Source organism: Gobius niger (genome assembly GCF_951799975.1).
Source record: "Gobius niger genome assembly, chromosome: 1".
In the NCBI taxonomy this organism is placed as follows: domain Eukaryota; kingdom Metazoa; phylum Chordata; class Actinopteri; order Gobiiformes; family Gobiidae; genus Gobius; species Gobius niger.
Genome location: NC_136852.1, coordinates 34,747,751 through 34,891,929, shown reverse-complemented (window position 1 = coordinate 34,891,929; position 144,179 = coordinate 34,747,751). Strand labels below are relative to the sequence as shown.

The 144,179-nt window shown below is 45.6% G+C and overlaps 4 protein-coding genes across 9 annotated transcripts in view; 3 read left to right on the top strand and 1 right to left on the bottom strand.

The window, feature by feature from the left end:
* Window positions 1-23,760, top strand: part of map4k1 (mitogen-activated protein kinase kinase kinase kinase 1) — a 49,443-nt gene extending 25,683 nt beyond the window's left edge. Inside the window, exons 15-33 of one of the 6 annotated variants that reach the window (XR_013793012.1) lie at window positions 555-598; window positions 661-705; window positions 2,249-2,381; window positions 2,448-2,571; window positions 2,651-2,736; window positions 3,735-3,776; window positions 4,512-4,590; window positions 5,511-5,587; window positions 6,081-6,141; window positions 14,540-14,633; window positions 14,888-14,946; window positions 15,106-15,206; window positions 15,372-15,549; window positions 17,284-17,352; window positions 17,977-18,069; window positions 18,145-18,383; window positions 18,504-18,590; window positions 18,709-18,820; window positions 18,968-19,018. Coding sequence is in view for 4 of the 6 variants with exons in the window: in XM_079559437.1 (XP_079415563.1) it covers window positions 555-598; window positions 661-705; window positions 2,249-2,381; window positions 2,448-2,571; window positions 2,651-2,736; window positions 3,735-3,776; window positions 4,512-4,590; window positions 5,511-5,587; window positions 6,081-6,141; window positions 14,540-14,633; window positions 14,888-14,946; window positions 15,106-15,206; window positions 15,372-15,549; window positions 17,284-17,352; window positions 17,977-18,069; window positions 18,145-18,408; window positions 19,261-19,292 (1,581 nt within the window). In the remaining 2 variants the exon portion in view is untranslated. The other 5 variants (XR_013793011.1, XM_079559440.1, XM_079559437.1 and 2 more) reach the window with 5 other exon arrangements.
* Window positions 23,761-41,418: 17,658 nt separating this feature from the next.
* LOC306965285 (WD repeat-containing protein 20) lies at window positions 41,419-85,967 on the top strand. The gene is made up of 5 exons (XM_079559582.1): window positions 41,419-42,095; window positions 43,196-43,378; window positions 81,851-83,218; window positions 84,000-84,151; window positions 85,296-85,967. The coding sequence occupies exons 1-4, from the start codon at window positions 41,709-41,711 to the stop codon at window positions 84,045-84,047; spliced, it is 1,986 nt and encodes a 661-aa protein (XP_079415708.1). The 5' UTR covers window positions 41,419-41,708; the 3' UTR covers window positions 84,048-84,151; window positions 85,296-85,967.
* Window positions 85,968-88,662: 2,695 nt separating this feature from the next.
* hif1al (hypoxia inducible factor 1 subunit alpha, like) lies at window positions 88,663-100,348 on the top strand. The gene is made up of 15 exons (XM_079563672.1): window positions 88,663-88,811; window positions 90,120-90,310; window positions 90,652-90,794; window positions 91,073-91,157; window positions 91,498-91,613; window positions 92,654-92,817; window positions 94,308-94,414; window positions 94,493-94,637; window positions 96,915-97,078; window positions 98,460-98,608; window positions 99,066-99,155; window positions 99,629-99,765; window positions 99,833-99,926; window positions 99,999-100,116; window positions 100,186-100,348. Exons 1-15 carry the CDS (start codon window positions 88,777-88,779, stop codon window positions 100,251-100,253), a joined length of 1,806 nt encoding a protein of 601 aa, XP_079419798.1. The 5' UTR covers window positions 88,663-88,776; the 3' UTR covers window positions 100,254-100,348.
* A 1,333-nt stretch (window positions 100,349-101,681) lies between these two features.
* Window positions 101,682-120,633, bottom strand: pak4 (p21 protein (Cdc42/Rac)-activated kinase 4). Its single transcript, XM_079569388.1, has 11 exons — window positions 120,409-120,633; window positions 118,393-118,624; window positions 116,324-116,562; window positions 115,746-115,902; window positions 114,589-114,822; window positions 111,780-112,220; window positions 107,198-107,331; window positions 106,790-106,916; window positions 105,908-106,033; window positions 105,703-105,837; window positions 101,682-102,378 (listed from the first exon to the last, which is right to left on the bottom strand). The coding sequence occupies exons 2-11, from the start codon at window positions 118,591-118,593 to the stop codon at window positions 102,223-102,225; spliced, it is 1,950 nt and encodes a 649-aa protein (XP_079425514.1). The 5' UTR covers window positions 118,594-118,624; window positions 120,409-120,633; the 3' UTR covers window positions 101,682-102,222.
* Window positions 120,634-144,179: the final 23,546 nt, after the last annotated feature.

Genomic DNA, 144,179 nt, shown 5'->3' with positions numbered 1-144,179 from the left:
TGAATGAGGTCCGTGTGTGAGTGACCAGTGTGACTGAATGAGGTCCGTGTGTGAGTGACCAGTGTGACTGAATGAGGTCCGTGTGTGAGTGACCAGTGTGTCTGAATGAGGTCCATGTGTGAGTGACCAGTGTGTCTGAATGAGGTCCATGTGTGAGTGACCAGTGTGTCTGAATGAGGTTCATGTGTGAGTGACCAGTGTGACTGAATGAGGTTCATGTGTGGGTGACCAGTGTGTCTGAATGAGGTTCATGTGTGGGTGACCAGTGTAACTGAATGAGGTTCATGTGTGAGTGACCAGTGTGACTGAATGAGGTTCATGTGTGGGTGACCAGTGTGTCTGAATGAGGTTCATGTGTGGGTGACCAGTGTAACTGAATGAGGTTCATGTGTGAGTGACCAGTGTGACTGAATGAGGTTCATGTGTGGGTGACCAGTGTGTCTGAATGAGGTTCATGTGTGGGTGACCAGTGTAACTGAATGAGGTTCATGTGCGGTTGATCACTGTGTGTTAATGTGTGGAGCAACGTGGGTGACCAGTGTGTGTGTCCACAGGTTAGGCCACAGGACTCTGCTCGCAGTAAGAACAGTCCTCTCAGGTAAAGCACCTGGATATTCTTTCACTCACTCGGTCGGATCTCTAATCGCTCTGTCTCTATAGGAGCCAGGAGTCCGACTCGGAGGATGACTACGATGACGTTGACGTGTATGGGCACAAAACACTCTTCTCTAAAAGATCATTTGCACAGGACTAATGTTGAGTCATAGTGTAACAGTCCCAGGCAGCAAATATGATTCTCTTTGTTGGGGAGTCTAATCAAAATCCGATCAATTGTATTTGTAGAGCCCAATATTGCAACAGCAGTTGTCTCACAAGGCTGCAGAAATAATGCTGATTTGATCATCCATCCTTACACCCTCCTTAAGAGGTAAGAAAAAACGTGGAGGGAGACAAGAGAAACCTGGAGGAGAACCACATTGTGAGAGATCGGACTCCTGTGGACGGACGGGCTGTAGCCCAGGACTGATAGGAATCCCTCCACAGACAGGACTGAACACACAGGTCTTGCTGGAGCCTCAGGAGAGCGGGGTGTCCACAGGTGATGGGATCGGTCACTCATCACTGGGCCGAAGGGCAGCCATCATCCAGGCTGAAAATGAAGGCCTTCCCTAAAAGGGAGTGTGAATGGCTGAATTTTGAATCCAGGGCTCAATTTGAATGCATTTTCAGCCCAACACAATGACAGTGAGTTGCCAGTTGACCCCCTACAGATGTGCAGCTGTCATCTGTTTCGAATGCCAGGATATTTCTCCCTGGGGAAGTCAGAAAGTGATTATCAGAGGTGGCCTGTAACAGAGTATATTTACTTAAGTAAGTCCGAGGTTTTGAGGATCTTCACTTTCCTGTTTTTGTTAAGAACTTAGCATATCCCATTTAAAAGCTTTATGGAGAACACTCCTAAATAGTAGATTTCAATGCCACTGACTTGCGACGAGGAAGAAAGTTTGTTCCTGTTTTGTTGCAGTATGCCGCTCAACCGTGGAGGCTCTGCTCAGTGCTGGGAGTAGAAATTACATTCATAATCTCCATAGAATCAAATATGAATTTACATGCAAGCACAGCAAAATGCTTTTATAACCTTCAAGTTTTTAAAGTTTAGTATAAATTTGAAAATCATGCCTCTTATGTCTGTAAGTCACAACAGGCTGATTAGCTGCTGTCGTTCTTTTAAACCTTTATTTTATTTTATTTTTTCAAAAGTCTGTGGAAATTCTGAATGGGATTTTAAATTCCAGCACCAGGGCAGAGCCTCCACTGTCTAGCTTCATTTAGTGACCGTCTTTATGTGTTTGACGACAAAAAGTTATGATCCACAACACTTACTAAAAAATATTCACTTTATATAATTTTCTACAGCAGATATTTCAGTACTTACACTTCAATTGACTGAGCAACTTGTACTAGTATTGGACTAATACATGGTCTGTAGTATACTATGTATTTTACTCAAGTAAGGAAATCAAGTACTTTGACCACCACCACTATCACCTACCTCTGTAGCTTTGGCTGGCTTTACTGCACAGCTCTGTGTCATCGCAGGTGTATCAATCAGATGCATTGATGAAGATCTTTAAATTCTCTTAAAACCTTTTTTGTTTGTTATGTTTTGTAACATTTCTGTCTTGGTTTCAGACTGTAGTGTACAGTATATTCATGAATAATGACACTTTTCCTCTGACCCTCTTAGGCCCACATTACAGCCCCACAGGCCCCCCCAGAACAGCCAGCACCATGTTTGTTCCTATTCCAACAGCAGATCCCTGACCAGTGATAGCGAAGACCTCAGTCCTCCAGCACACAGACCCCCCCTTCCTCCTAAGGTCTGATTTGTAAAGGTGAGTTGATGTCTGGGAGCACGCCCTCACCTCACTGTCCTGTGTGAGCAGAGCAAAGCGGGCAGCAGCTCTGAAGAAAGCCTGACCGACGACCGCAGCAGACCAGCCACAGCCCCCTTCCCCAGCAGAGCCCATGAAGGACAGCCTGTGCCCCTGCCACACTCCCACCAGACAGGTCTGACCATCTGCACTTGTCCACATACAATATTGCCATAAATATCATGATTACAAATACACTTCATTCTCTCATACAGATCTGAGCACGCAGCCTGGCTCTCCAGAAGACTCCAGGCCTCCAGAACTGCCTCCCAAAGGGCGTCGACCTCAACTCAGAACCAAAGTAAACCCCCAGACTTGGTTAAATGTTGCACCATTAGCACAGTGTCAACTTTATACTTATCCAGATAGCCCGCTGATAAATACACTGACTGACTAAAACAATAGTCGCCACAAAAAAGGTCAGCCTCTAATATTTGGATGGACGCCTTAAGCACATTCGCTGTGGCGTTGTTTCAAGGCCCATGTGCAAATATAATGTGCCAACAGCTGGAACCGATCCAAAATGTATGTAAGTCTCGCCATCCAAGGTGAGCTGAAGCATCTATGGTCTATGGGCCGGTCTAAGTTAAATAATTCCTGGGCCAAAATTGAATTAAGTTTGGAACATTGGCTGTGAGCAAGCTGTCACTGGTCGTAGGAGTGCTCATAACCACCGAGATGCAATTGGAACCATTGGTCAGAGCGGTCCAGTTATGGTAGGTGCAGGGCCCCACAAGACTGTAGACATCATTGGTCGGAGCACTCTGGCCAGAGCGTTGTTCTAAGCCATTTTTTGTTTGCTCTGACTGTAATCCTCTCTCATTAAAGGAATAGGCCACCGTTTTTACATACTGAGATATGTTCTTACCTAACCTTAGACGAGTTAATATATCCCCGTCTGGTCTTTGTCCGTGCGCTCACACATACGCAGCCTCTCCCACATGTCATATAGCTCCAAAAAAGCTCACGATAGAAGCTACCAAGCTCTTCCACGTGTTCCCTATTTAAATAAAGTTACGTGAAGTGTTTTCATGCGAAGTATATTTACATAGAAATGTAACATGTTGATTTTATAAGCAGATAAAAAGGGGTACTATATTGTGAGGCGTAATGATACGAGGAGCACAACGTCTGCGCAGTAACTCCTAAAGACTTCCCCCGCTCACTTCCGTCAATAGAAGCTGCGTGAGTATGTAAAAACGGTGGCCTATTCCTTTTAAGGCCAAACAGGACCAGTATCATCGTCTAGTACAATGGTGTTTTTATGTGCATAAAATGACATGAAATGTTTGTTTCCAGGACGCTGTGGACTGTGTGAGCCCTGTCATGAAGAAGTCTCCGGTTTGTCACACTCACACATCAGTCTGTGGTCTACAGTTTGTGTAGTACAGTAGTTTGACAGTAGCGGGGTGTAGTACAATAGTATGACAGTAGCGGGGTGTAGTACAGTAGCATGACAGTAGCGGGGTGTAGTACAGTAGTATGACAGTAGCGGAGTGTAGTACAGTAGTATGACAGTAGTGGAGTGTAGTACAGTAGTATGACAGTAGTGGAGTGTAGTACAGTAGCATGACAGTAGCGGGGTGTAGTACAGTAGTATGACAGTAGCGGAGTGTAGTACAGTAGTATGACAGTAGTGGAGTGTAGTACAGTAGCATGACAGTAGCGGGGTGTAGTACAGTAGCATGACAGTAGCAGGGTGTAGTACAGTAGTATGACAGTAGCGGAGTGTAGTACAGTAGTATGACAGTAGCGGGGTATAGTACAATAGTATGACAGTAGCGGAGTGTAGTACAGTAGTATGACAGTAGCAGGGTGTAGTACAGTAGTATGACAGTAGCGGAGTGTAGTACAGTAGTATGACAGTAGCGGAGTGTAGTACAGTAGCATGACAGTAGCGGGGTGTAGTACAGTAGCATGACAGTAGCAGGGTGTAGTACAGTAGTATGACAGTAGCGGAGTGTAGTACAGTAGTATGACAGTAGCAGGGTGTAGTACAGTAGCATGACAGTAGCGGGGTGTAGTACAGTAGTATGATGGGTGTAGGATTTGGTCATGTGTCTTTGCTGTGCACAGATTCACTTCAAGAAGGTCTTCCATGGGTGTCCCCTGAAGATCAACTATTCAAGCACATGGGAGCACCCAGTCACTAACGGTACAACTACCCTCTCTGTGTCCTCTGTTTGTTCTTCCAGTACAATTGAAACATAAATAAAAAGTAAAATTGTGTTCATCATATTCACTGGTCAATAAACCCTACATATACAGCATTTCTACCATATCTTTTGTACAAGTTTACCAGAAGCTCCATTGGCAGAATTTCACAAAATGAACAAATTACGTACAGCTGTATTGGGAAGAACAGTTCTGCACTCTCTAGGGCCAAAAATTGTGTCCTTTTTCTCATTTTTTTCTTAAATGATGATTCTCCTTAACCTCATAGTGTAGGTTAATTTTTCCATTATAAAAATGCTTTGAACTAAATTTTTCCATTGCTGTTGATCTGGGATGTTCGATTTGAGCCAAAGTTTAGTAATAGCCTTCCGGGCTGCAGTCAATAAAATCTCTTCCTTCTGCACACTTTCTGTGATGTTTCCGAGAAACATAAGTTTACATTATTATTGTATCCCAACACCTGGCTGAATTTTAGGACATGTCCAGAAGATGTGTTTGAGTCCATATTACCACAGTTCCTCCAACAGTCTTGAGGTATCCCCTTTCAAATAAGTAGTGATGACAAACCTCATAAAACACTTTGATACCATTCATTAAATTCACACTCCCATTGCTTTTACATAGTGTTTTTCAAGTTTTCCATAAGACTCCAATAAAGTTTAGACACAATCTTATTAGTCTTTTGTTAGTAAGCGCCACACATTTCAATAAGAGGGTTTACCATGCCATAAGAAATCTACTTAATTTCTTTGAAGTAGTCATCTCTCAGCTATAAGTATCTGAAAAGGTCATGATCATTTAGATCAAATCTATCCTTGACCTCCTGAAAACTTGGTCAGCCGTGAACGTGGAAGTCCCCAGATACAGATATATTTTGTCTCACTCCGGACTCTTCTTCAGACCAGCACCTGATCCTTGGGGCTGAGGAAGGCATCTACACTCTGAACCTGAACAGCGCTGAGGCCACCATGGAGCTGGTAAGTTTCACAGTCACTCTACTGCAACCATCCACCCACATAAACCAATAAATACATAGATAAATAAAACTGCTCAAGTAGCCTGGTGCCAGTGCTGATGGGTTCAAACTCTCCAAAAGCATCTAAAAGTTACACTTGGAGGCATGATTGTTATTATAGGGCCCTGGTGCTCCTTCTCAGATAGCTGTAGGTTTGAGGATTTAATATTAAAAATGTGGAGTTTCATTCAAATTCAGGCTAAAAAACAATTCTGTCTAGCAGTGCAGTGATGAATGGGGACAGTTTAGTTTTAATCCAAATGAAACAACCAACTATCTCATCAGCGTCTCTATGTAATAACGTTATCCTCTAAACCAGTGGCCTATCACTTTGGGTGAAGTTCAGCTGAATAATTAATCAAATATATTTCATAAATTGCAATTAGCAAAGTACAAAGGCTACAATTTTTTGAGATGTTGTCATGGCATGGACTAACTGCTGCTCTATCTTTTAGTTGTATCCAGGCAAATGCACCTGGGTGTACCACATCCACGGCGTCCTCATGTCGCTGTCAGGTAAGATCGCTGGATGACCTGTTGAACATGTTGACCAAACCATACTATTTAAAAAAGGAAATGCTTGAAAGACAAGGTTAGGACCTACAATCACACAGGCTCTTGTTAGGTCGACCTAAAGGGGCCCTCGGCTCGAGAGCGGCACAGAGGTCAGTATGAATCCAACCGCAGCACTTTAAGCCGCTCTAAACAGCCGCCCGAGTGTAACTGAAACAGGTGGTCTCGCAGCGGCCTGAGTCGCTCTGTGGTTCGGACTGGGTGTGGTGTGAATGCGGCCAACCTCAGGCCGAACTACTCTCACTTTGATGTCTCTTTTTGAGCAAAGAAATAATAAGGGTTAAGGACTAAGGTATACTTTATTAATCCCCGTAGGGAAATTGTTTCTCTGCATTTGACCCATCCTCAATGCCGCTGGGGCGACCTGTGGGAGCAGTGAGCTGCCAGCGTGGGCGGGCGCTCGGGGACCCATCTCCATGATGTGGAGCCAGGCTGGTGGTCAGAAACACATTTGTGCGTGTTGGTGCATTGTCAGGTTGATGCCGTTGTCATGGGAAAAAGTTTGTTCAACAGCTGATCGTTACGTGGCTGATGGTGCGACGTTTAGTGTGAGCGCGTGTGAACACGGACTCAACTAACTTTGGAGTAAATGCAGTTGGAACTAGGGCGGACTCGGGCCGGCCTACAAGGCTCCAACATGTGTGAAAACACCCTTAAATGGGGCGCTTCCGGGACACGATGACGCGAGGAAGCACTTCGCAGAGCTCTTGCACATTTGATCGAAAATTCCACTAAAAGGGACATGACGCTACCAACTTGTCTTTATTAAGCCTGCTAAACGCTGTTGGGACAGGAAAGAACTGGGTAATTTCACATTTATGGCATACAAATTATGAAAATACGAGTACAGGGGTGCAACCAACACAAGGCCTAGTTCAGCCATGGCAAAATGTTCAGACAAGGCCGCGCAGAAGTCAACTCTGAAGACGGGTACAACAGCTAGCATGGATCCCACCATGATTAAAACGGACATTCTTAAGACTTTGAGAAAGGATGTCGCCACCATTATTAAAGAGGAGATAAAGAATGTGTTGGCGGATGATTTTGCAATATTGACGAAAGAAATACAAGACGCAAAGACGGAGATAAACAGTAACTCCTGCACCATTGGAACTGAAGTCACAGCTATGGAAGAAGGTCTGTCTGAGTGGTCTGATCATGTTGTTGATATGCAGGGCAAAGTTACAGTGCTTGAAACACAAGTGACGACCCTTAAAGAATGAGAAGGAGCAACATCCGAATTGTGGGGATCCAGCACGCCGGAGTCCATATCTCGCAGCCTGACCCAGCGGAAACCTGGAGATAAACCAGATAAATCGTTGCCAAACTCAACAGCGAGGGAGATACTGCGAATATTTATTATATTATTAAGAGCACGCAACAGTGGAAGACTGTCTTCTATGCTTTAAAAAGAAGAGCCGTGCTTTCCCGAACAAAATCCTCTTCATGCATGACAACGCACCATGTCCTGCTGTAAAGAATACCTCTGCATCACTGGCTGCTATGGGCATAAAAGGAGAGAAACTCATGATGTGGACCCCCTCCTCCCCTGACCTCAGCACTATTGAGAACCTTTGGAGCCTCAACAAAAAAAACATCAATGAGGGTGGGAGGCAGTTTTCATCCAAACAGCAGCTCTGGGAGGCTATTCTAACATCCTGCAAAGAAATCCAAGCTGAAACTGTCCAAAAACTCACAAGTCTAATGGATTTAAGATTTTTTTCCACCACATTTAAATGATCCTCGACCAGTTAAAGACTTGAAAATTATGCTGACTCTCATCTGAGTTGACAATTTAGAAAATCTTAGAAAAATGTCATTTGCATAATAATTTGGAACATGGTGTAGTAACAGAACTAGGTTTAGTGGACATTTGGAGACGCAGGTTTCCTAGAAGAAGAGACTTTACCTTTTCCCCACATAGGCACTCCTACTCTAGAATAGACATTTTCTTTACCCCCAAAATTAATTGAGGAACATAGAATAGAAGACACTAACATTTCACCAACTTTATCGGATCATGCCCCATTAGTATTTTTTATTTTTCTTATTTTTATTTTTTTAATTGGGACAGTGCACATTAATCAACATGTGTTTTTTCAACATGTAAATGTGCCGGAGTTAGCCACATAGGCTAATTTTCATCCGTAGTCCCATGGCAGGTTGATGTCATGACAGATAGGACAAACAACAGGCACAAACATACAGAAAAACACCATCACAGAGACATAAAAAGACAGTGAATAAATGACAACATTAAATATGTAAATAATAGGTAAATTACCACAGATAAAAGATCAGAAAGGGACAATACACAAAACATCACAATCTTCCACACAGCAAGACATGTATCAGTGGTGACTTTAGACCATGGTGTGTTCACATGTCTGATTGTCCAAAAAACACTTCTTCACAGAGTTTCTAAAAGTGTGGAGTGAGGTCAGGTTCCTCAGTTCTGTTGGGATCAGGTTCCAGGAGTGAGCTGCACGTACTGAGAAGGCAGATTGTCCAAAAGAAGTTTATGGGATTTGACAGTCTCCTCTGTTTGATGAGTGTGTGTTTGTATTTACATTCACCTGTATAAACTCCTGTAATGGGGGCGGGGCAAGTCCATTTAGGGTTTTATAGACCATAATTACATCAGAATACATTAACAAATGTTCCCACTTTAAAAAAATATGTTTGGTAAAGACTTTACAATAGTGATAAGAATTTTTGTCTCGTGTTTTTACTGTCTGCTTATAAAGTCTTTCTACAGGCAACTTTCTGTTGGCCTGAGACCAGCTCAGTGTTTAAGATGAGCCAGGCGGGCCTGGCTCATCTTAAACACACCTATTATTGCGTTTCTTTTCTTCTTTTTGTCTGAGGGGGCGTGGTGTTGCGTAGTGAACAGCTGTAAACCCGACACTTCTCTCTCGCTCTCTGCAGCGCGTTTGACAAAGCAGAGCAGCTTTCCGTGTACCTATCGAAACAGTTGAGATTTTAACGTTTCTCTGAGTTTTTAAACGGTCAAAATCAGTCAAAGGACGGCTGATAAACATCCTGTTAAAGTCTTCAATCTCAGAACCAGGCTGTTTAAATGCACACGTGATAAAAGTGATTGGTAATGTGACATGATGAGTGGTAGTGGTATAGTAAATTAAAATGCCAGACAACGCCATCCAGTAAAACTGGAAAATGTGCTTTAAGGCACACAGGTTCGACCCATAAGGACAGAGGCAGCATGTTCCTTTAACACAGTTTAGTTTATTTCTATGTTGTACTTTTATCTTTCCGTTTCTTGTTGTAAAAAGTATGAAACTTTTTGTTCACATTAGACATTTCACCGTTTTCGTTACATTCAGTTGAAGAGTCTGTACACTTTAGGTCTCAGTTGGTTCACAGTATTTTCATTAGGTCACGTTAGCGAAGCAACAGGAAGCAAGGGAAGTAAGACAGCAGCGTTGGATCACCTAAATGTAAATAAAAAGGTTAGCTACTGAGCAGTTCTTAACAGGGCTAGCCACGAGGCAAGCCAATCTTACCGTCGCACGCCCATCTCTAGCCCTACTCGGCTGGCGCGGTACTTCGATAGCCTCTCGGTTACGCGATGACCCCAGCAGACCCCGGACCAAACGCACCGAGGGAGCCATGGACGCCGTGAGGTGGTGCGCGTGAAGCTGGCAGCCACCCGCGACGCTAAAATTAAAGTTATGTTAGCGGCCAAACCAATATTGAAAAGAGGACGAATGAACCATAGCTACCTGGACCCGTGGAACAACACACACAGCTTGGGCACAGCCCAAACAGCCGGGGGACGCCAGTGAGGAGGTAGAGGATGTGCGTGTGAACCAGGGTGAGCTTTTATTCTTTTTACACTGTCCTTTTTACACTGGCCATACTTACGTGACCCAAAGGTGGCGGATGAGGTTCTCCTGGAGAAAGTCATTGATGCATATACTCTAGAAGTGGAAAAGAAAAACATGTTTGCCTCCATGTCAAAATCACGAGGGGCGAGAGTAGCAGCGGTGGGGGAGCATTATACTTACAGCAGAGAGAGCAACACACTGATGTCCACCACCGATGTCTCAGCCTCGTCCAATAAGATTGAAACTAAGGTACATCTTGTTAAGACTGACGCCCACTTCAGTCAGACAACACCTCTCACTAGTAAGCAAAGACAGACAGCTAAACTAGTGGGGCGAAGATGCCTGTTTCGAGCCTTCCTCAATGATGTGGATACAACTGTATTATGGGACAGTGGCTCACTGGTGTTGATTGTTGGAGTGGACTGGAAAAATAAATACTTACCAGATGTCCTGGTGAGGCCTGTAGCAGAGCTCCTAGAGGATGGAGAATTTAGCCTGTCTGCAGCTAATGGAACAGAGATTCCCTACAAAGGATGGATGGAGGTGGAGTTCACTCTCTCTCACGAAGCTGTCCCAGGGATGAGTGAGCAGTCCATGCTTGTACCTGTTCTAGTGGCCAGCAGTGACTTGGAGCGTCCAATTATAGGCTTCAAGAGGAACTCATCCAGTGCAATCCAGAGACTTTCCTCAGCACCAGAGGTAGGCCGCAGAACGGCTCATGCTGTCCTGTCTGTGTTGAAGCAGCAGAAGCCTGAGGACAGCCCTCACATCGCTCGCCTCAGCCGACGCCCGGTGACAATCCCCAAAAACAGTATCACAAACGTGTATTGTGGACTGGCCCACGGAGGTGGATCCTATACTGTGCTGGGACCCAACCGGGAGTCTCCATGGCCAAGTGGATTAAAAGTGAGAGAGCAGCTCATAGTTATCCCCAAGACAATGCACGTGTCACTGTGGCTGTGGAGAATAACACTGACAGAGACATTACATTGTGTGGCCGCACCACCTGGGTTAGCTGCATAGTGTTAATAGTGTGTGTCCCCTGGAGCCTAAGCAATCACTATCTCCACCAGAGGGCAGCACCACACTTGAAGAAGAGCAGTCGACTCAAGTGCTGCTGAATGAGCTGTGGGATCCTCCTGTGGACCTGAGCCATCTCTCTCCAGAACAACAACAGAAGGTACGCCAAATGCTGAGGGAAGAGAGTCAAGTATGATGAGTGGGATACGGGATATATTAAAGGACTGGAAATGAGTATTCGGCTCAAAGATGATACCCCAGTGCAAAGGACTTACAATTCAATCCCACGTCATCTTTATCAGGAAGTAAAAACACACATCCAAGATCTGCTGAGTAGAGGATGGATCCAGAAATCCTACTCGTCATATTCCTCACCTATTGTCTGTGTCAGGAAGAAAGATGGAGGCCTTCGTCTTTGTGTGGATTACCGGCTGTTGAACCAAAAGATTTTGCCCGATTGCCACCCCATCCCTTGTATTCAGGAGATTCTGGAGAATCTGGGAGGTAACTCGTGGTTTTACTGTCCTGAATCAAGGAAAGGCATACCATCAGGGCTTTGTGAGTGAGAGGAGTCGCCCATCTACAGCCTTTATTGCACCTTGGGGCCTGTATGAATGTGTACGGATCCCATTTGGACTTGCAAATGCTCCTGCTACATTCCAGCGCTACATGGAGAGCTGTCTTGGGGATTTAAGAGATGAAGTATGTGTCCCATACCATGACGATGTCCTGGTCTTCAGCAAATGTTTTGATTAGCATGTACAAAATGTGAGGCAAGTGCTGCAAAGACAAAAATAAGCTGGTATTAAACTGAGACCAACAAAGAAACAGCAGTCTTCAAACATTGTACAAAAACTTATGACAGATGAAACCTCAATAACAAAACCAGATGCAAGTGTAGAGTGTTTTGCCAATTATTATAAATCTCTTTTTGATAATTCAGGTACATGTAAAGATGATAAATTATTGCAGAACAATTTGATGAGCCAATCAGAGTTCAGGAAATACAACAAGTAGTTTCACAACTGAAAAATAATACAAGTCCTGGTCCTGATGGCTTTATTAAGAATTTTATTTAAAAGACAAAGTTGCACCCTTACTGTTAAATGCCGATCATTAAGCATTAAAATCTGGATCCATAGCGCTTTCCTCGAACGATGCTACAATTGTTGTGATTCATAAAGAGACTCCACAAACTGCCAATCAATATCACTGCTCAATACTGACCTACGCATCCTTACAGCTATTTTAGATAAAAGGGTCAGTAAAACTGTTACAGAAATAATAAACCCTGATCCAACTGGGTTCATGACAGGGAGGTGCTATGGAGACAACGTAGATTGTTAAATATAATGTCTTATTCAAAAGCCAATTAGGAAAAAGCTATGATATTGTCTCTTGATGCCCAAAAGGCATTTGATAGAGCATCCTGGCATCCCTGTTTCATACTCTGGAAACATTTAAATTTGGTCAAAATTTCTTAAAATGGGAGGTTTTCAATAGGACGAGCCTGCAGGCAGGGATGTTCTTTATCACCTCTGCTCTTTAATATTAGTCTGGAGCCTATGGCTGGAAAATATGGATATCTTTCTGTATGGCTGAAAGATATCCATAAAATATGGATATCTTTCTGGATACAAGGTCAATATCGACAAAATGCTGGCTATGGACATTGGAGTGAGTGGATGAGTGAATGGATTTAAGTGGCAAAAAGATGGCATTAAATATTTTGGTATTCAAATACCTCCATCACTTGCAGATTTATACAATGCAAACTATAAGCCTACCATAGAGAATCTCTAACAGTGGACAGTCCTGGCCCTATCTATTTTGGGTCTCATAGAGAGTTTATGTATAAATGTGTTACCAAGACCCTCATACCTTTTTCAGAGGCTGCCTATCAATATCCCCAACTAAACGTTTGACAAATTAGACAAGCTGTTTTCAAATTTCATAATATGCAAAGGAAAGCGGGCACGTTTCAACCTACAAATAATACAGCTATCCAAAACACAAGGTGGACTTGTGAGAAGAACCTTCTCATGTGCTCTTTAATGAATACGAGCTTTTACCATCGGGGAGACGATATTCATTTTCATTTTTCATTTATTTATTCATTTGAGCAGAAAAAGTATGTCAACATTTTACAGAAAGAAAAAAAAAATTGGGCCAAAATAGCCACAAACAACCAATTCAAAAAGTATTTTATTCCTGCATCGGTTGCTCTTCTTAACAAGTGCAGATAGCACTTTGTTTAGGTCTTTTACGTTCTCTCATTGCCGGATGAAACACGGGGCAACATTGTGGCCTTAGTGTGTAATGCATTCTGTTGTACTGATTGTTATGGCACAGACATATTCCACTGTTTATTATGCTGAACGAGCTGACTGTTGTCTTTTTGAATTTGAATGTATTGTAATGCATTGTTATTGTTATTGTGTGAACCACAGCATGGCAAGTCCAAGACAAATTTCCCAATGGGACAATAAAGTTTATCGTATCTTATCTTACTTAGTGTTCCAAATCTAAGCGGCTCAATTAAGAACCTTCATTGTATGGATTCAGGACATGTCCTGCATGCAATGGCTTAATATTGAAAAAAGCCTGTGTGATAGGCCCTTAGGGCTTTGCCATTTTCTGATGATTAAAATGAGTGAGTGGACCAGGATAACACTATGATTTGGCATAAGATGATGAAATATTTTGGCCTACCAAAGGAAATTTCTGCTCTAGTATCAAGCATTTCAGTCCTTCGAGCTTCAAACAATCCTTTGAACAACTTAGAAGGGAGTTCCACCTTCCCACTTCCACCTAAAAAGCTTCCTAGCAACACAACACAAATAATACTATTCATATAAAAAGAAAGTGGGAGAGTGAAATGAACACCAGAATATCAAATGAGGTGTGGGGAGGAAATGGAAAGTTATCTCCAGACTCCTGAAATAACTGCCAAATATGGGCATGGAAATCTTGACATTTGCTGGCGAAATTGTGGTACTGTCATAGGCACCCATACCCGTATATTCTGCCCAAATATCACGCTGTTCTGGGATGACATTTTCATTGCCTTCCGCCCCGGTCTTAAAGCAGTCTCTTATTAAGGAACCCCTTCGTGCAGTCTTGGGTGTAATCCCAGATAACTTTGAAGGAAATAGCAGGAAATACCTGTTGCGAATACTATTGACTGCTGCTCTCAAATGTATCACTTTAAAATTGCTGAAATTTGAACCACCGACCTATTCCATGTGGGTTGAGAAAGTTAGGGAAATATATATGATGGAGAAAATTACATTTTTGTTGTGACTACAAAGATAGTTGTTTATTAAGAGATGTAAATTCAGTGTTATTTCATGAATAAATGTTAACAATTGTTAGTATATGGTGCTGTCGTAATGTTTATATGACAAACATAGATGGTTTGAGCATTTACAATATAAAACTCAAGTCTCAGTCTCAAATGGCATATGTTTCAGGCAAGTCTTCACAGCTGCACTCCCACTCCCTGAAAGAGCTGTACGATCAGGCACGGCGAGACCAGCGTCTGCCCACACACCGGCTACTGCCCAGGTACAGCCACTGTCCCCGACACCAGGCACATGTTCAGCCTTCGACTATTCAAAAAGTCATGCATGAACATTTGTCCCTCTGTGCACTGAGAGGCATTTATTTAAATCAGGAAAAACATGTTTGTTTGTGTATCAACAGCATAGTGCAACACAGTAAAAGATATACTGCCACCCAGTGGATATGTCGTAGTACACAATGTCCATGTCCAGTGTCCTGTCCTCACCACATCCTGTCTGTGCTCTTTATGTCCTCAGGAAGTTGGCAGTCACCACTAAAATTCCTGATACCAAAGGCTGTCGGACATGCTCTGCTGGTAAGACTGTCGAGGGTGTGCTTCTCTCACAGGACCCTGCATGAGCAAGCAAAATCAGATCCCATAGCCTTACTATAAAACAATTATGCACATGGTGGTTGTTGTTATGTTGGCCAGATCCATCTCCACATTCACACATGTACAAGTGTATGTCCACAGGCAGCCTGCAGAGTGGCGCTGTTGTCCTGTGCTGCGCTCTCGACACCAGTGTGGTGCTGCTACAGTGGTATGAGCCCATGCACAAGTTCATGCTCATCAAGGTAAGCGGCCTGCTTCTGTCACACACACAGATTGATACACAGATGTTTGATGAAAAAAACCCATACACACACATGTTGCTGTACTGACATCCTTTTCAGTGAGTCATACCCAGCTTCAGAAGCTACAAGTTATCCTCTGTGTGTGTGTGTGTGTGTGTGTGTCAGACGTTCGACTTCCCCCTGCCCAGTCCGCTGCGGCTCTTTCAGATGGTAGTTGGCCCTCATCAGGAGTACCCACTGGTGTGCATAGGGGTGTCCCGGGGGTCCAGCCCCCTCCTGCCAGTCTCAGTCCAGTATATCAACCTCAACTCCAACACATCCTGGTTCACCAACACTGGACTGGGTACTCTCTCACACTGATCCCTCACTGTGCTCTTAGTCTGTTGTCACACTGCTCTCTCACTCTGCTCTTACTCTGTTCTCACGCTCTGCAGTGCTCACACGCCTCTCACTCTGCTGTTACACACTGCTCACACTCTGCTCTCACACTGTGCTCTGCTGTCACTCTACTCTCTCACTCTGCTGTTACACACTGCTCACACTCTGCTCTCACACTGTGCTCTGCTGTCACTCTGCTCTCTCACTCTGCTGCTGTCACACTGCTCACACTCTGCTCTCTCACTGTGCTCTGCTGTCACTCTGCTCTCTCACTCTGCTGCTGTCACACTGCTCACACTCTGCTCTCACTCTGCTGCTGTCACACTGCTCACACTCTGCTCTCACACTGTGCTCTGCTGTCACTCTGCTCTCTCACTCTGCTGTCACACACTGCTCACACTCTGCTCTCACACTGTGCTCTGCTGTTACTCTACTCTCTCACTCTGCTGTCACACACTGCTCACACTCTGCTCTCACTCTGCTGCTGTCACACTGCTCACACTCTGCTCTCACACTGTGCTCTGCTGTCACTCTACTCTCTCACTCTGCTGTCACACACTGCTCACACTCTGCTCTCACTCTGCTGCTGTCACACTGCTCACACTCTGCTCTCTCACTGTGCTCTGCTATCACTCTGCTCTCTCACTCTGCTGCTGTCACACTGCTCACACTCTGCTCTGCTGTCACTCTGCTGTCACACTGCTCACACTCTGCTCTCACACTGTGCTCTGCTGTCACTCTGCTCTCTCACTCTGCTGTCACACACTGCTCACACTCTGCTCTCTCACTGTGCTCTGCTGTCACTCTGCTCTCTTACTCTGTTGTCACACTTCTCACACTCTGCTCTCACACTCTGTTGTCACACTGCTTACACTCTGCTCTCTCACTGTGCTCTGCTGTCACTCTGCTCTCTCACTCTGTTGTCACACTGCTCACACTCTGCTCTCTCACTGCTCTGCTGTTACTATGCTCTCTTACTCTGTTGTCACACACTGCTCACACTCTGCGCTCATACTATGCTCTGCTCACACTCTGCTCTCACACTGTGCTGTCACTCTGCTCTCTCACTCTGTTGTCACACTGCTCACACTCTGCTCTCTCACTGTGCTCTGCTGTCACTCTGCTCTCTTACTCTGTTGTCACACTGCTCACACTCTGCTCTCTCACTCTGTTGTCACACTGCTCACACTCTGCTCTCTCACTGTGCTCTGCTGTTACTATGCTCTCTTACTCTGTTGTCACACTGCTCACACTCTGCTCTCTCACTGTGCTCTGCTGTCACTCTGCTCTCTTACTCTGTTGTCACACTGCTCACACTCTGCTCTCTCACTCTGTTGTCACACTGCTCACACTCTGCTCTCTCACTGTGCTCTGCTGTTACTATGCTCTCTTACTCTGTTGTCACACTGCTCACACTCTGCTCTCACACTCTGCTCTCACACTGTGCTGTCACTCTGCTCTCTCACTCTGTTGTCACACTGCTCACACTCTGCTCTCTCACTGTGCTCTGCTGTCACTCTGCTCTCTCACTCTGTTGTCACACTGCTCACACTCTGCTCTCTCACTGTGCTCTGCTGTTACTATGCTCTCTTACTCTGTTGTCACACACTGCTCACACTCTGCTCTCTCACTGTGCTGTCACTCTGCTTTCTCACACTTCTCTCACTGCTTGTATGACTAACAGGAGATTGTTTCACAGAGAAGCCATGTCCGGATGTGGTTCAGGTGAAACAGCTGGACTCCAGCAGGCTACTCGTGCTCCTGGACAGTGAGTTCCTCTCTGCCTACACTCTCCGTGGTCCTTTGAGCCTCTTTGAGGTCCTTTTTAGTGCTCCATTTTTGCACATTACTACTGTACTGTAGATCAGTGCGTTAAAAGGGTGGTTATTGTCACTATGTTTGTACTTCTAGCTGTTTATAATGTCCAGCCTGTTAATAAGACAAACATGGCATCAGTTTGGCATTTCTTACTCCACATTTACAAAAGAAGTTTCGAAAATGAAGTGAAAGTAGTGATTGAGTTAATCACTTTTAAAGTTATTTCTTATCCACCTGCTCAGCCGTGTGCTGTAATGGTTAGCGGTTAGCATTCTTTAGAGGAGCTAAATAGCTAAATAGTGTAAACTGAAAAATAAAACATGCTCTTTTGTGGGCATGCGGCACCTGATTTAACATTTGAAATGATGTATCACAGAAATGGGGCCACGAATCTAATATGTAAATAAGAACATGCTTTGTGAGTAAAAAATACACAAATGAGTTTGCTGCTGCTCCACTTTTGCATGTGCTACTCATTTTGCACATAGTAAATGACCCCCACTGACTATAAACACTGCGACTGACGGAGCAGAAGGGCAGAATCCACTCTGACTCTGCTGTGAACTCTCCACAGAGTCACTTTATGTAGTCGGCCTGGAGGGGGAGCTTCAGAGCCACAGGGGATTGCCCCAGCAAAGCAGTTTCTCTCAGGATGTGGAGTCAGTTGGTGAGCACATTCGTATACACAGATTTGGTGGGGCGCTTGTCCGCTGGGTGCTGACCACAACATGGTTGTTTGTAGTTTACTTTGAAGATTCGCTGTTGGTCGTGTGGCGTCACGGATGGCACAGGAGAGGACCCGACTTCAGCGAAGTGCTCGAGGAAACAACAGACTGTCAGAAGACTTTCTGTCAGCTACCCTCTGACAGGTACTCCCCATACCCAGACAAGTCTGGACACACTGTCCACACCCAGAGAGGTCAGGACACACTGCCCACACCCAGAGAGGTCAGGACACACTGCCCACACCCAGAGAGGTCAGTACAAAATGCCCATACCCAGAGAGGTCAGTAACACAATGCCCATACCCAGAGAGGTCAGTAACACAATGCCCATACCCAGAGAGGTCAGTAACACAATGCCCATACCCAGAGAGGTCAGTAACACACTGCCCATACCCAGAGAAGTCAGCACAGACTTCACACACCCAGAGAGGTCAGGACACACTGCCCACACCCAGAGAGGTCAGTACAATCTGCCCACACCCAAAGAAGTCAGCACAGACTGCACACACCCAGAGAGGTCAGTTACACACTGCCCATACCCAAAGAAGTCAGCACAGACTGCACACACCCAGAGAGGTCAGTTACACACTGCCCATACCCAGAGAAGTCAGCACAGACTTCACCCACCCAGAGAAGTCAGCACAATCTGCCCACACCCAGAGAGGTCAGGACACACTGCCCATACCCAGAGAGGTCAGTTACACACTGCCCATACCCAGAGAAGTCAGCACAAACTGCACACACCCAGAGAGGTCAGGACACACTGCCCATACCCAGAGAGGTCAGTTACACACTGCCCATACCCAGAGAAGTCAGCACAAACTGCGCACACCCAGAGAGGTCAGGACACACTGCCCACACCCAGAGAAGTCAGCACAGACTTCACACACCCAGAGAGGTCAGTACACACTGCCCACCCCCAGAGAGGTGAGGACACCTTGCCCACACCCAGAGACGTCGGGACACACTGCCCACACCCAGAGAAGTCAGGAGACACTAGACGCTGTCCACACCCAGAGAGGTCAGGGCACACTGTCCACACACAGAGAGGTCTGGTCACACTACCTGCACCGAGAGGGTAGGACACACTGCCCACATCAAGAGTGGCCAGATGACACTGCCTACACTGGGAGGTCAGGGCACACTACCTGCACCAAGGGGATAGGTAACAGTGTCCACACTGGAAGAGGTCTGCAATATTTAGTTGTTTTTTATTTTATTTTATGCATGTATACAGGGACATGTCATATGTATGTCGTATGTCTCTATTTAGTAGAGGTCAGGAAGACACCCAATTTTGGCACAATGCACAATGAGAATTAGAGCAGGCCTAGCTCTCTCATTTTATGGCCACTTATTGTCTACTTGTGAAAAGCTTATCATAAAATCACCACCTGTGATTGAAAATTTTAAGATTTAAAACTTAAATTAAAGTCTGGACTTATCAACTTTGATTTACTTTGACCAAGTAAAAACATTTCAATTAATGACAAGTGACCGCTAATATGCAATTGTGACGTGCTGATGTATCTTTCAGGGGACTCTCAAATAGCTTCATGTAAAATCAGTTCAGAGATTGTTGAACTGTTGTCCTTGTACTAGAATAATGATTTGTATCTGTAACAACTTTACAGATTTAATTTGATGGCACAGAGCAATGTGGAGGGTAAACAAACCTTAATCCAACAAACCACACCCAGTAAGAAGGTGTGTTACACTGTGTTACTCTGTTACACTGTAAGAAAAATTAGTGTAAATTTACGGTAAAGAGCTGGCAACAAAATTTGCTTGCTCTTTACCATAAATTTACGATATTGCTAAAGTCCTTAAAATAACAGCTTGGAACCGTATAAATATTACAGTATTCAACCATAAATATTTCTACTTTAAGAATGAGGCTGCTGGTTAAACATGGCCTCTGCATGGCTCTGAAGGGATTGATAACGAGGCTTCTGGTGAAGCAAGGCCTCTTTAAGGCTGCAGAGGGCTTTAGATTGAGACTGATGTTGAAACAAGGCCTGTGGAGGGCTGTTAAGGGCTGGAGAACAAGGCTGCTGGTGAAACAAGGCCTCTGCATGGCTCTGAAGGGCTTTAGAACGAGGCTGCTGGTGTAGGAAGGCCTCTGGAGGACTGGAGGGCTTAAGAATGAGGCTGCTGGTGAAACAAAGGCTCTAGATGGCATTGGAGGGCTTCAGAACAAGACTGCTGGTGAGACAAGACCTCTGGAGGACTGGAGGGTTTTAGAATGAGACTGCTGGTGAAACAAGGCCTCTGCATGGCTGATGAGGGCTTTAGAATGAGGCTGCTGTTGAAACAAGGCCTCAGGAAGGCAATGGAGAACTTTAGAACAAGACAGTTGTTGAAAAAAGCCTCTGGAGGACTGTAAAGGGCAAGGTAACAAGGCTGCAGGTGTAACAAGGCCTCTGGAGGGCTTTAGAACGAGTTTGCAGGTGAAGGCTTTAGAATGAGACTTTTGTTGAAACAAGGCCTCTGGAGGGCTGTGAAGTTTGGAAAACAAGGCTGCTGTTGTAACAAGGCCTTTGGGGGACTGGAAGGCTTAAGAATGAGGCTGCTGGTGAAACAAGGCCTCTGCATGGCTCTGGAGGGTTTGCGAACGAGGCTGCTGGTGAAACAAGGCCTCTGGGTGACATTTTGAGGGCGTTATAACGAGACTGATGGTGAAGCTAGGCCACTGGAGGGCCGCAGAGGGCTTTAGAATGAGACTTTTGTTGAAACAAGGCCTCTGGAGGGCTGTGAAGGCCTGCAGAACAAGGCTGCTGGTGGAACAAGGCCTCTGGAGTACTGGAGGGCTTAAGAAGGCAGGAGAACAAGACTGCTTGTGTAAGAAGGCCTTTGGAGGACTTAAGAATGAGGCTGCTGGTTAAACAAGGCCTCTGCATGGCTCTGGAGGGTTTATGAACAAAGCTGCTGGTGAAACATGGGCTCTAGATGGCGTTGGAGGGCTTCAGAACGAGACTACTGGTAAAGCAAAGCCTCTGGAGGGCTGCAGAGTGCTTCAGATTGAGACTGATGTTGAAAAAAGGCCTATGGAGGGCTCTGGAGGGCTCTGGAGGGCTGTGAAGGCCTGCAGAACAAGGCTGCTGGTGGACCAAGGCCTCTGGAGGACTGGAGGGCTTAAAGGAATAGGCCACCGTTTTTACATACTGAGATATGTTCTTACCTAACCTTAGTCGAGTTAATATATCCCCGTCTGGTCTTTGTCCGTGTGCTCTGTCACGCAAACGGAGCACATACGCAGCCTCTCCCACATGTCATATAGCTCCAAAAAAGCTCACGATAGAAGCTACCAAGCTCTTCCACGTGTTCCCGTTTAAATAAAGTTACGTGAAGTGTTTTCATGCGAAGTATATTTACACAGAAATGTAACATGTGGATTTTATAAGCAGATAAAAAGGGGAACTATATTGTGAGGCGTAATGATACGAAGAGCACAGCGTCCGCACAGTAACTCCTAAAGACTTCCCCCGCTCACTTCCGTCAATAGAAGCTGCGTGACTTGTACAGAGCCTTTTACAACAAGCAGAAAATATATTTTGGGAAAGTGCTCTCGCATTCCTACCTCATGGTCGAGGTCCTGAGTCCTGTGTCGTCGTCCGGGGTGAGTTGGAAATCTGTGAAACATTACTACACTATATACTTTCTGCTTGTTATCACAGCCCGGCACGATGCACGTAAAAGGCATCGTTCACAAGTTATCCACGCTTCTTCAACTGTTCTCTGCAGCTCTACAAGTCACGCAGCTTCTATTGACGGAAGTGAGCGGGGAAGTCTTTAGGAGTTACTGCGCGGACGTTTTGCTCCTCGTATCATTACGCCTCACAATATAGTCCCCCTTTTTATCTGCTTATAAAATCCACATGTTACATTTCTGTGTAAATATACTTCGCATGAAAACACTTCACGTAACTTTATTTAAATAGGGAACACGTGGAAGAGCTTGGTAGCTTCTATCGTGAGCTTTTTTGAAGCTATATGACATGTGGGAGAGGCTGCGTATGTGCTCCGTTTGCGTGACAGAGCGCACGGACAAAGACCAGACGGGGATATATTAACTCGACTAAGGTTAGGTAAGAACATGTCTCAGTATGTAAAAACGGTGGCCTGTTCCTTTAACGGAGGGTTACCGTATGATGTTCCGGCATAATTTGACGGTGAACTACTCTAATCATATTTAACGGTAAACTACAATATTAACTATCTACAGTATCATACTGATAGAAGTAACTGGGCTTTTTCAAAATAAGACTTCAAATGCAATTCCAGGATCAGTGCTTTATTGAACATTTTCAGATGAACACAGATCTCTGAAAATCAAATGTAGTTCATCAAAACATATTATCCAACACATTTTAACTACAAATCTGCAACTTTAAACATTTTGAAAAACAATATGTTCCAACATTACCAAATGTGTCTGTTAATTAAAAGAAAGTGAGTAAAACATGTATAGAGAAAGTGGAAAGGTTTTACCTTTTCCACCCGTTAGATAAATCCCCTTCTATGGTCACAAAGGTTTTTAGTCAGGGTTGCCACATTGGGATTGAGTTTCCCAGTTTTCTTCAACATGACATTCCCTGGACCTGCCTTGGAGTCCTTTTCAGTGTTGGTACCGATGAAACATCTGGAGACAAGTAAACACAAAATGATGAGCAACATGTTTAAATTTTGTTTAATTGCGTTTTATCACAGTACTACTATGCATTTAGATTTTGATATTTTTTGCATACCTCTGAGTTTCAAGGTCAGAGACTTCCTCTTGGTATTCAAGGTTGAAAAGATGATATGCAGAAAGACCACACTTGAAGCTAATTTCTTACAGTGTACATGAGAACCTCGTCACTGCATTTTTGAATGTGTAGATAAGAGGACATTTACCTGTTCTTACAGGCTTGTGCTGCTGGAGACTCGACGGACAGAGGAGCACCTAACCAACCTGTACCTCCTGGAGAACACTGACTGCTATGTCCTGCTGCCCTGATCACCAGAGAACACCAAAGACGGTCCGTTAAGCTTCCAGGCCTCTGCTCATGTGGGAGTGGTACTTTAAAGGATGGCACAGATAAAAGGTCTGAAGTGGGTTTTGTGCCATGTATGTGATGTGACTCCTGCCTCTCAGCGAGAATAAGCTGTATTCACACTGCAGCAATATGACCCCGTCTCATCGCCTCCAAGATGGAACTCATGACACCTCAGACCTGCAGACCTGAGTGACGTGACGGCTGAGATCATACGTCACCGTCAATTCTGGTTGGTTTCAGCCCACTGCAGCGACAGAGGCCACAGTTGTTGGTGTCGTCCAACATTTTGGACATCGCATCCAACTTATTTTGCAGATGGTCTAGGCAGAGACAACCACCGACTGAAGAGCCACATGCATCTGGTGCTGCTCTTTAAGATTTGATTGACACAAGTAATTCATTTGACTGATGTGCTGCAAAAAAAATTACATCTAAAACGAACCGGAATACAGAAGGAGCAAGTTTCTCCCCAAGAAGTTACCCCGGCACACTTTCTTTCAATTAAAGCAATCCAATTTCAAAGATGTGTACCGACAATGAATTTATTATTGTACCATTGAATGAAATGAGAATTGGAGGAACCGACACTGTAAGAACACTGTTGAGCCAATAATGATTTATGACAATTTACCGGCCAATAATGTAATAAATAACTTACGCCTGACAGTGGAAAATCGTTCACATATGGAATAAATTCAGCTAATTATTTAATAATCCATCAGTCTGACTTTATGTCATAAACATTGGTTTTATGCATTTTTCTTATATTTTGTGAGTTTTTCCCTCAACGTTTGTATTTTGATATTTTTGTTTTGTTTTTTTAATATCTCATGGTCTTTTTTTTCACTTGAGGTAACTTGTCGCAGCTCATATGTGTCAGAGAATTAACACTGGTGTTGGAGAGGATGGATGAAGAATAGGCAGCAGTCTGGATGTCTTATGCAGGAGAAGTTTATTTACCATCGGTGCGGGACTCGGAGACATGAACTCGAGACATTGCGTTAGTCCTACCATTCAAGTCTGTCTATGCTTCCACAGAAAAGGGATAAATACCCTCTCAGAGCGTCAGACTGATATACACTGCGTTCCAAATTATTATGCAAATTGGATTTTTGTGTCAAAAAGGTTAAAAAAAAAGCAATAATAATGAAACTCATGGATGGTGTCGTGTCTTGGGGCTCTATGAATCACTGACATAAATCTCAGAGACCTGGGATTATTAGTTGTCAGGTTAAGCCCAGTTAAGGGAAAAACTACTGAAAAAGGGTGTTCCACTTTATTATGCAGATCATCATTTTCAAGCAATAGGGGAAAGAAAAAGGGACTTTCTGCAGATGAAAAGTGTGAAATAGTTGAATGCCTTGGTCTAGGTATGAAAACCTTCGATATTTCATGAAAGATTAAGTGTAATCATCATGCTGATAAGAGATTTGTGGATGATTCAGAGCACACTCCGTTTTGTGCCGATAAAGGCACAATATGGACGGTTTCTGCCAGACAAACACATCAGATTAAGTGAACAGATGCTACAAAGCAGCATACAGGTATTTGAAGCTGCTGGTGCCTCTGGAGTCCCCCAAACATCAAGGTGTAGGACCCTCCAGAGGCTGCAGTTGTGCATAAACCTTCTATCCGGGCCTCCCCTAAATGGTTCATTGAAGCTGATGAACAGAAACGGCTGCAGTGGCTCAGAAATACATGAGACTCATTTTCAAACAGTCTTGTTCACTGATGAGGCCGTGTAGCCCTGGATGGTCAAATCAATGGAGTAGTGGATGGTTGGTGAATGACCACAATGTCCCAACAAGGCTGTGACGTCAGTAAGGAGGTGGCGGAGTCATGTTTTGGGCCAGAATCATGGTGGGAGAGCTGGTCGGCCCCTTTAGGCCCTTTTAGGCTCCCTGAAGGTGTGAAAATGACCTTTGAAAAATATGTGGAGTTTCTGACTGACCACTGTCTTCTATGCTACAAAAAGAAGAGCCGTGCTTTCCCGAACAAAATCCTCTTCATCATGACAACGCACCATGTCCTGCTGTAAAGAATACCTCTGCATCACTGGCTGCTATGGGCATAAAAGCAGAGAAACTCATGATGTGGACCCCCTCCTCCCCTGACTTCAACTCTATTGAGAACCTTTGGAGCCTCAACAAAAAAAAACTTCTATGAGGGTGGGAGGCAGCTTTCATCCAAACGGCAGCTCTGGGAGGCTATTCTAACATCCTGCAAAGAAATCCAAGCAGAAACTGTCCAAAAACTTACAATTTTAATGGATTTAAGAATTTTGAAGCTGCGATCACAGAAGGGCTCCTGTGGTAAAATATAACTTGACCTGTTAATATTTTTTTGATTGAAATAGCTTTTGATTTCAGTAAATATGACCTCCTAATGCTACAAATACAACAAATGACCATTTTCAGTTAATTACAAGCTTTAAAATGTATTGAAACGATGAGTTGCATAATAACTTGGAACAGTGGATTTTGAGGTTTTTACTATATTTATTTTTGAAAAAAATACTGTTATCACTAGGAATTTTTTTCCACCACATTTAAATGATCCTCTACCAGTTAAAATTATGCTGACTCTCATTTGAGTTGACAATTTAGAAAATCTTAGAAAAATGTCATTTGCATAATAATTTGGAACGCAGTGTACAAGCAAACATTCAGGGGGGTCTGAGCACTACAGTCACTACTATGACAGAGATAGTACGACTGTACAGCCTGACCCAGTATGATAAATAGTGATTTAATGTTATCCTCTAACAATATGCATTTTCAGTACAGAGGGTAAAGCGGTTTGTCTTATGACTGAAAGGTTGCATGCCATCACTGTGTCCTTGAGCAAGGCATTCACCCCCCTGCCTATGAATGTGAATGTGTGAGTGAGAGGTGGTGGTCCAAGTGACTCATAGTAAATTCCGTGCTCCTGCATCCTGTAAGTACATCATCCACCTTTGATGAAAACAAAGTTTGGTACAGTAATAATAGGATAATGATTAAAATCAACAATATGATAGTGTCGCTTTCAATCCTTCCTTTCTGCTATAGACTACTATTGTAGCCGCAACTAGGGCAGACTGACACAAACAAGGCTGCCAACAATGCCCCTCTGACCACCACTCACTGACTCACGCACCACTTTCAAACTTGAAGTGAAGTGGCTTGCCCAAAGACACAGCGACAGTGTGCACCTGTGGGAGCAGGGATTGAAACCGGCAACCTTTGGGTCATAAGAAAACCAGCTTTACTATTTGGGCTAACATCGTATGATAAGTTACCAATAGAAAAAAACTAATTAATTGAAATGACAAAAAAAAAGAAATCAGTAAAGTTGATTAAAAAGCACACAACACTACAATTTAGAGAAAACTGCAGAAAAACAATGTTAAAGTGTTTTTCTTACACTTTGTGTCAGAGGGCGTCAATTATATGCAGTACGACCACAAAGCATTTTACTTTTCTGCTTGCACATTCATTGCAATTCTGCACCACTGTTGATAAATGAACCCCCAGACTGTTTTATTACATTATTGGCTGAATTTATTACATTTGTGAACAATTTTCATCTTGTCAGGCCAAAATGCTAATGCTGATAATGTCATCATTACATTATCGTCTGGTGAATCATTATTATGTTCAGCATATTCCATTTTGAAACTGGCCACATTTGTTGCATTACTGGCCGTAAACAGGTTATCGGTTATAAGGATGTAGACCGGGGTAGACAAGTCTGCTCAATGGAGGGCTCATTTACTGCTTAGTGTTTGCTTAGATTTGAAAAGAATTGACAGTACTTTCCTCATTTGTAAAACACTTTAACAGACATTTGATCACTGATTTTTGCAATAATATTCCTCAAAATCATCTTGAGAGCCAGAGGTTGGATGATGGAGGGCTGGTTTTGGCCCTCTGACCTGACATGGCCTCCTACTGATGTAGACTACATTGCTTTGTTGTGGATAAAGCGACTTATTTAGGTTTGAAACAACCAAAGTGGTTTATGATGTTGAAGGTTGCTCACCCTTTTTTAGGATATGGATAATAACTATAAAATGAAATGTAAAAAAGCATGTTTTCCTTTTTTCTAATTGGGATGCTTGTCATTTATAATGAAGAAATAAGAAATTAGGAGGGATTCACACATCTTTTTGCTCACCGGCTGTTTAAAAAAATATTAGCTCCCCAAAGTTTCAGGCCTGGCTGAAGAAGGACTTTGTGCCTGAAACGTGACTGTGGCGGGGTTTTTTTTAAAGCTGGAAGAAAACAGTGTTGCGGATCCTTCCTAATTCAGTATACTTGCTTTTTGATCCAGCACATGTGAATGTGCCTGTACCTTCAACATTCTGGTCATTTATGCCGATCGATGCCAAGCCAATGTGGGTGCAAAAGAACGTTTTATTCAAACTGTGTTATCCAGTTGTCTGCATCAACAGGCACAGATTATCTGTTGCATTGTAGCATAATGCCTTTTGTCACCACACAGATGGACTTCCCTTCCCCATTGCTGGATGATCAGACATTTGCAAGATGACTGCCACAATTGCCATGGCAACAGTTATTGCCTATTAATAGTTGGAAATGTCAGCCCCGGGGTAAAAACAGGCCCTCCATGATAGAACCCGACCATGATAGACCCGACCATGATAGAACCGACCATGATAGAACCTGACCATGATAGAACCCGACCATGATAGAACCTGACCATGATAGAACCTGACCATGATAGAACCCGACCATGATAGAACCCGACCATGATAGAACCTGACCATGATAGAACCCGACCATGATAGAACCCGACCATGATAGAACCTGACCATGATAGAACCCGACCATGATAGAACCTGACCATGATAGAACCTGACCACGATAGAACCTGACCATGATAGAACCCGACCATGATAGAACCTGACCATGATAGAACCTGACCATGATAGAACCTGACCATGATAGAACCCGACCATGATAGAACCCGACCATGATAGAACCCGACCATGATAGAACCCGACCATGATAGAACCCGACCATGATAGAACCCGACCATGATAGAACCCGACCATGATAGAACCTGACCATGATAGAACCCGACCATGATAGAACCTGACCATGATAGAACCCGACCATGATAGAACCTGACCATGATAGAACCTGACCATGATAGAACCCGACCATGATAGAACCTGACCATGATAGAAATGTGAAAAATACTGTCCATTCCTTTCAAATATCTTAGCCCATTTAGGTCATACATGTGGGACATACATGTGGGTCATAAATGCGGGTCATAAATGTGGGACAACATGTGGGTCATACATGTGGGACAACATGTGGGTCATACATGTGGGACATACATGTGGGTCATAAATGTGGGACAACATGTGGGTCATAAATGTGGGACAACATGTGGGTCATATATGTGGGTCATACATACGGGTCATACATGTGGGTCATACATGTGGGTCATACATGCGGGTCATACATGTGGGTCATACATGTGGGTCATACATGTGGGTCATACATGCGGGTCATACATGTGGGTCATACATGTGGGTCATACATGCGGGTCATACATGCGAGTCATACATGTGGGTCATACATGCGGGTCATACATGTGGGTCATACATGTGGGTCATACATGCGGGTCATACATGCGGGTCATACATGCGGGTCATACATGCGGGTCATACATGCGGGTCATACATGCGGGTCATACATGCGGGTCATACATGTGGGTCATACATGTGGGTCATACATGCGGGTCATACATGTGGGTCATACATGTGGGTCATACATGCGGGTCATACATGCGGGTCACACATGCGGGTCATACATACGGGTCATACATGCGGGTCATACATGTGGGTCATACATGTGGGGGTCATGCATGTGGGTCATACATGCGGGACATACATGTGGGTCATACATGTGGGGGTCATGCATGTGGGTCATACATGTGGGTCATACATGCGGGTCATACATGCGGGTCATACATGCGGGTCATACATGCGGGTCATACATGTGGGTCATACATGTGGGGGTCATGCATGTGGGTCATACATGCGGGACATACATGTGGGTCATACATGTGGGGGTCATGCATGTGGGTCATACATGTGGGTCATACATGTGGGACAACATGTGGGTCATACATGTGGGACAACATGTGGGTCATACATGTGGGACATACATGTGGGACAAAAGTCAATGTCACCAGAGAACTATCTAGAATCAAGCAATGGTTTGACCAAAATAAACTATCCTTTAATCTAAGTAAAACCATCCATCCATCCATCCATTTTCTTCCGCTTTATCCGGGGCCGGGTCGCGGGGGCAGCAGTCTCAGCAGAGATGCCCAAACTTCCCGATCCACACACACTTCCTCCAGCTGTTCTGGGGGGACCCCGAGGCGACACCAGGCCAGCTCGGAGACATAGTCCCACCACCGTGTCCTGGGTCTTCCACGAGGCCTTGTCCCACTAGGACATGCCTGGAATACCTCCCGTGGGAGGCGACCAGGAGGCATCCGGAACAGATGCCCGAGCCACCTCAGCTGGCTCCTTTCGACGTGAAGGAGCAGCGACTCTACTCCGAGCTCCTCCCGGGTAACTGAGCTCCTCACCCGATCTCGAAGGGTGCGCCCAGCCACCCTGCGAAGGAAACTCATTTCGGCCGCTTGTATTCGCGATCTTGTCCTTTCGGTCATTACCCAAATCTCATGACCATAGGTGAGGGTGGATCGATCGGTAAATCGAGAGCTTTGCCCCGACTCAGCTCCCTCTTCACCACGACAGACCGATACAGCGACCGCATCACTGCTAACGCCGCACCGATCCGTCTGTCGATCTCACGCTCCATCCGTCCCTCACTTGTGAACAAGATCCCGAGATACTTGAACTCCTCCACTTGAGGTAACGAAGTAAGTAAAACCAAATATATTATATTTAGTAATCGACAAATTAAAACCAGTATGAGCCTAAAGATTGATGATGATTCAATCAAAACTGTCCAAAACAACAACTATATCACATAAAGCCAAATATTTTCTAAATATATATAATATATAATAAAATAAAAAACTCTTCCTCACCCTCCGCGGGCGGTCTCTTTTTTCCTCCAAGCTCGGGTCCTCTACCAGAGGCCTGGGAGCTTGAGGGTTCTGCGCAGTATCTTTGCTGTTCCTAGAACTGCACTTTTCTGGACCGAGATGATGTATTTCCTTGGATCTGCTGGAGCCACTCCTCCAGTTTGGGGGTTACTGCCCCGAGTGCCCCAACGACCACGGGCGCCTCTGATGCCTTCACCCTCCAGGTTTTCTCCAGCTCTTCTCTGAGCCCCTGGTATTTCTCTAGTTTCACGTGTTCCTTTTTCCTGATGTTGAAGTCTTGGTATTGCTATGTCGACCACAACGGCTTTCCTCTGCTCTTTGTCACCACCACAATGTCCGGTTGGTTCGCCATTACCATTTTGTCTGTCTGTATCTGGAAGTCCCACAGGATCTTGGCTCGGTCATTCTCTACCACCTTTGGAGGTGTTTCCCACTTTGACCTTGGGGTTTCCAGCCCATACTCTGCACAGATGTCCCTGTACACTATACCAGCCACTTGGTTATGGCGCTCCATGTAAGCTTTCCCTGCAGCATCTTACACCCTGCAGTTATGTGCTGGATTGTCTCATTGGCCTCTTTGCACAGTCTACACCTGGGGTCTTGTCTGGTGTGGTAGATCTGGGCCTCTATTGCTCTGGTGCTCAAGGCCTGCTCCTGTGCAGCCATGATGAGCCTCTGTGCTGTCCTTTAGTCCGGCTCTGTCTAGCCATTGGTAGGATTTCTGTATATCAGCCACTTCAGTTATGTTTCGGTGGTACATGCCGTGTAGGGGCTTGTCCTCCCATGACGAGACCTCCAGCATCTCATCTTCTGTTCCCCATTGTCTGAGACATTCACTGAGCACGTCATCTGTTGGAGCCTTGTCCTTGATGTACTTATGGATCTTGGATGTTTCATCCTGGATAGTGGCTCTCACACTCACTAGTCCTCGGCCTCCTTCCTTACGGCTAGCGTACAGTCTCAGAGTGCTGGATTTGGGGTGGAACCCTCCGTGCATGGTTAGGAGCTTTCGCGTCTTAACATCTGTGGTCTGTATCTCATCCTTTGGCAGCTTATTATTCCTGCTGGGTATCTGATTACTGGCAGGGCGTAGCTGTTTATTGCCCGGGACTTGTTCTTGCCATTGAGCTGCTTCTTAGGACCTGCCTTACTCGTTGGAGATATTTGGCCGTAGCCGCTTTCCTTGTCACCTCTTCGAGGTTGCCATTTGCTTGTGGGATTCCGAGGTACTTGTAACTGTCCTCAATGTCTGCTATTGTTCCTTCTGGGAGTGAGACCCCTTTTGTGTGGACTACCTTCCCTCTCACCATCCGACCACACTTCTCTAGTCCGAATGACATCCCAATGTCTGCACTGTATATCCGGGTGGTCTGGATCAGTAAGTCCATATCTCGCTATTTCTTAGCGTACAGCTTGATGTCATCCATGTAGAGGAGGTGACTGATGGTGGCCCCGTTCCTAAGTCGGTATCCATAGCCAGTCTTGTTGATTATTTGGCTGAGGGGGTTCAGACCTATGCAGAACAGCAGTGGGGACAGGGCGTCTCCTTGGAATATGCCACATTTGATGGAGACTTGTACAAGTGGCTTGCCATTGGCTTCAAGGGTGGTTTTCCACAACCTCATCGAGTTTGCAATGAAGGCTGTTAGAGTCCTGTTGATGTTGTATAGCTCCAGGCATTCAATGATCCAAGTATGTGGCATTGAGTCGTAGGCTTTCTTGTAATCAATCCAGGCAGTTCTGCAGTCTCGAACGACTGTTCTGTCTACCAGGAGCTGGTGTTTGGCACCTCTGGTGTCTTTACCGATTCCCTTCTGAGCTGTGCTCATGTATTGATCCATGTGCCTGCTTATCTTTGCCGCTATGGTGCCGGACATGAGCTTCCACGTTGTGGAGAGGCAGGTTATTGGCCGATAGTTGGATGGGACTGTACCCTTTGAGGGATCCTTCAGGATCAGGATTGTGCGCCCTTCGGTTAACCATTCAGGGTGATTCCCATCCCTCAGCAGCTGGTTCATTTGTGCTGCAAAGCGCTCATGGAGTGCCGTGAGTTTCTTAAGCCAGTAGGCGTGTATCATGTCAGGGCCTGGTGCTATCCAGTTTTTCATACCTGAAGCTCTTTCTTGGACGTCTGCCACTGTGATGGTAACTGGATTCTGTTCAGGGAGGTTGCTGTGGTCCTCCCTCAGAGCCACCAGCCACTGTGCATCACTGTTGTGTGCTGCCTCCTTCTCCCATATGCCTTTCCAGTACTGTTCAGTTTCCAGCCTTGATGGGTCTGCTCTGTTATTGTTACCACTTGAGCTAGCCAGCCGCTAGCTATATATATATAGTGGTAAGTCACCCGACTTGCACACTTGCACACTTGCACACAGTAAACCCCGGTTCGAATACCCGTTGGGGAAATGAGCTGCCAGTGTGGGTCCTTAGGCAAGACCCTTCACGCTACTGCCTACCTCATACAATGATGAGAGACAATGAAATGAATGACATGCCAGCTCAGACGTCGCCCGGCCAAACAAGGTCTGCGTCAGGTGCTGGGGAACCAGAGCACCTCGATGTAAAATGGGCTACTGGAACAAGGCGGAAATGGGCGAGATGCGAGAACAGGGCTCTGATGGAATGCTACTACTCCAGTAACCCTAGCCAGAGGGGCTACATGCAGAGGATGTGGGAGAAATGGTTACTTCGAAACCCACAGTCCAAACTCACGGCGAAACAACTAGCTCAGTGTTCCAACATCCACAAACGGCAACTGCTATCACAACTTGATATTGACGAGGTACACCACCAATGCTCCGGCAATGGGGAGCCAGGACACCAGGTCAGAAGGGAGTTAACACCAGCCCCCCCAATGGAGATTGGGTACGAAGCCCCAATAAGTGCCATCACGCTGAATGACGCAGCAACTGACCTGAAAAATAAGATCATGGCAAAAATGTCCAGCAGGCATCCCCGAAGCCAATTACAGAGGCTAGGACAAAATGGTAATGGCAAACCAACCGGACATTGTGGTGGTGGACAAAGAGCAGAGGAAAGCCGTTGTGGTCGACATAGCAATACCAAGCGACTTCAATATCAGGAAAAAGGAACACGAAAAACTAGAGAAATACCAGGGGCTCAGAGAAGAGCTGGAGAAAACCTGGAGGGTGAAGGCATCAGTGGTGCCCGTGGTCGTTGGGGCACTCGGGGCAGTGACCCCCAAACTGGAGGAGTGGCTCCAGCAGATCCAAGGAAATACATCAGACATCTCGGTCTGAGTTTTTAATTATATTTTATATATATATATATATATATATATATATATATATATATATATATATATATATATATATATATATATATATATATATATGATGCACAGTGGCTGGTGGCTCTGAGAGAGGACCACAGCAACCTCCCTGAACAGAATCCAGTTACCATCACAGTGGCAGACGTCCAAGAAAGAGCCTCAGGTATGAAAAATTGGACAGCACCAGGCCCTGACATGATACACGCCTACTGGCTTAAGAAACTCACGGCTCTCCATGAGCGCTTGGCAGCGCAAATGAACCAGCTGCTGAGGGATGGGAATCACCCTGAATGGTTAACCGAAGGGCGCACAATCCTGATCCTGAAGGATCCCTCAAAGGGTACAGTCCCATCCAACTATCGGCCAATAACCTGCCTCTCCACAACGTGGAAGCTCATGTCCGGCACCATAGCGGCTAAGATAAGTAAGCACATGGATCAATACATGAGCACAGCTCAGAAGGGAATCGGTAAAGATACCAGAGGTGCCAAACACCAGCTCCTGGTAGACAGAACAGTCGCTCGAGACTGCAGAACCCGACACACTAACCTGAGCACTGCCTGGATTGATTACAAGAAAGCCTACGACTCAATGCCACATACTTGGATCATTGAATGCCTGGAGCTATACAACATCAACAGGACTCTAAGAGCCTTCATTGCAAACTCGATGAGGTTGTGGAAAACCACCCTTGAAGTCAATGGCAAGCCACTTGCACAAGTCTCCATCAAATGTGGCATATTCCAAGGAGACGCCCTGTCCCCACTGCTGTTCTGCATAGGTCTGAACCCCCTCAGCCAAATAATCAACAAGACTGGCTATGGATACCGACTCAGGAACGGGGCCACCATCAGTCACCTCCTCTACATGGATGACATCAAGCTGTATGCTAAGAATGAGCGAGACATCGGGATATACAGTGCAGACATTGGGATGCCATTCGGACTAGAGAAGTGTGGGCGGATGGTGACTAAGAGAGGGAAGGTAGTCCACACAGAAGGGGTCTCACTCCCAGAAGGAACAATAGCAGACATTGAGGACAGTTACAAGTACCTCGGAATCCCACAAGCAAATGGCAACCTCGAAGAGGTGACAAGGAAAGCGGCTACGGCCAAATACCTCCAACGAGTAAGGCAGGTCCTAAGAAGCCAGCTCAATGGCAAGAACAAGTCCCGGGCAATAAACAGCTACGCCCTACCAGTAATCAGATACCCTGCAGGAATAATAAGCTGGCCAAAGGATGAGATACAGACCACAGATGTTAAGACGCGAAAGCTCCTAACCATGCACGGAGGGTTCCACCCCAAATCCAGCACCCTGAGACTGTACGCTAGCCGTAAGGAAGGAGGCCGAGGACTAGTGAGTGTGAGAGCCACTATCCAGGATGAAACATCCAAGATCCATAAGTACATCAAGGACAAGGCTCCGACAGATGACGTGCTCAGTGAATGTCTCAGACAATGGGGAACAGAAGATGAGGTGCTGGAGGTCCCGTCATGGGAGGACAAGCCCCTACACGGCATGTACCACCGAAACATAACTGAAGTGGCGGATATACAGAAATCCTACCAATGGCTAGACAGAGCCGGACTAAAGGACAGCACAGAGGCACTCATCATGGCTGCACAGGAGCAGGCCTTGAGCACCAGAGCAATAGAGGCCCAGATCTACCACACCAGACAAGACCCCAGGTGTAGACTGTGCAAAGAGGCCAATGAGACAATCCAGCACATAACTGCAGGATGTAAGATGCTGGCAGGGAAAGCTTACATGGAGCGCCATAACCAAGTGGCTGGTATAGTGTACAGGAACATCTGTGCAGAGTATGGGCTGGAAACCCCAAGGTCAAAGTGGGAAACACCTCCAAAGGTGGTCGAGAATGACCGAGCCAAGATCCTGTGGGACTTCCAGATACAGACGGACAAAATGGTAATGGCGAACCAACCGGATATTGTGGTGGTGGACAAAGAGCAGAGGAAAGCCGTTGTGATCGACATAGCAATACCAAGCGACTTCAACATCAGGAAAAAGGAACATGAGAAACTAGAGAAATACCAGGGGCTCAGAGAAGAGCTGGAGAAAACCTGGAGGGTGAAGGCATCAGTGGTGCCCGTGGTCGTTGGGGCACTCGGGGCAGTGACCCCCAAACTGGAGGAGTGGCTCCAGCAGATCCCAGGAAATACATCAGACATCTCGGTCCAGAAAAGTGCAGTTCTAGGAACAGCAAAGATACTGCGCAGAACCCTCAAGCTCCCAGGCCTCTGGTAGAGGACCCGAGCAGGAGGAAAAAGAGAGACCGCCCGCGGAGGGTGAGGAAGAGTTTTTTATATATATATATATATATATATATATATATATATATATATATATATATATATACACTGCTCACAAAAACTTAGGGCACACTCAAAAAACACAATGTAACACCAAGTCAGTTAAATTTCTGGGATATCAGACTGTCCAGTTAGGAAGCCACGCTTATTGTGAATCAATTTCACTTGGTGTTGTGGAAATTAAACAGACAACAGGTGGAAATGAGAGGCAATTAGCAAGATCACTCCAAAAGAGGAATGGTTTTGCAGGTGGTGACCACAGACCATTTCCCTGTCTTCATCCTTTGTACCGTATTTTTGGAACACTTTTGCATTTGTCCAGTGTTCTCACCACTAGAGGCATCATGAGGAGCATCTACAACCCACAGAAGCTGCTCAGGGAGTGATGCTCATCCAAAATGGCACGTCCATTCATGCTGTGGCAAGAAGGTTTGCTGTGTCTCCCAGCGCAGTGTCCAGAGCATGGAGGAGATACCAGGAGACAGGCCAGTACACCAGGAGACCTGGGGGGGCCCGACCGAGGCCAACAACCCAGCAGCAGGACCGCTATCTGCTTATCTGTGCACGGAGAAACAGGACAAGCACTGCCCGAGCCCTACAAAATGACCTCCAGAGGGCCACAAATGTGCATGTTGGTACTCAAATGGTCAGAAACCGACTCCATGAGGGTGGTATGAGGGCGTTGGGCCGGTGCTTACTGCCCAACACCGTGCGGCCCGATTGGCATTTGCCCGAGAACACAGCGATTGGCAGATTGGCCAATGGGGCCCTGTGCTCTTCACGGATGAGAGCAGGTTCACCGTGAGCACATGTGACAGACGTGACAGAGTCTGGAGACGCCCTGGAGAACGTTCTGCTGCTGCAACATCATCCAGCATGACCGGTTTGGTGGTGGGTCGGTGATGGTCTGGGGAGGCATTTCATTGGAGGGCCGCACAGCCCTCCATGTGCGAGCCAGAGGTTCCCCCCTGGCATTGGGGACCGGGTTGAGATCCTCAGACCTATTGTAAGACCATATGCTGGTGCTGTGGGCCCTGGGTTCCTTCTGATGCCTGATAATGCCAGGCCACATGTGGCAAGAGTGTGTCAGCAGGTCCTGCATGATGAAGGTATTGATGTTATGGACTGGCCTGCCCGTTCCCCAGACTTAAATCCAATAGAGCACATCTGGGACATCATGTCTCGGTCCATCCATCAACGCCACGTCGCACCACAGACTGTCCAGGAGCTGACTGATGCTCTAATCCAGGTCTGGGAGGAGATCCCTCAGGAGGACATCCGTGGTCTCATCAGGAGCATGCCCAGGCGTTGTAGGGAGTGCATTCAGGCACGTGGAGGCCACACACACGACTGAGGATGATACAGACTCGTTTGGAAGAATTTCTACAGAATTTGGATCAACCAGTGACCTGATTTGTCACTTTGATTTTGACTATAATTTTGGATCCAGACCTCCAGGGGCTGAGAATTTGATTTCCATTTATCATTCTTATTTTATTTTGTTCTCAACACATTGCCCTACACTATGAATAAAGATTTTCATCCGAAAAATCGCATTGATTGACATCTAGGATGTGTTTTTTGAGTGTGCCCTAAGTTTTTGTGAGCAGTGTATATATATATATATATATATATATATATACACCGTACACATTTGTTTTTTTGCTACATCTTTGATGGGTAGATGTTGTTTTGTAAATAGGGTAGGCATAATAAGCCACAGCTTCAGCCTACACCTTTTCGGTTACCGTCCTTGTCTGTAATGAACTTGCAGTACATACATTTTGTTTTGTTTTGTATCCGAATAAACATTAATTCATTCATGAACATTCATTCATTCACATTGTAAAATGTGAAGTTTTGAACTGCTCTGGAAGAGGAAAGATGAACGTGTTTAATGGAAGTCAATGGGGCTGCTCCACCTGCTGCCATTTTCAAATAAACAATCGTCCACTACAGAAAAGCTATAAATGCAATCAAATCCATATCAATTCTTAACTGTGACACATACAAGGTTCTGAATATAGACAAAGCCTCAGTTCTCCACATATTATTGTTCCAAAATACAATCCCACTGTTGTTTTTTTGTGTAACCATTTTCTCAGTTTGAAACTGGCATTGCAAGGGTTAAAATTCAGAAAATGATTACATGTTTGGTAGTTTTGGAAAAGTATTTTATGTGATTTATGCAAAAAGAAGTCGAGAAAAATATTGAAAAATGTAGATTTAATGGCTGTTTTTAGTGGAAAGTTAAATCTCTCACACCAGTAAAACTACAAATGTAGTCAAACCAAATTTTTGCTCATCTTTGACACATGCAAGGCTCTAAATTCCACAAATTTTAATTCCATTCAAGTCCCAGCGCTATACTATTCATTATTATAAAGATAATGAGGTTTTTCTGTTGTTCTGTAACACAAACTTAGTCTTTGTTTTGAAACTGGCAAACAAAGGGTTAAAACCCCAAATAAACAACATACATTTTTGTTCATTTTTGTTCATTTTTGTTCATTTTTGTTCATTTTTGTTCATTTTTGCACACTAGGGTTGTGAAAGGGTGCTACAGACACAATGGAGAAGTTCACTTGTTAGCATCCTTGTGCACTCAGAGGACACACCAGACTGGTATGAACAGATGCTTAAAGATGCCCATGGTACAAGTGCCATGGGCATCTTTAAGCATGGCTTTGGACCTGCTCCCCAAAGCCAGCAGTGGCTAATGGACTGTTCGTGTGTAGGTCACCTGTTGTTCGTTTAAGTGTCCAGCCGCTGATGCCACGTCTGCCTCATGACCCATTGGCTGTTCGCCAGTTTGCTGAACGTACAGTATAAGTTGTATACCATAGCGAGGATGATGTCACAGGCTGGATGGCCAAAATGACACCCTCTCCCCCCCAGCAAAGAGAATCTGCAATTTGTAAAACACGCAGCATTTATTTATTTAGCATACAATAATGCCACAATGTCTTATTTTGGTAACGCTTTAGAATAACAAGTAACAAGGCTGAACAAAGTGTAACAAGGGGGAACAATGTGTAATAAGGCAGTACAAAGTGTAACAAGGGGGAACAATGTGTAACAAGGCAGAACAAAGTGTAACAAGGGGGAACAATGTGTAACAAGGCAGAACAAAGTGTAACAAGGGGAGAAATGTGTAACAAGGCAGAACAAAGTGTAACAAGGGGAGAAATGTGTAACAAGGCAGAACAAAGTGCAACAAGGGGGAAATGTGTAACAAGGCAGAACAAAGTGTAACAAGGGGGAACAATGTGTAACAAGGCAGAACAAAGTGTAACAAGGGGGAAATGTGTAACAAGGCAGAACAAAGTGTAACAAGGGGAGAAATGTGTAACAAGGCAGAACAAAGTGTAACAAGGGGAGAAATGTGTAACAAGGCAGAACAAAGTGTAACAAGGGGGAAATGTGTAACAAGGCAGAACAAAGTGTAACAAGGGGGAACAAAGTGTAACAAGGGGGAAATGTGTAAGAAGGCAGAACAAAGTGTAACAAGGGGGAACAATGTGTAACAAGGCAGAACAAAGTGTAACAAGGGGGAACAATGTGTAACAAGGCAGAACAAAGTGTAACAAGGGGGAACAATGTGTAACAAGGCAGAACAAAGTGTAACAAGGGGGAACAATGTGTAACAAGGCAGAACAAAGTGTAACAAGGGGGGACAATGTGTAACAAGGCAGAACAAAGTGTAACAAGGGGGAACAATGTGTAACAAGGCAGAACAAAGTGTAACAAGGGGGAACAATGTGTAACAAGGGGGGACAATGTGTAACAAGGCAGAACAAAGTGCAACAAGGGGGAACAATGTGTAACAAGGGGGAACAATGTGTAACAAGGCAGAACAAAGTGTAACAAGGGGGAACAATGTGTAACAAGGCAGAACAAAGTGCAACAAGGGGGAACAATGTGTAACAAGGCAGAACAAAGTGCAACAAGGGGGAACAATGTGTAACAAGGGGGAACAATGTGTAACAAGGCAGAACAAAGTGCAACAAGGGGGAACAATGTGTAACAAGGCAGAACAAAGTGTAACAAGGCAGAACAAAGTGTAACAAGGGGGAACAATGTGTAACAACGCAGAAAAAAGTGTAACAAGGGGGAACAATGTGCAACAAGGGGGAACAATGTGTAACAAGGCAGAACAAAATGTAACAAGGCAGTACTAAGTGTAACTACGTGTCAAGGTGTAGTAAAGATATTCAAAAAGCAATTAATGGTGCCGAGCTAACACATAGTTGCGGCAAAAGGGAATGTGGTTTTAGAAATTGTGCATTAATTTTAATGTTGCGGGACAAGAATGTTACTGTTGTGAAAGTGAAGACATGACTCCATTTTTACTGATTGTTGTTTATTTTTTTAGTGAGACACTATTGCCTGTAGCAAGCAGAAACAAGAGTGAATGAAAAATGAAGAGAGAACTAATAAGTCTCCAAAAATGATCACACTATCAAAGTGCATGTGTACCATAAGTACATGTGATATGATGATGCAGTGGTTAGTGCTTTTGCTTCACAGCTAGAAAGTCCCGGGTTCAATTCCTAAGTCAGACGGAGCCTTTCTGTGCAGATGTGTATGTTTTTTTCCTGAGCCAACAGAGGTTTCCTCCTGTTTCCCCGACAACTACAAACAATAGGCTGCTCATCAGCACAGAAAGGCTCCGTCTGACTTAGAAATGATGATTAAGCATGATCATTTTTGTACACTTGTTCTTTTTTTTCTCTGTTCACTCATGCCTCTGCTTGTTACATGTAATTACATGTTTAATTACTTTCAATATAAAAAATAAATAAAGAACAATCAATAAAAATGCCTGGGGTCATGTTTTCACTTTCACCACAGTAATACTGTCTTGCAACATTAAAACGTATGCACATAATACCACATTCCCTTTTGCCACCTCTCTCTGATAGCTCAGCACTAATTGTTCCGTTTCATTCATACCGTATTGGCTTGGCGGCTTTGTTATGATTGTATGATGTTACATTTGAATGAAAAAAAAAAAAAAAAGAATATTAATACCTTGACACGATGTTACACATTGCTACATGTTGTACTGCCTTGTTACACATTGTTCCCCCTTGTTAAACATGTAAGAGTACCTGTACTTACATGGGTAATTACTTTCTTGTTACCCCGTACTTACACCTGGAACGCGGGCTGTATTCTAAAGCGTTACCCTTATTTTTAACTGGTTACCCTGAAAATACTATTTTCTGAAGCTTTATTAGTCTGGTCATTTGCTCGGACGGTCGCACCACCTGACATTTTAGGGGTTTGAGTTGTGAAAACATAAAACAATATTTATTATTGAAATGTGATGAAAATTATTTTTATTATTATTAAATTATATTTAAACGAAATATAACACTCGGACACAATAATATGCACGTCATGTCAATGACCCAAAATAATAGGCTGTATGTGATCCGAGGGCTTCGTGGTGAAGAGTTTGATCAGGGCAGTTCACAAGAGTGACAGTAAACAGTGGCACGCAGCATCACGCAGCACCACGCAGCATCACGCAGCATCACGCATCACGCACAGAAGCACGCGCTCCACTGGCTGCGTGAGGCTGAGGGGCCGAGAGGAAGAGGATGCTGCTGACTCCGGCTCACAGACGCTCCATGCCCGAGTCTGGTGTTGGGAGACGGCAGCAGAAAGATGCGCTGTGGTGGAGCAGCTGTAAAAGTCAGCCCAGCTGAGCACGCTGCTTTTATCTGCGTCTTTCTTTGCTTTAGCTGCTATTATTTCCAGGTCAAATCTCAGTTTCCTGTGCGGCTTGTTTGTAGCTGCTAAAAATGGCCGGAGATGGCGGCGCACTGAAAGATATCAATGAGATCAAATCCCAGTTCCGCACCAGAGAGGGTTTCTACAAGCTGCTCACCCTCTCGGACTCTCAGCAGCGAGGAGGCCTGCCGCGGGGGCCCACCGCAGGAACAACGCTTGGGCCAGTGGCGGGGGCCGGGGCCATCCCCGGTGGAGGGGTCGGACTGCTGCAGGGGCCAGGGACAGCCGCGTCCTCCTCCTCCAACGCCGGAGCCAGCTCCTCTCCTGCGGGCTTCCTGCCTCCTGTTCGTGTCTCCATGGTCAAGCTCCAGCCCGAGGATCCTGGTGAGGAGTCCGAGCGGGTGTGCTTCAACATCGGCCGGGAGCTCTACTTCTACACGTACACCAACATCAAGAAGGTGAGCTCCCCGGTCCCACCGCGCAGACCTCCGCGGAGCCCGTTAGCCTAGCGAGCTAGCCCTGACCGGTGCTACCGCCGGTAACCGTTAGGTCTCATTCATACTTCATAAGACGCAAGAACTTTGTTCTTACACAGAGCTGCAAGAACAGAATGAAGTATTTTTGTCTTGTAACCATAGAAACGTGGTGTAAGAGGGGTGTGCAGTGGGGACAGGGGGCGTAATGTAAGGACGGGGGTGTGCGATGGGGATAGGGTTGTGTAGGGGTGTAATGTGAGGATGGGTGTATGATGGGGATAGGGTTGTGTAGGGGTGTAATGTGAGGATGGGGTATGAGGTTTGTAGGTGTGTACTGTGAGGATGGGGGTGTATGATGGGGATAGGGGGTGTGTAGGGGTGTAATGTGAGGATGGGGTATATGATGGGTATGGGGGTGTGTAGAGGGTGTAATGTGAGGACAGGGGGTGTACGCTGGGGATGGGGTGTGTAGGGGTGTAATGTGAGGATGGGGTATGAGGTTTGTAGGGGTGTAATGTGAGTATGGGGGGGTGTATGATGGGGATAGGGGTGTGTAGGGGTGTAATGTGAGGATGGGGGGGTGTATGATGGGGATAGGGGTATATAGGGGTGTAATGTGAGGATGGGGGTGTACGATGGGGATAGGGGGTGTATAGGGGGTGTAATGTGAGGATGGGGGTGTACAATGGGTATGGGGATGTGTAGAGGGTGTAATGTGAGGACAGGGGGTGTACGCTGGGGATGGGGTGTGTAGGGGTGTAATGTGAGGATGGGGTGTATGATGGGTATAGGGGTGTGAAGGGGGTGTAATGTGAGGATGGGGTATGAGGTTTGTAGGGGTGTAATGTGAGTATGGAGGGGTGTATGATGGGGATAGGAGGTGTGTAAGGGGTGTAATGTGAGGATGGGGTATACAATGGGTATAGGGGGTGTGTAGAGGGTGTAATGTGAGGACGGGGGGTGTACGATGGGGATAGGAGGTGTGGGGTAAAATGTGAGGACGGGGGTGTATGATGGGGATGGGGGGGTGTATGGGTTACGGATGTAGGGCGTTCTCACGGCACAGTAACTTGTCTCTGCAGGCTGTGGACCTGAGCAAGCCCATCGACAAACGTATCTACAAAGGCACGCAGCCCACCTGCCACGACTTTAACCAGTACTCAGCCAGCGCTGAGAGTGTGGCCCTCATCGTGGGCTTCTCTGCAGGACAGGTCCAATACCTGGATCCCATCAAGAAGGAGACCAGCAAACTCTTCAACGAGGAGGTAATGTTCCCTGTACTGTACTGTAAGCACACCTGTGTACAACGAGGCGCCAGGGCATCTACGATTAATCAGGGTCGACAACAGGCAGGAGTTAGCTCAGGTCCATTAATGAACATTCACACCTTGAACGATCACATCACTTTGTTGGAAGTTATCTGTAACGAGCACATACTATACACACGCCATCTTTGGAATCATCCATACATGGCCATGTTTGAAGAAGCCAGAGACTCGGAGAGGAGCAAAGTGCGAAAACAGCCCATAAATACTTCACAAAAGGATGCTAACCAGGAAGATTCATGCTTCATATGCTAACTTCATAGAAATAAAAAGAAGTGGCGTTCGACCCTTACGTATGAAGACAGTTAGCAAGCTTTTCAGTGTCCGTTAGCCTGCTTAGTGTAGTGTTCCTATAGCCGTTGGCATCAGCCCCCAACATCGCAAATTATGAACCATCCATGGTCAACCATCGCACCACATTTAGAAGAAAATAGAAATTATTAATGAATGTACAGACCTTTGGAGATTTTACTTTAGATACGTATGAATAAAAGTGTCCTCTGAGCTAAATGCTAAATCACATTCATGTTTAGGTTGGACACACGCATCATCTTATGATATGCTCATGAGTCATCAGTGTTGGAAATAACAGCGCTTATAAATAATGGCGTTAGTAACTTGGTTAGATAGAGAGATGTGAGGTGCAGGAGCTGCTGCGTGTTTGTGGAGTTTATACAAGTCCTCTGTGATGTGGGTAAGTCAGCGCATTGAGCGCAGGTGTTTATTTAACTTTGTGCTTCATCTATCGTAGTTCATAAATGGGCACAGGCGCTGACATTATATGTCCTGATTTATTGCACGTTTAGTTTTGTTTGGTCATTATTGCAGTGCCACTGCATTCGCTGGGCTGTAGCCATTGCATTCTGAGTTTGCTGTGTCGGTGTCAGTGGTTTGAGCTCTGTGTCATAGGCTGTGTCTGAAACCATCAAATTATAGCCACTAAGCACTAACACTAGCAACTAACTCCTTAACCTTTCATGGGTCGACTGTTAGATCTCTATGCAGTTAGTGAACTAGAGCTTCAGCAGCATTTGAACAATCCGTCCGTCCTTAAACAGGGGAAGGGGAAGTGACATCACCAACAGCTGCTTTTCTTCTTCTTTAAAGTTATTGGTGGAGTGCAGGCCAAACAAAAGTGCATGTCGCCCCCTACTGTGTCCAACAACAACATAGTGTCCAAACAAAGACATTTAAGGAGAAAAAAAAAGTGTTATTTTATTTCAACAGCTGTTTCATAAAGCTACAGTAGCAAATGATCCATGTGGCTTAAGTTTCTACTAAATGAAAACAAAAGCATTTAATCCGTTTCCTGAGTTTACTCTTTAACACTGACATGTGACTGAGCTGTGGGGACGACAACATGGATTTATCACTTTTATAAAGTTTGGCTTGAGCAGAATCTTATTTTTTTATTATTGATTGACTGCGGAATTAATGGTTTTCATGTTCTTTATTATTATTCATCTTCCATCTTTTTCCCGATTTTCTAGAGCTTTCAGCACTTTCATGCTTTGTGCAATTTATGCAAGTTATGCATCAAAACGTTCCGCATGTTGAGGAGAAGGTGCTATTACTTTTAGGACTTCTGCAACTTACGGTTTTTCCTTAATCGGCCAAAATGTCGGAGATTTTTCCCATTGACTTATAATGGGGCTGCCGCAAATCCATGCTTTTCTGCACTTTTTTCTGCATTTTATGCAATTTCTGCACTTTGTGCAGGTTCAGCTTCTGCAACTTGTGGGTTTTGAGAAAAAATTGGCCTTCTGCAGTTTTCCAGTTTTTTTATACGGGAGTTTGAAATTTTTGCATTGGTGTGTATGTGCGAATCCAGCCAATGGGGAGACTCCAGGCCTTTCAGCCATTTGTGCAGCTTCTGCCAATCAAGCACTTTCAACAGTTTGACCAGTTTATGGAATATAAAAGTTTATGCAATATTAACAATTTATGCAAATTAACCCATTCATGCATTTTACCACTTTATGCAGTTTATACAGTTTATGCAACATGACATTATATGCATTTTACCAGTTTATGCAAATTTGATTATGCAATTTGAAGAGTTTATGCAATTTCTGCATTCGCTTCCCGCATTTCCGCAGTCAATCGCAATGGCGCAGCCATTGCATTTCTAGTTATTATTAGGCCCGAGCGGCCTGGCAGGGCTCGGGCCTATTGTAATTGTACGGCAGTGCGCGGAGCGCACTGAAGAAAGACGTGCGCGTAGCGCACGTCCCGAAAAGAGCGCGCAGCGCTCAAGAAACAGAGCGCGGAGCGCTCCCCATGCATTAGACAGTAATGGGGGGACTCCCGGCACCACGCCCTGTCCGGTGAAATAGGCGTGTGCCGCGAAAGCGGCACATTTGTAACTGCTCGTGTGAAAAAAGGTGAAAAATCCAGTGAAGGCGCAACATTGACAAGAAAGTAGTCGATGACGAGCGCAACGCGCTCGTCATCGACCATGGCCACTTCCCAATGCCCAAAACACCACTAGAGTGACTCAGGGCATTGAGGCCTATCCAATGATATAGGTGTTTGCCGCGAAAGCGGCATATTTGTTGTTGCTCTTAAAAAAATATGAAAAAAAAACGCATTAAGAAACATTGACAGAGAAGAGATAAAATACGAGCGCAACGCGCTCGTAATTGACAATGAACCTCACGGGTGGATTACTGGACGTGAGACCTTTCCGACGATGCGCATATGTGCCGCCGCAGGCGGCGCTATATTGTTATTGTAAGGGTTTTTCTTATTATTCTTATTATTTTTCCTCTCCCCCAGAAATCCACTTTCCCACTGACGAAAAGTCCTGAATTTTTGCCCAAAATTCAATTCGGTGAAAAGAAAAAACTTCACATCTCCGAAATTCAAAAATTCAAAAAAATGGCGCGTCAGCGCCCCCTAGAAAATCAAGTTTACATTGCGCCCTATGGCAAGACCCGAAAACCCCTAAAAGTTTAGTTCGTCGTAGACGAAAAAAATTCGGCACAGTGATTGGTCACATGAAGCCAAAAAAAAAACCATATTACGCGGTTGCTAGGCAACCATCTGTATGGTGGCCATATTGGCTAGAAGAGCAACGTGGCGCCAAAGGCGCCATTTCGTGCCCTCGCATTTGAACGAACTCGTCCTAGGGCGTTGAACGCAGCGACTCCCCGGTCGCTCCAGATCATCTACACATGTGGGGCATTAAAAGTTATTAAAAACTTTCTAATAGGATTTCAGGTTTTGTCATGGCAACGCCATGAATTTTGCGTTCGTTTTCGGCGTTCGCCGTCGCCTTCGAAGAGTCAAAACTCGCACATACTGTGGCCGATTTTACTGTAACTTGAATCGTTGGTCGAGTCGTCGGCCCCGGATGTTTTGATATGGGAATTTTGAAAATGGGCGCGATAGCGCCCCCTGCAGAGCACCAAATAAAAATGAATTGAAAAAAAAAGTGAATTTTGTCGTAGACAAGTAAAATTTGGTACAGACATCCGTCACGTGACCCCGATTAAAAAAGTCAATGATGGCCACGCCCATTCTCCCACCGTGTTGCCATGGCAACGACCCGATATCAAGTTTGGCGTAGCCAAACCAAAATTGGTACACACGTGCGTCATGACTGTCCGAACAAAAAAGTACATTACGTGGTTGCTAGGCAACCAACAGGAAGTCGATCATTTTGGGAAACATCGAGTGATCTGGCGCCAAAGGCGCCATGGCGTGCCCTCGCATTTGAACGAACTCGTCCTAGGGCGTTGAACGCAGCGACTCCCCAGTCGCTCCAGATCATCTACACAAGTGGAACATCAAAAGTTATTAAAAACTTTCTAATAGGATTTCCGGTTTTGTCATGGCAACGCCATGAATTTGGCGTTTGTTTTCGGCGCTCGCCATTACCTTTGAAGAGTCATAACTCGCACATACTGTGGCCAATTTCTGCATAACTTCAACCATTGGTCGAGTCGTCGGCCCCGGATGTTTTGATATAGGAATTTTGAAAATGGGCGCGATAGCACCCCCTGCAGAGCACCGAATAAAAATGAATGAAGAATAAAAGTGAACTTTGTCGTAGACAAATAAAATTTGGCACAGACATCTGTCACGTGACCCCGATCAAAAAAGTCAATAATGGCCACGCCCCTTTTCCCACCGCGTTGCCATGGCAACAACCCAAAGTCAACTGAGGTGCAGCCAAACCAAAATTGTTACACATGTGCGTCATGACTGTACAAACAAAAAAGTACACCACATGGTTGCTAGGCAACCAACAGGAAGTCGGCGATTTTCGGTAAATTGAGTGATCTCACTTTCATGCCCTCAAATTTAAACTAACTTGTCCTAGGGCGTTGAATGCAGCGACACCCCGGTCACTCCAGATCATCTACACAAGTGGGACATTGAAAGTTGTTGCAGCGCCCCCTGCAGAGCACCAAATAAAAATGAATGAAGAAAAAAAGTGAACTTTGTCGTAGATTTAAAAAAAATTGGCACAGACATCCGTCACATGACCCTGATCAAAAAATTCAAAGACGGCCACACCCCATATCCCACTGTGTTGCCATGGCAACGACTCTGTGTAAACTTTGGTGTGTCAAACCACAATTGGTACACACATGTGTCATGACTGTCGGAATAAAAAAGTACATTACAGGGTTGCTAGGCAACCAACAGAAAGTTGGCCATTTTGAATAAATCGAGTGACCTGGTGCCGAAGGCGCCATTTCTTTGCTCTTTTATAAACTCCACCGAGAGTGGCAGCGACATTATAACCACTCCACATCATCTATGCAAAGTTTAATTGGAAAATGGGCGGGTAGGGAGTGGCAACGCCCTCGGTTATTGTGGTGGCAACTGGCCAACGGGCAAGAGCCATTCAATGCCATTTTGTGCAGATGCAAAAGGTTGTCAGTATGTTTTCCTGAACATAACTTTGTTGCACCCAAACCAAATGATGTGCATACGAGCATCATAACAAACTCAACCTAAAGTACATTTAGGAGGCCAATACACATGCGCACAAATAATTTCAGAATTATCCTGCCATTTATTCGGCAACAAAAGTTAGAGCTGTCCAGTTCAGCACCACAAAGCAATGTGTTCTATTGTTTACCAGACTGTTCAAATACAACTCGTCATAATTTGAAATCATTACATTATAGTAATAAAAACACGTTACACGAAAATTTGCTGATATCAATTGACTCAAATAATTGAAGATGTTGGTTTTTAATAGTGTTGCACTGTAAATCTAATCAAACGCTAGCCATATGGATGCAATGACAATCATGTCATTATAATTCTGTCCTCACCCTAGGTTCCATCGTCTTTCTTTTTTATGCACTCTGTACCTGTATAGCACCTGAGGGCAGTGATGACTGTTTTGTAAATGTGCTTCAAAAATAAATTTGACCTTCACCTTGACCCTTGAAAATTCACAAAACCAGTGAACTATTTGTTGTTGTATGAGGATCAGGATATCAAAGCAGAATGTTACCTTCTTCTCCTGGGTTCAGTTCACGTGGGTTGATGTCCATCAATACTTGATTTTCCCGTCTAGCCCTCAGTAATGCAATGGATTTCATTAAGTAGATATCTGTGTCTACACAATGTAATTCCTAGACTTGTCCAAATGTATAGTTCAGTTTACATTGTCTTTAATACATACATTGACTTGTCATAATTGCTCACTAAACACACGCCACCCCGCCAGACCCGAAATGATTGAAATTTCCCACTTGTTTAAAATAAGAGCAGGAAGCTGGTCTGAACCTGGACAAAACAAGTACTACACAAAGATTAAACATGGACTAAACTTGGACTAAACCTGGTCCAAACCAAAACTACAACTGGACTAAACCAGGAGTGGATTAAACCTGGACGAAACAGGGCTCATGTTGAGAAGAAATGTGCATTGGCACATTGTGTACATAGACAATATGCTTCTGATATAGGGGCCAAAATATATATTTCGAACAAAAAACAAATCAGGATTCAATGAATCAACCTTTGCTAAAAAAAAAAAAAAAAATGTATTTGGACCTCAGTCAAATTTAATTCAGGACCCCTGGCTTAATGTATATATCCATTAATGTTCATTTAGCTTTACACATTCAACAAAACAATGAAAAAAGAGGGAAAAATGCACACACACATATCTTTTAGCAGGTTTATTTACTTTTCATTTAGGTAGTGAATTTAAATGCAACACATGAAAAAAAGGGACACACATTCATATAGTTTTCACAGCAAAATTTTATTCAATAAAAAGGTAATAAGAAAATGGGGAAACTGAAGATACATTATTTGAAAATAACTTTTAATTTTGGCTTTTACAAAATTAATCATCCAAACATGAACTATATACATCTAAATTGCAAATCTATGTTAAGTAAGAAAAACAAAACAAGTAAAATACTAAAGAGAACTAGACATTAATAGAAATCAATTAAACAATTTTACAAAACCATGTTTAAATATATTTATTTAAAATGTATGAGAAAGTATCTTTGAACAGTAGATTACAATTAATGAGATAAATAAGAATGATTGCAATAAGAATTATGTTAGAACTACTATTTACAACTACTATTATAATAATATTCATTATTCAAAATACTATTATTACAATTATTATAACTATTATGACTATTATTATTATTTACATGTTAATGTTAATATTTAATATTATGGATTAACCTAAATGTTTGATTGAACTAATTTATCCCTCTCTAAGCTAACCTTGAGCAACAGTGGCGAGGAAAAACTCCCTTTAACGGCCAGAAACCTCGGACAGACCCCGGCTCAAGGTGGGTCGTCTGTCTCGACCAAGGAGAGACCAAAGGGTCTAAAGCTGGACCAAAGGAGGACCACATAAAAGAAAGGAAACGGAGAAAGGACTGAAGAAGACTAAAGAGTCTAAATAGGACCAGAAAATGAAGAAAGGAGGAACAAACAAACATCAGACCAAAGGGTCAAAGCCAGACCCATCCAGACCAAAGAGTCTAAATAGGACCACACTAAAGAGGGGAAATAAATAAGACCAACACAAGCACCGCACCAGACCAACACAAGCACCACACCAGACCAACACAAGCACCACACCAGACCAACACAAGCACCTCACCAGCCCAACACAAGCACCTCACCAGCCCAACACAAGCACCACACCAGCCCAACACAAGCACCACACCAGACCAACACAAGCACCTCACCAGCCCAACACAAGCACCTCACCAGCCCAACACAAGCACCACACCAGCCCAACACAAGCACCACACCAGACCAACACAAGCACCACACCAGACCAACACAAGCACCACACCAGCCCAACACAAGTACCACACCAGACCAACACAAGCACCACACCAGCCCAACACCAGCCCAACACAAGCACCACACCAGCCCAACACAAGTACCACACCAGACCAACACAAGCACCACACCAGCCCAACACCAGCCCAACACAAGCACCACACCAGCCCAACACAAGCACCACACCAGCCCAACACCAGCCCAACACAAGCACCACACCAGCCCAACACAAGCACCACAGCAGACCAACACAAGCACCACAGCAGACCAACACAAGCACCACACCAGACCAACACAAGCACCGCACCAGCCCAACACAAGCACCACACCAACACAAGCACCACAGCAGACCAACACAAGCACCACACCAACACAAGCACCTCACCACACCAACACAAGCACCACAGCAGACCAACACAAGCACCACAGCAGACCAACACAAGCACCACAGCAGACCAACACAAGCACCACACCAACACAAGCACCTCACCAGCCCAACACAAGCACCACAGCAGACCAACACAAGCACCACACCAACACAAGCACCACAGCAGACCAACACAAGCACCACACCAACATAAGCACCTCACCAGCCCAACACAAGCACCACACCAGCCCAACACAAGCACCACAGCAGACCAACACAAGCACCACACCAACACAAGCACCACAGCAGACCAACACAAGCACCACACCAACACAAGCACCACAGCAGACCAACACAAGCACCACACCAACACAAGCACCTCACCAGCCCAACACAAGCACCACAACAGCCCATCACAAGCACCACAGCAGACCAACACAAGCACCACACCAACACAAGCACCACACCAACACAAGCACCTCACCAGACCAACACAAGCACCACAGCAGACCAAAAGAACTACACCAGACCAAAAAAAGCACTAAACTAGACTAACAGAAGCACTACACCAGGACAAAACAAGCATCTGATCAAACCAAAACAAAAACCAGACCAAAAGGAAGCACTACACCAGACTAAAAGAAGCACTACACCAGAATAAAAGAAGCACTACACCAGAATAAAAGCACTACACCAGACCAAAAAAACACTACCAGACTAAAAAAAGCACCACACCAGACCAAAACAAGCAACAGGCCAGACTATACCAGAATAAAAGAACTACACCAGACCAAAAAAAACACTAAACCAGACTAAAAAAAGTACCACACCAGACCAAAACAAGCACCAGACCAGACAAAAAGCACTACACCAGACCAGAAGCAGAACACAACAGCAGACCAAAACACGCATTACACAAAACAAGCATTACACCAAAACTAGTCTAACCCTGATCAAATCAAACCAACCATAATCCTCATCGTAATAAAAATTGTCCATAATCGACAAAATCTAGATAACATCACCTTCAAAGCACCAAACTCCAAAGGCATTCACATGATAAGGTATAAACATGATGGTATATAAACATGATAATTATAAACGTGATAATGTAATCACTATCTACTACTCAAACATGATCATGCATGATAATGTATAAACAAGATAATCCATTAAGGCTCATTCATACTTAACAAGACGCAAGAACATATTGTTCTTGCACCCTGAGCTGCAGAACAAAATGCCATGGAACTGTCCTCAGTTAGAAAACGCTTCCATGGTTTCAAGGCAAAAGTGACTTCATTTTGTTCTGCAGCTCAGAGTGCAAGAACAAGAAGTTATTGCGCCTTGTGAAGTATGAATGAGCCTCTACACATGATAATGTATCAGTATCTACTACTCAAACATGATCACGCATGATAATGTATAAACATAATAATAAATAAACATGATAATGAATAAACATGATAATGTAATCAGTACCTACTAATCAAACATGATCATGCATGATAATATATAAACAAGATAATGTATTAAGGCTCATTCATACTTAAGATGCAAGAACTTCTTGTTCTTGCACCCTGAGTTGCAGAACAAAATGAAGTCATTAGTGCCTTGTTGCCATGGAACTGTCCTCAGTTAGAAAACATTTCCATGGTTGCAAGGCAAAAGTGACTTCATTTTGTTCTGCAGCTCAGAGTGCAAGAACAAGAAGTTCATGTGTCTTGTGAAGTATGAATGAGCCCTTAGACATGATAATGTATCAGTATCTACTAATCAAACATGATCATGCATGACAATGTATAAACATGATTATGAATAAACATGATAATGTAATCAGTATCTACTAATCAAACATGATCATACATGACAATGTATAAACATGATAATGTACTAAGGCTCATTCATACTTCACAAGATGCAAGAACTTCTTGTTCTTGCACCCTGAGCTGCAGAACAAAATGAAGTCATTATTGCCTTAACCATGGAACTGTCCTCAGTAAAAAAACGCTTCCATGGTTAAAAGGCAAAAGTGACTTCACTTAGTTCTGCAGCTCAGAGTGCAAGAAAAAGTTATTGCGTCTTATGAAGTATGAATGAGCTTTTAGACATGATAATGTAATCAGTACATACTACTACTCAAACATGATCACGCATGATAATGTATAAACATGATAATGAATAAATATGATAATGTATTAACATGATTATGTAATCAATATCTACAACTTAAACATGATCTTGCATGACCAACAGCAACACATAATCTAGTCCGTCAAATACTTAAAAGAACATGCAATCCCTTCGTGATCAGAGAAATATGTTGGCACCACTACAGAGTGAACTTCAAACTGTGTTGTTTTGACATATATATGGTCAATTAAGGTCCCTCTCTCGGTTGTAGGAGAGTCAACATACTGAATATAGCCTCTATCAAGCATCAATTTGGACAATTTGGAAGATTTCAGTATGTCCTCATTAAAGTCTCCCACAATAACAATGGTTTCACTCTTAGACTGTAGCCAATTAAATAGCCTCTTCAGGTTTTTGATGAACAAAGACATGGCATAAGATGGGGGACGATAAATCACAACAACTAAAATATTGAAAGCCTGATTATTATATGCTATACATTCCAAATCAAAATGAGGTACTGTGACATCATATGCCCCATTTACATCACAGTACACGCCAACTCCCCCATGTTGTTGGCCACATAACTCTACAAGTGCTGGATTGGTGCTACTATTGTAACTATCACTACGGGACCGACTATGAAATAGGAAATTATCAATTTGCACCGTGTCTAAACACGAGTCAGCACTTAGCCATGTCTCTGTTACAGCAATGCAGTTAGGCCGCCAAAGCTGTGTGCACTGTGTCAAATCGGACACATGCCTACTTAAACCTTGAACATTCATCAAAAACAACACAAAAAAGGGTTCATTGTAGATGGGCCGAGACACACTTTCTGTCAAGAAGGGAGGCATAAAATGTAGAGCAAATTTAACCTGATCATTGCAATAAATAGCTTTTTCTTTGAAGTCTTGGATGATGAGACCAGACAGGGTTCTTACTCTACTCAAAGCTACATATGCTTGACCAGCAGAATCTATTTGATCAAGGGACACAACTGCGTTATCAACAGAAATGCCTTGGACCTTATGAACAGTACAGGCCCACGCAAGTCTAAGTGGAAACTGACGCCGAATGCCACCTTGATTGTTTGCACGTTCCTCCTCCGGTTCAATACGTGTACATCCAGCTAGATCAGGGGACGGGTGTCTATAACGTTGCCTTTTTTGAGAACCAGCAACGCTATCATCAAACAAAATGTAAACTGCTACTGGGAATGTTCTACCTGACCAAATAATGTCTGTAATTGTACCGCATATGCCATTAACAAGGCCATCATTAACGTCTATATTTTTACATAGCATAATGCGTGCTCCGTTACCCAAAAATACCTCCTCTGGCAAGCATGTATGCTCGGTATTTAACAGAGGGGTCATCCTATCCTCCAATTTCCCTGTTTTCTTATTGCGACTATAATCCTTTGCAACTATCTTTACAAAATCTGGGCAGGTTTCACAAAGTTTCTGGTGATTAAAGTCGTCAACTTGCCTATTTCTGGAATAAATATGCAAAGCCTCAGACTCTTCCCCGGTTTCACAAAGTTTTAACAATTCAATATCTGAATTTAGCAGGGATGTAGTCCTAGATCGTGTTCTCAAACGGTTCAGCAATTGGGCAAAATCCTCATCTTTCTGACGCATGATTGTCGTCAATTCCACAAATGAGAATTTTGCCCACAAGTCTGAACTGTCTCCATCTCTATAGAGGGCTGTATCTTTAATTGGCCTTAACTGATAAAAATCCCCTACAGCTATTACACAAATATTACCAAACCGGGAAGAGTCACCTGATTGTTTAATTTGTGTCAGTCTACTGTCAATGTATAGCATTAAATTATGGCCGACCATGGAAATCTCATCAATAATCAAAATCTGTAAATCCCTAAATCTTACACGGACAGTATTTGCCTTGTCTTCTAATAATGTTTTGACTGGCTTTGTTGGGGGGACTGGAATGTGAAGAGTATTATGGATAGTAGCTGCTTTTAAATTGTATGCTGCTACCCCTGTTGGTGCGGTAAGTAGGATGCTGATGCCATCAGGATCCCGGCACAAAGGTGCCAGCAACCTGGTCGCTTCATACTGTATTGCTCTAATCAGGTGACTCTTCCCGGTTCCCGCCCCACCCGTAATGAATACATGAAATGGCTCTGGTTTGTTACCCGCTACTTTGTTCAAACACCATGCCCGGATTTTGTAAAAAATGGCCAACTGCTGTTCATTTAATGAACGGACTAAAGCTAAACCCTCTTGCCTACTAAGGATATTATTTTGTCTTTCTATATGGGCTATTTCCTCGTGGCGTACGGCCAACTCAGGAATGGGAAGAGGCTCCTCTTCTTCAGGGCATTGGGCTCGTTGCTGTTCTATTTCCTCGATGCAGTCTAAACGTTCAGATTCCTGCTCGGGACACAACGAAGCCCATCCGCTCTCCAGGACTTCGTCACAGACGATTTCCTCCTGGAGCTTTTCGATGTCTTCTTTTATGACATCAAATTTGCTTCTATTCAATTTAACTATTGAACGTACACTATGTATTGAACCGTCGGAGAACTCAATCCTGCCATTTTTATAAAACAGCAAAAACGTCTCGCAAGTATCCGGTTTCAATTCTGTACGATAGGGCACATACAGTTCAATCAGGACCCTATAGTACAGTTCTGGATTTTTGGTTTTTGAAGGACGCATATGATCGATTACGGCAGCTTCAGATCTCGTTCGTTTAACAATATATCCGCAATCATTTTGAAGTTGAATGGACTTCTTAGATCTTTGGCTGTTTGAAAGGACGCGATACTCTGACGCAAACGTCGCAATACACATATCATTAAACGCGCCATCGTCGGGACGGTTCTTATACCGGTCCACAATGTTTAGCATCCATATGTCCTCCTCTCGATCAGTTTCCTCAATGGTGCTTAACGGTTTGCTCATTCTAACTATGTTTTCTCCCGTTGGAATAAAAACAAGCTTCCTAGAAGACTCCATCAAATGCATCCCCGTTAATAAATAAATGGCCTCCTGAGCAGATACTTCTCTATTATGGAGGAAAACTGTACCCACTTTTTTCAATGCCTCCTTGGCGTCTAGATTCCCTTTCTGAGCTTCCTTTTGAGAGTTAGCCAATAATAATCCTATCTCCCGTTCCGATTTGCCCATATATGATATTACGTACACAATGCAAGCATAGGGATTGCAAACATATTGAATATCAAAATTTGCATTCCACAATTTGGCGATCCCCCTACTAAAATTATTAATCCAAATTGCGTTGACTTTCCTCATCAAAACAATATGTGTACGACCACCCAAAGAACAATACGCTATTTCAAATACTTCCTGATTAAACCCCAGAGAATCAAACAGATCTTCGGGGAGGACATATGCGCAATCTTTGGCAGAACTAACTTTTTTGACGGCAGCCACAAGCGCTGCAGCTCGTTCAGCATTTATGGTCCTATGGCATATACATGGCACTTCTCGGGCGTCATCCTGGGGGTTATCTTTATTATCTTTGTGACACTTGGGGCATCTAGGTTTACTAGATCGTTTTATAAAAGTGCGCGCAGACGGGGGACGGGGGAAATTAAAACGACAAACAGTTTTGTTTTTCCTGCATGATTTGGAGTGGTTCTCTGAATGTTTCTGCACAGAGGTGACGATTTCGTGTAACGCATCATCCTCTGGTGGCAGCTCACAGGTGACGTATTTATCTATAAACGCGATCACCTCTTCATCTGTGTTAACATCTAATTTAGGTGCTCCTCGAACCCACAGAAGTACATGGACATGTGGGGAGCCTCGCTGTTGGAACTCAACGCGGTAAAAATAGTCATCTATTTCTCCTACAGGATGTGCTGGGGACATTAAAACTTCCTTGAGAAATATACGCCAGCGATAATCAAACATCCTAGCCGCGGTAGCCGGATTACGCTGCAAGAGTTCACAACGCTCTGCCCACTCTAAGTCCTCTAAAGTTTGATCACGGCCTTCCTGTCTAAGAACGGTGTTAATTAAGTTTTTCCAGCGCATATCTGCGCTGGAAAAAGAACAGAACCAGGTCGGGTTTTCGCGCTTGTGCAGCAATGCCATCATGTGTCTCTTACCACCGCCCCAATATGGTGGAGAGCCTCTAATCGGCCTAAGAAAACGATAGCCACAATCACGCTCTACCATCTTCTTAAGTGATTCTTTTAGATCCGAATCATTGCTGCCGCGATCGTGAGGTCGGTTAGGATTAGTATCACCCTTCCGAAGTGCGATGGATACACTAGAGACCACTTGCTGAAGAACCGATAAATAATATGCATAAAAAATGAACGATAAACACCGCGCAAATCGGCCATCGGCATGCATTATACGATTGTTTAAATAACGATATAAAGTTATACGAATCAGCCTTTTGTCAAGAAATGTACCGCGGCCTTGTGGAAACAAACAAGGAAAGCATTTGGCTTCATTTCCCTTATCTGAAAGTAATTTGATAGGGTTGTTACCCTCAGTAGGAGCTAGATTTAAAACACCATCCAAGTACTGATCTAAAATGTGTTGCCCTAAATTCACGGGCAAAGAACAAGTATCCTGAAAGATGCAGTATCGCTGTTGGTCATGCAGGACTTCGTCATCAAGGTTCACCTCAGGATGTTTTCCATCTTCTTGATGTGAATTTGATGACTTGTCCTTACCTTCATCTAAAGAAACATCAATTTCTTCAATGTCAGATTGATCCTGATCTTCTCTAGAAAATTCATTAATCCAAGTTTCATCAAAATTAATATCAGAAAAATACTTATTAATGCTTTTTAAACGCTGAATTGCTAACTTAATGCGCATTGTGTTGACAAACCTATATTTATAATGGCCTTTATATGTTAGCTTACGCTTCAGTTTAATTGGCAACACAACTCCACCCAAATCTGAACGGGGCAATAACTTGGCTGTTTCTGCTATATTTGATGGGACACAGGTGACTGGCCCGTGAATTCCCTTTTGGCCTCCCTTAGGTAAAGCTACCATCTTCATCAAAGCTACATTGGGCGAGACCAAAAGTTCCTCCACATCGTTTAAAAATGCCAATTCTTCTGGGATGGGATCAAGTTCCAGGTTGTTAAAAGAACTTTCCGGTGGAATGCAACCCCTAAGTATCTTACGATGACAGGTGAAACAAATCCACAACTTACCTCTGGCTGTTTTCTTCACTGAACATGGGCGGGCACAGGCTTTGCTACATTTATGTAAATATGTGTCTTTAATGCACTTATTAGCTACATCTAAAACTCTGTCATTCTTTCTATAGTTATTTAAGCTACAAGGTTTTACAGATTTTTCAAAGAATAACCTATGGCAGACAGAGCAGATGTATTCTGGCCCTTTTTCAACTTTCGCCAAGAAACACTGTGCTACATAATCAAAGTCCTTTAATTTGAGTTTATGCTGTTTTTTTGAAGTCTGTTTAAAATGCTTTTTATTTTCACTAGTATGGTATCTAGTTTTACTACTTATCATTTTATCTTCTCTAAAAATGGGATTTTCATATTTACGTTTACTTGCTGCTTTTAAATTCTCACGATGTGACAGAGTAGTTCTGTACTTTTCTGTGCTGTATGCTTTAACGCTTTCTTGATGCAGCTTATCTGTACTATATTTTTCTTTGCTTAGGGCCTTCTTTTTATCTCTATGTAACTCATCTGTACAATATTTTATTTTGCTGTATGCTTTAACGCTTTCCTGGTGGAACATATCATCTCTATATTTTTTAATGCTCAAGGCCTTAAGTTTATCTCTGTGTAACATATTTTGTCTATACAACTCTATACTTCTTTGCTTTAACTTGTTTCTTGACGAAAGTTGCTGTCGGTACCGGTTTCTGTTAATTTCCTTTTTATAGTGTTTATACACAGATTGCTGTGTATATTTTATCCTACGGAGTTCATTAAATTTCTCTTTAAACCCTCCCTCTGCATACCGTTTTCTGAATTTCTCTCTTTCTACATATTTATTGGTACTACTTACCTGTGCAGCTTTTGATGGAGAGTCCTTACGAAATCGGAGTCTGTACCCTGTTTTATTACCATTGATTTGGCAAACGCCGCAACAACCCTCCCCCCCAGAATCTTTAACACAAATGACTACCTCATAATGATTTCTATTGCAGTTTTCTAAGTATATAGATTGGCTTGACAGTGCTTTATTCTTACACGCATACTCAAGCCAATTCCCATCAAAGAAAGTAAATATACCTACCCCTAAAAGGTCAGCTGTTACCTGTATCTCTACCTCTGTGGCCCAACTACCTACATATTTCATTCTTTTAGTTTGGATATACTCAAAAACAGAGGGGGAATAGGGACACCATAAACTCTTATATTTTAAAGGATTCTTTTCTAGTTCTTTTACAACCGAAATCCTAATTCTTCTATGATTCTTTTGAGTTCCACTTACTGCAAGGGAGATTGCACGGAAAAAACAATTCCCATCAGCAACAATGGACTCATTTTTGCATGGGGCGCCTAATGACTTACTGGTGGTAATTTGGGACATATTACTATGTTCAAACTGTATTTCTAACTTTCTACACAAAGATTGGCTAATATCCTTATCTATGGGGGTGAAATATCTAGTTCTCTGAGTGTGGCTAATAAACTCTAAACCAGCATCAACCTTTTTAGAGAGGATAGATTTAGATTTCTTTGATGTGTGAATGCCCTTGGTGTTTGGAGGCTTTGCATTAACCTTAGGCACACTACAACCAACTGACTGCATCTGCTCGCTAATGTTAGCATCCTCGCTGATGCCAACATCCTCGCTGATGCCAACATCCTCGCTGATGCCAACATCCTTGACGATGGCAACATCCTCGCTGATGCCAACATCCTCGACAATGCCAACATCCTCGACGATGGCAACATCCTCGACGATGGCAACATCCTCGACGATGGCAACATCCTCGACGATGGCAACATCCTCGACGATGGCAACATCCTCAGATGCAACAGTTACAACAACACCAGTCAGCTCAAACTGTTTCTCCGCACGCTTATAACAACGTGCTAAACGACAAAAGTGCCCATACAGATCTTCAATAGACCTAAAGAACACCACAACACTTTTGCCATAAGCATCGACCATCCCACTCACACTCCGAGAGTGAGAGTCGACCACAGCATACACACCGTTATCATGAATGATGGCACAAGTGCTGCCACACATGGTGAACAGGCAGGTGTCATACAGTGCCAACATTCTTTCTAAACCACTGCGCAGGCTGACAATGATCATGTTATCAATAAACTCCCCACTGTCAACACCAACTGCACCGGGAAGACCTTCAGTGAACTCAAAACAAACCTTTTGTCCCTCAATGTCCCACTCATGTGGGAGCTCTGGGACCAACAACATACTTGACCCGGGAGCAATCCTGCCACTAACTTTGCAGTATCTATACAACTCATCACCCAAAAGAAGAGTCCGGTCCAAGTCCTGCTTCTGCCACAACGACACACGACCCACAGTGTGCTTAGCAAGACTCATCAGTGCAATCCCCATACACTGAGAGCCAGCAAACGCGAACCGATTACTCCCCTGGTGAAAGGAGCCACGGATGTTCCGTGGAAGAGTGACCGGCACCGACTCACCTTGACTTACCTCAGCAACACCGGGGCCGTCTTCTTCTCTTCTACAACCTGCTTTAACCGGTACATCAAGACCAAAACCAACAATCTCAACATCACCATCATCTACATCGACAACAACATCACTCCTGGTCTTCTTGGTCCTTCCATCGGCCTTCCTTGGACTGCGGATGTGACGCTTCCTGTTCTTCCTCCTCTTCTGTAAAAAAGACAATAAATATGCTTGAGCAATGTATAATACAAAGAAAAAATAAATACTTGATTTATATTTATAAAGCTATGAGATAATAGTGTGGGGGAACCAGGTTTCCTTCATCACAAAGGTTTGTTGGACTGAGAATATAGTAAAAATAACTAATTCTGTTTTAACAGGGAATTACCTCCAAATAAGGTGGTAAAGCACTACTTCAAACTAAATCTAGAACATGTCATTTTATAGTAAGTTTGAAGTGATATCTCACTACAAACTGTTTTATATTATTAATTGCACAAATCTGATAAACGAGTGTGACAGACAACGGCACCTGAACTTTAGATTTCAGTTTAGTACATCAGGCTTTAACCTCTTAACCCCCACCTGAACTGAGCACATTTCTCCAGTTTGACTTTACCCAAATCTAAAAGCTTTTTGGAAAAGGTGTCAAAATAGAACAAAAAAGTGGATGAAAATGGAACAAAAATGTTACAGAAGAGCGACAATAATATGACAAAAAAGTGACAGAAATACAACGAAAAAATGATTAAACGTTCACAAAAATATAACAAATGCGACAGCAAAAGCAGAAACTAAAAAGCTACAAATAAAAGGCCACACAAAGACAAAAATGAAGCAAATATGTGCCAAAAAAGAGACAAAGAAGCAATAAATGAGCAACAAAAACATGCCAAAAAACCAAAATTACACAAAAAGTGAAAAGAGTGTAAAAAAATGCGGCTATACGACAAAGCAGTTGGGATCAGTTTTGTAGGTCTTAGCTTTCAAATGAAGTGTAACACTGTTGCTCTCCAGTACAGATGCTTTTATAATTGGGTAAAGTCAAACTGTAGAAAATGCATTTGGCTATCAGGTAAAGTCACAGAACATTCACACTATACAGACCCTTTTTACGTTCATCAAGAATAACACTTTTTGACTTATAATACCTATAATGATAATACTCAAATGAACACTCCAATACCAACCTGGCCTTTCACCAGAACATCAGCGTCGTTGGCAGGCGGTGTTCCAAGTGGCCCAGCTCCGGGCTCCGTCTATGTGGTAAATAAAGTCATATAATTAACCAAAACAATAACCTCCAGAATTCACTCACTGAGCTTCAACTCTCGGCTGCACTAGCACTAATTAGGGCTTGATTGGGCTTATTGTGAACTACAATTGAATAAATGTCTTTAAGGGCTTAAAAAAAAGTATATGTAAAACATTAGCGTGTAGAGTGTTTTTGTAATTGTAAATAATATCACAATAGTCATCAGTAAAGCCTATATTTGCTTTAAACAGACTTGGGAACACAGACAGGTTATGCATGTAAAGTATGCTTTTAAAGTTAGAGACACCAACCTGGTCCTTCTCCATCACAGCAGGAGAAACACCGCCCACATCAGCACTGGCAGGTGATGCTCCAGGGGTCACCTTCACAGCTGGCACCGCCTGGACAGTAAATGAATAAAACACAATGAGCATAGTATTAATATATAGTAATAAAATAAGTTCACATCAAAGACACCGACCAGGTCCTCCAGCAACGAGTCCAGGATCTTCAGGTCATCAGTGGGTGACTGGTCACTCTTGGTCCTAACAAGGAGTTTCCTTGGACCGCGGTTGTGACCCTTCCTCCTCTTCTTCCTGCCCTATAAAAGATATAGGGGAAAGCATAATGATACAGCAATGTGTAATAGGGAAAAAAACAATACTTGGTTTATTCATAATGCTATGGGAAAAACTTGAGAGGGGAACCAGGCTTCCTTCATGGCAAAGGCCTGAAAGTTTATGTTTGGTTGAGAATATACTACAAAATAACTAATTCTGTATTAACAGTGAATTAACCTCTACTAATACAAAAGATGATTTACTAATGCAGGAGGTTAATAGCAAGCACTACTTCAAACTGAAACAGGGACATTTCACAGAATGGTACAAGCTATTCATCAGTAGAAACCTTTTTATATTACTTGTGCAAATCTGATAAACAAATGTAACAGACAGACTTTAGATTTCAGTTTAGTACATCAGGCTTTAACCTCTTAACCCCCACCTGAACTGAGCACATTTTCTCCAGCTTTACCCAAATCTAAAAGCTTTTGGGAAAAGTTATAGCAACAAAAACGAGGATGAAAATGTGACAAAAGAGCGATGAAAACATAAGAAAAAGGACACACAAAAAAGAAAGACCATGAAAAAGTGACAAAAGCTAAGCAAGTAAGTGAGAAAAAGAGCGACAAAAACGTGCCAGAAAAGAAACAATAATGCAACAAAAACATGACAAAAGAGCGTAACAAAAATGCAACGATAACACAACAAAAACAGGATCAGTTTTGTAGGCCTTGGCTTTCAAATGAGGCGTAACACTGTTGCTCTACAGTACAGAAGCTTAGATTTAGGTAAAGCCGAACTGGAGAAAATGTGCTCGGTTATGTTGGGGGTTAAGAGGTTAAATCACATTGCATGTACAGATGCTGGAAGTTTTGTTAATGAAAACAGATTTTTACCATAATATAGGCAAGCATAAGCTTAAAGGAATAGGCCACCGTTTTTCCACACTGAGATATCTTCATACCTGAGCTTAGGAGTTCTTTTGTAGCTGTCTGGTCTTCACAGGTGCAGGTGCTTCACAGAGCACGGACGGCTTTAGCATTTAGCCTCTCCCCCTCTCCTCTATAGCTCCAAAGAAGGTCAAGTTAGAAGCGACCAAGCTCTTCCACGTTTCCCCTATTTACATACGGTTACATGAGCCTTTACACAATCCAAGTATAGTTACACAAAATTAAACATGTGCATATTCTGAGCGGATAAAAAGATATATAAACTATATTGCAAGGCGTAGTAATATCACCACGCCTTGCAATATAGTTCCCTTTTTATTCGCTTACAAAATCGTCATGTTTAATTTTGTGTAACTATACTTGGATTGTGTAAAGGCTCATGTAACCGTATGTAAATAGGGGAAACGTGGAAGAGCTTGGTCGCTTCTAACTTGACTCCTGTTTGGCCCCGTAGAAGAGGCTAAATGCTAATGCCATCTGTGCTCTGTTTACGTGACTGACACATAAAGACCAGACAGCTACAAAAAAACTCCTAAGCTCAGGTAAGAAGATATCTCAGTATGGAAAAACGGTGACCTATTCCTTTAACCAAGCACATTTTTTCCAGTTCAGCTTTACCCAAATCTAAAAGCTTCTTGATTGGAGACTTCACAGCCTGTAGGCCAGTGTAATGCCTCATTTGAAAGCAAAGACCTACAAAACTGCTCTAAAATGTTCCCAATGTGGACACAACCGCCGCTGTGTTGTGGACATAACCCGTGACTTTTTTGTCACCTGTTATGCTGTGTTTTTGTCGCTATTAAGATATGTTTTTTTCAAGAAGCTTTTACATTTGGGTAAAGTTGAACTGGAGAGAATGTGCCCGGTTAATGCAGGGGTTAAGAGGATAAAGGTCATGCTGGAGACACTAACCTGGTCCTTCATCGCATCAGGAGAAACGGCGCCCACATCAGCACTGGTAGATGACGCTCCGGGTGTCACCTCCACAGCTGGCACCGCCTGGACAGTAAATGAATAAAACACAATGAGACAAATATTAAGATAGTACGGGTCGTTTTCTTTCCTGACCCACTGTAAATCAAACCTGACCCACCCGACCCGAAAAAAAAGAGTTTGCCAACCCAACCCGAACCCGCACACATTGAAAAACTGCAACATGAGTCACGTTGCAGCTGCTCTGACTTAAAGGAATAGGCCACCGTTTTTACATACTGAGATATGTTCTTACTTGAGCTTTGACGAGTTCTTTAGGACCTGTCTGATCTTCACCCGTGCCTTCAGTCACGTAAACACAGCGCAGACGGCGTTAGCATTTAGCCTCTCCCTCTCTCCTCTATAGCTCCAAAACAGGTCAAGATAGAAGCTACCAAGCTCTTCCACGTTTTCCCTATTTAATTATGGTTACGTGAAGTGTTACACTACAAAGTATAATTACACAAAATTAAACAATGTGGATTTTCTAAGCGGATAAAAGGGGGAACTATATTGTAAGGCGTAATAATACCAGGAGTAGTTCGAAATCCGCGCAGTAATCTTCACTTTACTGCGCGGATGCCAAACTACTCCTGGTATTATTACGCCTTACAATATAGTTCCCCTTGGGAACTTGGCAGCTTCTATCTTGACCAGTTTTGGAGCTATAGAGGAGAGGGGGAGAGAGGCTAAATGCTAACGCCGTCTGAGCTGTGTTTACGTGACTGAAGGCACGGGTGAAGACCAGACAGGTCCTAAAGAACTCGTCAAAGCTAAGGTAAGAACATATCTCAGTATGTAAAAACGGTGGCCTATTCCTTTAAACAGGAGCGCGTCAGTGGAGAATTAACACTTGATGCTTTGTTTTGCTACTGCACCGCTGAGGAACCTTTGAAATCGCTTATCATGAAACAAGGAGCAGAAACTATCATGAGGCTTTACTTCTATCACGTTATGAACATCTCTTTCCGTCAAACTAAACAGAGTTTGAACTAAAGTGGAGCAGCCTTTACCTGACGCTACAAGGTGTTGCTCTCCTCAGGTTAACAAGATGCTGTGTCTTTTTTATTTTAGTTTTACCTTGTGTCTTGTTGATGCATTATTTTAATCACATGTGTGTTTCCCATATGTGCTTGGGCACTGCTAATGTGCCGCATTTGTAGTGGTGATCAAAGTTATACAGAAGTGATAGGCCAGGTGACATCTAAACAAAAACACTAATGATACATTTACCCCATAAAACTAAACGTTCAACAAAACACTGCGGGTGTCGGGTCGACCTGCGCATCAGTATTAGGTAGTAATAAAATAAGTTCACACTAAAGACACCAACCTGGTCCTTCTCCATCACAGCAGGGGAAACGGCGGTCACATCAGCACTGGTAGATGACCTTCCAGGCGTCACCTCCACAGCTGGCACCGCCTGGACAGTAAATAAACAAAATACGATGAGACAAATACTTGAATACTAATAATGTAAGCCCACACTAAAGACACCTACCCGGTCCTTCAGCTTCAAGTCCAGGATCTTCACAGCACCGGTGGGTGACGGAGCAGGTGTCACCACCACGACCTCGGCGGGGGGCCGCTTAAGAAATGACAAAATGAAAAGAATGTTGTGGTTCACGTCTGAAAGGCTTTGTAATGATTACATGCACATTGTTTACATTCTAAAACACTTACCAGGTCTGGCACCGCAGGTGCTGTAGGAGTGGGAGGTGAACTGGCTTTCACCTTCACTGCCTTTGCTGCCTTCACCTGAAATGTATTTAAATATTCAGTCTTTAATCTCTTTACCCCCACCTGAACTGAGCACATTTACCCAAATCTAAAAGCTTCTTGACCAAAGTGTCAAAATGGAGATAAAAACGAGAATGAAAACGCAACCAAAAAAAAGTGTTCAAAAAAACTGCAAAAGACTGGAAAAAACATGCCGGAAAAGCAACAGTAACACAATAAAAAAGGCCTGAAAAGGCGACTAAAGAGTCATGACAATGAAACAAAGAAGCCACAAAAATACAATGAAAATGACAAAAAGCTGTGAAAAATCATAAAAACACAATGAAAACACAGCAAAAGCGCTTAAAAAAACGGGGTAAAAATGTGACAAAAAAGTTATGATCACTTTTGCAGATCTTAGCTTTTAAATGAGCTGTTACACTGGCCAAGAAGCTTTTAGATTTGGGTAAAGGTGCACTGGAATAAATGTGCTCAGTCAAGGTGGGGGTTAAGAGGTTAAATATACAATATATCAAGCAGAAAAAGGTACAAACCTTCCGCTGGGGTTGGCTTGGCTTTGAGGCAGCAGCTTTCTGACGTCTCGCATGTGACGCCTAATAATTAAAGAACAAAAAAAAAACATAAATACTTCATATTTGTACACAAGGCAAATCATCCACTTTTACTTCAATTATTTCAACATTGTGTTGCAAAGCACAAGAGCTCACCTTGCACTCCACAGAGCCAGAAGGGACAAGCTTGTCCATCTTCTTTAGCATGGCTCTGCTGAAGAGAACGGGGGAAAGCGGGATGGAGAAGACAGACTCCACCTTAAAAGAATAAAAATAAACACAATCATTAATATATAACAATTCAATAATACAAAGATGCCAAATGGTTCAGAAATATTACAAACCTCCTGCTGAACCAGCCGCCTCTTGGGACCCCTTTGGGAGTGCGCGGGGCTCCCCAGCTGGCTCCTCTGTAAGGACAGTATCCACAGTCTTAATAACATGCACTGATGGAGCTGAAGCTTTGAAAGTAGGGGCAAGTCTCACCTTGTTCCTCCGTCTCCTTTCCACCAGGGTAAAGGCATCAGGATCCGGCGTTGGATCACTGATGACTGGTGGGGGGGGGGGTGGAGACACAGGGGGTGGACTGGGATGTGTCTCCATGTGGATGTAGGACACTTGGAACAGCAGGTCAGCGTACAACTTCATCCCCCCATCAGTGTCGCTCAGATGGACCTGTGAAAGATATGGGAGAAAAACAGTTATTCTGGGCACCACTTTACTGAGTTAATTATTTCTACTAGACTTGTAATGCAGATGAACTTGCATCTGATTCAAACTATATCAGAGTACTTACACCATCATGGCACCGCAAGTGCTGTTCTTTCAGCGGGAAGTACTCAGCCGCAGGGTAGAACTTGATACCTTGAACATAAAAATACAAACATAGCATTAATGTCTATGAAAGCTCAAATAAAATTAAACATATATGGTGATCAGACTCTATAGTTAAATGTATCCCTATAACACTCACCCATGCGTGCTGCGACACGGTGGTACTCCTGCCGCAGGTGCTCTTGGAGATAGACTGGACTATCACCGCGAGGTGGAAAGTCCAGGACACAGACCTCAGGCCAGCGGCTGCAGACGGATGCCAGGTAGTGGGCAAAGTCCACACCAGCCTCAGAGATGGTACGGCTGGACTTGAGGTTGTTGGAGGGAGCGGTCACGACCACGAGCGATGGCCTGCGATCCATGAGCGATGGATGGCGGCTGTCGTTCGCGAGCTCGACCTCGAGCTGCGCGGCGCTCGCTCCCGGGGTGCAGCTGATGCCAAACGATACCTTGTTGCCAGGTATCTTGACATAGCCATCTACGAAGTGGCGCAGATGGCTGGCCCCAACAATCAGAACAAACTGGAAAAACACAGCACAATAATGGCAGTTAATAACATGAAAAGTTACTAAACCAAGTCCAATTTTCTTTAAATAATACGATGTAACATAGATTTGAGTAGATAGATAAAATCATCTGCCAATTGAGTACAATTGTTTACACTTAAAATAGAGGAAAATCAGTTAGACCTATAATATCACAATGCACAGTCATTTCAGTTCATAAGGATTATTGTAATGTTTTTCTTTAATAATAAAAAAAGGCAAACCTTCTTGCTGGGGCTCGGAGGAGGGATGGCCAATTTGTGCTGCTTTCCCGTCAGCTTGGACATTGGCCATCGGCGGACCTTATGGCGGAATCCTGTTCCTTTCGCTAATAAGAAAAGAAAACAAATAATTCAATTATTAATCTTTATATTGTACATGTATTTATTTTATATGACTGTACAGTTTACACATAAGATAGTGACACAAATGAGTAACACTTACGGTAAAGTTCCGCATCATCAGCTGTGGGAGGCTGCACAGGAGCGGGGGGCCGCTCTGCCAACCTCTCCCTAGCTGCCTGGGAACGACGGAAAGACTTTCCACGAGGCATCTGAAATATGAGAAAACATTTAACATGTTATAGAAAAATGTAAGCAAAGATATAATCTATGTAAATGACCAAATCAATGTTTTTGGGCTCATAAACTGTATAAATGAGTGTTTAATAGTACTGTGTACAATGAGTGTTTAATAGTACTGTGTACAATGAGTGTTTAATAGTACTGTGTACAATGAGTGTTTAATAGTACTGTGTACAATGAGTGTTTAATAGTACTGTGTACAATGAGTGTTTAATAGTACTGTGTACAATGAGTGTTTAATAGTACTGTGTACAATGAGTGTTTAACAGTACTGTGTACATGTGTCATTATTTTGGCACTTCAGTGAGTATTTGTCTTAACCTGAAACTCTCTCTTATGGTTAAAAATATACTTTGTTTTAATGTTGAATCATTGGCTCTGCTGTGACGTCAGCCTCATACACACATAAACACCCCCCTCCCCCGCCTGTCCCAGCTCCTCTAGGAAACGCCTCCTCAGGTGCATTTTTCAAATATTTTTCCTGCCCCTACAGTCTATACTCGTCACCACGGCAACAGAACTTCAAATGTGGCGCTGCTGGACAGAGGAACTTCATTGGCTGACTCCACCCTCAGCTCCTCTCTGATTGGCTCTAAGCTCTCACTCTACACTGACATAGTAACTGTGCTGCACAATACAATGGCCACTTCTACCAGAAACACGTCATCATTAGCTTTAACAAGTTAGAACCAGAACCAAACCAGGACTACATGAGGTCTAATAGTGAAAGACTTGGTCTAACCCAGAACTCCAACAGAAAAGTCCTGCCTTACACAGTATACCTGCTCCTCTGAGTCTCTCCCCCTGCTCTCAGCAACAGCATGGCAACAGCATGGCAACGGCATAGCAACGGCATAGCAACGGAGCCACTCATTGGCTGTCCCCCAAGCTTCCCGCGCACACACAGCCAATGAGCGCGCGGCACCATCTCCCGCACACACTCTCCGGGACTTTTCAGTATTTAGCTTTCTTTTTACCCATAAAAACCAAATAAAATAAAACTAATAATCACCTTATGTGACTAAAACCACCACAGGCACACACATCTAAACACATGCTCTCAAGCCACGGACTTAAATAACACGAGCAGCTCAAAGAAACCATTTCATTTCCACCATTTCAGACATTACATCAGCCTGGCTGTGGCAGCAGCGCACAAAACCAAGCTTTCCCCACGGTCACCACGATAGAGCTCGATATTTACGCTTAATAACGCTTGAATATACAGAAAATATACTTATTACAGCCCCGGGCAGAGCATACATGTGTGGCTACTGCTTTAATGCAGCGTTTAGCTTAAACCAGAGCTACTACAGAGAAGAAAAACAGTTCTTACCTTAAGACGTTTTCAGAGAAGAATCCAAAAAAGAATCAACTCAGAAACAGCAAAGTAATCCACAGGGAAAAGGCTCAGAAAGGGCTGAAAAGGGGCTTCTCGGGGCTTGGTCCAAAAAGGATTAGGCTCAGAGACGCAGAGGGAGAAAGTTATCGGCTCTTGAAGAACTGAAAACTTCCAAAGAGGGGCGGGTCCGCGGAGTTTATATACCGGTCCAAAGCGTGACGTCACTCACGTTTCATAGTGCTGATAGGCTGATAGGTCAAACCATATAAAAACATATGTAATCACGCTTGATTCAACTGTGCGTCTCTCTCTCTCTCTCTCTCTCTCTCTCTCTCTCTCCCTCTCTCTCTCTCCCTCTCTCTCCGCGTGCAGAGCTCTGTTCGTGACAATCCTCAGCGTGGCCTCCTTGTTTACACCGTGGTGCCTTAAAGCCACAGTACCCAATATTTTTTACAATAATGGAAGAGGAGGCCATTATATGTGGTTCATATTTAATAACATATTAAACACATAACATATTTGTAGCATCCTGATTCTTCACAGGGGTGAGTTCACAGCTGCATTTCACTGCAGGGTCTCTTATCAGAGTCACTTTCACAGAAATGGTGTAACTCACCTGTGAGTCCAACAAACTGATACAAAGACTTAGTAATTAGTGTCAGTGGAGCAAATATCTGACTACACAAAAATAAATGTGTGTGGCCTCTGGCCCTGATGCATGTGCTCAGTTACTTTCCGTAACTATGGGTCTATGAGTGAATGGTTTGAAACGGAAATGCCATCAAGCTGGGAAAAAACAGTGGCATTAGGACTAAAAATAAAAAAGTGGCATAAAACTCCAAGAAGTTTTATATTATTAGCGACACATTTGCACAAGATCTGTTTTGTACTTGCTTTGATCAGAAGTTCAGTGGGCAAAAAGCAAAAGCAAAAAGTTAACTTGAATTATTAGTTGCTACAGTCCCCGACCCCGGATGTTTTGATATAGGAATTTTGGAAAATGGGCGCGATAGCGCCCCCTGCAGAGCACCGAATAAAAATGAATGGGGAAAAAAAGTAAACTTTGTCGTAGACAAATAAAATTTGGCACAGACATCCGTCACGTGACCTCGATCAAAAAGTAAATTATGGCCACGCCCATTTTCCCACCGTGTTGCCATGGCAACGACCCGAAATAAAGTTTGGCGTATCCAAACCAAAATTGGTACACACCTTCGTCGTGACTGTCCGAACAAAAAAGTACATTACGTGGTTGCTAGGCAACCAACACAAAGTCGGCCATTTTGGGAAAAATAGCGTGATCTGGCGCCGAAGGCGCATTTCTTGCCTTTGCTCTTTTATAAACTCAACTGAGGGTGGCAGGGACGGCATTACCACATACGGCGCGGCAGCGCCCCCCGGTTGTTGCGGTGGCGTGCGACGGCGTGCGCCAACCGGCCAACGCTGCTCGCGAGGGCCTCTAAATGCCGCTTGCGGCTTTAATTATTATTATTATTATTATTTATTATTAAATGTGCACCTGTCAATCAACAGTGGTTGCGTATGAATCACTCGAAGGTGGGGGCGAGAGGGGTGGGGGAATTGGCGCAGTGGCTTATGGGATGGTATGGGATAGCTCCTAATCACTGGTTAGTTAGCACCAGAGGTCCCTATGCTAACGTGGCTATGATAGTTAGCATGGAGACTCCTTTTCCTAACTACTTCCTAACTGACAGCCCAATTTGGAAGCAACTTGTCATGGCGGACGCTGACGCACATCCGGTTTGGCGTAAGAGCTCTTACCAATCTGCTTGTTTCGGACGCAGCCATACACAGAAAACATAGCCTGATCAACTACACCCACTTCTTTTCTGTGTGAAAGGAGGCGGGTTTGGCCACACGGTTAACAAGTTGCTGATTGGCGGCTAAGGCTTAGCCGAACCAATCACGACCGTCACAGAGAAATGACAAGGTTATGTCACTTGCTGCACCAGTATGTTGTTAGTTTATAGTTTATATTCACTTCATATTCTGTGAATTGGACTACAGCTGTCGTCACGTCCGCTAATTCCCTGGAATGCACAGGTAATAGTAAAGCAGAGCCATGTGCAGCGTACAGACACACACAGTGTCTGCGTGCATTGGTGTATGCATGAGAGTATGAATGGGTGAGTGGATCCTTGCTGTAAAGCGCTTTGAGTGCCTAATGTAGGTGGAAAAGCGCTATATAAGTTGAGACCATTTACCATTTACCATACATAGGCAGATGTGCTGCGTACAGACACAGGCAGATGTGCAGCGTACAGACACAGGCAGATGTGCAGCGTACAGACACAGGCAGATGTGCAGCGTACAGACACAGGCAGATGTGCAGCGTACAGACACAGGCAGATGTGCAGCGTACAGACACATATATAGGCAGATGTGCAGCGTACAGACACATATATAGGCAGATGTGCAGCGTACATATATAGGCAGATGTGCAGCGTACAGACACAGGCAGGTGTGCAGCGTACAGACACATATAGGCAGATGTGCAGCGTACAGACACATATAGGCAGATGTGCAGCGTACAGACACATATATAGGCAGATGTGCAGCGTACAGACACATATATAGGCAGATGTGCAGCGTACAGACACATATATAGGCAGATGTGCAGCGTACAGACACATATATAGGCAGATGTGCAGCGTACAGACACATATATAGGCAGATGTGCAGCGTACAGACACATATAGGCAGATGTGCAGCATACAGACACATATAGGCAGATGTGCAGCGTACAGACACACATATAGGCAGATGTGCAGCGTACAGACACATATAGGCAGATGTGCAGCGTACAGACACATATAGGCAGATGTGCAGCGTACAGACACATATAGGCAGATGTGCAGCGTACAGACACATATAGGCAGATGTGCACCATACAGACACATATAGGCAGATGTGCAGCGTACAGACACATATAGGCAGATGTGCAGCGTACAGACACACATATAGGCAGATGTGCAGCATACAGACACACATATAGGCAGATGTGCAGCGTACAGACACATATAGGCAGATGTGCAGCATACAGACACATATATAGGCAGATGTGCAGCATACAGACACATATAGGCAGATGTGCAGCGTACAGACACATATATACGCAGATGTGCAGCGTACAGACACATATATAGGCAGATGTGCAGCGTACAGACACATATAGGCAGATGTGCAGCATACAGACACATATAGGCAGGTGTGCAGCGTACAGACACATATATAGGCAGATGTGCAGCGTACAGACACATATATAGGCAGATGTGCAGCGTACAGACACATATATAGGCAGATGTGCAGCGTACAGACACATATAGGCAGATGTGCAGCATACAGACACATATAGGCAGATGTGCAGCGTACAGACACACATATAGGCAGATGTGCAGCGTACAGACACATATAGGCAGATGTGCAGCGTACAGACACAGGCAGATGTGCAGCGTACAGACACATATATAGGCAGATGTGCAGCGTACAGACACATATATAGGCAGATGTGCAGCGTACAGACACATATAGGCAGATGTGCAGCATACAGACACATATAGGCAGATGTGCAGCGTACAGACACACATATAGGCAGATGTGCAGCGTACAGACACATATAGGCAGATGTGCAGCGTACAGACACATATATAGGCAGATGTGCAGCGTACAGACACATATAGGCAGATGTGCAGCGTACAGACACATATAGGCAGATGTGCAGCGTACAGACACATATAGGCAGATGTGCAGCGTACAGACACATATATAGGCAGATGTGCAGCGTACAGACACATATATAGGCAGATGTGCAGTGTACAGACACATATATAGGCAGATGTGCAGCGTACAGACACATATATAGGCAGATGTGCAGCGTACAGACACATATATATGCAGATGTGCAGCGTACAGACACAGGCAGATGTGCAGCGTACAGACACATATAGGCAGATGTGCAGCGTACAGACACATATATAGGCAGATGTGCAGCGTACAGACACAGGCAGATGTGCAGCGTACAGACACATATATAGGCAGATGTGCAGCGTACAGACACATATATAGGCAGATGTGCAGCGTACAGACACATATAGGCAGATGTGCAGCGTACAGACACATATATATGCAGATGTGCAGCGTACAGACACAGGCAGATGTGCAGCGTACAGACACATATAGGCAGATGTGCAGCGTACAGACACATATATAGGCAGATGTGCAGCGTACAGACACAGGCAGATGTGCAGCGTACAGACACATATATAGGCAGATGTGCAGCGTACAGACACATATAGGCAGATGTGCAGCGTACAGACACACATATAGGCAGATGTGCAGCGTACAGACACATATAGGCAGGTGTGTGGAGAATTGAATTGAATTATAAAACAGCACTTTCACTTCCACTTATTTCGTTGTAACTTGTCACATGTTCCTATGTGTGCACGTGTGACAGTAAACACAGCTGTAGAAGGCATGAGGCTCGATATGGCAGTTTACACTGGCGTGTTGTATATCAACTGTGTTGTTGAGTAACGTAAGTGAAGTGCAGTTATATTCAACCTCCTTGCTTTTTCCTTGTAATTCTGCAACAATGAAATATTCAGACCGAGTCATCACCCACACAAGGAGAGCTTCACAACAAAGCAGTGTTCCATATTACCAACTATATTAACACACATGACTGACTTAGGTGTAAAATAGGATGATAGGTTCTTTACAGCAGAACCCATCAGTCAAACCAGTTTCCTACACAGACGACACATGACCTAAAGTCACTGAGGATTGGAAGTCTCGTATTACCTATCCGGTAATGTTGGTATCAGGATCAGTGCATCTTCATTCTCCAGACAGAAGATAAGGTAAGACAAGATAAGATAGAATCAGTAAAGACGGGATGTGATGTTAATGCTGTCCATTGTGCCAATAGATGGTACTGTATATGTACACTAGGGATGGGAATCTTAGGCCACTGTCCGATCCGATTCGCATCTCGATACACCTGCCACGATCCGATTCATTTAAGATTCACTTGGTCATACCAGAGCTGCGATGCAATTCGAATCATCACCAAGACCACGATGCATCTGGATCCACACATCTGTAACTCTGTAAATTAAGATTTGACACATATTCACAATTATTGAGGCCATTAATTGATATTAGACAACTTTAAAGTTAACTACATATTTTTTTTTATGTAGACTGCATATTTAAACTGTTTTTGGTTTTGTATCCTATATATTCTAGGGGTTTATCCACCTAAAGATTGTTTGTTCTTTAGTTTTTTCAACAATTTTGGGGGGACAATTATTATTAATCTCTGATCAGTATTGTTAAATTAAAAAGGCGATTGTGTGAATTATTTCCACATTAATAGCACACACAGAAAAGCTCACATGGTTATGCTAATTAATGGGCGGGGCTCCCAGTCTCACGTGTACTTCCACCTGGCCCTAATGCAGTAAAGTGGATTTCTGGACTCTTTCTGGACTCTTTACGCCTCTAAGTGGACATAATGACTTGGGCAAACGAAGATGGCTGATCATGGCGATGTTTGGAATATTTATCAGCGTTTGTCTTCCTGCAACTTTTCATCGCGTTCTGCACACGGGACGTCCTTCATTCCACACAGCGCAGAGGCCGACCCGACTCCAGACTGCGGATGCGTTTCTGAACTTCTGCCGCTCTCAGCCTGGAGTTTACCGGTAAGACACGCGCTCCTCGTAGGAGGAGCATCATGTGCAGGCACGCAGATGAGGCGCGCAGTGGCCCGAGGGGCTTTACATCCGTAACGTATCTAGATTAAACCGATATGAGCGCGTAAAATCCGATGCATCTTATGTTTATGCTCTGAACTGCATCGATCTGTGGCTTCTCTGCTGATGTACTCGCATCTCTCGTGCGCAAATCGGTGTATCGATTCAAATCGTTTTTTCGTTCTATCCCTAATGTACACACATGAGATATACGTTGTATTTGATATGGGAATTATGTACATTTCTGGACACATCATCAGTAGTGTGCCTTTGAATCATGGGGTATTACTGTACACTATACACCCCCCTCATCAAAGGTGGCCAGCTACAGGGTGATCAAGCCTGAGCTTGTGTCCCATGCCCAATCATGAATGGTCAAGTTGTTTAAATGGTGCTACCTGGATTCACAAGTGGGGGAATGGGGGATTGGGGGGGGGCTGTTAATTAGCAGATCACGTTGCTGTTCTTTGAGCCCAGCACGGGTCCGTCCGCTTGATCCATATCCACTGACTGCTTCTTTCGGCTGCTTCAGAGACTGATCTTATTGTCTGCCGTAGAGTTTGCCCATGGATGCCAAGGACTTTCAGCAGCCTCATGATGGAAGAAGACACAAATCCTCTGCATTCCACTTCAACTGGATAGACTTTTGCACTCCATGCTCGCTGTTGTGCGTCTGCTGCCAGCTCCTTGTAGCGCAGTTTCTTGCGCTCATAGGCCTCTTCTGCTGAAGTTTCCCTTCTATCCCATTCTACAATGTATACAGACTTCAGCGAAAGGGACCAGGGATTTAAGTGTGGCCTAAGGGTGGTGGCTGCAATCTCTGGTGGAAAGACAAGTTGTTGCTGATATCGACCAGCATCTTTCAATCATCTTTCAAAGTCTGTTTGATTGTAGGTTAACAACAGCAGTTTTCCATAAATAAACCACACACGCCTTCAAGTGCCACAACACCACGTCTAATCTGAGTTTTAAGGAGACATTTCCATCGTGTGTCAGTCTTTACCTCCTGATGATGCTCCTTGTGTAGCCACAGCTCAGTCCAAAAGAAAGAAGCGCATATAACACATAGCAACTTTTTTTTTTTTCAAAGCTGCTCCAAGAATCCTGCAGCTGTGCAAATGCAAATTTTCCAATACGCTACAGTTTTCTTGCAACTGCTGCATAACTCTGCAACTCCTCCTTAGCCAAGTTTCTGATCAATTAAATCCTGTACATTTCGTAACTTTGCGCATTCGAGCGGTGTCCAGCTCATATTGGATCTGCAGGAGTGGCTGCAGCAGCGGAGGAACACTTTTATTTCTTTAATCTTTATTAAACATTGCGCGCTGCATCATGCATGTTACGCATTTACAGGAGAACCCCCCCTCGCAACCCACCGCCTTCCGCAGGTCTGGGGAAAGCATGGGGAGGGGGCGGCACCACAACATCGCAATGTGAGTCTTTCCCCCCTCCTGTCCTGCCCACTTTTTGCGCCAGGTATGACACTGAAGATTGCAAGGAGCGCCACCGTCTGCGCACTCGTCTTCTCTACAGCCTGCGCTGTGAACCACAAGATCTGGCCCATTATGTTTGTCTTGACAATAGATGGTTTTCCGTTTCTCGATCCACAGCAGCGGCCGCCATGTTGTGTGGCGTTCGACAATGTTTATGCACGACTCGCATGCACATTTAATGAGTAATTGTGTCTAATACGGGCGTTCTGTAGTCGCTAATGTGTTTTATTTCACTCACAATGACCCATGTGATGGGTAGGCTAACATTATCATTGTGATGTACACATGCACGGTAATCATAACAGTAAAACACGTAGGCCTGAGCGTGGACTTAAATTCGTCCATCGAACCAAACAAACAGTTGTCATGTGAGCGCTTAAACCATGAGAAAAGGCTGTATTTATAACGTGTATCAGCGCCGATCTGTGCTGTGTTTACCTCCTGATGAACCAAGAGAGTAACAGCGGCCGACTCGCTCTCGCCTCCCCGGCCTTCTCCTCACACTCTCCCCGACCGACTCACTCTCGCTGGGTCTCACTTTACGGGGACGGCCTGGGCTTCCTCCGGGATTTGTCCGACTCTCCTCTCTCTGCTAGCTGCTAACTGTACCTGGTTTCGTTTGGCAGCAGCATGAAATAATACAAGTCTATGAGCTCATCGTAGACTTGCTTTATTTCATGCTACCAGATAGCCCCGTTGTCAAATCTGTTTGACGCCACTTTTTCTTATTTATCTGTCAGATAAAAGCTGACAGACCCGGGCAAAACCAGGGTACATCAGCAAGACATGAGACTCAAACACAGAAACAGGGCGGAATAAGCACAGGCTGCCCCGTAAAGTCAGACCCGACATCCGAGACCAGCGGTCGGTGGCCATAGTTTAAATCTCTCGTACTTTTGGGATATTGAGATGTTTTCTCTTCGTTGTGTCGGGATCAGCCCCACACAACACACTATTTCTTCACCATATTATCAATGATCCGTAACACAAACAATTAGACCCTTGACACACAAGATGGCGCCATATGGAACTATGCGGGAGCGTCGTCAATGGAAAACTATCGATGCATTTGCTCAAACGTTAAATTGTTTCTTTTAATATTGGGTGCAGCCCTGTGAGGCAACTTCTGTTGTGATCGGGCTATATCTAAGTATCACTTTGCTGCAGTATAAAGTAGTGTGTGTACAGCTTCTATTACAGGGTGATTTTTATGGGACAATAAAATCACACTGTTATAGTAGCAGTACACAGACTACTGTATATTGTACCGAAGTTACGTCAGTGTCATCCCATGTATGTATATGTTGGTGTTGTACATCCTTATGTGAGATACTGTAAATGAGTCCAGATGAAAACATCGGAAATGAGACGGTACCATTAGAGTCAAAAGGCAAAGTTCCACCAGTGTCCAGGAGGGGGCAGTCCAGGCTTCCAAGTAGCTGCTCACACCACCCTGGTGGTCCAGGGTGGTCCAGGATTTCGCGGGCATGTTTTGTGATTGTTGCGGGGTAAAACGCCTGATTTTGCGGGCCATTTTTTCAAAAGTTGCAATAAAAAGTTGTGATTTTTTTCTGCTTAAAACAATATATTTTTACATTTAAAAATAACTTTTCTTTGTATTTTACATCCGTTTTAATCAAAGAGACTCGGGAATAATAAAAGACTTGAAATATCTGTTATTATTAGATAATTGTATAATTAAAAACATAGTGTCCAAACAAAGACATTTAAGGAGAAAAAAAATATCTAAATGATCCATACGTTTCCCTTTAGTGTTATTTTATTTCAACAGCTGTTTCATAAAGCTACAGTAGCAAATGATCCATGTGGCTCAAGTTTCTACGAAATGAAACAAAAGCATTTAATCCGTTTCCTGAGTTTCCTCTTTAACACTGACATGTGACTGAGCTGTGGGGACAACAACATGGATTTATCACTTTTATAAAGTTTGGCTTGTGCAGAATCTTGTTTTTTTATCATTATTATTTTTATTATTAAATGTGCTCCTGTCAATCAACAGTGGTTGCGCATGAATCACTCCAGGGTGGGGCCGAGGGGGGTGGTCGATTGGCGCAGTGGCTTATGGGATGGCACATAGCTCCTAATCACCGGTTAGTTAGCATCAGAGGTCCCTATGCTAAAGTGGCTATGATAGTTAGCATCAAGGCTCCTTTTCCTAACTCCTTCCTAACTGACAGCCCAATTCGGAAGCATCTTGTCATGACGGACGCTGACGCACATCCGGTTTGGCGTAAGAGCTCTTAGCAATCTGCTCGTTTCAGACGCAGCCTAAGTCCTTCAGTCTGAGGCGGAGGTGCTGGGCATATACGCAAAAATGGAACAAGTAAAATATATTTCAATGATCAGAAACTCACTTTAGTTGCGCATAAGTTGCGGAGTTAAGGAAAAGTTGCGAAGGAAATTGCGGACTATTGGAATAGTTTTTGGAAAAGTTGCAACTCCGCACTGATTTCGCGGAGTTTGCTTGATGTTTCGTTAATAGTTGCGATCGCAACATCGCAAAATCCTGGAGGGACTGTCTATTCTCAGACAATAACCCTAATATAGACCTTGACTATAACCATATTGTGACATAATCATCTGCACCTCAACGTCAATAAAACAAAGGAACTCATACTCAACTCTACATCACAACAATCACCCACTGTCATTAATGACCAAACAGTACAAAGAGTGAACAGCTTTAAATATCTTGGACCAACAATAGACGATACACTCACATCACGGACATTAAGAAAACAAGTCAAGGCTGTCAATAATCCGGAAACTAAAAGGACTTTATGTCACCCCATCTCTGCTGCTGCGGTTAAATCAATCCGTTATTCAACCTGTTCCGTCTGCTTTTTAAATCTGTCAACTGTCAAAAACCAAACTCACTAAGGTAACAAACACTGCAGCAAAGATCATTGCTAAGTGTACTTCTGTGTAGTTCTGTCTGTCCTACTGTCAAACATGCACTGTGTGTGTAAAAAAGAATTTCCCATAAAGTCTCAAGTCTAAGTCTACCTGATGTATGTTGTATTCTGAACAATCTGTCCAAATAGTAAAGCACAAAGAGGAAAGTCATTTCTGTTTAATTCTGTGGAGTTTTGGCCACATATTCTCCATCCGGAAGTCCTGCTCACATTTAACAAGTGTCTTCGAAGTACAACACCGGTCAAAAGTTTGGAAACGGCTTTTCTTTATTGTTAACACTAATACATTAAGACAACATTAAACTATGAATGAACACATGATATTATGTAGGAAACAAAAACCCAAATATGTTTAATATTGTTTATTCTTGAGCTACATAAGGTCCCTGTCATTGTGAAGCTCACTGAGAAAAAGCAGTTTTTTTGTTTAAAACATAATTCCATGTGTGGAATAGTTTTGAAAAACCAATACATAAATAAGCGATTTATGCCATTTTTGTTCTGAAAAGTCAATACCAGAGTCTTTAGATCCTGGTTCTTGTGTTCCGTACTTGTGTCTCATACAGCACAGTGCAGTATTTTGGCGACATAAAAAAGTGTTTCACCTTTGCAACGTGTTTCCAAAGCAGATCCTGATTTAGATTTAATAGCGGGTGATTACAAAATGTCTCCATAAATACACAGAGCATATTATCAGAGCCAGTCACAGAGGAGTGCGGACACTCCAGGTGTTTGGCTGACCACCTGACTTTACTGCCAGAGGTCCAGAGATCCAGACTGGTGCTCGTCTCTTCTTTTTTTCACATTGTGCATAGCTTTTTGTCTGCAATTCCTGTTTTTGGGCCAAACATAATCAGGTTTGTTTGGAAATTACAAATGGGTTTTCCGTTTTGAACACAGTTTGGTTATTATATATACAGTATAGTTATTTTACACACCTTTTTTTAAATTGTGTCTTTATTGTGTACAGCCCTTTGGTCAACTTTGGTTGTTGTAATGAGCTTTAGAAATAAAACTTGATTGACTGATTGATATTATTTACTTTTGTGAGAGATACAGTATGATTATAACAGTGTTTAAAGCCGGAGCTTTTAGTGCAAAAAGTGATTAGCTTCATTTAACCTGTTACTTGCCGTTGTGATACAAGTTGTGTTTCACTCACACAGATCTAACATATAGATCTTGGCTTTCAAATGAGGTACCAGTGGCATATGGGCTGTAAGCTCTACAGTCAATACGCTTTGAGATTTGAATATGCATCATTGTTAACTCTAAACCTAACCCTAACCTAAGCTGGCAGGTAACAGGGTAATACCTTTAATGTCTCAGAACTCCTGACGTGAGGTTCAGTCATCCAATTTTGGAGCCAACACATAATTCTGTATCTCCCACTCTCATGTTGTTTTGACCTGCGCTTTCCCTGATCAGTGCCTTCTTGTTTTACAGAGGTTGATTGACAAATCCAAGGTGACCTGTCTGAAGTGGCTTCCAAAGTCGGAGAATCTGTTCCTGGCTTCTCACGCTAGTGGTCACCTCTACCTCTACAATGTGGACCACTCGTGTGGCACTACACCACCCCAGTACTCTCTGCTCAGGCAAGGGGAGGGCTTTGCCGTGTTCGCCTGCAAAACAAAGACTCCACGAAACCCCCTGCTCCGGTGGGCTGTGGGCGAGGGGGGGCTGAATGAGTTCGCCTTCTCCCCTGATGGAGTGCATGTGGCCTGTGTGGGGCAGGACGGCTGCCTGCGTGTCTTCCACTTTGACTCTATGGAGCTGCAGGGGGTGATGAAGAGCTACTTCGGGGGCCTGCTGTGTGTGTCCTGGAGCCCAGATGGAAAGTACTTGGCTACAGGCGGCGAGGACGACCTGGTAACTGTTTGGTCCTTCGCCGAGAGCCGTGTGGTGGCGCGGGGTCACGGGCACAAGTCCTGGGTCAACGTTGTGGCCTTCGACCCCTTCACAACATCACTGGAGGATGAAGAGCCTATGGAGCTCAGTGGCAGCGAGGAGGACCTCCATCAGGGGACCCCCAACAACTCTACGCACTTTGGCCGCGTCCGAACAAGCAGCACCCTGTCACACCTGTCCCGCCACAGCTCCAAAGGGGGAGGGTCAGCTGCTGTCACGTACCGCTTTGGCTCCGTGGGCCAAGATACTCAGTTCTGTCTGTGGGACCTTACAGACGACATACTGTACCCCCGCCTTCCCCTGTCCCGCGCCTTCACCAACACCTTCGGACCGTCGCTGTCCACCTCAGGCAGTGGGGGGGTCAACAGCGTCTCCACTGGGGGTGGTGCTGGTAGTGTGGAGGGTCATCACCACCCTCCAAACACCAATCCCCCCACACTGCCACTGCCACGCTCTCTATCCCGCTCTAACTCTCTGCCCCATCCCGCTGTGGCTAATGCTAAGAGTCAGGGCAGCTCTGAGGGCGGTGGGTGTGGAGTCGGTAGTGGAAGTGGGGCTGGGAACACCACTCCGTTCAGTATCGGGCGCTTTGCAACACTGTCCCTACAGGAGCGCAAGTCCGACAAGTCCAGTGTGGAGAAGGAGCACAAGCGCTACCACAGCCTGGGAAACATCAGCAAGAGCAATGACAAGATCAACGTGGCTCCCAGGAGCCATCGGCTGGATGCAGCTAAGGTCCTGGGCACCACCCTGTGCCCCCGCATGCACGAGGTACCCCTGCTGGAGCCACTGGTGTGTAAGAAGATCGCCCATGAGAGGCTGACTGTGCTGGTCTTCATGGACGACTGCATCATCACGGCCTGTCAGGAGGGTCTGATCTGCACATGGGCCCGGCCAGGCAAGACGGTATGTATGGGGAGGGGACGGGCAGGGGACAAGTGAGGGACAGAGAGGAGAGGACGAGCAATATTGATGTCAACTTTATTTATATAGCACATATAAAAACAGCTACTGTACATCTTTAACAAACAGTGCACACGGTTTATCTGTGACTTGTGTAGACGGCTCTCCTGCTCATGTAGTGCACACATGTCCACACGTCTGTGGGCCTCCGTTTGCTCCAAGTGATGCTTTAACAGCGTGGTGATGCCAACTTATGGCTAACTTAAAGGTGCACTCTGCAACATTTTATGTAAAACAGAAAAAAAAGTAATAGAATGGAATGTATCTGGAACCATGGATACGATCCAGTCAGCAGTGAAAACCTAAAAAATGATATATCCTGGAGCACCCTACAGCCACTGGGTCACTCACATACGCGCTAATATCAACTTTTTCTTTTTTTTCTTTTTTTTTACATGCAATGGTGCACAGTGCACCTTCAAAAATGAGCAAATGCAGATACTTTCACCAAGCCTCCTCAATCTAGTGAGCCTTTTCTGGCAAAACAGTCACCCGAGCCGCACTTATTTGGGGTAGTATCTCCTCTGGTTGGAAGAACCGTGGAGACTTATGTGCAAAAAAGCAGCTCTTCTCAAATGAACATGTGGGAGCCGTGTGAACGTGTGTGTCTGTAAAAGGCTAGAGAGTTGGACAACAGACAGGAAAAATGATGTGCAATTTTATTTCATTGTCAAAAATAACACTTTATCATAATTTGTCCTTTTTGTTTGTTCCTGGTTTGCAGAATTTAACGGCACAAAACGGCAGCTCTCCCAGTGGGACAGTGGTATAGCTGCAGGCGTCTGGACCCGACGGACTGAAGGACTGAGGGCCCAGTTGGAAACTCTTTGATCAGCTCCAACTATCCCACCCTATCCGCTAGCATACACCCGCTAATACACGCACTAACATGCATGCGCTAACATCCACCCGCTAATATCCACCCGCTAACATCCACCCGCTAATATCCACCTGCTAATATCCACCCGCTAACATCCACCCGCTAATATCCACCTGCTAATATCCACCCGCTAACATCCACCTGCTAATATCCACCCGCTAACATCCACCTGCTAACATCCACCCGCTAACATCCACCCGCTAACATCCACCTGCTAACATCCACCTGCTAACATCCACCCGCTAATATCCACCTGCTAACATCCACCCGCTAACATCCACCTGCTAACATCCACCCGCTAACATCCACCTGCTAACATCCACCTGCTAACATCCACCCGCTAACATCCACCTGCTAACATCCACCTGCTAACATCCACCTGCTAACATCCACCCGCTAATATCCACCTGCTAACATCCACCCGCTAACATCCACCTGCTAACATCCACCTGCTAACATCCACCCGCTAATATCCACCTGCTAACATCCACCCGCTAACATCCACCCGCTAATATCCACCCGCTAATATCCACCTGCTAACATCCACCCGCTAATATCCACCTGCTAACATCCACCCGCTAACATCCACCTGCTAGCATCCACCCGCTAATATCCACCTGCTAACATCCACCCGCTAACATCCACCCGCTAATATCCACCTGCTAACATCCACCCGCTAACATCCACCCGCTAACATCCACCTGCTAACATCCATCCGCTAATATCCACCTGCTAACATCCACCTGCTAACATCCACCTGCTAACATCCACCCGCTAATATCCACCCGCTAACATCCACCTGCTAACATCCACCCGCTAACATCCACCCGCTAATATCCACCTGCTAGCATACACCCGCTAATACACGCACTAACATGCATGCGCTAACATGCATGCGCTAACATCCACCCGCTAACATCCACCCGCTAACATCCACCTGCTAACATCCACCTGCTAACATTCACCTGCTAACATCCACCCGCTAACATCCACCCACACAAACCTACCACGCAACATCCACCCATTAACATGCACCCGCTAATAGCCACCTGCTAACATCCACCCGCTAACATCCACCCGCTAACATCCACCCACACAAACCTACCACGCAACATCCACCCATTAACATCCACCCGTTACCATCCACCCATACAACATCCACCCACCCATTTTATGTTTGTTGTCGTGTTTTTCACGTGGGCAGAGTCATGGTTCGGATCAGAGAGTTTCCAGTGTGAGACGGGGAAGGATCTGGGTGGTAGGGTCCGTTCTGCTGCAGAAAGAGACTGTGAAGCCACACATGTTATTTATTTTTGAACTGTTGAGTAATTTATACTGTAAATAGAACACAAAGGACATACTGTGTTTGGGAATATTGTCTTAATGACTGAAAGCAGGGGAAAACACTGGAGAACATGATGCAGATCCCTGGACTGTACATAGAACTGCTGGTCTGGTGGAGGAGCACCTCACAGAAGACTTACTCTTCTGTCACCCATCTCAGTCCAGTTACAGTTACAAAAGGCTGAGGCTGGATTCATTCTCAAAAAACGGATCACTAACAGCATTCTCATTTTTGATTGCTTTTGATTTTCATGTTATTTTCAGTGTCTAATCACAATCCAGCGCATAGTCATCATTTCTGGAACACTTCTGCAGAAACTCTCAGATAATCAAAGTGCACCCCTACTCTCCCCTCCTGCCACCACTGCAGCTCAAGAGATGTTTCCACAGAGGAGCAGCTAACTAATCAATGCACTTTCAAAGAATTATTATTAATAGTAATTTAATAAATTACTCTGGAGTAGGCAATGATGTGTTCAAGTAAAACCACAGTGAAAGAGAGTGTGTGTGTGTGTGTGTGTGTGTGTGTGTGTGTGTGTGTGTGTGTGTGTGTGTGTGTGTGTGTGTGTGTGTGTGTGTGTGTGTGTGTGTGTGTGTGTGTGTGTGTGTGTGTGTGTGTGTGTGTGTGTGTGTGTGTGTGTGTGTGTGTGTGTGTGTGTGTGTGTCACATATACAATAATAAGGTATTCTGGTCCAAACTGTGGACAGTTCCATTGACAAACAGCCAAAAACGCAACTTTATCTGAATCTCCTGCTGAAATAACAACAGATAAGGCCAAAAACGGTTTTACACCTAATAAGAATAATATACAGTGGGAACCAGATGTTTACATACACTATATAAAAATACACTTTTTTTTCTCAGTGTCTGACATGAAACCAGAATTAACTTTTACTTAGGTCAATTAGAATTTTCAAAAATATTTCTATTTGCTATATGCTAGAATAAATTAGATTTTTTTTTTTTTTTTTCCTACAAAGTCTACTATACCTTTAAACAATTTGGGAAAGCCCAGATGACGATGTCATGACCTTGGAATCACAAGTCTGGTTCATCCTTGGGTGTCATTTCCTGAAGGTCCCATGTTCACAATGTTGACAATTACGATAGTTACCGCCTCTGTTTGAACCTATAGGCTCTATAGAATGTTCTGATGTCACATGAACAACCTTTTGGATAAACAGCCTATGATTTAAAATTCAGAAGGTGGGTAACTGAACATTTTATAGTGGTAACTACAGTAACTGTCCAAATGCTGAATTTTCAATTTGGTATATGGTTAAAGGTGCATTATGTAACTATTTATGAAAAAAATATATATATATCAATGTGCATTTGACCTTTCAATGTCCTAGCGGCTGTGTGGGTGGTTTGCATGGTGGAACCGTCTTCATGGTTACACATACATTCCATCCAGAAAACCTACCAGAAACCCTAAGAACCATTAGTCCTGGAGCGTCATAGAGCTGCTGGGTTACAGAGGGGTCAGATACTTAAAGCAGTACTAAGTAACGTGTTTACCTTAATAAATCCTTTTCGTGGTCCCTGTGGGGGTAATACAAGTGTTTATGGGATGATTGGAGGGTCTTTCATCTCTCCCTGGTGTCTCTGGCCAGAAAACCATGTTTGCAACTTGACTGCCACAGGTCCGGAGAAAGCAATACACACTAATGGAATCACGAAGAAGAAGCTAACATGCTAACGGGCAAAGCTAACTGCGGGCTAACGTCACTTTAAACAGTATTTACAGCCAAGGTCGAGTGAAAAAAAATATTTCCATTGTATAATTGGATGCACAGTAACCCTCTCTCCCTTCGCCTTTCCTGTCAGCGTAGTATTTACTCTCCAAGACAATTAATAAGTTAAAAAAATCGTAACTTGCTACTCCACCTGCAGTTGCGCTTACGGCCTCTAGGGGGAAGAGTTACTTAGTACTGCTTTAACATTAAAAGTGATATAATGCACCTTCAATATGTCTCTCCACATGAAACAAAAACTGTCACGAAGCTCAACGTCTTGTCTCAGCACATATGAACTGGGTCAAATTACTGACTTCTAATATTGGAGACAACATTCAAATAATGCACTTAATGTTGGTCAGATAAATGGTGGTTGTATGTCCAAATAATGAGAAGTGAAATGGCCATGCAGTCGTAAGTGAGCTCCACATTGTGTGCTTGTTGACTACAAAGCAGGAGTGCGGACCGGCCCCCAGGGTTGCCTTGGAGACCTGGCCCTCACCACCAAAACACAAGTGTGCACCATTAGACTAAATAATGTTTAACACTAGTCTGAATGTTATGTTTCTATTTCACGTGGTTTATTTGATGGATTTTCACCCTCAGGCCTGTTTTAGGCCGGGGGCTAAAGGGGCTAAAGGTGATCAGGTTACAGAGTAGACCCAAATAGCATGGGGTTTGTGGAGTTTGCACATATTTTTCTTTTTCAAGTGTCTAGAACAGTGGTTCTCAACCTGGGGGTCGGGAAACAAAAAGGGGGGGGGTCGCCAAATCATTTAGATAAAATACACATATTTTCTTTAACATATAATCTAATGTGTAATTGTAGCATGTGTTTGCTGTTTTACCAGACTGTCATTATTTGTTCGTAGTTTGATGAATTTTATTTCAACCATTTGTTTTTTTTCTTTGGTTTTTGAGAATTTTCTCACGGTGTGACCCGGGCGGGGGGTCACGAATCCCTCTACCTGTTATAATGGGGCTGTTCTAAAGGTTGAGAACCACTGGTCCCACATTGCCTGCTGGAGAGCCTACTATGTACTTCCTAAAGACTGTTTCATGCCCACACGCTCAGGGCCACTGTGTACCAGAACACCGTGATCACAGCCTTGTTCCAAAGAGGAAAACAAAAACATTGTGGACGTGCTGCACGAGGACTCTTCCATGGAGGCGCCGGACGATCACGTGACGCAGGAAGTGCGTGAAAACATCAAGTGCTGTGTCAAAGTAAACTCTGATTCAAGATTCTACCTTGGACGTGTGTGTGCGTGGTTCTGGATAGTGTTGTGTGTGTGTGTGTGTGTGTGTGTGACGTAGTGGGGGGGGGGTGACATCCGTGTAACCAAAAGTATCGCTTTTAGTGTATTCCAAAGCGCATAAGGCTGTTCCCGAGTGGAAGGTTTAGAGCTAAAACCGGAAGCCGGAGTGTCCTCGTCACGAAAGGGGCGGGCTTAAGCTGTAAACAACTCGCACAGAACCAGATCGAGAAGCGTGAACGGTGAACCGCACTGAGCTTGGACCACTGAGATTCAGAGACATGGAGCCGCCAGGGGCCCCCGGAGGGGCCAAACGGTACGTCGCCGTGTGTGTGCATTGACTCTGCAGCGCGCTCGTGCGCAGAGCTGCTGGAGTTTATTTAGTAACACAGTAGTAAGTGTGAACGATGTCCCGCCGGGTCTACTGGACGGACATGGTTCTGTCCTGGGCAGGTTTGAACATGTGATAAACCTCCATTCTGTCGAGCGTGAGCGTGAGCGGGACAGGGACAGGGGAGACCCGTGAGCCTGGAGACAGTGTCCCGTGGCGTTCAGGGGGGGAGGGGGTCCAGGGGTCTTCAGGGCCTGCAGGGCTGTGGAGCACCGTTCGTGCTTAAGAACTGAAACATCGCAACCAGAGAACAGGCTGCACGTGGCAGTACAGAGCCTATCTGCAGCCTGGCTTTGTTAGGTCAGAAGGTAAAGAGGTCACGAAGTAGTAGCCAGTAGTTTGGTCCTACAGTTTGGTTCGAGCGTTAACCATGAGGCTGTAACTAACTGTCCGACTTATCCAGGTATTTGTTCCGGAGTTCAGCATCACTGGCTGAAGTAGATCATAAGGTTCAGATTCATTGTCTTTGGTTTTTTCGACAGTCTATGGTTTTACTAAGTGTTTGTGAGAAGAGCAGTGTCCTCACATAAACTCCGCCCCTTCTGACAGAAACCCAAAGAACAGCTTCATTTCATTTGTTTCTGTGCTCGTCTGACACCGTGGAAGAATTCACGTTCATCGCATTCAATTCCCTGCTGTTTATTTATCCTCGTTGTTCGTCCGTAAACGAAGTCATGCTGCGATGTGTTACAACAACCAGCAGGAGGCGCTGCTCCGCCAGCTGCGCGTCCTCAGATGACCCTCTTGATGACCCTGGAAGCGCCTTCTTTTGTAGGCTGGTTGGCAGAGTGGACATTCAGCATCCAATCAGAGATGTATTAAGATTAGGCCCCGCCCACTATCCTTAAAGGAGCTATGCCTGATTTTACATATAGAAATGGAATGACCAAGTATATTGTAAATGTAAACATTTGTTGGTGCGGCTAAGTATTTTCATTTAGGCGCATCAGGACATAACTTACATAATAATAAACAGTATTATCTTCATGTGCATAGGGTTTCTGTGGAAATAAATGGAATTGACTGAAAATAATCTTATTAACTTCTGTCTTTGTTTATGAGTTCAATTGTACTACACACTGATGGAATGTGGAAAATGTTCAAGGGTGCTTGGGGTATATTTGGGCCCCCCGGTCTAGTTCTGCTCTTCTAGTTGGCTGCAATGTTGCTATGGCCTCTGTCTTCCTTCCTTTTTCACTTTGGTTTGTAGTGATGTTTTTTTGCTCTGTTCAGGAACAGTTCCGATCAGAGGAAGTTGCGCTCGCGAGACGCGGCCCGGTGTAGGCGGGGCAAGGAGACGGAGGTGTTCTACGAGTTAGCGCACGCGTTGCCCCTGGCCCGCCGCGTCTCCACACACCTGGACAAGGCTGCAATCATGAGAGTCACCCTGAGCTACCTGCGACTGCGCCACCTGCTGCCTGCTGGTGAGAACTGCTGACCACATCACCACACGAACAGGAGAAGAGACTCATCAAAACATACTCAATACACAGACACAGCACTTAGTTTAGATTTTTGTGAGGAAAGCTTTTGATTTTTTGTCCAAGCTGAGGTCATCTAGATTCTAGAATCATCTCTGTTTTACGTGTATGTCCACGAATCAGCTAGATCTGTTTGTTTTTTAATAGGAAAAATGAAAAAAATTGTAAAACTGAGAAAATTCGCTGGAAGGTCACACATGATGCGTTGTCCACCGTTGATCCGAGTGGCCCCTGGCCCTGTCAGAGCGGCCCCTGGTCCTGTCCTGACTGCTCTGGTGTTGCAGGTGCAGATGGGGAAGACAGTCTGGAGGACTCTATGGACCAGTTCTACCCTCAGGTCCTGGCAGGTTTCATCATGGTGCTTAGTGAGGAAGGAGACATCATCTACCTGGGCGAGAATGTGAGCTCCCACATCGGAATCCCACAGGTACTGCCCCGCAGTGAGCAACTTTGTGTGGACGAGGGCTGCACAGTGGTTCGCAATTGGCAAATGGCAAAGCCCATATTTCTTTATGCAGGTAATTACAGGGGCTCCTGTGCCGTCTGTAAAACCTGCACGCGTGTGCATTTAGACCTACATACATGTTCTGAAATGAATTGGATTCTTCTATTTGTTGAGCAATTTTTAGTCTTCTCGCAAATGTTAATGTCCCTGCTCATTTTAAAATGTGCATTGATTTTGAAACTGTCCCGTGTGGCCCTCAGCTGGAGCTTCTGGGGCAGAGCCTGTATGAGTTTGTCCATCCCTGTGACCAGGAGGAGATGCGAGACCTGCTGACAGCCCGCTCTGGTCAGTACCCTCACTCTGTCTGTACAGTACATTTAAAAGGGTATTTGGTGACATCCACATGATGAGTCACGGCCTGTAGGATCAGGTTATGTGCACGTGAGAGCCTTTATACTGTTCTGTAACAAATGAACTTTCAAGTAGAACTAAGTAACAAATGCCCCTAGAGGCCATAAGCGCCACTGCAGGTGTTGTAGCATGTAAAAGAAAAAAACATGTAAACTCCACACAGTAAGTCACCGGATGTTCTTGCTGTGAGGCAAGAGCGCTAACCACTAAGCCACCTATTTCTTTCTAATCTAACCAATATATCTTTCTATTCTCTGGTGTCCACTGTGGTCAGGTGTGCAGAAGAAAAACGGAAGCAAACAATCCACTGAGAGGAGTCTCTTCCTGCGCATGAAGAACACTCTGACCAGCAGGGGGCGCACCGTCAACCTCAAGTCGGCCACCTGGAAGGTCAGGCTTCACAGTACAGTGAGATGTTTGTTTCTCAATTCTAAGTATGCAGTCTCTGAACGGACTTGCGGGTGCAGACTCGGAGCACGGACTTGAGGAGTTCACGAGTGTGGACTCGACTGTTTCGGTGTTTGGAACGACCTCGATGACATCACAGGAAGTTGCTCATGACTATGGGGCTGTGAGCTTTAATAAAATTAAATAACCTCATATATTAAAAGGGTGAGACACTGCAGGCGAACTTTTGCAGGAAACAAAAATACAAAATTTTACATTTTAGTCAATTTCACATTATTTATAACCTGGCTAACGCCATGCTGCTGTGTGCGCTCGAATCATTTTGAATTGCACAGCAGCCTGGGGACCATGGCCAAAATTTCGCGTGGATTTGGGAACCAATCACAGAACGAGGAGGGCCGTCAGGATGATGACGAGCTGTTCGATATACGGAAGCTTGTAGTTTATTTACGGATAAAAAAAAAAAAGTTTATTTACGGCTCAAACTTGACAACAGCAGATGCAACGCTATTTTTCGATCGAGCTTTAGACCTTGTTCTAAATAGTTTAGCTCGAAAGTTTACAGCGGGTACGTCATACGTCATCGGATACGATGATACGATTGGCTGTGGCTACGTGCAGACGCATGATAGACATTCGTAGCGCCCCGTAAACCACACCTCTCCTACGAGGAAATGAATTGGTGGTCCCCAGACTAAATATCACTTGTGATTTTAGTCTGGCGTTAGCCAGGCTACATTATTTACACAATTATACATGAAAAGCCAGTATGTGTAAAGTAATAAAAAAAATAAAAATTAAAAGTGTGCCAACTAAAACAATTATTAAAAAAAAAAAAAAGTCAAATATTATTTTGAACTTTAAAGTATGAAACTGTTTTTGAAGTTCCCATATAAAGCCTGCCTTAATAAAACAAAACTCTGGCCGCGCGTGATGTCCACGAGTCCACAAGTCTGCACAAGTACATAGATTGAGAAACAGATGTTTTTCAGACTTGTGTCTTAACTGCTGCTGACTTCTAGGTCCTGCATTGCACCGGACACATGCGTCCACTAGGGGACAGCAGAGTCCTAAGCATGCTGTGTGAGCCCATTCCTCACCCGTCCAGTGTGGAGTTTCCTCTCGATTCCGCCACCCTCCTCACCCGCCACAGCATGGATCTGCGCTTTACCCACTGTGAGGGCAGGTGAGGTGGCGCCTTTCTCATGCTTAACCAGCGAACACACTGACCATGGCACACAATAACCACTGCACACTCTGACCATGGCACACAATAACCACGGAGCACTCTGACCATGGCACACAATAACCACTGCACACTCTGACCATGGCACACAATAACCACGGAACACTCTGACCATGGCACACAATAACCACGGAACACTCTGACCATGGCACACAATAACCACGGAACACACTGACCATGGCACACAATAACCACGGAACACTCTGACCATGGCACACAATAACCACGGAACACACTGACCATGGCACACTATAACCACGGAACACTCTGACCATGGCACACAATAACCACGGAACACACTGACCATGGCACACAATAACCACGGAACACACTGACCATGGCACACAATAACCACGGAACACTCTGACCATGGCACACAATAACCACGGAACACTCTGACCATGGCACACAGTAACCACGGAACACACTGACCATGGCACACAATAACCACGGAACACACTGACCATGGCACACAATAACCACGGAACACTCTGACCATGGCACACAATAACCACGGAACACACTGACCATGGCACACAATAACCACGGAACACTCTGACCATGGCACACAATAAAATAACCACGGAACACTCTGACCATGGCACACAATAACCACGGAACACTCTGACCATGGCACACAATAACCACAGAACACACTGACCATGGCACACAATAACCACGGAACACACTGACCATGGCACACAATAACCACGGAACACTCTGACCATGGCACACAATAACCACGGAACACACTGACCATGGCACACAATAACCACGGAACACACTGACCATGGCACACAATAACCACGGAACACACTGACCATGGCACACAATAACCACGGAACACTCTGACCATGGCACACAATAACCACGGAACACACTGACCATGGCACACAATAACCACGGAACACACTGACCATGGCACACAATAACCACGGAACACTCTGACCATGGCACACAATAACCACGGAACACTCTGACCATGGCACACAATAACCACGGAACACACTGACCATGGCACACAATAACCACGGAACACACTGACCATGGCACACAATAACCACGGAACACTCTGACCATGGCACACAATAACCACGGAACACTCTGACCATGGCACACAATAACCACTGCACACTCTGACCATGGCACACAATAACCACGGAACACTCTGACCATGGCACACAATAACCACGGAACACTCTGACCATGGCACACAATAACCACGGAACACACTGACCATGGCACACAATAACCACGGAACACTCTGACCATGGCACACAATAACCACGGAACACTCTGACCATGGCACACAATAACCACGGAACACTCTGGAGGTTAATGTGTGCTGTGGTCAAACACACTGACCACTGCAAACATAAACCACAGCACCCTCAGCCCACGGCACATTAAACCACTGACTCTGTCATCAGGGTGCTGGAGGTGCTGGGATATGAGTCGGATCATCTGATTGGCCATTCAGCATACCACTTCCACCACGCACTGGATTCTGACCACATCAACAGCTGCCTGCTCACATGTAAGTACAGCCTACAGCACCTGTCAGAGTTCAGATGTGTGAGTTCATTCGTGTGACCCCTGTGACTGCTCCCCTCAGTGTTGTCCAAAGGCCAGGTTAGCACCAGGCCGTACCGCTTCCTGGCAAACCGCGGGGGATTTGTTTGGGTCAAGACCCAGGCCACGGTGCTGTACAGCCGCAACGGTCAGCCTGACGCCATTGTGTGCCTCAACTTCATCCTCAGGTTTGCTCATCCACACATCACCTCTCACCTCTGAGGACACTCGGGTTTGACCCATAGAAATGCTACAAGTGCTTAGCTTTATTTGCCTGCTGCTACAATGCAGTCCTCAGAGATATTAGCATATCGAACACTGTACCCATGGCCCCCCTTTCCTTTGGACAGGAGAACAGGACTTGTTCCCCCAGCTAGGTTCAGTAGATTCCAGATGTTTTGCCGTTCCCCACCCACTGACTACAGCACGCAGTAGTGCTTCACAGCAAGACAGTCCTGGGTTCGATTCCCACCTGGACGGTGCCTTTCTGTGTGTTTGATGCGCAAGTTGCGTGTTTACCCGCCTATCAATGCAAACTACCCGAGTCCGGGTCACAAAATACTCCTTTGATCAGGTGTCAGGTTGGGGCAGATCATGAAATCCTGGTTGTCGCCACTCACTCCCACAGTACGCGTGTTCATTGTATTCAGCCCAGTGTTGCTTTGGTCAAGGAAAATGATAACGATATTATTTCATTGACGCCCCCTTTTTTAATGACAATAACTAATCGATGACGAGCTAAAAAGCTCTTTGGGGGCTAAAACCTGACGAGACGTCATGAGTTTACGTCAATGAGACAAGACGAAAAAGTTGTTCGTCAGACTGTTCTCAGAGTTTGTGCGAGGAGCAAGAGAACACACCTGCCACATGTGACTCGGCGAGGTTATTGGTTGACCTGAGGTGACGGCCGGCTTCAAAGTGGGCAGAGGGTTTTGATGTCGGTGCTGATCCATTTTTCCTCCACACATGACGTTGTGTGTTCCTCCCAACATATTCAACTTTGGATTGCGAAAGAGTACTTGGATGCTCCACAGCACTACTGGCAAAATATTCAGAGGACTGATGGACCCATTGATGAATTTTTTTAGTGGAACACACAACGTGATGTGTGGAGGAAAATGGAACAGCACACCAATATCAAAACCCTCTCCTCACGGTGAAGTCTGGTGCTGCCTCAGGGTATGGACAACATTAGCCTGGTCTCACCATAACCTCGTACTAATTTCGTACAGAGGGTCTGGATTTTCACAATTGAGCTCTGTTTTCAGGTGGGAGGGGTGAACTCCTTTTTAAAGTTTGAAATAATTGGATCTTATTTTACCCAATCGCTAGCGTTTGGTCGTGATGTAATGCGCCTGAGAAAAGCAGCTATCATAACTCTTGCCTTGCGCGTTCCTGCACAAGACTTCAGTTTCAATTTCTGGATATTTGGAGCCGAGCCAGAACGGATTGAAGAGCTTCCTTTATTTTGTATCCGCCGCCATTGCCAAACTACAACCAGCAAATCTGGCGCAAATGTTTGACGTCACCTACAAGCCCCGCCTCCCCCACTCGCTGAATGGTAGGTTGAAATTCAACCGATGTTACGCGGCCACTGAGGTCAGAGCCGGATGTACATGTACGGAAATGTGTCAGACGCTCTGTCCGCACATCAACTCAAAGTTGTGTTCTGAAGCGTAGCTGCATCTTGGAAGGAGCACTTGTGCTTGGCTCAAAAAAAACTGCTACTCCCTCTTTGCTACTGCCATGTCCTGTGGATCTTTAACTATATTCGATTCAGGATTCAAGATTTTTTATTTGTGAAACCATGTGAATGGTTTGAAATTATATTTCTCTCATCCTTGATTGTGGAGCGGTGGGAGGGAGGACAGGGAGTTCAGCTTCCCGATGGCCTTGTGTATGAAACTGTTCTTCTGTCGACTGGAACTGACCCGTAGATTTCGCAGTCTCCTCCCTGAAGGCATAACCTTGAAGAGACTGTGTGACGGGTGTGTAGGGTCCCCTTTGCGGGTGAGACAGGTCGAGTACATGTCCGTAGTAGAGGGGAGAGGGGCTCCACAGATCTTCTCCGCTGCTCTCACGAACTGCGGTGTCTCGACGCTCCCCAAGGCTCGTCCACCATATATTTTCACACCGCGTTTGGTGTGAACCCGCCGTTACGGGTTACCCCAGCGGTATCGATGGGAAATTTGTCCTCTGCGTTTGGCCCATCCAAGAAAGTTACCTTAAGCTTAATGTTACTCTAGTCTGCAGCAGGGGAACATGGGTACCAGGAACATCAGACGTAACCCCTCCCCATCAATGGGATAGTGAGAGCAGTCAATGCAAAAGTATAAGTTTCTACATCATTTGCGATGTTTGATGGCTAATGCAAACTGCTGTAGAGAGAATGTGGTGATGGACAGTGTAACCACGTAGGGCTGTACTGCTTTGACCTCTAAGCTGGCTGTTGTGTGGGTTTGCAGCTCCCTCGAGCAGGCCCACATGGTGTTCTCAGTGGAGCAGACGCGCTGTGGAGACTTGAAAGGGGAGCCCCTATCCCAAGCCCCCAAAGGCGCAAAGGCCCCCTCAGAGGCTATCACCAAGTCTCCAACAGACCTCCGCAGCACCAGCCCTGCCCCCTGCCAAGGTAAGACGGCCACATTGACCTCCTGTTTGACTACTGACCATTGTCATGATTGACCATTGTCATGATTGGATTCTGAAGTTAATAATTTGAGAATGATTGGCTGAAGTAAGTCTCAATAAAAATAACAACAATGCTGCTCTGAGCATTTCTTCATAATGCTAAACAGTCCCGCTTGGTTTTGAGATCTGATGAAATCAGGCATTTCCAGATGGTATGGGTGAGATCGTGCAATTATACTTTTGTGATGTTTTTAAGTTTGGTCTTTTGCTTTGGTTTAAAGGAATAGGCTACCGTTTTTACATACTGAGATATGTTCTTACCTAACCTTAGACGTTCATATATACCCGTCTGGTCTTTGTCCGTGCGCTCACACATACGCAGCCTCTCCCACATGTCATATAGCTCCAAAAAAGCTCACGATAGAAGCTACCAAGCTCTTCCACGTGTTCCCTATTTAAATAAAGTTACATGAAGTGTTTTCATGCGAAGTATACTTACACAGAAATGTAGCATGTCGATTTTATAAGCAGATAAAAAGGGGGACTATATTGTGAGGCGTAATGATACAGGAGCACAGCGTCCACGCAGTAACTCCTAAAGACTTCCCCCGCTCACTTCCGTCAATAGAAGCTGCGTGACTTGTACAGAGCCTTTTACAACAAGCAGGAAATATATTTTGGGAAAGTGCTGCACATTCCTACCTCATGGTCGAGGTCCTGAGTCCTGTGTCGTCGTCCGGGGTGAGTTGGAAATCTGTGAAACATTACTACACTATATACTTTCTGCTTGTTTTCACAGCCCGGCACGATGCACGTAAAAGGCATCGTTCACAAGTTATCCACGCTTCTTCAACTGTTCTCTGCAGCTCTACAAGTCACGCAGCTTCTACTGACGGAAGTGAGCGGGGAAGACTTTAGGAGTTACTGCGCGGACGCTGTGCTCCTCGTATCATTACGCCTCACAATATAGTGCCCCTTTTTATCTGCTTATAAAATCGCCATGTTACATTTCTGTGTAAATATACTTGAAAACACTTCACGTAACTTTATTTAAATAGGGAACACGTGGAAGAGCTTGGTAGCTTCTATCGTGAGCTTTTTTGGAGCTATATGACATGTGGGAGAGGCTGCGTATGTGCTCCGTTTGCGTGACAGAGCGCACGGACAAAGACCAGACGGGGATATATTAACTCGTCTAAGGTTAGGTAAGAACATATCTCAGTATGTAAAAACGGTGGCCTATTCCTTTAAGCTCAGTTCAACAATGTATTCCCACGAGGCAAATTCTGTAGCATTCTTAAAATTCCCTGTAGTTTGAGGCTCAAAGCAGTGGGGGAGATTTTGAGCCTTCGAGTATACTTATTTTAAATGTGACTCCACAGGGTTCACCAAACTGTCATTTGCCAAAACAAAACCAGACTGCGACGCCAAACACCTCCAAGACCTGTGCAGCCCTGCCCTGCGGCAGCTACTGTCCCCCATCTTCAACACCCCCCCGCCATCCTGCTCGCCTGAACACTCCCCCGAGCCGGCAAGTAGAGGGATCCCCACACACTGCACCTGCAATCTCTATCCCGCTCCCCCGTCCCCACCCACTGCACCTGCTATCTCTATCCCGCTCCCCTGTCCCCACACACTGCACCTGCTATCTCTATCCCGCTCCCCTGTCCCCACACACTACACCTGCAATCTCTATCCCGCTCCCCCATCCCCACACACTGCACCTGCTATCTCTATCCCGCTCCCCTGTCCCCACACACTACACCTGCAATCTCTATCCCGCTCCCCCATCCCCACACACTACACCTGCAATCTCTATCCCGCTCCCCCATCCCCACACACTACACCTGCAATCTCTATCCCGCTCCCCCATCCCCACACACTGCACCTGCCATCTCTATCCCGCTCCCCCATCCCCACACACTGCACCTGCAATCTCTATCCCGCTCCCCTGTCCCCACACCAGGTCTAACCCTGTGTCTTTTCAGAGCCAGGGGGATGTGCTGGACACCAGTGGAGTCGAGCGCTTCTTTGCCTTGTGGCCTGAGGCAGAGCAGGGCCCAGAGCAGACTCTACTGGTGAGTATGTGTAACTGCACGGAGCACACGGTGTCAGGCTGCGCTCACGCCAACAGCGGCGGAACTGAATGGAGCTGCGAGCTTCTATTCAGTCGCTATGCTGCCTGGCGACCAGAAAGATGCCACCGGAAATACCCAGGAGAGTGGCACTCTCTACAGAGATGAATAAAGTATAACATAGCTTAACCTAAAGGTCATTTTATACTCACTACTGCCACCTCGGGTCTTATGCGTAACTGCAGGTTCGATATTAAGCTTGTGCATGGCGGCACTTCGGGAGGAGTGCAGGGGAGGAGAAAACATAATTTAAACATTTTTAAACTCCGTATAGTCCCTTTAACTTAAGATACGGGCGGCCAGAGCGGCGACGCCGACGGCATTTGCATAGCGTGGAAATCTATCCAACACTTTTTTGTCCACTTGGTGAGGGGCGACATGTTACAGACGGAGGCACTGACTGTCTCTCTCTGCAGCACATGGATGACATGGACCTGGACACGTTGGCTCCATACATCTCTATGGACGATGACTTCCAGCTGTGTGTCCTGACTGTCCCGGAGGAGAGCGAGCTCCCGTGTCCCCCTGGCCTTGCCCATGAACGTAGAAAACGGTATGCACCACCTGAGTTTCTGTCCTCGCTGGCCAGTGAAGCCTTGTGTAACGCAGTGGTTTTTCAGGGCCCTGAGCTTGGAGGCAGAGCAGCCCCCTGACAAAAGGCTGAAGGGCCCTCAGACGATGGAAGAGAAGCTGCTGCGGAGCCACATCTTACTGGTGAGGCCCTGCTCCACTGCAGAGCTTTACACAACTTCATTTTTCTAAATTCTGATGAGTGATTGTCCTCAGGGCTGTCTGGAAGAGGATAGTCAACCAGACGAGGTGCTGCCCGGCGGTGTCTGGAGCCAGCTGCTCACAGACAAAGACCCTGTCCTCGGGGGAGTCCAGTGTGAGCGCAGTGGGACAGGTAAGTCCATCAGACTCTGAGGACCACCTGTGCACCTGCCCTCACTAACCTCAGTTGTTTGTGTTGCAGCGCTCATGGCAGAGCTCTTCCTCCCTGGGCCCCCTGACATGTCACACCCCCTATCGCCAATGAGCTGATCAGCCATGTGACCCGTCATCTGACTGAGCAGATCGAACCACGCATAAGAGTTTCTCAGATTGACCTCCGTAGGACATTGTCAGATGCAGCTAACTCCACAATGCACAATAGTGAGAAGAGGCACTCCGCACGGGGTGGTCGGGGTGGGCGCTCCTCGCAGGGCTGACAACTCTGCACAGCTGTGGGAGCAGTTTTATCCGCATGCTTTTATTCTTTTATACTTTTATATTACAAACAGTGGACTATACATTTTTGCATCATTTTAGGCGTGTGGTTGGGTTGTAACCTGTAGTGCAGTTGTGTAGTTGTGTAGTAACCGGTTTGTAAAGCTTCAGGAGCTGAGGTCAAACCATCGTAGCTCAATTATTTTGTTTGTTTGGTAAATGGTCTCAACTTGTACAGTGCTTTTACTCAAGAACCACTCCCCTCCAGACACGATGTACGCAGAAACTGGAGGCACGGTGGGTGAAGTGTCTTGCCTAAGGACACAACAGTCCACCTGCAAGAGCATGGATTTGAACCTCTGATCAGGAGAAACATGACCTGTGTCACATGTTTGAAGAGTAATTGTCCGCTGTGTCACTATGGTGCTAAAACGGAGTTATTCATGTTTGTCAGATATCTATGCCTTTTATTATGACAATGCTTAACATAGAATATGATTTATTTGTATTCATGGAGCTAAATAAAGCTGGTTGTGGGCGTTCATCAGGTTCGAAATCACTGCATTACGGCTCTTAAAACAAGCTGAACATTGATGTATTACCATAAATACAAAGTTAAACAGCACTACAAAAAGACCAGACACCAATGAGGAAAATTTACAAAATATGTATTTGCAAAATGTAACATTTGTGAAATAAATCAATTTTGCGAATGAATTAAACACGGTGCAGCTTCAGTTGCCAGGGCTTTTCATATTGCTGAGCACAAGAGTTGGGGAATGGAGATGTCCAGATGGTCCCCTCTCCTTTCAATCCTCCACTGCAGCACCACTTCACAGAAGCAGCTAACGCTCCAGGCTCACGAGCGTTTCAGCTAACGGTATTCTGACAGACCGCACCATTCTGAGGCTGGAAGCTGACAGACGTCATGCACAGTTCACACAAGTTCAGCAAAGTGATGTTTCTAAAAAGCGGTTCTGTTTTGCTGTGTGTCTAATATTTCTAACCTGACCTGTTCTAAAATACTAAATTGCAGTGACTTGAGCTCCAACTGATTGTCAGTCCTTAGTACCACAAATCTATCCAAACACCTGTATAACACCTTGCCTCCGCTGGTGGCCGAGTCCAACTTCAGTGTTCAGTGGCGCTCAGTGGGTCAGTGTTTGGAAGAAGCTGTCCCTCCTGGATGCTGCGGCTGTTTCCATGTGGAGATAGATACAGGTGTCTCAGGTGTGAGACCACTGTGCAGCAGCTACCTCCAATGAGTGTTTCAAATGTCTCATTTCAAAACATACAAACATTGAGTGTGATTATCACCCACATTTACAGTCTGCACTGGGGCTGCAGTGAAATGTCAAAGAGATTAGAAGTCATAGTGTTCCAGTGAATAGTGTTGATCACCACTAAAAGCACAGAGCGCCCGTGTAAAAGCACACAGCCCACATTTTGGAATTCTGAAACACTAGGACTTTTCAAAGCAAAATCTTTTCGGCCCCAGAACATACAACGCTCTATCTGTGCTAAGACAACAAAAGTAACATGTTATGTTAAAATCTCCAGTGTTTTTCTCGCTGTAGTGTGGGGCAGATACAACAGTGAATTAGTGTTTATTGGCCCACGCTCAGTAGTCACTTCTGAAGTGGTCAAGTCTATGAGATGACAGTGTCATGTGGTAAAATGTTGACAAAGGCTAAAGGCCTGTGGTTACTCTTCTCAGTCTTCACAGGTGAATATAAGCTAAAGTGAAATAGATAAGAACACTGTCACCCACACACAGGCTCTCGCCCTGTTCAGAGTACACAGTTCACTTGATGCGGTTCTGTCTCATGAGTGGGACGATGCAGGAGGGGGGGCCCGCCTTGGAAAGAAAAGGGTGTTTGAGGAGCTCACTGGCTGTGGCCCTCTGAGCGGGGTCCCGCACCAACATCCGGTCCAAGAAGCCCTTCAGCAGAGGAGACACCTGGGCAGAGACACAACACAGGAGTACAGTCTTTGGCCTGTTTACCACCAGGTGTGCAGAGGTTGTAGATGGAACAGAGTTTAAAGCTAATAACAGATTGCACAACACAAGGAGATGCTCGGCCGGAGAACCAGACCTCACCCCAAACAGCGCTTTTCCACCTTCATTTGGTGCTAAAAGCGCTTTACATCAAGAACCACTCACCCATTCACCAGAGGTGGGAGACGTTCAGGCTTAACTCGCAATTTTTTGGACTTGAGACTTAGTTGCTCCAAAAAGACTGTCATTTGAAAATTTCATTTTCCTTTGACTTTCATTTTGTGACTTGAGGGGAATGACGTGCTGTAACATTTTATAAATCCTTGACAGTCGTTTTTTCCTTTATGCAGACTATGCAACTTGTGTAGGGCCTCCCGCAACCGCAAGGGCCCTGTATCTCATTCACATGACGGCGTTTGGATGATTAATGAACGCGTTGCTCTGACAGCGCTCACTCACTCTCCGTCTACTTTGTCACATATTACACCAAAACGGAGAAGTCTGTGTGAGTGGATGAGCAGAACGGACCTACCGGCTTCCCCTGTCACCCCACATTCGCGGTCTGTCCCCCGGTGCTCGCCTCTCGCTCAGCTGTCTCACCTCATGTTTTCTCTGCACTTAAAGGTGGACTCGGAGCTGCGTCGGCCACACATTTAAACTACGTTCTTCTATTGTCTTTAGCAGATGAGCAGGACAGTGGTTTGGTGAACAGAAGAGAGTAAAGCCGTTGTTTCGTGCTCTATTTATCTCAAAGGGGAGTTGAATCCAAACCGTTCTCATGAGCGCAGTTACTTTCAGTAACTCTAGTTCTCTGAATGTGCACAGTCTAAAACAAATTACTGTCAGGCTTATTTACAGTGAAATAACCGTCAGGTGCAGGTTTCAGTTAGTTTTAAATCAGCGGTTCCCAAACTGTGGGTCAGGGACCAGAGGTGACCGGGACCATTTACCATTTTAAAAAGTGGGGGAAAACAGATCAGTGTAGTCCTAAATCCCAGTCTGATAGTGGCAAGTGGTTCTGACACAGTGGGACAGGGCCCAAATTGAGGTCATTATGTTTCACCTCTGCCCTGCTCTACTGCGTGTAACTGTTTTTTTTTTCTCGTTGAATAGTCTTGGGATACGTACTGTAGGGCTCCCAAGTGGATTTTTGCTTAGGGCCCCGGAAAGGCCAGCACTGGCTCTGATTATTACATTGGTGAATGAATGAGAGAGTGAATGGCCGCTTGAGTGCCTAATGTAGGTGGAAAAGCGCTATACAAGTTGAAACCATTTACTATTTCATGCAACCAAACAGAAGTGACAGCACGATTCGTTGCGTTAGGTGTGTTGGCACCATTAGGGGTTTGCAGAACCTGGTGGGGTCACTGAACCCTTCTTAGTGGGGGAGGTCAACTAACTAACAACTAACTAACAACTAACTAACAACTAACTAACAACTAACAAATAAATGCAAAAAGTATTTGACTCCGTTTATTTGGTGAAATGTTACGCAGTGTAGTTTTAAGTTCTGTTTGTCATGAAAGTATTCATTTGATACTTTGTTTATGTATTACATTTATTCAAGTTAAAGCAGCATCATTTTTATTTACATATTAATAATAAATGATATAAAATAACCAGTTCTGTCTAACGTATTTCATACGAGTGAATGTATATCAATTAATATAAATAACCAGTATCGATATCGACAAAAAGAGCGTGGCGAGAGAGTGACGGGCGAGTGACGGGTGAGTGACGGGTGTGTGACGGGTGTGTGACGGGTGAGTGACGGGTGTGTGACGGGTGAGTGACGGGTGAGTGACGGGTGTGTGACGGGTGAGTGACGGGTGAGTGACGGGTGAGTGACTGGTGTGTGACGGGTGAGTGACGGGTGCGTGACGGGTGAGTGACGGGTGAGTGACGGGCGAGTGACGGGTGCGTGACGGGTGAGTGACTGGTGTGTGACGGGTGAGTGACGGGTGCGTGACGGGTGAGTGACGGGTGAGTGACGGGTGAGTGACGGGCGAGTGACGGGCGAGTGACGGGTGAGTGACGGGTGAGTGACGGGTGAGTGACTGGTGTGTGACGGGTGAGTGACGGGCGCGTGACGGGTGTGTGACGGGTGAGTGACGGGCGAGTGACGGGCGAGTGACGGGTGTGTGACGGGTGAGTGACGGGTGAGTGACGGGTGTGTGACGGGTGAGTGACGGGTGAGTGACGGGCGTGTGACGGGTGAGTGACGGGTGAGTGACGGGTGAGTGACGGGTGAGTGACGGGCGCGTGACGGGCGCGTGACGGGTGAGTGACGGGTGTGTGACGGGCGAGTGACGGGTGTGTGACGGGTGAGTGACGGGTGCGTGACGGGTGCGTGACGGGTGAGTGACGGGTGAGTGACTGGTGTGTGACGGGTGAGTGACGGGTGTGTGACGGGTGCGTGACGGGTGAGTGACGGGCGAGTGACGGGTGCGTGACTGGTGTGTGACGGGTGAGTGACGGGTGTGTGACTGGTGAGTGACGGGTGTGTGACGGGTGAGTGACGGGTGAGTGACTGGTGTGTGACGGGTGAGTGACGGGTGCGTGACGGGTGAGTGACGGGTGAGTGACGGGCGAGTGACGGGTGCGTGACGGGTGAGTGACTGGTGTGTGACGGGTGAGTGACGGGTGCGTGACGGGTGAGTGACGGGTGAGTGACGGGTGAGTGACGGGCGAGTGACGGGTGAGTGACGGGTGAGTGACTGGTGTGTGACGGGTGAGTGACGGGCGAGTGACGGGCGAGTGACGGGTGAGTGACGGGTGAGTGACGGGTGTGTGACGGGTGAGTGACGGGTGAGTGACGGGCGTGTGACGGGTGAGTGACGGGTGAGTGACGGGCGCGTGACGGGTGAGTGACGGGTGTGTGACGGGTGAGTGACGGGTGTGTGACGGGTGAGTGACGGGTGCGTGACGGGTGCGTGACGGGTGAGTGACGGGTGAGTGACTGGTGTGTGACGGGTGAGTGACGGGTGTGTGACGGGTGCGTGACGGGTGAGTGACGGGCGAGTGACGGGTGCGTGACTGGTGTGTGACGGGTGAGTGACGGGTGTGTGACTGGTGAGTGACGGGTGTGTGACGGGTGCGTGACGGGTGCGTGACGGGTGAGTGACGGGTGCGTGACGGGTGTGTGACGGGTGTGTGACGGGTGTGTGACGGGTGTGTGACGGGTGTGTGACGGGTGTGTGATGGGTGTGTGATGGGTGTGTGACGGGTGTGTGACGGGTGTGTGACGGGTGTGTGACGGGTGTGTGATGGGAGAGGGGGTTGTACCTTGTGCAGGTTCTTGAGCTTTGGGGGAAGGTTGTCGCGGATCATTTTCATTGCTTTCAAGGGCGGCTCGTTAAAGTACGGGGGCTCTCCGTCCACCATCTCGATGACCATGATGCCCAGAGACCAGATGTCCACCTGCACAGAGGGACAGAGGGCAGTCAGGACACAGCTCAGCCCTAACTCCGGAGCTGAAGAAGGGGTCTACCTCTGGGCCGTAGGGCAATCGAGAGATAAGCTCCGGGGCCATCCAGTATGGGGTACCCACGAGAGACTTCCTCCGCTGCACTTCTTTGGAGACTTGAGCGCAGAAGCCAAAGTCTGACAGCTTCACCTGCAGAACAGAGCATATCACCAGTCAACAAAGCCAGACTCCTCTCCTATTTACAAGGAAGTCTCACTAGACTACTTCCTTGGTAGGGAGAACGATTTTTTCTCTTGTTTCTCTGAAAGCTCAATTCTAAAAACCTCTACTGAAATTGGTGTGAATGGTTTGTTCAATGGAATAATTAGCATGAGCTAAAAGAGCTAGCGCAGGGCTTAACATTAAGCAGTGGTAGGTATTTTTTACCTGTCCGGTAAAATAGTGTTTAAAATGTACCTGTATGGATAACAGTTTAACAGCTAAAAAAATAAATAAAAAGTGGTAAACCGTTTAAAAATGTTTTGTTATCCTTCTTGGCAATATCACTGTCACTTGCAGTACATTCTCAGAAAACTACATTTTACTGCCAAGTTAATTTTTTAATTAATCACAAACAACAAAAATGTACCCTATTCATCTGATATAATTTATTTTCCCATGGTGCATTTTTTATTTTCCTGAACCTGTGGTCTTTAAGTGTGCTGAGCACTTCTGAACTTGGTATAACTTATGATCATTAACCATAACATATGTATATATATATATAAAACCTAACTAAAATACAGTAGCTTGGGTGAAACTGATGCTGTGGCTAAAGGGTTGGTTGAGGGAAACCCATCCAGACACGGGGAAGACAGATGGGATGTGAGGCGAGACTGCTAACCAGCCACCATGAAGTCAGGTGAAAAGGCAACACAAACAGGAAGCAGAGCGCAGTTTACATACACGTCCGTCGTGGGTCAGCAGAATGGAGTCACTTTTGATGTCCCGATGGATGACTCCCTGAGTGTGCAGCACTGACAGGGCTTTGAGCACAGACAGACACACAGTAGCAATCTGCTCCTCATTCATTCTGTGCAACAGAAAAACAGCACAACACTTTGATCAGATCATGGAGGAGACTGGAGGGCTCGCGAACATCTTATTTGTGTTGGTACCGAAAGTTTTGCCGTCTTGAACCGAGCATGATGTGAGTGTTTCAAAGACAGGTTATAAATTACAATATTCTAATACCTTTGATAGTCAAAGTCAGCTTGGGTATGGAAACACTTCTGTTTGAATTGATCACAAAAACAAAAGTACAGAAGAGGACGGACATAGAAGCCGAGGGATGAGCGCCCCCTGCTGCCTCACCTGGTGTGTGTCACGATGTCAGTGAGCGCTCCGCCCTCAAGGAACTCCATGACCACCCACAGCTCGTCTCCCACCAAGTAACTGTTGTACATCTCCACCACGTTGTCATGGTGATAGTCTCGCATGATCACCACCTGTGCACACACACAGGTCAGCATCCATTGACATACTTCACACATATTCCCAAAGTCTGAGGGGACACCATTAGCAGGGATATGAGAGACCCTCTTTGCTCCAACAAACTATAAAGCAGAGCAGAGTCCGACCGAACACCAAGTCAGCCATTATTACTGAAGGAAGTCACTTTGAAAACTGAAGAATGTGTCTACTTTTGGATAACAAGCATTATTATGGAACAGTCTATTGAGGCGAGCAACTACATAAACCATTCGATGTGAACCGTGTGTACTCTACCGACAGACAGACTGTTCCCTCTCAGCTCCAGTGTACAGGTGCACAAAATAAAACCCAACCTGAGAATAGCTTATGATGATACATGCTTATTAACAGTCCTCACGGCGCTAGAGGAGTCGCGTACGTCTCAGCTCAGCGTCTCCCTGTTGCCGGACCTGCATTTCTCCCTCCCCCTGCAGCAGTTTTGGGCAAAGGCAGTGACAGGTGCAGACTGCCCACAATCTGTATTACAAAGCTCTGAAGTCCACGGGAAAGACCACGTAGACTGTTTGAAGTGTGCGTTTTACTCTCAGACACTGGAGCTGTCCCTTGACATAGACTGAAAAGTGAATGTGCCCCGCCCACAGCGCTGACAGAGCCATGCGCGCTCCTGCTCCTAAAAATAAAAAAAATGTCCTAAACGAGTCGTTCTCCAGAAGCAAGAAGAAGCGAGAAGTTTGTAGGCGCTCGCTCTACAGCGCGAGAGTCTGGTGGTTGAGTGGTGGAGGGGTCGGTGAGAGCAGACTGGGCTTTATTCATTTAACTTTTCATTTTGGCTTCAGTCCCACAGCCTTATAGTCTAGCTTCAGCCTGTGAATTACAAGAACAATCCTATAGGTCGATTGCTTGTTATTTCAATGACATTCATATTCACAGTTTGGTTTATAATCGATTTAGTAGTCTGTGATACATTTAATATTATTAATAGTATGTGACGGGCAAAGTTTTTCAGCGCATATAATTGGGTATCCGCACAACTTAGTAGCTCCCAAGCTTTTTTAATGCTCACCGAGTAGTTACGTTTCGGGCCTTAGCCCTTCTTCAGACAATTAAAACAGCTCAAACGCACCTGTGTATATGTACAAAGCTTAATTGCAGGGGTCATGTGTCATTGTCACATGACGCAAGACATGTCACATGATATGAATCCACAAAGAGACATTACATAAAATGTTGTCTCGTACAGGAACCAAACCTATACAGGTACCTGTACAGGACAGTGGAGACAGATGAGTGTAGGCTTATCTTTACAAGGCAAGTGACAACCACAAGATATAAAAAAGTGTCAAAACGTATATATACACACACCAATGTACAGAATTTACTTTTTTTTACATATTTACGTAGGATCAGAGTTAGGTAGATAGAAGCTGAACATGAACACTGTTGAGATACATTGCTAGACCAAAAAAAAAAAAGGAAAACAAAAGACACTGGAGTCAGAGAAAAGGTCTGAGATTCTTCATTCATGCCTTTGGGACTCATGGTGTCCAATGTGTATATCCAATAGGCCTCCCTTTTTAATAGTTGCTTGTTTATGTCCCCGCCTCTGTTTGGTAGTTTCACATGTTCTATGCCCACATACCTAAGTGTGCTGATATTGTCTTGTGCTTCGGCAAAGTGTGTTGCTCCAGGGCTCCAAGAATCATTATTACGAATGTTTGATCGGTGTTCGGTGATTCTAGTTTTGAGGGGTCTTGAGGTCTTACCAATGTAGGCAAGCCCGCACGGACACTTGAGCACATAGATGACGTTGTAGGTGTTGCAGGTGATAACTCCTTTTGTTTTGTATGTTCTGCCGGTTCTTGGATGATTGAAAGTCTTAGTCTTTTGTGTAAAGTTACATTGGGTGCAATGCCCGCACCTGTAGTTTCCATGAGGGATGTCTTGTAGAAAATGAGTCTGAGTGAGGGGGGGGCAAATCTGCCCTCACAAGCAAATTGTTAAGGTTGGGCGTTTTTTTAAAAACAACTCGAGGCGAGAGGGCAAAGTCTTGCAAGTTTGTATCCGATTTAATGATGTGCCAGTGTTTGTTGATAACGTTTGTAAAGTCTTTAGCAAGAGGGGAATACTGCAGGACACAATTCAGTCTGGATTCTGTTTTTTTCGTGTTGGTCCGTTACAGTCAGTAGCTTTGTGTCAATCATTTTTCTGGTGACAAACTAAATCTCCTCTTCTGCACACTATGACCTGCTAAAGAAAAAAGTCTCTCACATGGGACAGTTGTGGCAGGAGTCCCCAAGTATTTATTTACGGGTAATGTGGGCCATCTTACCAGATCAGAAAATATAGGCCTCTGTTTGTGAGCGTGGGAAACATGTGCGCTGATTGGTCAACAGTGTCACGTGATCACTGTCACAACGCAGCTCCTGCTGCTGCAGCTCCTGCTACTACGAGCTTCAACCTGGCCATAGTTCTGTCAAAATGGAGATAATCGTCGACAACACGAAGATGTGGGACGTATTTCTTTGGATTTGATCAGAAAAGGAAACGGGCCTCAGCCGGGAGGCGGAGGAGATGACGGTGAGCGGAGAAAGAGAAGCTAACGGACTCGGAGAAAAGTAGCTGTAAAGTTCGTCTCCAAACTCTGTTCGCGGTTGAAATGTAGCTGGAAAAGGCTCTCGTGAACTTTTGGTGATAAAGTTGCGCTGTTTCGTGTGGGGCTGTTTCGTGTGGGGCTGTTTCGTGTGGGGCTGTTTCGTGTGGGGCTGTGGCCATGAAATGAGTTGTTTATGTCGCTGTTTTGAAAGAGGGAGGCGCTGCGGTGTTTTTCACTGGCCGCTGCTTCCGTGTGTCGCTTTGGAGACGCTATATTCACTCATGTTTCTCCTGTGCGTCCGAAATTGGGCATAAAAGTCGTGTAGTGTGTGCTGACCATAAAATATCACGGTGAAAGTCATCATAGCAGAGTATAGACCCAGCTCCCAACCCAGCTTTGAGAATAGATTAACGCCGATATATTTTTTTATCGCCGTTAAGAGTCTCGCGTTAACGCCGATAACGACCCACCACTAGTTTTGACACTTTTTTATATCTTGTGGTTGTCACTTGCCTTGTAAAGATAAGCCTACACTCATCTGTCTCCACTGTCCTGTACAGGAACCTGTATAGGTTTGGTTCCTGTACGAGGCAACATTTTATGTAATGTCTCTTTGTGGATTCATATCATGTGACATGTCTTGCGTCATGTGACAATGACACATGACCCCTGCAATTAAGCTTTGTACATATACACAGGTGTGTTTGAGCTGTTTTAATTGTCTGAAGAAGGGCTAAGGCCCGAAACGTAACTACTTGGTGAGCATTAAAAAAGCTTGGGAGCTACTAAGTTGTGCGGATCTTTTATTCTCTAACTATTTCTCAGTCCTTGATCCTGCACACTTACTTAGACCTGTGGATGTGCGCGTCTTTACCCACAAAAAATACAATATACCCACTAGAAAATTGAAGACTACACCACTGGGGTACGTCACACGTCATCTGATACGATTGGCTATGGCTACGTGCAGACGCATATGATAGACATTCAGCCCAATAAACGGCTATGAACAATCACAAACCACACCTCTCCAACGAGAAAACAAATTGGCGGTCCCCAGACTAAATATAACTTGTGAGAAACGTTAGCCTGGCTATAACCAGACAAAATCACAAATTCCAAAACTTTTCCAGGGCCTGGAATTTTTTTTTATTTTTTTACTCAAGTCCCACTGAGATCAGGAATCTTATTTCCAGAGGAGTCCTGGTCCCAGAAGGGAACCTATTGTACATGTTTTTAACGTTGGTGCTTGGGCCTGTCTCGGCTCCTTCTCTAAATCAAGTACTCTCAGTCAGACCAGAACGCTTCGTTGGCATGGCTATGTTGTCAGAGATGCATGTGTGTATTACTGTATTTTACCTGAAAATAATTATTTGTAACACACAATCCAGTCACTACCGCAAAAGGATAAAACAACTGGACTCGCGTTTGAAATTGCGACACTTTTAGTCCAGTTGTTTTGTGTTTGGATCAACTACCTGGATGACTGAGAATTGACATTGTTTTAATGCAGTTTCAAAGCAAGTTAAACTCGGCCTCTTTCATCTACGACGTGCGGAGCTGCTCTGTGCAGTCATGAGCAGAAGCATAATAACATAACATTTTCTAAAATAGACTAAGCTTATTGCTTATATTTTTATAATACTGATAAAATACAAAAGACCTGAAGCTCAGGGCGGAGCAGGCTTGGGCATAAGATCTGAACTGAACTCACTGAACCCCTGGTTTTGCACGATTTATCAACACAAACAGGAGCTGGGAGTCACAGGGACTGTCCCCGAGTTTTGGTGCTTAGGAAGCAAATAAGAAATAGTCCTTTTACACTTATTCATGTCTTTTAGAGTGAGATGCAGAAGTGGGAGCAAGTACCTCATTAAAGAGTAGTTCTCGTCGCTGTTGTTTCCGCAGGTCCATCTTTTTCACTGCGACCAGCTTACCAGTGGTTTTTACTGTGGCAATGCACACTATGCCTGTGGAGCCCTCCCCTATTTTGATATAATGGTCCAGGTAGGTGCGCGGGTCCCCAGGGTCAACCACCATTTGAAGAGCCGCTCTGAACTGCTCATGGGACACTCTCTGTGGCTCTCTCTGCGGCGAGCGGGCCTGCGGAGGGGCTCCAGGGGCCCCAGAGGGCACCGGGGGCCGTGGTGCTGGAATGTTGGGGTGAGGCGTATGTGGATGCTGTTGGCTGACCTCTGAGGTCAGAGTGGGATGGGAGGTGTGATGAGAGTGGCTCAAAGGGGGCTTGGGTAAAACTGGAGGTGCCGCTGAAGGTCCGTTGTGAGAGGAGCTCTCGTGCTTCCGAACAGGCTGTGGAAGAAAAATACATCAACTGAACATTACTCAGACTTTGAAAACTTTGGACTTATTAGGCTTAGCCTGTAGTATGAATTAAAGGTGCACTACGCAACTTTTTATGTCAACAAAAAAGTATTTGACCTTTCAGTGACCTAGTGGCTGCTTGGATGGTTGGCATAGCATACATACCATCCCGGTGGCTCCAAAGACTCTCCATGATCAGTTGACTTTAGGATTTTTGGTAGGTTTTCACTGTTGATTGAACCGTCTCCATGGTTACACATAGCCTGATAAACCACACCCACCTGGCCACACAAGTTGCTGATTGGCGACTAAGGCCGAGCCAACCAATCACGACCATCACAGAGAAATGACAAGGTTACGTCACTCGCTCGCCGCAGCACTATGTTGTTAGTTCAATTAACATTAACATCAGCCAAAACTAATGGATGAAGAAGTCGAGGATTTGGCCTCGCGTTCTCCGCGTGAGTTTATATTCACATCATATTTTTTTAATTGGACACAGCTGTCGTCACGTCCGCTAATCGCTAATTGGTTTATTTCACTGACAATCTGTGCGCGTTAGGCCCGCCCCTTCAAACTCCGTGACCAGACTCATTCCCTGCGTGGAATGGACAGGGAAGAGTATGGCAGAGCCAGGCAAGGTTACACATACATGTAATTCAGAACACCTACCAGAAATCCTAAAAAACTTGAAATGAATTGATCCTGAAGTATCATGGGGTCACCAGGCTGGAAAGTAAAGGTGCTAAGCTAAACACTGATGCAGCCAACTAGGTCACTGAAAGGTCAAATAAATGATGCGCTATTATCAATTTTTAAACATAAAACATTGCATAGTGCACCTTTAAAATAAGGTCAAGTGCCGTGACACATCAGTCCCCAGGGCACATTTCAGAAGTACTATCTGTGAGCTCACTTAGGCCTGAACTGGCATCCACTAGTCTGTAAAAAGACTGTGGTTCCTCCTCGGTGTGTGTAGGCTCGGTGTGTGCAGGCTTCTCCTTGGTGTGTGTAGGCTCGGTGTGTGTAGGCTCCTCCTCGGTGTGTGTAGGCTCCTCCTCGGTGTGTGTAGGCTCCTCCTCGGTGTGTGTAGGCTCGGTGTGTGCAGCCTCCTCCTCGGTGTGTGCAGGCTTCTCCTTGGTGTGTGTAGGCTCGGTGTGTGTAGGCTCGGTGTGTGTAGGCTCGGTGTGTGCAGGCTCGGTGTGTGCAGGCTCGGTGTGTGTAGGCTCGGTGTGTGCAGGCTCCTCCTCGGTGTGTGTAGGCTCCTCCTCGGTGTGTGTAGGCTCCTCCTCGGTGTGTGTAGGCTCGGTGTGTGCAGGCTCCTCCTCGGTGTGTGTAGGCTCGGTGTGTGTAGGCTCCTCCTCGGTGTGTGTAGGCTCGGTGTGTGCAGGCTCCTCCTCGGTGTGTGCAGGCTCCTCCTCGGTGTGTGTAGGCTCGGTGTGTGTAGGCTCCTCCTCGGTGTGTGTAGGCTCGGTGTGTGCAGGCTCCTCCTCGGTGTGTGCAGGCTCCTCCTCGGTGTGTGCAGGCTCCTCCTCAGTGTGTGCAGGCTCCTCCTCGGTGTGTGCAGGCTCCTCCTCGGTGTGTGCAGGCTCCTCCTCGGTGTGTGTAGGCTCGGTGTGTGCAGGCTCCTCCTCGGTGTGTGCAGGCTCCTCCTCGGTGTGTGCAGGCTCCTCCTCGGTGTGTGTAGGCTCGGTGTGTGCAGGCTCCTCCTCGGTGTGTGTAGGCTCGGTGTGTGTAGGCTTCTCCTTGGTGTGTGTAGGCTCGGTGTGTGTAGGCTCGGTGTGTGCAGGCTCCTCCTCGGTGTGTGTAGGCTCGGTGTGTGTATGCTCCTCCTCGGTGTGTGTAGGCTCGGTGTGTAGGCTCGGTGTGTGCAGGCTCCTCCTCGGTGTGTGTAGGCTCGGTGTGTGTAGGCTTCTCCTTGGTGTGTGTAGGCTCGGTGTGTGTAGGCTCGGTGTGTGTAGGCTCGGTGTGTGCAGGCTCCTCCTCGGTGTGTGTAGGCTCAGTGTGTGCAGGCTCCTCCTCGGTGTGTGTAGGCTCGGTGTGTGCAGGCTCCTCCTCGGTGTGTGCAGGCTCCTCCTCGGTGTGTGTAGGCTCGGTGTGTGCAGGCTCCTCCTCGGTGTGTGCAGGCTCCTCCTCGGTGTGTGTAGGCTCGGTGTGTGCAGGCTCCTCCTCGGTGTGTGCAGGCTCCTCCTCGGTGTGTGCAGGCTCCTCCTCGGTGTGTGTAGGCTCGGTGTGTGCAGGCTCCTCCTCGGTGTGTGTAGGCTCGGTGTGTGTAGGCTTCTCCTTGGTGTGTGTAGGCTCGGTGTGTGTAGGCTCGGTGTGTGCAGGCTCCTCCTCGGTGTGTGTAGGCTCTCACCTGGCCTGTAGGACTGTGGCCACCCTCACTGTCAGCCCGTGGATAGGTGTTGAAGGGCCGTGGGTTCTGCTGGGAGGTCTTCAACACCCCCTCAGTGATGGGCAGGTTCGGGGTTTGGATGTTCGGACCAGACAGAGGTCTCTTGTCTCTCGGAGACTGAGGGCTGCCCTCAGAGCCCATGTAGCTCGACTGGGGCCTGTGTTCACTGGGCTGATTCTTACGTACAGTCTGTTCCTGGTAGGGTGAGTACAATCAGTTATTCAGACGTATTCATAATCAAATGAAAGTAAAAAGCAAATCAGAATTCTTGCACCCTATTCAATGTGAAAAGTATGTCTTTTTAGAACCACAACAAACAATATAACAAACATTTGTTTTGTAAAAATGGTTAAAATAATTTAGATGACATAGACTCAGAGCAAATGATATATCACTATGAATGGGTTCGAAAATAGGCAAATAATTAACAGATTTTTCAGGTACTGTCTCTTCTTAACTTTGGACAAAATCAATTTGTATTTATTGCCACAGAGAGAATAATCAGAAAACGCATTGATTTTCTCTTAAGAAATCTGATAGTAACCCACATGCCAGTTAAGTTGTGGCTTTTTTGAGCAAATATCTGCTCAAACCTTCTTCTAGTTAGTTCCCCTTACAGCACACCAGACTGATGGTAACTGCACCCTTCACATTTGGATTAGAGGTCAAAGCACCTGTGGCATCACACTGACGTGCCCTGTGAGGAACCTCCTGGTGTGATATTGGGCAATTCAAAACAACTTGATTAATTGGTGACTGCCGTGTCCTGCACAAGACAATGACAGAGGCACATGAACCACGCAACTCCTGATACATTTGGATTTTCTGACGGATCGACAGCTGCCTCCAAATGAACAAAGTTTTCTGTCATCCGTTTCTAAACACTGCTCACCATGCTGTCTGATCCTTCTGTTGGCTCGTTATAATAATTGTAAATGACTAAAAGGAGCTGGTATTCACTTTGCTCAACATTTAGTTTTAGGTTTTAAATGTGAAGCGAGTGTTTTTAAGACACTTAAAGATTTAAGACATTTAAAAAGTTATTAGGAAAATTAATTAGGAAAGCTTTTTAAGTTCACACAGAAATCCAGCAAAACAAGGCATAATTCAGTTGACACCTGATTATGTTCCCGGTGCTCTCTGTCTCTATGTGGGGGAGGAGGCGGTCCAGAGCCTGGCCTGTCCCTTGGGCCCCGGCTGGGCTCCTGGCCCCTGGGCTGCTGTTGGGGACGTCCATGCACTTTTTCATCTGTATGAAGGGGGACACCATATTCTCTGCAAAGAAAGAAAAAGGTCTGGAATGTGTTTGGTTTGGTCACATCGGCTGGGTGTGAGTGGTACCTGTCCTGTGTCTTCTGGGTGTGAGAGGTGCCTGTCCTGTGTCTTCTGGGTGTGAGTGGTCCCTGTCCTGTGTCTTCTGGGTGTGAGTGGTCCCTGTCCTGTGTCTTCTGGGTGTGAGTGGTCCCTGTCCTGTGTCTTCTGGGTGTGAGTGGTCCCTGTCCTGTGTTTGCTGGGTGTGAGTGGTCCCTGTCCTGTGTTTGCTGGGTGTGAGTGGTCCCTGTCCTGTGTCTTCTGGGTGTGAGTGGTACCTGTCCTGTGTCTTCTGGGTGTGAGTGGTCCCTGTCCTGTGTCTTCTGGGTGTGAGTGGTCCCTGTCCTGTGTCTTCTGGGTGTGAGTGGTCCCTGTCCTGTGTTTGCTGGGTGTGAGTGGTCCCTGTCCTGTGTCTTCTGGGTGTGAGTGGTACCTGTCTCCTGGATGGAGGTAGTGCCTGGGTGGGTTTTCTCCATTCTCCTGCTGTCCAGTAGAGTCTCTGCGCAGCTGAATAGGACTTCCTCGTCTCAGAGAATTGGAGCGCGTTACTGACATGTTGTCAAACTCATCCAATAGCCATGTGAGCGAGCCATCAGCGCCTAACTTGCTGCCACGCACTATGGTCTAGAAGTGAAAAATGTATTGATTAGTAAAATTATTTTATAAAGTACAGAGGGTTTGCACATACAACAATTTCATTCCAAACAGAACCCTCAGCTCTGGTGGCAAGCAGGGGTATGACAATATATCAATTTCGCGATATTTTTCTGTACGATACAATAGCGATTTTATTCTGCAATCGATACTTTCAATAACATGGTGCATATTAACATGTTGAGTGCCAAAAACGTAAAAACCTGTTTATACTGTTTTTTTTCATTACAGAACGAGACACTCTAATACTCCATATGTGTGATTTGGGGAGCTTTGTGATGAACAGAACTGAAATAAACACAGATCAACAACTTGTGAAAAGTCACGATCTGGACATTTCATCTGGGCATTTAGACTAATTTGTGGTGGTGACATATAATCAATGTGGCGGTCGGTGTCTGCATAGTCGAGGCATCCAGCACTTCTGCGGGGGCTGCTGCATCTGTCCCCCCGGCCGCCTCTCACTCAGCCCCGGGCCTGACTTCAGTGTGTCGAGCCTGTTCCGTCCTCCTTCAGCCTCTGTCCATCAGTCTCATTTCTCTCTTTCTGCTACGGACCTTATTTGACTTTTATCTGATTAGCTGTGTGTGCATTTAGACGCTTCTTTTCTCTTGTGATGTGGTGCATTCGTGACGTTCTTTCTTTTCCACACAGACTTTTAGGAGTCACGTTGCTGAACCGGGAGCAGAAGCTCATTTCCGCAGAAAAGCAGTGTTTTATCAAACTTGTGTGGACTCAGAGGCTACAGCCACTGCAGTGTCTCGGAGTGTCTGAGTGCTGAACCACAGCTCCTGTCCGCTGTGCCTGCATGTCTGCTCCGCCCACTTTTCCCCGCTCAGCCGAGACAGAAGATACGCACAGATCTCTGATGATACAACTAAAAACAACAACTCCTATTTCAGTTCTTTTCATATTCCCCAAATCCTCTATTGCTGTACAATGGAAACAAATGTGTAAATTTAAAGTATCTGACTTAGTTTTCTGTTTGGTTCATACTATCCTCACCTGAACCAATCACATTTTCTCCGGTTTGGCTTTACCCAAATCTAAAAGGCTCAAAACACGCGATATCTCTGTTTCTAGAAAAAAAGAATCAGAACTAACCTCTGTTTCTGCTAATGGTTTTCACCAACTGAGAGCTTAGAGTCTCGCCTTTCAAAAGAGCATGTTTCCATAGCTATAACATAGAATATGCTGCGGTGCTACAAATATCATGAAAAATGGTCTGGGATGTTGGCACTCTACAGCTAAATTCCCAAAACATCACGGCACTCAAAGTGTTAATGACCGGCGTCATGCATATTAATGAGGTAGCAGTACTCTACTGTACTCACAATAATGTAGACATGCCACTGCTTTGGATTCAGGAGGGAGACCATGTGACCGAGGCCTTATTTTGTGGAAATTGTGAATTCATATGAATTAATTCACTTTACACCTTAAAATGATGGCATGTCCTGACCTGTTTGGTTTTGCTGCAACCTCTCTAATAAAGTTTGCTTTTGTTTGATGAGTCGTTCTGAAACATTTTTATATTGTATTTAATAAAACACACTGCAAAACTGCTAGCCAGTATGTCCACATAACATATTACTGTTCGCCATGAAATAATGAATATTTATTTTGCGAGACACAGTTCATCATTCCTAAGAAAATATATGGCATTTAGCCCAAAAGAAATTTGGGAAATGTGACCAAAAGAAATACCTTTGGGAACTACAAATACATTTCTGAAATCAGTGTATCTGTCTAGCTCTGTATCTATGGTGAAAAATATAAAATATGAACACTACAGCATACTTTACGAGGCTCGACAGTAGTGATAACTGTTGCATCAATGAAGGGCTTGGGCCGCTTGGCTGTGTCTTCAATGAGTGACTGCCATTGGCGTGGCAGCCCTACGAATTTCTGCTCCTGCTCATCGAAGTCTGTGTGCACCCGGTGCTCAAAGTTAGAAGGAGCAGAGATATCAATCCGGGTCTTCTTCTTCTTTGAAAACATGACTGCAGCGGCATGCAGCCCAGCATCAGACCTGCACGGCCAAAGACACGTGAAAATGACAATTCTGTGAGAATACAAAATTACAAATACAAATAAGGGCTATAAAACTTGATTTAAAACTCTCACATTCAACTCCCCTTAGCCCTGGGGGCTTAAGCTGTCCTTAGTTCTTCTGGACTAAGTGATATGTTCATGTAATAAATCAAAGCATGTCTTTATATGGCTGAAAATATAGACATGCCTTGGAGTCAATGGCAGGTTTATCCATTTATCCATCCATCCATCCATCCATCCATCCATTCATCCATCACATTGTTTGATTGAAAGTAGGGACGTAATAATGCCCTCGGGCCCCAATTCAATTTCAATTATTTTCGTATCTTTTTTTAATACAATGGATATGACTCTAATCAAAAGATGTTTTTCTTATTTCAGCATGTGCATTATGCCCTTGTAACAACTGTAACTGTTGTGTAAGTAAAAGAACTTTACATTACAAAAAAATGACAAGACATGAAAATGAACCAATTGTTTTGACTGCGTTTATATAAAAGAACATTGATTTTTTTTTTTACATCGATTCACATCTAAGCAGTTGAAATTGAATTGCAACATCCCCAATTGAGAGCTTAGAAACTCCAGAGGTCTGTCTCTGAGCTTGACCTACTGGAGGCTACATAGCAGTGATTTGGAAACAGGAGAGAAATTTGATTTTCTCTTTAAACCTCAGGTCTGGAGACATAAATGGGTCATGTTTATGAAATAAATCTTACTTCCTCTTCCTTTATGCTCAAGCCTGGGCCTATATTTTAGTGCAAACTTGATATTGTGAGAACTCTAATTTTAAAACATGTCAGTCCAGTAAAATCATGATTAACAATTGTATTAGACGGCAGTGGCTCAGTCCCAGCCCTAAAGGTGAGCAGTTTGATCCCAGCTCCTGCCAAGACACATGGCTCCAGTGTCTGCGTACTCTGTGTACTCTGTGTACTCTGTGTACTCTGTGTACTCTGTGTACTCGAATGGTTGATGGAAAAGCCATTTGTCAGTATTCTGCCCAGCTGATCACTACAGGTGTGCTCCGAGTCTGGTGCCCTACTAGTGTCAAGTGCTTTCGGTTTCCTCCTGTGTCTGTGGTATTTGTTGACTTGAGCTCAAGAGCTAAATTCCTTCCGGGACAGTAAAGTAGATTCTGATCCTGACTTTGATAGAAGCAGTAAACTTTTCCCAGCGCCCTCTCGCTCTCCGGCATGTCTGGAATGCTTTATGCGCCGACACTCCTGGCCTACTGTAGCTGACAAGTCAAATACACTCACGTCTTTGTGTTAACGCAACATGAACACCTCGGAGGTCCCACAGTGGGTGGGGGGCGCAACACCTCGTCCAACGTGTTTCTGATCTCAAACAAAGTCAACATTTAGTCCGTACGAGTCAAAACGAGACTGGAGTGCTCCGCAGAGGGTTTTCCACAGTAGCACTTTGTATGTCTGCTTAAGTCGTGCCGCGAGCTCCCAGCTTAGGCGCACTCCGCCGCCCAATATTAGCTCTTTGGGCTGGAGGTTCGGATATATTGATCAACTTTGAAGAGTGACAGCACAGTTAGCCTTGTATGCCTTACAGGACGTGTTGTTCCATGAATGTGTCCGTGTTTCAGAGCGCTGGGAGCTCTGCACACGCTAAACCTGGCCAGACCTGAAAAGCGGCTAACTTTAGCAACTTAGCATCTACTTTCACAGGAATTGGGTCTCGTCACAAGCTAGTCAGCAACATTTCAAAAAGTAGCTAAATGTAGGAACACAAACGCGGTCTACTTACCCTGGAGAAGTTGGTGAAGGTGTACGGTACCGCTGCAACGTCAGGATCTGTGCTCTTTCTTAAGTACAGGAGCAAAGTAAACTTTAAACAAACTGTGTGACATTAGCCCAAGTATTACTTTACCGACGCCATGTTGAACCAAGTACTACATCCGGGATACTTAGCCTAACGCCATGGCAACGGAGCCGAAGCGGCTGTAACAGTCTATGGCAACAGTGTCGTAGAAATGTTTTCTCCGTCTCATTCTGAGCCACAGGGTGGCGCTGTGTGCTTATTGGTGGATGAACTTTGGTTTCAAACAAATACTGAGGCGGAGGTAGTACTCAGTTACATTTACTCAAGTAGCTACAAGTACTAGAGTAACTTTTTTGAAGAAACGGTACTTATTAGAGTAGTAGCCTAATATCATTCAGTACTTTTTATTTCTACTCGAGCAATGTTATAATGAAGTATCTTAACTCTTATAAAGTTATTTGTGTCCCTGTGAGTACATTTTAAGTGACAAAAGCTTCAAGTCGACCTAAAATCCTTTTATGGTATTTTCTTTACATATATAGTATTGATTATCATTTCTCTTAATTCAATTAAAAAAGTAATCAGATTTTTATGCTCAAACAGTTGCTCGGTACTCCCAGTACTCAAGTAACATCCTTGTACTTTGTACTTTTACTTGAGTATTCATTTGGGTCAGTACTTACTTGTACTTGAGTAAAAGTAACGTTACTCTTGAGTAAATATTTTTGGCTACTCTACTACTGTACCTCTGTGAGTTTGACAGGACATACCCGGAGCAGGTCATATAATAAGATCTTGGATCATGTTTGGAGTGACAACTGTTCCTACAGTGAAATCATGGACTCGTATCGGTTACTAAATGATCATATTCATCCTTGTGAATTTTCTTTCTGGATAGTACTTTGTGGAAATATTTCAATCAATATGACCTTTCTCACGCCCCCATCTATAGCATCATATTGGTCATATGCTTATTAAAAAGCAGTGGTAATCAATCAATAGTTTTGTATAGCCCAATGTCACAACAGGATTATGGATTATTATTAAAACAATGAAACACAACAAACAATGCAATGTCCAAGCAAATGTAGTGTCCAGGGAAACATCATGTCCTTAGACCTAAACCTAAACCTAAAATCATATAGTAGATAGTATGTTTTTTATATACCGGGAATTGGAAATAAATTCAGGCGTCAAGGGGGTTGCATTGTGAAAAAGTAAATGCCCCCTCATTTTAAGCACCTTTTGTGTTGTATTTTATGCATTAAAAATAAAGTTGCCCTTGCCATTTTTTTAAAAGCAGAGTTCAGTTTCTTTGGCCACTCCCAATCCCAATCCCAATCCCAATCCCAATCCCAATCCCAATCCCAATCCCAATCCCAATCCCAATCCCAATCACAATCACAATCACAATCCCAATCCCAATCCCAATCCCAATCACAATCACAATCACAATCCCAATCACAATCACAATCACAATCACAATCCCAATCCCAATCCCAATCTCAATCCCAATCCCAATCACAATCACAATCACAATCACAATCCCAATCCCAATCCCAATCCCAATCCCAATCACAATCACAATCACAATCACAATCCCAATCCCAATCACAATCTCAATCCCAATCACAATCACAATCACAATCACAATCACAATCACCATCCCCATCCCCATCACAATCACAATCACAATCACAATCACAATGTTTTTTTATTGCCATGGTTTGAGAACAGGTTCACAAACTAGGATTTTTTTCTCGGTGCTGACGTGCGACATAAAACATAAAACACAAAATTTAGATAAAAACAAGCTATAAAACTTTAAATGCATGATATATGCATGCATAAAGAATATTAAAATAAATAAAATTAAAAAGTAAAACATGGTAAGACGATAACAATTGACATAGAACAACAGTGGGATTATGTTTACAGATGTGTATAAAGTAATAAAGTGATATAAAGTGATAGCGGGTTTAAGTGTGGTTTAAGTAGTTTAAGTGTGGACGCGCCACATGGGAAAAAGTTCAGCAGAGGGGAAAAAGTTCAAGTAGAGGGATTTATGGGTCTGGATAGACTGTAGCCTCCTGCCTGAGGGGAGAGGGGTGAATAGTCTGTGTCCAGGGTGAGAAGGGTCAGCTGTGATCCAACCCACACGCCTCCGGGTCCTGGAGTTGAACATGTCCTGGAGAGATGGGATCTCACACCGTTATATACATTCAGGTTTGCCATTCTCAGCAGATCCAGCAGCGATTGACAAGGTGCCTTATGCTATGATTCATCAAATAGACTTAAATTCAGCCAGATATCTGCTGACTGATTAAACATTTTTGTGTAATAAAGAAATAATTTTAGCATTCTAAATGTACATGTGTTATAAAACTATGACTTTATCCTCTTGTTTGTGGGATAAATGTGCACTTGTAAAGTAAGTAAACATACTTTATCCTCATTGCAGGTGAGCCTGAACAGCGGTCATCCCAGAAACTTCCTGATGTCCCGAGACCATCAGCTGCAGACAGACTCCAAATATTGCAGATTAGGTAGGATTACGGCTTCAAATATGAAGGCTGTCTGTAATTACAATTCAGCGTGTCCGGCTATTTCAACCATTCAGGCTGTGTGTGGCAGTAAGCCGGTGAAAACTACAGCCACTGACTATGGTCTGAAACATGAAGGTATGGCTTTAAGAGCATCCACAGAGAAAATGTGGCAACACCATGAACATTTTAGTGTGAAAAAGTGTGGACTCTTCTTAAAGGGACTGGATGCAAGTTGCAGGTTCTATATTAAGCTCTTGCATGACGGCACTTCGGACTCAAATTAACACCTTTTTGAGTGACAGTGCAGGATTTTAGAGGCAGTTGTGGTGAACAGGTCTGAGCTCATTCTACACATTATTAGAACATGGCTGGAACATGTAGGGGGAAGAAAATACTTAATTTTTACATTTTTAAACTCTGTATAGTCCTTTTAAAGGGCAGGTATTCGCATATTGGTGCCACTCCTGATGGAATTGTACATTGTGACTGCTGTGGTGAGGGTCTTGTCGAAGTAAGTGACTTTGTTGTGTGGAGTCTGTCTGGAATGTTCATCCAGAGAATTGAGCCAGACCAAGCCGGACAGGAACAAACGGGAAGCCTTCTTACAGGGGAAAGGCTGCACAAACAACAAACACTTTGTTCAACAACACCAGTCCTGATGGGATAACCAGTAATGCACCACAACAGACTCCGGGCCAGTAAGCAGCTGAAGATGGCGGCACTACTATACAGGTGGTGCACTCTGCTGTGTTTGTGGTGAACATATTTAAGGAATACAATGAAAACTGTCAGTATGGTTTTCTGCATTTCAAGTGTGTTGGCATTAAGAGGAATCCCAAACCTCCATACTATTGTTCCACTTGTAGAAAAGTGATGTGGTAATAACCCAGGGGCCTCCACCGCCTCCCCTCCGCGCACGCTGGGGCCGAGTGCTCGGGATGAGCGGGGGGATATGCCTGCTACTCCGTCTGGGCCCGCGCCTCCGCTGTGGATGTGGATCAGACTCGGAGCCCGAATCAGACCCTGGTGAAGCCAAATCCATCAGTGCTTGTGCTCGGTACGTAGATGGTCCGCGATGTGAGGGTCATCAACGGCCACACCTCCTGCCACCCAGGTGCTCTCGTCCAGGACAACTCTGCCCCAAACATCCTCCAAAATCACCCATCAATCTCCACTGTAGTGATCCACGCCGGTACCAATGACCTTAAACTTCAGCAGTCAGAAAAACTCAACCAGGACTTCGTTTCACTCATCAACACCATCAAAAACAACAACAAAACTTGCATAGTTTCCGGACCATTCTCTGCGCCCCGTTTTGGGGATGGAAAATTTTGTATAGCGAGGCTGCTCCATCTGTTCTTAAAGAACTACTGCACGAAGAATAACATCCCATACGTGGACAATTTCTTCACATTTTTTAACAGGCCTGGACTTTTCAAAAAGAACAGACTACACCCAAACACTACCGTATCCCACCTGTTTCCACAGAACATTCAACTTACAATAGAATCTGCAGCATGAAGGTGTCCCTCCACACCCACCATAACCTATTCCTGTCTTTATCAGCAGAGAGCGCACCAAAGGTAAGAGCACCCGCACTGTTAACCCTAAAGCCTCAGACCTCTCACCAAGGCACTGTCATCTCATAGTTCCTTAAACACTCAGCCCCCTACCACAGTAAACATGGCCCTTTTAAAGTCTTTTATTGTAAACGATTTGATTTTAGATAATAATCTTGATTGTTTGTTTTTATCTGAAACCTGGCGCGGATGCAAATGCTGTTCTTGCCGAGGCCTCCCCCCCTAATTTTAGCAGTGCCTTTTCAACCAGAAATGGATAAAGGGGTGCTGGGACTGCCTCTAAATGCATAACACTCTTGCCACCAAACCTATTTTATTTGATCAATACTCGAGTTTCGAGCACCATGCAATTATTTTTAGTAACCCCCGATTTTCTGCGTCACTATCTATAGACCGCCCAAAAGATGTCCCCTCTTTATTGATGAATTCTGAGTTTGAGTTTCTATCAATTTTACACAGCTCTTTTAATATAATAATTCTAACCGGTGATTTTAACCTACACATAGACAACCTCTTAGACCCCATTTCAACCGAGTTTTAAAATGTTAATTATATGGATTTTACCCAACACGTCAAGCAGCCAACTCACGAGAAAGGACACAGTCTGGACCTGGTCATCACGTATGGCCTGTCCACTACTGTGTCCTCTGTGGTCACTTGGCTGTCTCTGACCATTACTGCATGTTTTTTAATCAGTCACCGGTTTGATTCAGCGAAAGTCCTCAGCAAAAACTGTGAGGAAATGTAATTTCACCCCTGAAGTGGCTGCAAAATTTACGCTTTACAACAAATTCCTCCAGTGACTTTACCTGCTAACTGTGACTTTATTGTTGACAACTTTAACAATAAACTACTCACTGCCCTCGATACAGTTGCACCATTCAAACTTAAAAAGATTAATCCTAAACCCCTTCCCCCTTGGAGAAACGAGGAGCTAAAACAACTCAAGAGAAATTGCAGGAAGGCCGAGAGGAGATGGAGGAAAAGCAAAATAACGATAAGTTATCAAATATTCTGTGCCCAACAAAAGACCTACAATACAGCAATAAGAAATGCAAGAAACAAATTCTTTTCCACAATAATCACCAATCATAAAAATAACCCAAAAGTCTTATTCTCAACGATAGAAAATGTTTTAAACCCTAATTTAAACAAAACTCCTTTTAACCTCACAGATGCCCTCTGTGAGGAGTTTGCAGACACTTCAGAGGAAAGATAGACACTATCAGATGTAATATTTTATCTACCCAAAGTAACACGGTTTTAAATACATCTGATGGTCTATTTGTTCCAGAGGAAATACTGGACAGTTTTGTCCTGGTTAATGCTGAGATGCTTGATAAAGCTTTCTCCTCAGTGAGGCCCACCACATGTCTTTTGGACCCGGTCCCAACCCCGTTTTTTAAAACATTTTACGGATCTTTTAGAGACGAGCTTCTAAACATGATGAATTGCTCTCTTCAGACAGGGGTCTTCCCTGCTGCGTTTAAAGGGGCGGTGGTGAGGCCCCTGTTGAAGAAGAGCAATTTGGACTGTAAAGATTTTAACAATTTCAGACCTGTATCCAACATATCATTTTGAAGCAAAATCTTAGAAAAACTTGTCTTTATCCAACTTAATGATTTTACTACTGCACATAATGTCCTTAAGAAATTCCAGTCTGGCTTTAGGGTAAACCACAGCACCGAGACCGTCCTCTTAAAGGAATAGGCCACCGTTTTTACATACTAAAATATGTTCTTACCTCACTTTAGCCGAGTTAATATATCCCCGTCTGGTCTTTGTCCGTGCGCTCTGCCAGGCAAACGGAGCACATACGCAGCCTCTCCCACATGTCACATAGCTCCGAAAAAGCTCACGATAGAAGCTACCAAGCTCTTCCACGTGTTCCCTATTTAAATAAAGTTAAAGCAAAACGTCCGCGCAGTAACTCCTAAAGACTTCCCCCCGCTCACTTCCGTCAATAACCTTTAGGAGTTACTGCGCGGACGTTTTACTCCTCGTATCATTACGCCTCACAATATAGTCCCCCTTTTTATTTGCTTATAAAATCGACATGTTACATTTCTGTGTAAATATACTTCGCATGAAAACACTTCATGTAACTTTATTTAAATAGGGAACACGTGGAAGAGCTTGGTAGCTTCTAGCGTGAGCTTTTTCGGAGCTATGTGACATGTGGGAGAGGCTGCGTATGTGCTCCGTTTGCCTGACAGAGCGCACGGACAAAGACCAGACGGGGATATATTAACACGTCTAAAGTGAGGTAAGAACATATCTTAGTATGTAAAAACGGTGGCCTATTCCTTTAAAGATTTTAAATGACCTTAGATTAAATTATGACTCACAGAAGGTCACAGTGTTGGTTCTTCTGGATCTGAGCGCTGCCTTTGATACAGTCGACCACACTATTCTTTTAACTCGTTTAAAACAAATCAGCCTTTCTGGTGCTGTACACAAATGGTTTACTTCCTACCTCACAGACTGGACATGGATGCCTCTAATGTCTATAAAATTACATGTGGTGTGCCCCAGGGTTCGATTTTAGGCTCAGTGCTTTTTAATCTGTATATGCTCCCTCTTGGTGATGTCATCAGGAGACATGGAGTCAACTTTCACAGTTATGCTGATGATAGACAGTTATACATCTCCATGTCTCCTGATGACACCAGGCCATAGATGCACTTTTTAACTGCTTTTTAGAATCAAATTCTGGATGGCAGAAAACTTTCTCCAGCTTAACCAGGACAAAACTGAAATGTTAATCATCGGCCCTGAGGCCCAGAGAGAGAGACTTTTACCCAAACTACAGTCACTGTCTATGAATCCTTCCTCACAGGTGAAGAACCTGGGTGTGATCTTTGACTCTGAGCTGACTTTTATTCCACACATTAAGAATATCACAAAGATAGGTTTTTACCATCTAAAGAACATAGCCAGAGTCGCCCCATTCTCTCTCGGGCCAACACGGAGACGCTCATGCATGCTTTTATCACCAGTCGTATCCACTACTGTAATGCCCTGCTTCTGGTCTTCCCAAAAAGAGGATCTCAGGTTTACAACTTTTACAAAATTCAGCAGGTCGTGTCCTGACGAAGACCAGGAGGCGGGACCACATTACAGCGGTTTTAGAATCGCTGCATTGGCTCCCCGTGTGTTTCAGGGTCGATTTTAAAGTTCTTTTAATGTTTTTTAAATGTCTTAATGGTCTTGGTCCTTCTTATCTCTCAGAACTGCTTTTACCTTAGGAACCTTCACGGCCCCTTCGCTCCTCCGGCAGGGGTCTCCTAGTTATTCCTAAAGTCAACAAAAAGACTCATGGTGAGGCGTCTTTCCAATATTACGGCCCTCGCCTCTGGAACCACCTGAGGAGGAGCTCAGGGCTGCAGAGAAAGTTCATGTTTTTAAGAGCAGCTCAAGACCCACCTTTTTAGTTTAGCTTTTAACTGACTAATCTATTTATTTAATCCTAATATATAAAATATATATATGGGAGCTTGCTCCAGGCGTATTGTTTTAAATGTTGTAATCTATAAAGCACTTTGTGATACCTTTCGGTATGAAAAGCACTATATAAATAAAGTTTGATTGATTGACCAAGTTAAAGGGATATTTCAGGATTTTTGACATAGGGCTTAATTGCCTAGTTATCCAAAGTGTTGCTGGTTTCTGGAGATATTTTTTTGTAATTCAAGCAGTTCTTATATTTGAAGAGTTTCGTGGCGCTAGGCTAATGCAAGGCTAGCGCATTTCTATGGTATCAGCTAGCCTGCATTACAAACAGTCTGACCCGCTCCACAGAGCACCTGAGGCAAATCACTTATAACACCAGACTAACCATATAAATGTCTGTGTCGATAGAATCATTTTAACCATCTTGCATTTAAAAGAACTTATATTTGAGCAGCATCAGCTTCGTGGTTGTATAAGCTACGCAGCGGCGGAGTGATCTGCTAAACAATAGTCCCTCAAAATGCGATTGTTCATGTGATGCAGGTCAGTAATATTACAAAAATTATTCTATCGACACAGACATTTATATGGTTAGTCTGGTGTTATAAGTAATTTGCCTCAGGTGATCTGTGGAGCGGGTCAGACTGTTTTTAATGCCGTGTAGCTGATACCAGAGAAATGCACTAGCCTAGCACAAGCCTAGCGCCACGTAACTCTTCAAATACAAGAACTGCATGAATTACAAAAAGAAAATATCTCCAGGAATCAGCAACACTCTGGATAACTAGGAAATGAGGCCCTATGTCAAAAATCCTGAAATATCCCTTTAACAGTAGGTAAACAAAAAGGGGGGGAAAAGTATGTCGGATGCTTTTTACCTTAAGAAGTAAGACAATGTTTAGTCAACTTGAATACTTTATATTCAAATGAAGAATAATTCCATACAGTTTACATTAATGATCAACTGTAGTTAAACAACCAGGCTCACACGTAGGTTAATTCAAAGCACACTCACATTATTCACATTATTCAACATTGATCCCCATTTCAGTAACAAATATCTACACTGCGTTCCAAATTATTATGCAAATGACATTTTTCTAAGATTTTCTAAATTGTCAACTCAAATGAGAGTCAGCATAATTTTCAAGTCTTTAACTGGTAGAGGATCATTTAAATGTGGTGGAAAAAATTCCTAGTGATAACAGTATTTTTTTCAAAAAGAAATATAGTAAAGAACTCAAAATCTGCTGTTCCAAATTATTATGCAACTCATCGTTTCAATACATTTTAAAGCTTGTAATTAACTGAAAATGGTCATTTGTTGAATTTGTAGCATTAGGAGGTCATATTTACTGAAATCAGAAGCTATTTCAATCAAAAAAATATTAACAGGTCAAGTTATATTTTACCATAGGAGCCCTTGTGTGATAGCAGCTTCAAAATTCTTAAATCCATTAAACTTGTGAGTTTTTGGACAGTTTCAATTTCTTTGCAGGATGTTAGAATAGCCTCCCAGAGCTGCTGTTTGGATGAAAACTGCCTCCCACCCTCATAGAAGTTTTTTTTGTTGAGGCTCCAAAGGTTCTCAATAGGGTTGAAGTCAGGGGAGGAGGGGGTCCACATCATGAGTTTCTCTCCTTTTATGCCCATAGCAGCCAGTGATGCAGAGGTATTCTTTACAGTATGACATGGTGCGTTGTCATGCATGAAGATGATTTTGTTCGGGAAAGCACGGCTCTTCATTTTGTAGCATAGAAGACAGTGGTCAGTCAGAAACTCCACATATTTTTCAAAGGTCATTTTCACACCTTCAGGGAGCCTAAAAGGGCCTAAAGGGGCCGACCAGCTCTCTCCTCATGATTCTGGCCCAAAACATCAGTGAACAAGCCTCATCAGTGAACAACACTGTTTGAAAATGAGTCCTCATGTATTTCTGAGCCACTGCAGCCGTTTCTGTTCATCAGCTTCAATTCACCGTTTAGGGGAGGCCTGGATAGAAGGTTTATGCACAACTGCAGCCTCTGGAGGGACCGACACCTTGATGTTCAGGAGACTCCAGAGGCACTAGCAGCTTCAAATACCTGTATGCTGCTTTGTAGCATCTGTTCTCATAATCTGATGTGTTTGTCTGGCAGAAACCATCCATATTGTGCCATTATCTGCAAAAACCGGAGTGTGCTCTGAATCATCCACATATCTCTTATCAGTACGATGATTACGCTTAATCTTTCATGAAATATCGAAGGTTTTCATACCTCGACCAAGGCATTCAACTATTTCACGCTTTTCATCAGCAGAAAGTCCCTTCTTCTTTCCGATATTGCTTGAAAATGATGATCTGCTTAATAAAGTGGAACACCCTTTTTCAGTAGTTTTTTCCCTTAACTGGGCTTAACCTGAAAACTAATCATCCTAGGTCTCTGAGATTAATGTCAGTGAGTCATAGAGCCCCAAGACATGATACCATCTATGAGTTTCATTATTATTGTTTTTTTTTTACATTTTTGACACAAAAATCCAATTTGCATAATAATTTGGAACACAGTGTATATGTGCCTTGTCGCAGGAATCAGGGACACAAGTTGGTTCTGGGGCATTTTGAGATTTTCACAGATTGTATGTGTAGCCAAGCTTTCCATGGAAATCTGTAACACATGGAAATCTGATCATATTTGGACACGTGGCGGCAATTCAAAGTTTTGAGCAGTTCTCACCTCTCTCTGCTGCTCAAGTGACGCTAGGGCTCATTTACATCTCATTTAGGTTAGCCATACCCGCTCCCCCATAAAGCTGTACAGCACAGGGGGGAGAAAAAAGCAAAAAGCAAGAAAAATGTGCCATCAAAGAAGAAAGAAAAAATAGTTTGCAAACAGGTAATATAGAAATAAATACTTACCTCTACAGCAACTAGCAACACAATGACAACTAGCAACATTATCCAAACACACACACATTTCACAAGAGGGAAAGAAGAATGGACACACAGTCATAAGTGCCATGGACAATGACTACGTTATATTATCCATAACCTGCACTCAGTTTACGACCAGAAACAAAACGCAAACAAATCCAATCAACTGAACACACCACGTCAGCTGACAGCACAACAATGGCCTCATCAAAAAGCAAACAGACACGATAGCACAGCGGCCACAAGCGAAAGTGGGGAAAGTACTGGTCAGCAGGGGGCGCTGTGCATGCTTACAGCCAGGGTATCATCAGTCACACAGGAAGAGTTAGCCTGGAAAAGTTCACTGGTTTCACGCAGAAAAACAAACTGCTATAGTAGTATTCCAGCATTAGCATTCGGCTATTCAGAGTGTTAGCAACAGCCGGCCTCCGTGAGACACACACGGGGAGGCGTTGCATAATCATGAAGTCACACACACACAATGATGCACTATTTATCCAAGATTTTACGCTTTTAAGTAAAACAATGCTGTTATCTGAAACATGGTGAGGCTTCTTCGTGATCTCAACTAAAAGCAACTAAAAAATTTAAAAAAACAACTTCTTTCTCGATTTGTGGGAAACCGAGTCGGCCGACATGTGTCCCTGGTTCTCACGACGGGGCACATATGACATATGTCAAATTCAAACTTTGACACTTCTAAATAAACGTGGAACTGTGTTGATGCTATCAGCTGACGTGTTGTGAAGGACTTTATAAGCCACTTCTCCTTGCTGTTTCAGACAGATCCATCCATGGGAACATGCATTTCAAGTGTTAGTGCGTAGGAAAAGTAAGGACACGGTTTCGGAAAGGGTCCAAACAATTAGACTTTGGACACACATGATGGCGCCATGTGGAGTTGTGGCAGAAATGTGAAGTCATCGGAAATAAGAATCATTTGGAAACCCTCTCTCTAAAATTGTGAAATTTCAATTGGCAAGACTTGCCACTTCTGGCCACAGTGTGGCTTTAAGCCTGTTCTAATGTTCCACAGTGTGGCTTTAACTCTGTGCTGATGCTCCACAATGTGGCTTTAACCCTGTTCTGATGTTCCACAGTGAAGAGAGGAGTAAGGGTGTGAAGAGAGGAGGGGGGAGAGTGAAGAGAGGAGTGGGGAGTGAAGAGAGGAGAGTGGAGTGAAGAGAGGAGAGTGGAGTGAAGAAAGGAGCGGGGAGTGAAGAGAGGAGAGAGGAGTGAAGAGAGGAGCGTGGAGTGAAGAGAGGAGCGGGGAGTGAAGAGAGGAGAGAGGAGTGAAGAGAGGAGTGAAGAGAGGAGAGTCGAGTGAAGAGAGGAGCGTGGAGTGAAGAGAGGAGCGGGGAGTGAAGAGAGGAGCGTGGAGTGAAGAGAGGAGCGGGGAGTGAAGAGAGGAGAGAGGAGTGAAGAGAGGAGTGAAGAGAGGAGTGAAGAGAGGAGAGTGGAGTGAAGAAAGGAGCGGGGAGTGAAGAGAGGAGCGGGGAGTGAAGAGAGGAGAGAGGAGTGAAGAGAGGAGCGTGGAGTGAAGAGAGGAGCGGGGAGTGAAGAGAGGAGAGAGGAGTGAAGAGAGGAGTGAAGAGAGGAGTGAAGAGAGGAGTGAAGAAAGGAGCGGGGAGTGAAGAGAGGAGCGGGGAGTGAAGAGAGGAGAAAGGAGTGAAGAGAGGAGAGTGGAGTGAAGAGAGGAGCGTGGAATGGAGAGAGGAACGGGGAGTGAAGAGAGGAGCGGGGAGTGAAGAGAGGAGCGGGGAGTGAAGAGAGGAGAGAGGAGTGAAGAGAGGAGTGAAGAGTGGAGTGAAGAAAGGAGCGGGGAGTGAAGAGAGGAGCGGGGAGTGAAGAGAGGAGAGAGGAGTGAAGAGAGGAGTGAAGAGAGGAGAGTGGAGTGAAGAGAGGAGCGTGGAGTGGAGAGAGGAACGGGGAGTGAAGAGAGGAGCGGGGAGTGAAGAGAGGAGCGGGGAGTGAAGAGAGGAGAGAGGAGTGAAGAGAGGAGTGAAGAGAGGAGTGAAGAGAGGAGAGTGGAGTGGAGAGAGGAACGGGGAGTGAAGAGAGGAGCGGGGAGTGAAGAGAGGAGTGAAGAGAGGAGCGTGGAGTGAAGAGAGGAGAGTGGAGTGGAGAGAGGAACGGGGAGTGAAGAGAGGAGCGGGGAGTGAAGAGAGGAGTGAAGAGAGGAGCGGGGAGTGAAGAGAGGAGAGAGGAGTGAAGAGAGGAGTGAAGAGAGGAGCGTGGAGTGAAGAGAGGAGCGTGGAGTGGAGAGAGGAACGGGGAGTGAAGAGAGGAGCGGGGAGTGAAGAGAGGAGTGGGAGTGAAGAGAGGAGCGTGGAGTGAAGAGAGGAGCGGGGAGTGAAGAGAGGAGAGAGGAGTGAAGAGAGGAGTGAAGAGAGGAGCGTGGAGTGAAGAGAGGAGCGGAGAGTGAAGAGAGGAGCGTGGAGTGAAGAGAGGAGCGGGGAGTGAAGAGAGGAGTGAAGAGAGGAGAGGGGGAGTGAAGAGAGGAGAGTGGAGTGAAGAGAGGAGCGGGGAGTGAAGAGAGGAGTGAAGAGAGGAGAGGGGGAGTGAAGAGAGGAGAGTGGAGTGAAGAGAGGAGCGTGGAGTGAAGAGAGGAGCGGGGAGTGAAGAGAGGAGAGTGGAGTGAAGAGAGGAGAGGGGGAGTGAAGAGAGGAGCGGGGAGTGAAGAGAGGAGCGGGGAGTGAAGAGAGGAGTGAAGAGAGGAGAGTGAAGTGAAGAGAGGAGAGAGGAGTGAAGAGAGGAGAGTGGAGTGAAGAGAGGAGAGAGGAGTGAGGAGAGGAGTGAAGAGAGGAGAGGGGGAGTGAAGAGAGGAGAGTGGAGTGAAGAGAGGAGAGTGGAGTGAAGAGCAGAGAGAGGAGTGAAGAGAGGAGTGAAGAGAGGGGGAGTGAAGAGAGGAGTGAAGAGAGGAGAGAGGAGTGAAGAGAGGAGTGAAGAGGGGAGTGAAGAGAGGAGTGAAGAGAGGAGCGTGGAGTGAAGAGAGGAGCGGGGAGTGAAGAGAGGAGAGAGGAGTGAAGAGAGGAGAGTGGAGTGAAGAGAGGAGAGAGGAGTGAAGAGAGGAGTGAAGAGAGGAGAGTGGAGTGAAGAAAGGAGCGGGGAGTGAAGAGAGGAGCGGGGAGTGAAGAGAGGAGAGAGGAGTGAAGAGAGGAGAGTGGAGTGAAGAGAGGAGCGGGGAGTGAAGAGAGGAGAGAGGAGTGAAGAGAGGAGTGAAGAGAGGAGTGAAGAGAGGAGAGTGGAGTGAAGAAAGGAGCGGGGAGTGAAGAGAGGAGCGGGGAGTGAAGAGAGGAGAGAGGAGTGAAGAGAGGAGCGTGGAGTGAAGAGAGGAGCGGGGAGTGAAGAGAGGAGAGAGGAGTGAAGAGAGGAGTGAAGAGAGGAGTGAAGAGAGGAGTGAAGAAAGGAGCGGGGAGTGAAGAGAGGAGCGGGGAGTGAAGAGAGGAGAAAGGAGTGAAGAGAGGAGAGTGGAGTGAAGAGAGGAGCGTGGAATGGAGAGAGGAACGGGGAGTGAGGAGAGGAGCGGGGAGTGAAGAGAGGAGCGGGGAGTGAAGAGAGGAGAGAGGAGTGAAGAGAGGAGTGAAGAGTGGAGTGAAGAAAGGAGCGGGGAGTGAAGAGAGGAGCGGGGAGTGAAGAGAGGAGAGAGGAGTGAAGAGAGGAGTGAAGAGAGGAGAGTGGAGTGAAGAGAGGAGCGTGGAGTGGAGAGAGGAACGGGGAGTGAAGAGAGGAGCGGGGAGTGAAGAGAGGAGCGGGGAGTGAAGAGAGGAGAGAGGAGTGAAGAGAGGAGTGAAGAGAGGAGTGAAGAGAGGAGAGTGGAGTGGAGAGAGGAACGGGGAGTGAAGAGAGGAGCGGGGAGTGAAGAGAGGAGTGAAGAGAGGAGCGTGGAGTGAAGAGAGGAGAGTGGAGTGGAGAGAGGAACGGGGAGTGAAGAGAGGAGCGGGGAGTGAAGAGAGGAGTGAAGAGAGGAGCGGGGAGTGAAGAGAGGAGAGAGGAGTGAAGAGAGGAGTGAAGAGAGGAGCGTGGAGTGAAGAGAGGAGCGTGGAGTGGAGAGAGGAACGGGGAGTGAAGAGAGGAGCGGGAAGTGAAGAGAGGAGTGGGAGTGAAGAGAGGAGCGTGGAGTGAAGAGAGGAGCGGGGAGTGAAGAGAGGAGAGAGGAGTGAAGAGAGGAGTGAAGAGAGGAGCGTGGAGTGAAGAGAGGAGCGGAGAGTGAAGAGAGGAGCGTGGAGTGAAGAGAGGAGCGGGGAGTGAAGAGAGGAGTGAAGAGAGGAGAGGGGGAGTGAAGAGAGGAGAGTGGAGTGAAGAGAGGAGCGGGGAGTGAAGAGAGGAGTGAAGAGAGGAGAGGGGGAGTGAAGAGAGGAGAGTGGAGTGAAGAGAGGAGCGTGGAGTGAAGAGAGGAGCGGGGAGTGAAGAGAGGAGAGTGGAGTGAAGAGAGGAGAGGGGGAGTGAAGAGAGGAGCGGGGAGTGAAGAGAGGAGCGGGGAGTGAAGAGAGGAGTGAAGAGAGGAGAGTGAAGTGAAGAGAGGAGAGAGGAGTGAAGAGAGGAGAGTGGAGTGAAGAGAGGAGAGAGGAGTGAGGAGAGGAGTGAAGAGAGGAGAGGGGGAGTGAAGAGAGGAGAGTGGAGTGAAGAGAGGAGAGTGGAGTGAAGAGCAGAGAGAGGAGTGAAGAGAGGAGTGAAGAGAGGGGGAGTGAAGAGAGGAGTGAAGAGAGGAGAGAGGAGTGAAGAGAGGAGTGAAGAGGGGAGTGAAGAGAGGAGTGAAGAGAGGAGCGTGGAGTGAAGAGAGGAGCGGGGAGTGAAGAGAGGAGAGAGGAGTGAAGAGAGGAGTGAAGAGAGGAGAGTGGAGTGAAGAGAGGAGAGAGGAGTGAAGAGAGGAGTGAAGAGAGGAGAGTGGAGTGAAGAAAGGAGCGGGGAGTGAAGAGAGGAGCGGGGAGTGAAGAGAGGAGAGAGGAGTGAAGAGAGGAGAGTGGAGTGAAGAGAGGAGCGGGGAGTGAAGAGAGGAGAGAGGAGTGAAGAGAGGAGTGAAGAGAGGAGAGTGGAGTGAAGAAAGGAGCGGGGAGTGAAGAGAGGAGCGGGGAGTGAAGAGAGGAGAGAGGAGTGAAGAGAGGAGTGAAGAGAGGAGAGTGGAGTGAAGAGAGGAGCGTGGAGTGGAGAGAGGAACGGGGAGTGAAGAGAGGAGCGGGGAGTGAAGAGAGGAGCGGGGAGTGAAGAGAGGAGAGAGGAGTGAAGAGAGGAGTGAAGAGAGGAGAGTGGAGTGGAGAGAGGAACGGGGAGTGAAGAGAGGAGCGGGGAGTGAAGAGAGGAGTGAAGAGAGGAGTGAAGAGAGGAGTGAAGAGAGGAGAGTGGAGTGGAGAGAGGAACGGGGAGTGAAGAGAGGAGCGGGGAGTGAAGAGAGGAGTGAAGAGAGGAGCGTGGAGTGAAGAGAGGAGCGGGGAGTGAAGAGAGGAGAGAGGAGTGAAGAGAGGAGTGAAGAGAGGAGCGTGGAGTGAAGAGAGGAGAGTGGAGTGAAGAGAGGAGCGGAGAGTGAAGAGAGGAGCGTGGAGTGAAGAGAGGAGCGGGGAGTGAAGAGAGGAGTGAAGAGAGGAGAGGGGGAGTGAAGAGAGGAGAGTGGAGTGAAGAGAGGAGCGGGGAGTGAAGAGAGGAGTGAAGAGAGGAGAGGGGGAGTGAAGAGAGGAGAGTGGAGTGAAGAGAGGAGCGTGGAGTGAAGAGAGGAGCGGGGAGTGAAGAGAGGAGTGAAGAGAGGAGAGGGGAGTGAAGAGAGGAGAGTGGAGTGAAGAGAGGAGAGGGGGAGTGAAGAGAGGAGCGGGGAGTGAAGAGAGGAGCGAGGAGTGAAGAGAGGAGAGTGGAGTGAAGAGAGGAGAGAGGAGTGAAGAGAGGAGAGTGGAATGAAGAGAGGAGAGAGGAGTGAGGAGAGGAGTGAAGAGAGGAGAGGGGGAGTGAAGAGAGGAGAGTGGAGTGAAGAGCGGAGAGAGGAGTGAAGAGAGGAGTGAAGAGAGGGGGAGTGAAGAGAGGAGTGAAGAGAGGAGAGAGGAGTGAAGAGAGGAGTGAAGAGAGGAGTGAAGAGAGGAGTGAAGAGAGGAGAGAGGAGTGAAGAGAGGAGAGTGGAGTGAAGAGAGGAGCGGGGAGTGAAGAGAGGAGAGAGGAGTGAAGAGAGGAGTGAAGAGAGGAGAGTGGAGTGAAGAAAGGAGCGGGGAGTGAAGAGAGGAGCGGGGAGTGAAGAGAGGAGAGAGGAGTGAAGAGAGGAGTGAAGAGAGGAGAGTGGAGTGAAGAGAGGAGCGTGGAGTGGAGAGAGGAACGGGGAGTGAAGAGAGGAGCGGGGAGTGAAGAGAGGAGCGGGGAGTGAAGAGAGGAGAGAGGAGTGAAGAGAGGAGTGAAGAGAGGAGAGTGGAGTGGAGAGAGGAACGGGGAGTGAAGAGAGGAGCGGGGAGTGAAGAGAGGAGTGAAGAGAGGAGTGAAGAGAGGAGTGAAGAGAGGAGAGTGGAGTGGAGAGAGGAACGGGGAGTGAAGAGAGGAGCGGGGAGTGAAGAGAGGAGTGAAGAGAGGAGCGTGGAGTGAAGAGAGGAGCGGGGAGTGAAGAGAGGAGAGAGGAGTGAAGAGAGGAGTGAAGAGAGGAGCGTGGAGTGAAGAGAGGAGAGTGGAGTGAAGAGAGGAGCGGAGAGTGAAGAGAGGAGCGTGGAGTGAAGAGAGGAGCGGGGAGTGAAGAGAGGAGTGAAGAGAGGAGAGGGGGAGTGAAGAGAGGAGAGTGGAGTGAAGAGAGGAGCGGGGAGTGAAGAGAGGAGTGAAGAGAGGAGAGGGGGAGTGAAGAGAGGAGAGTGGAGTGAAGAGAGGAGCGTGGAGTGAAGAGAGGAGCGGGGAGTGAAGAGAGGAGTGAAGAGAGGAGAGGGGAGTGAAGAGAGGAGAGTGGAGTGAAGAGAGGAGAGGGGGAGTGAAGAGAGGAGCGGGGAGTGAAGAGAGGAGCGAGGAGTGAAGAGAGGAGAGTGGAGTGAAGAGAGGAGAGAGGAGTGAAGAGAGGAGAGTGGAATGAAGAGAGGAGAGAGGAGTGAGGAGAGGAGTGAAGAGAGGAGAGGGGGAGTGAAGAGAGGAGAGTGGAGTGAAGAGCGGAGAGAGGAGTGAAGAGAGGAGTGAAGAGAGGGGGAGTGAAGAGAGGAGTGAAGAGAGGAGAGAGGAGTGAAGAGAGGAGTGAAGAGAGGAGTGAAGAGAGGAGTGAAGAGAGGAGAGGGGGAGTGAAGAGAGGAGAGTGGAGTGAAGAGAGGAGCGGGGAGTGAAGAGAGGAGTGAAGAGAGGAGAGGGGGAGTGAAGAGAGGAGAGTGGAGTGAAGAGAGGAGCGTGGAGTGAAGAGAGGAGCGGGGAGTGAAGAGAGGAGAGTGGAGTGAAGAGAGGAGAGGGGGAGTGAAGAGAGGAGCGGGGAGTGAAGAGAGGAGCGGGGAGTGAAGAGAGGAGTGAAGAGAGGAGAGTGAAGTGAAGAGAGGAGAGAGGAGTGAAGAGAGGAGAGTGGAGTGAAGAGAGGAGAGAGGAGTGAGGAGAGGAGTGAAGAGAGGAGAGGGGGAGTGAAGAGAGGAGAGTGGAGTGAAGAGAGGAGAGTGGAGTGAAGAGCAGAGAGAGGAGTGAAGAGAGGAGTGAAGAGAGGGGGAGTGAAGAGAGGAGTGAAGAGAGGAGAGAGGAGTGAAGAGAGGAGTGAAGAGGGGAGTGAAGAGAGGAGTGAAGAGAGGAGCGTGGAGTGAAGAGAGGAGCGGGGAGTGAAGAGAGGAGAGAGGAGTGAAGAGAGGAGTGAAGAGAGGAGAGTGGAGTGAAGAGAGGAGAGAGGAGTGAAGAGAGGAGTGAAGAGAGGAGAGTGGAGTGAAGAAAGGAGCGGGGAGTGAAGAGAGGAGCGGGGAGTGAAGAGAGGAGAGAGGAGTGAAGAGAGGAGAGTGGAGTGAAGAGAGGAGCGGGGAGTGAAGAGAGGAGAGAGGAGTGAAGAGAGGAGTGAAGAGAGGAGAGTGGAGTGAAGAAAGGAGCGGGGAGTGAAGAGAGGAGCGGGGAGTGAAGAGAGGAGAGAGGAGTGAAGAGAGGAGTGAAGAGAGGAGAGTGGAGTGAAGAGAGGAGCGTGGAGTGGAGAGAGGAACGGGGAGTGAAGAGAGGAGCGGGGAGTGAAGAGAGGAGCGGGGAGTGAAGAGAGGAGAGAGGAGTGAAGAGAGGAGTGAAGAGAGGAGAGTGGAGTGGAGAGAGGAACGGGGAGTGAAGAGAGGAGCGGGGAGTGAAGAGAGGAGTGAAGAGAGGAGTGAAGAGAGGAGTGAAGAGAGGAGAGTGGAGTGGAGAGAGGAACGGGGAGTGAAGAGAGGAGCGGGGAGTGAAGAGAGGAGTGAAGAGAGGAGCGTGGAGTGAAGAGAGGAGCGGGGAGTGAAGAGAGGAGAGAGGAGTGAAGAGAGGAGTGAAGAGAGGAGCGTGGAGTGAAGAGAGGAGAGTGGAGTGAAGAGAGGAGCGGAGAGTGAAGAGAGGAGCGTGGAGTGAAGAGAGGAGCGGGGAGTGAAGAGAGGAGTGAAGAGAGGAGAGGGGGAGTGAAGAGAGGAGAGTGGAGTGAAGAGAGGAGCGGGGAGTGAAGAGAGGAGTGAAGAGAGGAGAGGGGGAGTGAAGAGAGGAGAGTGGAGTGAAGAGAGGAGCGTGGAGTGAAGAGAGGAGCGGGGAGTGAAGAGAGGAGTGAAGAGAGGAGAGGGGAGTGAAGAGAGGAGAGTGGAGTGAAGAGAGGAGAGGGGGAGTGAAGAGAGGAGCGGGGAGTGAAGAGAGGAGCGAGGAGTGAAGAGAGGAGAGTGGAGTGAAGAGAGGAGAGAGGAGTGAAGAGAGGAGAGTGGAATGAAGAGAGGAGAGAGGAGTGAGGAGAGGAGTGAAGAGAGGAGAGGGGGAGTGAAGAGAGGAGAGTGGAGTGAAGAGCGGAGAGAGGAGTGAAGAGAGGAGTGAAGAGAGGGGGAGTGAAGAGAGGAGTGAAGAGAGGAGAGAGGAGTGAAGAGAGGAGTGAAGAGAGGAGTGAAGAGAGGAGTGAAGAGAGGAGAGGGGGAGTGAAGAGAGGAGAGTGGAGTGAAGAGAGGAGTGAAGAGAGGAGTGAAGAGAGGAGAGTGGAGTGAAGAGAGGAGAGTGGTGAAGAGAGGAGAGAGGAGTGAAGAGAGGAGAGAGGAGTGAAGAGAGGAGAGGGGGAGTGAAGAGAGGAGAGTGGAGTGAAGAGAGGAAAGTGGAGTGAAGAGCGGAGAGAGGAGTGAAGAGAGGAGTGAAGAGAGGGGGAGTGAAGAGAGGAGTGAAGAGAGGAGAGAGGAGTGAAGAGAGGAGTGAAGAGAGCAGTGAAGAGAGGAGTGAAGAGAGGAGAGTGGAGTGAAGAGAGGAGAGAGGAGTGAAGAGAGGAGTGAAGAGAGGAGAGTGGAGTGAAGAGAGGAGAGTGGTGAAGAGAGGAGAGAGGAGTGAAGAGAGGAGAGAGGAGTGAAGAGAGGAGAGAGGAGTGAAGAGAGGAGTGAAGAGAGGAGAGTGGAGTGAAGAGAGGAGAGAGGAGTGAAGAGAGGAGTGAAGAGAGGAGAGTGGAGTGAAGAGAGGAGAGAGGAGTGAAGAGAGGAGTGAAGAGAGGAGAGTGGAGTGAAGAGAGGAGCGTGGAGTGAAGAGAGGAGCGGGGAGTGAAGAGAGGAGAGAGGAGTGAAGAGAGGAGAGTGGAGTGAAGAGCAGAGAGAGGAGTGAAGAGAGGAGTGAAGAGAGGGGGAGTGAAGAGAGGAGTGAAGAGAGGAGAGAGGAGTGAAGAGAGGAGTGAAGAGGGGAGTGAAGAGAGGAGTGAAGAGAGGAGCGTGGAGTGAAGAGAGGAGCGGGGAGTGAAGAGAGGAGAGAGGAGTGAAGAGAGGAGTGAAGAGAGGAGAGTGGAGTGAAGAGAGGAGAGAGGAGTGAAGAGAGGAGTGAAGAGAGGAGAGTGGAGTGAAGAAAGGAGCGGGGAGTGAAGAGAGGAGCGGGGAGTGAAGAGAGGAGAGAGGAGTGAAGAGAGGAGAGTGGAGTGAAGAGAGGAGCGGGGAGTGAAGAGAGGAGAGAGGAGTGAAGAGAGGAGTGAAGAGAGGAGAGTGGAGTGAAGAGAGGAGCGGGGAGTGAAGAGAGGAGCGGGGAGTGAAGAGAGGAGAGAGGAGTGAAGAGAGGAGTGAAGAGAGGAGAGTGGAGTGAAGAGAGGAGCGTGGAGTGAGAGAGGAACGGGAGTGAAGAGAGGAGCGGGGAGTGAAGAGAGGAGCGGGGAGTGAAGAGAGGAGAGAGGAGTGAAGAGAGGAGTGAAGAGAGGAGAGTGGAGTGGAGAGAGGAACGGGGAGTGAAGAGAGGAGCGGGGAGTGAAGAGAGGAGTGAGAGAGGAGTGAAGAGAGGAGTGAAGAGAGGAGAGTGGAGTGAAGAGAGGAGCGGGGAGTGAAGAGAGGAGCGGGGAGTGAAGAGAGGAGTGAAGAGAGGAGCGTGGAGTGAAGAGAGGAGCGGGGAGTGAAGAGAGGAGAGAGGAGTGAAGAGAGGAGTGAAGAGAGGAGCGTGGAGTGAAGAGAGGAGAGTGGAGTGAAGAGAGGAGCGGAGAGTGAAGAGAGGAGCGTGGAGTGAAGAGAGGAGCGGGGAGTGAAGAGAGGAGTGAAGAGAGGAGAGGGGGAGTGAAGAGAGGAGAGTGGAGTGAAGAGAGGAGCGGGGAGTGAAGAGAGGAGTGAAGAGAGGAGAGGGGGAGTGAAGAGAGGAGAGTGGAGTGAAGAGAGGAGCGTGGAGTGAAGAGAGGAGCGGGGAGTGAAGAGAGGAGTGAAGAGAGGAGAGGGGAGTGAAGAGAGGAGAGTGGAGTGAAGAGAGGAGAGGGGAGTGAAGAGAGGAGCGGGGAGTGAAGAGAGGAGCGAGGAGTGAAGAGAGGAGAGTGGAGTGAAGAGAGGAGAGAGGAGTGAAGAGAGGAGAGTGGAATGAAGAGAGGAGAGAGGAGTGAGGAGAGGAGTGAAGAGAGGAGAGGGGGAGTGAAGAGAGGAGAGTGGAGTGAAGAGCGGAGAGAGGAGTGAAGAGAGGAGTGAAGAGAGGGGGAGTGAAGAGAGGAGTGAAGAGAGGAGAGAGGAGTGAAGAGAGGAGTGAAGAGAGGAGTGAAGAGAGGAGTGAAGAGAGGAGAGGGGGAGTGAAGAGAGGAGAGTGGAGTGAAGAGAGGAGTGAAGAGAGGAGTGAAGAGAGGAGAGTGGAGTGAAGAGAGGAGAGTGGTGAAGAGAGGAGAGAGGAGTGAAGAGAGGAGAGAGGAGTGAAGAGAGGAGAGGGGGAGTGAAGAGAGGAGAGTGGAGTGAAGAGAGGAAAGTGGAGTGAAGAGCGGAGAGAGGAGTGAAGAGAGGAGTGAAGAGAGGGGGAGTGAAGAGAGGAGTGAAGAGAGGAGAGAGGAGTGAAGAGAGGAGTGAAGAGAGCAGTGAAGAGAGGAGTGAAGAGAGGAGAGTGGAGTGAAGAGAGGAGAGAGGAGTGAAGAGAGGAGTGAAGAGAGGAGAGTGGAGTGAAGAGAGGAGAGTGGTGAAGAGAGGAGAGAGGAGTGAAGAGAGGAGAGAGGAGTGAAGAGAGGAGAGAGGAGTGAAGAGAGGAGTGAAGAGAGGAGAGTGGAGTGAAGAGAGGAGAGAGGAGTGAAGAGAGGAGTGAAGAGAGGAGAGTGGAGTGAAGAGAGGAGAGAGGAGTGAAGAGAGGAGTGAAGAGAGGAGAGTGGAGTGAAGAGAGGAGCGTGGAGTGAAGAGAGGAGCGGGGAGTGAAGAGAGGAGAGAGGAGTGAAGAGAGGAGTGAAGAGAGGAGAGTGGAGTGAAGAGAGGAGCGTGGAGTGAAGAGAGGAGAGAGGAGTGAAGAGAGGAGTGAAGAGAGGAGTGAAGAGAGGAGAGTGGAGTGAAGAAAGGAGCGGGGAGTGAAGAGAGGAGCGGAGAGTGAAGAGAGGAGCGTGGAGTGAAGAGAGGAGCGGGGAGTGAAGAGAGGAGTGAAGAGAGGAGAGGGGGAGTGAAGAGAGGAGAGTGGAGTGAAGAGAGGAGCGGGGAGTGAAGAGAGGAGTGAAGAGAGGAGAGGGGGAGTGAAGAGAGGAGAGTGGAGTGAAGAGAGGAGCGTGGAGTGAAGAGAGGAGCGGGGAGTGAAGAGAGGAGAGTGGAGTGAAGAGAGGAGAGGGGGAGTGAAGAGAGGAGCGGGGAGTGAAGAGAGGAGCGGGGAGTGAAGAGAGGAGTGAAGAGAGGAGAGTGAAGTGAAGAGAGGAGAGAGGAGTGAAGAGAGGAGAGTGGAGTGAAGAGAGGAGAGAGGAGTGAGGAGAGGAGTGAAGAGAGGAGAGGGGGAGTGAAGAGAGGAGAGTGGAGTGAAGAGAGGAGAGTGGAGTGAAGAGCAGAGAGAGGAGTGAAGAGAGGAGTGAAGAGAGGGGGAGTGAAGAGAGGAGTGAAGAGAGGAGAGAGGAGTGAAGAGAGGAGTGAAGAGGGGAGTGAAGAGAGGAGTGAAGAGAGGAGCGTGGAGTGAAGAGAGGAGCGGGGAGTGAAGAGAGGAGAGAGGAGTGAAGAGAGGAGTGAAGAGAGGAGAGTGGAGTGAAGAGAGGAGAGAGGAGTGAAGAGAGGAGTGAAGAGAGGAGAGTGGAGTGAAGAAAGGAGCGGGGAGTGAAGAGAGGAGCGGGGAGTGAAGAGAGGAGAGAGGAGTGAAGAGAGGAGAGTGGAGTGAAGAGAGGAGCGGGGAGTGAAGAGAGGAGAGAGGAGTGAAGAGAGGAGTGAAGAGAGGAGAGTGGAGTGAAGAAAGGAGCGGGGAGTGAAGAGAGGAGCGGGGAGTGAAGAGAGGAGAGAGGAGTGAAGAGAGGAGTGAAGAGAGGAGAGTGGAGTGAAGAGAGGAGCGTGGAGTGGAGAGAGGAACGGGGAGTGAAGAGAGGAGCGGGGAGTGAAGAGAGGAGCGGGGAGTGAAGAGAGGAGAGAGGAGTGAAGAGAGGAGTGAAGAGAGGAGAGTGGAGTGGAGAGAGGAACGGGGAGTGAAGAGAGGAGCGGGGAGTGAAGAGAGGAGTGAAGAGAGGAGTGAAGAGAGGAGTGAAGAGAGGAGAGTGGAGTGGAGAGAGGAACGGGGAGTGAAGAGAGGAGCGGGGAGTGAAGAGAGGAGTGAAGAGAGGAGCGTGGAGTGAAGAGAGGAGCGGGGAGTGAAGAGAGGAGAGAGGAGTGAAGAGAGGAGTGAAGAGAGGAGCGTGGAGTGAAGAGAGGAGAGTGGAGTGAAGAGAGGAGCGGAGAGTGAAGAGAGGAGCGTGGAGTGAAGAGAGGAGCGGGGAGTGAAGAGAGGAGTGAAGAGAGGAGAGGGGGAGTGAAGAGA

Coding starts and splice junctions, on each gene's coding strand:
- LOC306965285 (XM_079559582.1), top strand. CDS start 41,709: ATGGCCGGAGATGGCGGCGCACTGAAAGATATCAATGAGATCAAATCC. Junction 43,379..81,850: donor GCAAACTCTTCAACGAGGAG/GTAATGTTCCCT, acceptor CTTGTTTTACAG/AGGTTGATTGACAAATCCAA. Junction 83,219..83,999: donor GGGCCCGGCCAGGCAAGACG/GTATGTATGGGG, acceptor CCTGGTTTGCAG/AATTTAACGGCACAAAACGG.
- hif1al (XM_079563672.1), top strand. CDS start 88,777: ATGGAGCCGCCAGGGGCCCCCGGAGGGGCCAAACG. Junction 91,614..92,653: donor TCAAGTCGGCCACCTGGAAG/GTCAGGCTTCAC, acceptor GCTGACTTCTAG/GTCCTGCATTGCACCGGACA. Junction 94,638..96,914: donor TGCCTCAACTTCATCCTCAG/GTTTGCTCATCC, acceptor GTGGGTTTGCAG/CTCCCTCGAGCAGGCCCACA.
- pak4 (XM_079569388.1), bottom strand. CDS start 118,593: ATGTTTTCAAAGAAGAAGAAGACCCGGATTGATATCTCTGCTCCTTCT. Junction 116,563..118,392: donor CTACTGTCGAGCCTCGTAAA/GTATGCTGTAGT, acceptor TTTCACTTCTAG/ACCATAGTGCGTGGCAGCAA. Junction 115,903..116,323: donor CAGGGACCACTCACACCCAG/CAAACACAGGAC, acceptor CTTTCTTTGCAG/AGAATATGGTGTCCCCCTTC.